Source organism: Heteronotia binoei, chromosome 1 (assembly GCF_032191835.1).
Source record: "Heteronotia binoei isolate CCM8104 ecotype False Entrance Well chromosome 1, APGP_CSIRO_Hbin_v1, whole genome shotgun sequence".
NCBI classification, from domain to species: Eukaryota; Metazoa; Chordata; class Lepidosauria; order Squamata; family Gekkonidae; genus Heteronotia; species Heteronotia binoei.
In genome coordinates this window covers 20,955,601-21,077,496 of record NC_083223.1, presented here as the reverse complement: position 1 = coordinate 21,077,496, position 121,896 = coordinate 20,955,601, and the positions used below count along the sequence as shown (strand labels likewise).

Genomic DNA, 121,896 nt, shown 5'->3' with positions numbered 1-121,896 from the left:
TGATTCTTTTAATCTGCTAAGGGACATTTCCATGATTTTGCATGCTGATTCACTGCCCACTTTCTCTCTCTTTAGGATTGCTTGCCATTCCATCCTACTGTCTGATGAAGTGTGCTTAGAGCACACGAGAGCTTACATTCTGAATAAAACTTTGTTGGTCTTAAAGGTGCTACTGGACGCTGCTTTGTTCATATAATCATGTTAACAAAATACCATTTTTCATTAGAAATTATTCAAACCAGCTATATTTACATGTTAAACTTGTCCATATATATAATTTAAAATATCATTATTATTTTTTTAATTTATTCTACATCACCGGTTTCCTGGCCAATAAAAGCACGTCCTTTATTCAACACGGTGCACTAAGGGCAAAAAAAGCCACTTTGAAGAAAAACACCAGGATCATGGAATTATGTTATCTATTACAATATAAACACCAGCATCTGCACACATTGTGCTTAATTAAAAGGCAAGCGCGCCAATGATAAAAATCCAAAACAGCAAACATTTAAAGAAAAAACAACAAATTCATAACTCGGCTCCTGAAGAACCAGCTGTAAAATGGCTGCTGGGTCCGACTGGTGCTCTCATACTGAGCCGACATCCTCTAGGGGACCCCAAGAGAACACAGCAATTCAATGACTGTTCAACTAATGCGTAGGAGAGACGTGTGTCTACCTGTGGGCAAGAGAGACAACTATCCTAAGAAATGCATGAGATACCTTGCCTTTTTTCTGCCTGTGCTTGAAGCCATGAAGGGGAAGATAAGCAAGTTACATTTTCTTATCATGGGGACAGGTGATGACGGTGTTCTCGCTAACAAAGAAAGTCCCCCTTAGACTGGACCTACTTAAATAGTCATGTGGAGTTCAAATAATCCTTGATTAAAATATGTTCTCTCTTAAGCAATACAATCTTTAAGATCCTTCAGCCAGTAGAAAAGCCAAAAGTTGCATTAACAAACTACGTCTTCTCTTGCACAAATCTCAATTAAGAGTCAAGTTGATCTGGATACACACTCAAGCCTCTTGTCTTTGAGGACTGAGGTTTATAGTTTTATTTTTTAAAAAAACCCTTTGGAACCAAGAACTGCTCAGAATTCTGGAGAAAAAAGAAAAAGCATCCCCGTTCCTAAGACACTTCCGCTGAGAACATTAGATCTGTAACAAGGTGCACGAGGGACTCGGCTTCACCTGCCACTCACCATATCAAAGATTAATATCTTTGAGACAGATCCCGGGGATCATCCCAATATGGGCACAGAAACTGACATGGAAGTCCCTTCCACAGAGGGGTGAGAACCAGTCCCTGGAGAGGCCACCAATTGCATCAGGTCTTCATACCTGCATGCAACTCGTTGCATGTACACACAGCAAATTCTATGCTGATCTATAAGCAGGACTCTCAATACGGGAAAAAATACTAATCCACGTTAAGTAATTGGGAGGTCAGATGCACGAAAGTTGCCTGAGCCAGACCGCTGTAAGGCAACAATCCAACCCATCCAGGGGCCAGATGATTCGCTGCGTTCACCATATACAGAAGCTCTTCAAAAGCATGCACTTAGTACAAAGAAAGTTACTTGGAAATCCCAGTGAGTTTGATGAAGCTTCCTTCCAAGTACACATGCCAAAATACAAAATGAACGCAAATAATCCAAAAACCCATTTGACTTGATCATGAGGAAAATTCCAACAATATTCTACAACCACCTGCGAGTCAACAGCCTGAAAGAACTGAAGCAGTGTGACATCTTCTCTGCTGAGGTTGCTGGGTTCTTCTCAACGCATATTTATATTCTTATTTGTTCAATCGAATCAAGTGGAGGCAATTCATACAACAAAGTAAATCCCGCTGAGCAATGAGACACAAAAGCCCTTCTCGGAGTCACTCGTTCGGGTTTCCCATCCACAGCGAGCTCTCTTTCCCCACACAGTTAGGCTAGTCCCGATCAGGCATTTGTCATGTCCAACACAGTAGCCAGGTGGAGTCCACAAGTCGCCTCCTCTTCTTTGCTAGCCCTGAGCAGGTGCTTCAGATACTGAAGTCTGTGTGCTAGGGAGGGCTCTGTGTCCTTCAGGATCTAGGTGTCATCCAAAAAGAGAGAAGCAGAAGGGATCGGTCAAAATTCAGAGTGAAAAGATAGCCATAAAGGGGAAGAAATGGTGTCTGCAACCTGAGATCAATACACTCTCGTTGGGGGGCAGGGGGCGGGGAGAGAGGCAAAGCAACCACAGTTTTACAGATATTGCCGTCCTAATAATACTCCCAATACAGATATTGCCATTCTAATAATGCTCCCAATACAGATATTGCTGTCCTAATAATGCTCCCAATATAGGATATTGTCATCCTAATAATGCTCCCAATACAGATATTGCCATCCTAATAATGCTCCCAATATAGGATATTGCCGTCCTAATAATGATCTCAATACAGATATTGCCGTCCTAATAATGATCCCAATACAGATATTGCTGTCCTAATAATGCTCCCAATACAGATATTGCCATTCTAATAATGTTCCCAATACAGATATTGCCATCCTAATAATGCTCCCAATACAGATATTGCCGTCCTAATAATGCTCCCAATATAGGATATTGTCATCCTAATAATGCTCCCAATACAGATATTGCCGTCCTAATAATGCTCCCAATATAGGATACTGCCGTCCTAATAATGATCCCAATACAGATATTGCCGTCCTAATAATGATCTCAATACAGATATTGTCGTCCTAATAATGATCCCAATATAGATACTGCCGTCCTAATAATGATCCCAATACAGATACTGCCGTCCTAATAATGCTCCCAGTCTCATCAGAACTTGGAAGCTAAAAGCATGGTCTGCCCTGATTAGTAGCTGGTTGGGAGACCTCCAAAGAAGTTCAGGGTTGCTACACAGGGGCAGGCCAACCACCTCTGAACACCTCTTGCCTTGACCTGGATGGCTCAGGCTAGCCTGATCTCATCAGATCTTGGAAGCTAAGCAGGGTCAGCCCTGAATTAGTGCTCGAATAGGAGACCATCAGGGTGGCCCAGGGTTCCTATGCACAGGCAATGGCAAACCACCTTCCCTATGGCTTGACAGCAAAATATAATAGAGGATGCAATTTATTTTAAAAAATCACCCTGTAAATGTAACAGTGTAAGATAGCCCCCTCTACAGGTGCCACAAATGCAGTGCTAGCCAGGATTTGGGGCTCTCTCTTGTTCTTGTCCTGGAGGGCCACCTACTTGCTCTGAGGCGATGCTGCCTACACCTTCCAAGAGGAAGACGACAGCACGACAGACAATTCCGACAGCTTGAGGTACCGCACAAGTCATCCAGATGCGTTGGGCGTTCTGGAAAACCGGTGACGGCTTTGAGTCCTGTTGTAATGTTAGTTTCACGGGCACGATCCTCTGGATCGTGAACGACAAGTTAACCACCTCCAGGAAATCTAAAAGCAAGCATATCTAAGCGCGGTACTGCTCACGTAAAGTATCACACATACTTTCCCACAGAAGGACTTCAATGCCCCATGTAAGTTTCCACCATCACCACCACAATTGTTTATATTTTATTCTAAGAAATTATTTTCATTTTTTTTTCTTTTTTACCTCTGGGCTTCTTGGCGCAGATCTTTTTGCCACTGGGGGGATAATCTGAGGCATAGATACCAAAGCCTCAGGAAGGTAAAGAGGAAGAGACTGCGGCTCCCATAAAGGCTCAGGGTCGCTCACTAACAACTGCTGCAGCTGCTCATCAAACCTACAGCAACAACAAAAAGTGAAACATGAGAAAATTAGCACTTATAATCCTGACGTGACCATACGAGGCTTGCTTTCTCTCTTTACTCAGTCACAACACTAAAACTTGAAATGGGCAATTCTGGGCAGTGTGAATGTGTGGGGGAAGCAGCCTAAATAAGCCAGCCTAGCCTCATCTCATAACAGTTTGGAAGCCAAGCAGGATCACCCCTGCTTAGTGCTCGAATGGGAGACCATCAAGAAATACTGGGGTTACTACACAGAGGAAAGCGATGGCAAACCACCTAAGCCAGGGATGGCCAAACAAGTTTAATGTAGGAGTCGTATAGAATAAACATCAGAAGTCTGAGAACTGCAAGACGTGAATGGCAGGTGTTTTGAGAGCCAAAAGGAAGGGAGGAAGGAAGCAAGGAGGGAGGGAGGGAGGGAAGGAGGAAAGAAAGAAAGCAACTTTAACTTTAAACGCATTATCTAAGCCACTGGCTGGCTTGGCTTGGAGAACTGATTTAAAGGGAGAAAAGCCTTCTCCAAGCCAGTCAATGGGGGCTTCAAGAGCCACACAATATGTGCTGAAGAGCCACATGCGGCTCCCAAGGCACAGTTTGGCCACCCCTGACCTCTGCTCATCTTTCGACTTGAAAACCCCAAGATGGGCTCCACCACAAGTTGTTTGGCTCTTGAAGGGACACTTTATCCTGGGGGGGGGGGAGGGGAGAGGAGAGGAGGAAAACTTGGGACTTAAAAACTTGTTTCCCATCTGCACGTCCTCCTAGGCAACAGCCCCCCGTCACTGAACGCCAATCCTTTACCTCCTGCTCTCCGTTTTTTCCAGCTGCAGCATGGCAGACAGGTGCTCTAAGCGATGTTCCAGATGTGAAACAGTCAGCGTGAGATCCGCTGCAGAGGAAGCACGCAGTTCCTCGTCACTCATGTTTCTCATACTAGCATCAAATTTCGCCAGAGAAAATGAGCAAAAAGACGGCTGCGGGAAAGCCTGAGGCTTCATCACGGACCTGGAGGGCAAGAATGAAAAAGAAAAGGCTATTGTCCCGTGTGCAAGAGAACTGGGTTATAACCCGCCATTTTGCCAGAAGTACCCATCACAAACTCTATGAACAGAAGAGCCTGGCTGGGTGAGAATGGGGGTGCAGCTATCCAGCACGGTTGCCAACCATGGACAGCCAGATGCTTCTAGGCAGGGGTCACTTTGTAGAAAAATAGGTGGTGGAGCTCATCCAGGGATTGTTATGCAGCTGCACCTACTATTCAATGGACAAGGAGGTGGAACTCTCAGAAAGGTTCAGCAGCGGCGCTCCTGTGAGCTCCCGCTGAATCCAAGGCCTGCTTCTGGGAAGGCCACAAGCAGGGCAGGAAGGTGACGTCCTTCTCCCGTTTTTTGCCCCTCAGCAGCTGAGACTCAGCCGCATGCTCCTGTCATTTACTTATCATGGTTTATCCTAGAAAATGTCACGAAACCAGACTGGCCGAGCTTCAAAAATTTGGCCAAGCCAGCCTGCTCCATTTCATCTACGGGGCCAAAGTCTTCTCCTTCGGTTGGTGAGAACCCTGCCTGCTACTGTGTAAAGATGGAATGCCCTTTGTACCTGGCACCTTGAATATATCAAACAGTAAGGGTGGGGCACAGCTCTCCAAAGATAGCAGACAGATTTATCAAACAGAGACTCTTAGATCTGGAATCTCATAAACTGTGTCCTGTTCAGTTTTATACTTGCTCTCCTGCCTCACTTGGGACTTGATCAAACGGCCAGGAAAATGGACAAATATTTATCTGAACTAGCTAACCCGCAGCATCGGAAAGCTTTTATGCTGGCTAGGATGAATGTATTTCCCTCCAATGTTCTCTATGGGAGATTTCTTCAAGTCCCCTTTAAGGAGAGACACTGTCTATGCGAGTCAAGCTCGCCTGATTCCATCCTGCATATTTTATTGAACTGCCAACTGTATACTAATCTCCGGAAGGTTAGTCTTTCCTTACTATCAAGAAAACAGGATTGATTGCAGTTTCCAACTAAATAACAACATAACCAATACCACAAGAGCTGTTGACAAATTCTTGGCTGAAATTGTCAAAAATTATTCTAAGCAGGTTTTATAGTGATTCTTAATCTTATTTTAGCCTTTTATGCTTTGAAGAGAATATCGGATTGTTGTTTGGTTGACAAGTCTCTGTAGATCTCTTTTGGTTATGCCAATAAAGGTATGCTATTGCTAATGATAGCAGAGTCCAAGGGAGGGAGTCAACAGGAGTTGTTTGAACAGCATGCAAGTTAAGAGGGTTTTAAAAAAACTTAATCTGCCAGCACAGCTGCTGCATCCTTTGACTCCTCTTGCCCATTCCCGTGCCATTTCCTAGCCATAATCAGAGGGGGGCTTTGGAAAACTGGCCTCATCTAGATTGTTAAGGCCAGGACAGGTATGGATGGCATGAAAAAAATTAACATAAGATTCATGTTCTATTAATACATCTTAAGTGATGGAAGCTGAAGAGGTCTCTATTTAAAAGGTGGGAGAGCCTCGTAGCGCTGAGTGCTAAAGCTGCAACACTGCAGTCCTAAGCTCTGCTCACGACCTGAGTTCGATCCCGGCAGAAGCTGGGTTCAGGTAGCCGGCTCCAGGTTGACTCAGCCTTCCATCCTCCCAAGGTCAGTAAAATGAGTCCCCAGCTTGCTGGGGGGAAAGTGTAGATGACTGGGGAAGGCAATAGCAAACCACCCCGTAAAGAGTCTGCCGTGAAAACATCGTAAAAGCAACGTCACCCCAGAGTCGGAAACGACTGATGCTTGCACAGGGGACTACCTTTACCAGCAAAACTATAAAATACAATAAAACTATGCAAAGATCTGAGAATTAAAATGATTTCTCCTAAGGGCTTTATATTGAGATTTTATGACACGGGGGATCAGACTGGGCCCTGTGAAACCTCACAGGACATACCCCATGCGGATGAGAACTCATTTCCAAAGACAATCCTTGGAACCCAGTCCATAAGGAATGATTTAAAGTTATCATGCAGTGTGCCCTGATACCTATATTTCTGCCTCCAAGAGTCTCAATAAGATACTACAGCCTACTATATTGAAGGTTAGTCAGATCCAGTAGGAACAACAAAGAAGTGTGACCTTTGTCTACATTCAGACAAAAGTCTTCAACAAAAGCCGCCAGAGCCCTCTCTGTTCCAAAGCCCAGGCTGAAAAGGATCCAGAGAAGATGAATTATCCAGGGCAGCTTGGAGCTGGTCCGCCACTGCTCTCGCCATCACCTTGCCCAGAAAGGGCAGGTCAAACGCCAGGCAACAACAGGCCGGATCAAATTTTCTGCAGCAATTCTTTTTTAACGCAGCAGAGGGATAATCGCCTCTTCGGAAGTTGCCCTCAGTCCATGGTTGATTTATGATGGCTACCCAAGGACTGATCAAGCACTGGGGTAGGCCAACTATCGGCTCATGCTGCAGATCTGTCTGAGAGCAGCTGTGTGCATTCCCTGTTGCCAGGGGAGTGCGTAGGCCCATGATGTGTAAAGGCTGCTTGTGTCCCTGTTAAGAATCAAAGGGCAGAACAGATTTCATCCACCAGCCTTGGTAACTGTGCATCCCAGTGTTCTGCTGCCTAGAAGAGGCGAATTGTAATCCTGCGGGATGCTTGCATCGATGTTCCTCTTGCACCTTCCCCATCCAACAGGGACAGTCCGCTCAAATTCCACCTGTGATTTAAAAAGCTGGAACAGCTGGGCCATTGACTTTAAAAGCGGGAACAGCCTCCTGCAGCAGAGGAAAGCTGTGCCATTAGCGAAACAGAACTAGAAGAACTAACCTGATGGGATAGATCCAAGTGCACCTTTAAGACCAGCAAAGTTTCATTCAGAACATAAGCTTTCATGTGCTCCAAGCACACTTCATCAGACGAAGAATCAGGTACAGTGAGCACAGCAGGGCTATATATAGCTGGTAGGCAGTGGTACCATTTTGCATTCTAAACCACTGCCTACCAGCTATATATAGCCCTGCTCACTGTACCTAATTCCTTGTCTGATGAAGTGTGCTTCGAGCACACGAAAGTTTAAGTTCTGAATGAAATTTTGTTGGTCTTAAAGGTACAAATTGACTCCTACTTTGTTAACCGGATGGATGTCACAAAACAGCAAAAACCTCACCTTCCTCGACTCCGCTGGACCTCTTTTTGAGTTTTCAGTCGAGCTTCTTCCCATAAAGGTGGACGGACAAATTTTCTCAAGTGCTCCTTCACAAAATACACGTGCACCTGCCCATCTTTGCTCACTGCTTCTGTAAGAACATAAGAGAAGTCATGTTGGATCAGGCCAATGGTCCATCCAGTCCAACGCTCTGTGTCACACAGTGGCCAAAAAAAATTTAAAATATACATATATACACACACATATATACACACTGTGGCTAATAGCCACTGATGGACGTCTGCTCCATATTTTTATCTAACCCCCTCTTGAAGCTGGCAATGCTTGTAGCTGCCACCACCTCCTGTGGGAGTGAATTCCACATGTTAATCACCCTTTGGGTGAAGAAGTACTTCCTTTTAATAATTAATGTAGATGTAAGACAGCCCACTCCACCCCTAAAAAAGAACAAGATCAAATCAAACGCAGCAGAACAGATCTTTACAGTTCCACATGAAATAGAAAGCATGCTCCAGTTTCATGGAATGCAATTACTGGCTGGGTGGCTAAATGTCTCTGTGGGTGAATGCAGTCCACCCCCCCCCCTCCCGCCCTTTTCCTTCCATCCCAAGGTGGAAGTTGCCCTGAAGTGCTGATGAAGTTTTTGCCCACTGTTGGCTCTGAAAAGGGTCAAAACCGTTTTCTGTATCAAAAGGTACATCCAAACGAAGCTTGTGACTGATTCATGTATTAAGCAAGCGTTGCTTTATACATGAATCAGTCACAAGTCCCACTCCTTCAATGGAAAGTATTTGCTTGAAATATTTAGACAGTTGAAAGATTTTACAGAGGCCCAGATAACTTATCTCTCCTTACTCAAGAACATGTTTTATAACCTATGGTGGTGTCAGAAAGTGCCATCAAATCGCAGCTGACTTATGGCGAGCGACTCTGCAGGTTTTTTAAGACGAGAGATGCTCAGAGGTGGTCTGCTGTTGCCTGCCTCTGTGTAGCAATCCTGGACGTCTTTGGTGTTCTCCCATCCAAATACCACTCATCCAAATACCAACCCTGCCTAGCTTCCAAAATCTGACAAGATCAGGCTAGCCTGCACCATCCATTAGTAACCTACAGAACTATGTTATTTGTCAAACTAGTGAAGAAATGAGCAGGGTTATCCTATACAGAATTACTCTAGTCTAAGTCCAGGGCTATTTTTGTAGCAGGAACTCCTTTGCATATTAGGCCACACACCTCTGATGTAACCAATCCTCCAAGAGCTTACAGGGCTCTTAGTACAGGGTCTACTGTAAGGTCCAGGAGGACTGGCTACATCAAGGGTGTGTGGCCTAATATGCAAAGGAGTTCCTACTACCCAAAAAAGCTCTGTCTAAGTCCATTTACTTCAATGGATTTACACTGGAACAGTTTCACATAGGAAGGCACTGTTGGAGATATAGTTGCCATGGCGGGGGAGGCATTCCTAATTCCTGAGGCCTACTGATACTGGCACGTCAACAGAACAATGCAAAATTGTCCTTTGCTTTAAGAACGTTGCTACGAGTCATGCAGATGATTTCGCTAACCAATAAGCATGCAGTGGATAAAAAAAAGCAAATATCCATTTTAAAGTCTACCCCAAGCAGCGTTCCCTCTAAGCTGAGTTAGTGTGAGCAATTTTTTAGCCTCTGGCTCACACATCTTTGTCTTAGCTCATGAAAAATGGTCCCAGAGCAAATTAATTTCTGCAGTAGCTCACAGCTTTAATGCCTATAGCTCACAAAATAGAATTTCTGCTCACAAGAGTCCACAGCTTAGAGGGAACATTGACCCCAAGCCACAAAAGGTGTGCATTAAATACAAATCCACTTAAAAAGGCCTCCAGGGGAAATAAGCAATGCACACAACTCTTGTTGCTTGTTTCAGCTGCTGAAAGAAGACAAGAGCAAAACTTAGGAAAACCAATCTGTTACATTTATTACCCGGCACTACTGGCAAGCGAGGAGGTTTCCAGTCCCTCAGTTTGTGGTTGATGCAGAGGGCCAAAATACTGTCCCAAGGAATCTCTTCCACAGACGGGCCGTCGTCTTCTGAGCTGACGGGCATCCTGCCCCTCCACTTGACATATATGCTGCTCAGCAAGCTCTCTATCTGAGACTGAAGGACTGCTTGGGTCTGAGGAGAACTGGCCGTCTGGGACAAATACTGGAGAATCATGGTGTAAACAAGACGCCAGGGAGCTGCAGGAGAAAAAAAACACACACATACATTACACAATGCCCGATTAGGAGAAGACAAATCACAGGTACAGCATTCCAGAGACGGTAACTTCTGTTTTGCCATTAGCTGAGCCAAGAAGCCTCAAAACATGGGGACATGGCACATGTAAATAAGGAAAGCACTAGGTAAGATTTTTAAATTTGCTTGTCTTGCCTTCAGGTGGCGACCAGGGTTCTCATTTTGGTGGCCCCTCAGCTCTGCAATGCCCCCCTAACATCAGTTTGCCTGCTACCAAGCTTATGAGGTTTCAGGCACCAAGACCTTCTGCTTTCTGATTCTTTGGTGTTTACTGCACTCTCGTTTTCACCACTTGTATGTGTGTCCTTGTTGCTTCTTTTCCCTCCTTTTCTGCCTGTTTCACTCCCTCTACTGGTCATTTCAATATTACATTGTCTGTCTGCCATATTTCCCTGCACTTTAAAATGGCAGGAAAACATGCTGAATACAGTGATGTAATATCAAATCAACCACTAGAAGGAGCACGACATACGCAGAAAAGGAAAAAAAAACACAGAAGCAACAGGCACATAAGCAGCAAAAATGAGAGTGTGGAATAATATTGTGCTTCAATTCTCTGCTCTTTTGGTCCAAGATGCTTTTTAAATAGGAAAATACACTACATGCCACAATTTGCTTTATCTTTCATGCTAACTTTTACCCACTTTATTGGTATATATATAAATAAATATATATATTTTAAAAGACTGTGTGCGTAACTCCATATGATTGTTGCGCGCTCTCCATTAACACAATATGCAATGAGATTCACAGCATTATTTATCTTAAAAGTTGGGTTGTAATCTAAATAAACCCCAGTATTACCTGTTATCTTTGCAGGTTGCCAGATAATGCAATTGTAAACTTTAAATTATAATTTAAGCCAGTATAGCTGCAGCAATATTTTAAGTGCTCCGTTCTTTCCCTCTCTTGTAGAAAGCATCTAACTGCATAAAAAAATGCAGTTGTAATGAACCCCAATGAGGAAATGTTAAGCAATACTTTGCAAATAATGGAAGAGAGACCAACCAGCTGCTCTAAGTTGGAACCAAAACAACATGAAAAGCATCAGGAGTAAGGGGTAACTCAGAGACTTTTACTGCACCAGATTTCTTTCAAACACATTGTCATGCTTTCACATGCACTCAGGGTGGAATTCCAGCAGGAGCTCCTTTGCATATTAGACCACACCCTCCTGATGTAGCCAATCCTCCAAGAGCTTACAAAAAAGCTCTTAGAGGATTGGCTAAATCAGGGGTGTGAGGCCTAATATGCAAAGGAGCTCTTGCTAGAATTCTACCCCTGCATGCACTGAATAATGCACTTTCAATGCACTTGCTAATGGATTTTACTGTGTGAAACAGAAAAATCTACTTGCAAATTATTGCTGAAGTGGACTGAAAGTGCATTATCCAGCGTTTGTGAAAAGTAGCAGACGAAATGAATAAAATGCAGGAATGTTTATTTAAAAAATTAGAGCTTGGGATTCTAGAGCAGTGCCTCAAGCCATTTTAGAAAGCCGTCCTCAGACCTGTTATTCTACCTATTCTTACCACCCAAAGGAGGGAGATCCATCTGAGGGATCTGGAAGGACAGGAGCGCTTTCTTCAGCCAGGCCAAATGGCTGGGTGTGTTCCATTGCAGATGGGGAAGTGCTTTGTTGCCCCCAGGTTCCACAAATTCTGTTACGGGCCAGGACAGGTCATGGAGCTCTTCCGAAGAGCAGACGTCGGCCAGGAATTGTATCACACTATTGTATAGCTCTATGATGGTGCTGGGGTCCTGGGAGGGCAAGCCAGCCTCACGCCTCTCCTTCCTGTCTTGGTAGAAATGCTGGTTGAATTCCTGGTCAATGCCATCCTCGACGTACTCTGTCAGCGTCTGGCAGCCGAGCTGGAGGGAACTGGGGCACTGAGCCACCAGCCACTGCACTGCTTCAGTCAACTGTGAATAGAAGCATTCGTACCCCCCATTAATTCACCGATAAATAGACCACTCCAAAACCACTGGGTCTCATGTTAAGATGCCAATTCATTGACACAGCAGCCTTCTCAGTCTTAAACTGAGACACTTCCCAGCGTAACAAATTTATGGGTTTTTAAAAAAACAACATTGGTCTTGAATCACTTCCTATACTTGTCTAGAACAACACACACACTCTCTCCCTCTTTCTTGTAACAGGCAACATCAATTAATAAGCTCATATTCAGATAAGAAATTGCTTCCTCCTCCGTGACCAACTGCTAGCAAAGGGACTGCCCCAAATCCCAGAAATTTCTGTAGCTACGTGAAAAGTCCAAGATCTTTGGGCTGCAGGGGATTTCAGTGGGAATAGTGATTATCACAAAGTCCCCACAGAAGCAAATATGGTCATTCAAGGCAGGCCCCTGGCTTACAGCACCAAAGACAAAAGCAGAAAGACACATTTGCCCACATCAGCTATAGAAACTGCATGCCCACTGACAGCTTCCTCCTCCACACTTCCCTATAGGAGGCCTCTCAGGGGCTACTAATCATGGTGACTAAAGGGAACCCTCCACATCCAATGACAGTAAACCTCTGTAGGCCAGTGCCTTGGCCTCTAAACCCTGTTGCTGGACCTCCAGGGAAACTCTTTGGCCACCGTATGAGCCAGGATGCTGGACTAGGCGGCCCAGTTTGAGAGCCAGTCTGGTGTAGTGGTTAAGCGCGTGAACTCTTATCTGGGAGAATCGGGTTTGATTCCCCACTCCTCCACTTGCACCTGCTGGAATGGCCTTGGGTCAGCCATAGCTCTGGCAGAGGTTGTCCTTGAAAGGGCAGCTGCTGTGAGAGCCCTCTCAGCCCCACCCACCTCACAGGGTTCTGTTGTGGGGGGAGAAGATATAGGAGATTGTAAGCCGCTCTGAGTCTCTGACTCAGAGAGAAGGGCAGGGTATAAATCTGCAGTCTTCACTGGTCTGATCCAGCAGGGCTCTTACATTCTTATGAGCTTTTGTTTATGCTTTTGTTTATGATCTGCAGGTCCTCAGGTCTAGTTCTAGATGTCTCAACCGCACATTATTTGCTCATTTATTTTATTCCATTTTAATTTCCTCACCCCCACCCCATGAGCAGGGCTATGGATTACAACATAAATGTAGCAAGTTTAAAATTTTAAAAACACAATAACGTTCAATATAATACCGCTATAACATAAATTACACGATGGCTCCAATGCGGTTAAAGTGTTCTCAAAGAACTGCTATTGCACGTATACGCAGATGTTTCAGATTTTAACAAGTGGTAGAACATCCACCAGTAGTGGCATAAAAGTAATGTCTGCAGATAGCATCAGTGGGTGGAGTGGTGGGGCGGGGGGGACAGTATAATTTGATATTTGCTGTCTCAACCAAAGCCCTGGCAGGACGACTCCATTCTACATTGAGAGGACATCCCTGTCAAATGCCTTGCCATGAAAGATTATTTGCCTGGTACTCTCTTACAACTGCTGCATTAATTGTTTTGCATACCAACACTACCTTACTCCTTTCCTTCTTCCGCTTTCTCATACACCTGCCTCCTTTTATGACTACTGTCTAGCTCAGTAACGATTTGTACAAGAACCACAACCGTGGGCTGTGAGAACAGTCCAAAGGATGCTTGGGAAACTTCTGAGTAAAGGAGGGGGGTAGTTACCATGACTTGTAATGCTTTCCTTAAACCTATATTACCAGTGAATGTTCTGTATGGGGTAGATCTGACTCAAGACAGCCTGTCTGGTGCACCTGCCTGGGAGTCTAACAAATGGAACTTATCCAACCAACTTAAGCCTATTGATTAAGTATTCGGGGGGGGGGGGGGGGGATCCTGACAATCTCTAGCAAAGAGCAGGGCCTCCAACAAAATTTCTCCAAGCCTTCATAGTGACCTCCCCGAAGAGGTTTTAATTACTATATGTTACATGAAGCTTGAGAGAGGTGGCACACAAACATTTAAGGTATAGGAATACTTCAGTCCACGCTGCCTCATGTCAAGCATCCAGGTATAATTTTTTAAAAAAAGACTATGAAGAAAAAAAAATAAAAGGACAGTTTTAATTCGCAACAGCCACAAGTTTTGCGTGTCCCGTTTCCAAAATTTCACCCACTTTCATCAGGGAATTTTGTTTTGTTCTTAGTTAATCCAACAGAGTGGTCAGCTGTGGTGCTGCCGTCCTAAGCTCTGCTCACGACCTGAGTTCGATCCCAGCGGAAGCTGGGTTCAGGTAGCCGGCTCAAGGTTGACTCAGCCTTCCATCCTTCCGAGGTCAGTAAAATGAGTACCCAGCTAGCTTGGGGGGGGTGGAGTGTAGATGACTGGGGAAGGCAATGGCAAACCACCCCATAACAAAAAGTCTGCCAAGAAAATGTCATGATGTGACGTCACTCCATGGGTCGGTAATGACTCAGTGCTTGCACCTTTACCTTTTAAATCCAACTGTTACATGAACTATAGAAGGGACACTCCCCCACTTCACTCTAACAATTCTTTCCAGTGAAGGACTAATTAAGATTGTTCTTACTTTGCTGGTGCCTTGCAAGTCACTGACGGAATCTGGCAGTTCAACAACGATGTAGTCTGAAATAAGGTTAGCTGAAATCAAATCCGGCAGCATCAACCCTTTAAAGAAATGGAAGGGGGGGGGACACAAACGTAACTCCGTTGCAATAACACTACCGAGTTATTCCCACTGACAGGTGCAGAACAAAAAAGGGGCAGCCAGCCCACTAAGAAAACATCAACTTTTAAGACAGCGACAGTCAGCAAAACAAACCTCTGCAGTCAGCGACAGTCAGCAAAACTCAGGCCCTTAACTTGTCCCCTTCTGGTTAACCAGACTTTCTCCTATGGCTTTCCCGAGCCCTTCTAATTTATAGGACGTAATCAATACTCCCTCTAAGATGTGGACTCTTGTGAGCAAAAATTCTACTTTGTGAGCGACTGGCATTAAAGTTGTGAGCTGCTGCAAAAATTAGTTTGCGCTGGGGCCATTTTTCCTGAGCTGAGACAAAAAAACGCATGAGCTGGAGGCTAAAAAACTGTGAGCCAGCTCACACTAACTCAGGCTTAGAGGAAACACTGGACATGATTCTGCTCTGTTGCCACCACTTCTGCCTTAGCTAAAAAAAACCTTAAAACGATGGAAGACCTGTCTTCCAACATTTCAGAGGGTAGCTGCGTTGGGTGTCTGTGGCAGAACAGCCAGATTCGAATCCAAGAGCACCTCAGGGACCAACAAGATTTCTGTTGTATGAGCTTTCGAGAGTCAAAGTCCCCTTCGTCAGATACTGAAGGTGTTCCTGGACTCAAGTCTAGCAGTTCTTTCACTGCAGAGGAGCAAAGGTACCTTCTTCAGCTTCTTTTTGGATGGCTTCTCCTCCTCCATGGCTTGGAACGAAAACCACCAGAGGCACCACCGGATGGAAAGGCTTTCCCTGAAGGAGCCGTTTCAACTGAAGCAAGGCAGAAAGCCAGTAAACGTCTTCCTGGGTGATGTCCTCGCTCCTCACTTGAGGGGTCAGCAGGAGAATGAGCCCGCTGGTGCCGAAGAGCTCTTTCCGATTCTCCACTTTTTCCAGTTCCGGGAGGCTGAGCGTTCCGTGAGACACCTGCATGGAGAAGTCAAGGGATTAAGCTCTATGCAGAACAGAAAAGGCCAGGATGAGAGTCCAACTGGGTGAAGTTAAAGGGCCATCAAAGCCAGCAGCCGGTTTGGAATGATGGTCTGCAAATGATGGGACCACCGACATCCCCATTCAAATAGAGAGCCAGTTTGGTGTAGTGGTTAAGTGCATGGACTTTTATCTGGGAGAACTGGGTTTGATTCCCCACTCCTCCACTTGCAGCTGCTGGGAATGGTCTTGGGTCAGCCATAGCTCTCACAGTTGTCCTTGAAAGGGCAGCTGCTGTAAGTGCCCTCTCAGTCCCATCTACCTCACAGGGTGTCTGTTGCGGGGTGGGGGAGGGGGCAGGAAGGTAAAGAAGATTGTGACCGCTCTGAGACTGAGATTCAGAGTATAGGGCAGGATACAAATCCAATATCCAATATCGACTCAAAGGTGTACTGTGCTTCCAAACCTGAAGGGTACCCAACGTTTGAGCGGATGGCTGTGGCTCAAAGGTAGAGCATCTGCTTGGCATGCAGAAGGGTCCCAGATTCAATCCCCTGGCATCTCCAGACAAAAGGATCAAGTGGAAGGTGATGGGAAAGACCTCAGTCTGAGACCCTGGAAGCTGCTGCCAGTCTGAGTAGACAATACTGACCCTGATGGATGGATGGTCTGATTCAGTATAAAGCACCTTCCCATGTTCTCACAGGCCCTACAAAACAGCCGAGAGCAACCCCACCACCCAAACTCTACAGGCTGCTACAGCAAAAAATCTTGTCCAAACTCCCACAGGTAAAAGTTGCCAAAGGTTATTTAAACTCTATTTAGAGAAATCTCTAAGCACACAAGTAAATCCCCACACTAAATAACCCAGCAACCGACAAAATCAGTTAAAAACTAACAAGCTATTACAAAACAGCCTCAAAAAAAATTAGCCAGAGTGTAAGTACAGTATATAAAACAATCATGAGCTTTCAAGAGTCTCACACAGCAGGCTAGAGAAAACTGTAGAACAATCTGAAAGATCAGCTTTAGTTTGAAGCCTGGATAAAAAAAAGAATGTTTTAGGGTGACGAAGATGGTAAGGGGTCTGGAGACCAAGTCCTATGAAGAAAGGCTGAAAGAGCTGGGGATGTTTAGCCTGGAGAGGAGGCGGCTGAGAGGTGATAGGATCACCATCTTCAAGTACTTGAAGGGCTGTCATATAGAATTGTTTTCTGTGGCCCCGGAAGGTAGGACCAGAACCAATGGGTTGAAATTAAATCGAAAGAGTTTCCGGCTCAACATTGGGAAGAACTTCCTGACCGTTAGAGCGATTCCTCAGTGGAACAGGCTTCCTCGGGAGGTGGTGGGCTCTCCTTCTTTGGAGATTTTTAAACAGAGGCTAGATGGCCATCTGACAGCAATGAAGATCCTGTGAATTTAGGGTAGGTATTTGTGGATTTCCTGCATTGTGCAGGGGGTTGGACTAGATGTCAAGACAGTCAAAATGTCAAGGCAGTGTGCGTTTGCAATAAAAAAGGCCAACGCCATGCTGGGAATTATTAGGAAGGGAATTGAAAACAAATCAGCCAGTATCATAATGCCCCTGTATAAATCAATGGTGCGGTCTCATTTGGAGTACTGTGTGCAGTTCTGGTCGCCGCACCTCAAAAAGGATATTATAGCATTGGAAAAAGTCTAGAAAAGGGCAACTAGAATGATTAAAGGGCTGGAACACTTTCCCTATGAAGAAAGGTTGAAACGCTTAGGGCTCTTTAGCTTGGAGAAACGTCGACTGCGGGGGGACATGATAGAGGTTTACAAGATAATGCATGAGATGGAGAAAGTAGAGAAAGAAATACTTTTCTCCCTTTCTCACAATACAAGAACTCGTGGACATTCGATGAAATTGCTGAGCAGAAAGGTTAAAACGGATAAAAGGAAGTACTTCTTCACCCAAAGGGTGATTAGCATGTGGAATTCACTGCCACAGGAGGTGGTGGCGGCCACAAGCATAGCCACCTTCAAGAGGAGGTTAGATAAAAATATGGAGCAGAGGTCCATCAGTGGCTATTAGCCACAGTGTGTGTGTGTGTGTCTATATATATATATATATATATATATATATATATATTTGGCCGCTGTGTGACACAGAATGTTGGACTGGATGGGCCATTGGCCTGATCTAACATGGCTTCTCTTATGTTCTTAGATGACCCTGGAGGTCCCTTCCTAGTCTATGATTCTGTGATTCTAGACTGGGGCCTAAAAGAGAGTATGGTCAGCACCAGGCTAGCCTCAAGAGGGGAGGGCATTCTGTAAATGAGGTGCCACTGCTAAAAAAGCCCGGTCTCTAGTTGCCAAACTGCCTTACCTCTTAAAGCAGGGGCACAAGGAAGGGGGCTTACAAGGAAGATCTTAACAGGTAGGCTGGACAGTAAGAGAGGATACAGCCCTTCAAACACCCCAATCTCATTTAGGACCTTACGGATAAGAACCAGGACTTTAATTCTGCATCAAAAGAACTGGGCAGCCACTGTAGATTTTCCCATCCTGCCCAGGCAGTAACCTGGCAGCGGCAGCTGCGTTTTGAACCAGCTGAAGTTTCCAAACAGGCTGCAAGGCACATGCAGCACATGGCAGTACAAACAGCCAAAATAACAGATTTTGCAACACCAAGGAAAAACAGGACCAAAGTTCACCAACCTTTACGCACACTTTAACGCAAACAGCCTGATCGCTCTGCATGTGATGAGAGGTATGTAAAGAAAGTGTCTGGAGTCCATTATCTGCCTTAGCTGCGGGATCCTTGACATTTTTACCAATGGTGAATTTCGCTTTCAACCAATCTGCCAGGACTCTGTGAACACAAACACACACACACACACACACACACAATCATTCAGTGTAAACAGATAGCAGGGGCCACAATTATATATGTCAAACATTTTCTGATTTTAGGGATTAAAATAACAGTCAACTAACCTGCATGTGTTATAGACGAAACAACACCGAGCGACACCATTATTTTTGTTTAGTTATCTTCAAAACATTTTATTTTATTATTATTTTATTGATGGGATTTATATCCCACCCATCCCACCAAGGCAGGCTCAGGGTGGGTAACAACATAAGAAAATATACACTGATGCATTACAATCCTAGAACAATCAAATAATAAATTACAATCTAACATTAATTAGCACAAGATGGCTATACTCCATACCTCTGCTCAAGTCTCCTGATAATAGTTGATAAGCAAAGCATTTAACTGTTTCAAAGTATAAATCTGCAGACAATCCTGATCAATTTAATTTTCCTAGTTGCCCAAACTTTTTCCATTGCTTAACCACTGCTTGCTATGTTAGCTTCCATTTCTTTACTATGTTTGCTATTTGAATCAAATTCGATGGAAATCAAGGTTATGACCTTTAAGGCCTTGAGCCAGTCTGGGACCAAAGTATCTATGGGACTGCATCAGGAGGTGTGGCCTAATATGCAAATGAGTTCCTGGCTAGGCTTTTTGTACAAAAACTGCCCCGGGCAAAGCTATTGTCTGGTAAGCTTGGTGGGACAGAGCCTAACAATTCAAGGGCTGAAGAAAAGGGAACAGTGCAGGCAATGGACTCAAAGGCAAAGAATTATAGGTAGCATCAGGAGAGGAGGAAGCAGTAGGAAGCTGAAGTCCAAGGGGATGAGGGGGAGCTGAAGAAAGCTCATGAAAAGGATACAGGGGCAGGAAAGACTGTGCACTGTTAGAGACGAACTGGAGAGGCCAAAAGAACTTCAAGAGTTGCAGGACTGTGTGCCTAAAGGAGTTAGGTGAACTGGGCCTAAAAGAGAGTATGGTCAGCATCAGGCTAGCCTCAAAGGGGAAGGGCATTCTGTGAGTGAGGTGCCACCACTGAAAAAGCCCTATCTCTAGTTGATGAACTGCTTTACCTCTTAAGGCAGGGGCACAAGGAAGGGGGCTTACAAGGAAGATCTTAACTGTAGGCTGGACAGTAAGGGGGGGCAGGGGACTGTTTAGCAACACAAAAAACGTCTATAATTTCCCTCCACATTTTTCTCAAGACTCTAGCAGTATAAGCTGTCAACAGAACCAAGCCAGTGGTGTCTAATTTATACCTGCTGTGATCCTCCACTGGGAGGTCCTCGTAATCCGGCAGCACCAAAAGCACCTTCCAGAAGACGTTTTCTTGCTGCTTTGGAATATTTTCAGCAACCAAGGATGGCAGGTCCAGCGGAGTCCACACTGCATCACTGAAATACACAGAATTGTCAAAATACAGCACATTACATTTCTTAAAACAGTAAACCTCTTTTAACTTAAAAAGTCATCAGTTTAAACCCAAGTTTTCTGTTGTGAAATCCCCATATTTCTGGAACAAGCCTGCATACCGACATTACAGATGCGCTGTATCTGAAGAAGTGCGCATGCACATAAAAGCTTATACCCTGAATAAAACTTTGTTGGTCTTAAAAGTGCCCTCAGACTCGAACTTTGTTGTGACATTGATATTGTAACTGAAAAATTCTGGCTTGCAGTTCAGAGACTTTGAAACAATCCTAGAAACACATTCCCGAAATCCTTAACGAGGGGTGGCCAAACTTGCTTAACATAAAGAGCTACAGAGAATAAACATCAGATGTTTGAGAGCCACAAGACATGGACATCAGACGTTGGATGGAGGGAGGAAAGAAAATAGATGGGGAGGGGGGAGGGAAGGAGAGGTGGAAAGAAAGCAACTTAAACTTTAAATGCCTTCTCTAAGCTGCCGGCTGGCTTGGCTTGAAGAAGTGATTTAAAGAGAGAAATGGCTTTTCCAAGCTGGCCGACAGGGTGGTGGGAGCTTTAAGAGCCACACAATACGTGTGACAGAACCACATATGGCTCCCAGGCCACAGTCTGGCCACTCCAGCCTTAACTATACAGGCTACATATCTTTTGTATCACTGTGTCTGTACTGAGACAGCAAGAGACAGATTTCTGTTTGGCTCTCTCTGCGCACACGTGAGGGTACCAAACAAAAGCATTTTCTTGAAGGCCAATGTCTCAATACTGTGCACACTTATTTGCAGTTATGCTTCTGAGCAAAGTCGGGTTATCACCTAAACCCACATACGAGCAGAATGTGTCCAAAACTACTCTAAAGCAAGCAAGTTTACTACTAGCCAAGACAGCCTTGCCCTGTACTGTAATACCGCAAACACATGTACCCTTCTGCTCATTCAGAAACTAATTCCCTGTTTGGCAAAGTATATATAAAAAGTTAAAATGTTAATACCAACAAAGTGTATGTGAGCACAAAAACTACAGACAAAATTTAAATAGCTAGAAATGATAAAACCAGTTTTTAGAAGAAACGTTTAAGCAACCATCAACTAAAGCCTAATGCAGGCATGGCCAAACTGTAGCTTGGGAGCCACATGTGGCTCTTTCACACATATTAGGTGGCTTTTAAAGCCTCCACTGCCCCATTGGCTTGTTTAGAGGCGGCATTTGTCTCTTTAAATCACTTCTCCAAGCCAAGCCACCTGGCAGCTTGGAGAGTGCATTTCAAGTTCAAGTTGCTTTCTTTCTCTCTCTCTCTCTCCCTCCCCCATCTATTTTGATTGCTTCTTTCCTTTCCTTGCAGCTCTCAAACATCTGATGTTCACATCTTACTGCTCTCAAACATCTGACATTTATTCTATGTGGCTTACGTTAAGCAAGCTTGCCCACCCCTGGTCTAACGAGTCAGCCACATAATAACAGCAGAGGTAAACTATTTCCCACTTCCTGTGCTGTATGTGAGAAGAGGGGGGGGGGGGGCAGAAGAGAGAAGTAAACAGTCTGTCTCTTCCTCTCGCACACACACATATCTGCATCTGCCTTCAAAGTAGTGTAAGTATCAGGGCTCTGCAGCTTAAAGAATTTTAGGGCACAAGTAGAAGAGTCTAATCATTTGAACTGGAGGAACCTTTTCCCCCCTCTGAATCTAATAAGACTCCCTGCTGGGACCCTTTACATACCAAGTGGTCAGAGCCACAAGGAGGTTATAGAATCTGGCTGGGGGGGGGGACTCAGCCCCATGTTCCCCCCAAGGCCCAATCAGCCCCCCCCTTCCACCTTCCATTTAACTCAGGGGTGTCAAACTCATTTGTTATGAGGGCCAGATCTGATATCAAGGAGACCTTGTCGGGCCAGGCCATGTGTATACCTGCTTAAAATTAGGTAGCAGAGATATAAACTTTTTAAAGGAAATTGTGTTTCTAATTACAATTTTAAAAAAAACACAACCACCTTAAAACATGCTTAAAACGTTAGCACTTGTTGGTCTTAAAGGTGCTTTCTTTGTATCTCTCCCATGGGATCCAGGGAACTGGGCAAAGGAAGCTCTGGCTCTTTCCTTCCTTCCTTCCTTCTCCAGGGGACCAGGAGGGGGAAGGAAGAGGGGGTTGAATGAATGGGGCTGTGGCTCAGTGGTAGAGCATCTGCTTGGGAAGCAGAAGGTCCCAGGTTCAATCCCCGGCATCTCCAAAAAAGGGTCCAGGCAAATAGGTGTGAAAAACCTCAGCTTGAGACCCTGGAGAGCCGCTGCCAGTCTGAGAAAACAATACTGACTTTGATGGACCGAGGGTCTGATTCAGTAGAAGGCAGCTTCATAAGAGAGGCTTGGCTCAGTAGCTTGGCTGTGCGATTGAGAGAGCCTGGGAAAACAAGCTCTGCCTTCCCCCACTCCTCCCCAAGGGAGGAGCCTCAGCCAATGGAGAAAATAGAGGTTATGCTCTGTAGCTTCTCTGAGATCAAGCCTTGCAAAGCAAGCTTTTATGCAGAAGGAAGCAAGAGAGAGGGAGAAGGAAGCAGATTACAGCCAATCGCTCAGGGGCCTAATAGGAGCCCTCTGGGGGCCTGATTTGGCCCCTGGACCGCAAGTTTGACACCCCTGATTTAACTGATGCTCAACATTTGTATATTACAAATGTTTAGATTTTTAACTATAAATTATGAAATGTCAATTTTAATGTTTAATTTTATATTTTATGTTAGTTTTATATGTTGTAAGCCGCCCTGAGCCACCTAGTGGGAAGGGCGGGATATAAATCTTAAAATAAATAAATAAATAACATTCCACAGCTCTCATAGAACAAATAAGCATGACTGATGCTTTTACTTTTTATTTTGTTTTCAAAAGCAGTGTTTTTCAATACACCTGGAGAGTCTCCTGAACAAATCCTTTCTGTATAGGTGGCCCCTGTTCATTGCCCGACTAACCTGCAGGGTTCTACTAGGTTTCCTTACCGCAAGGAGTGATGGAACACCAACATACCGTAATAACTGCTGGTAAAAATACTGCACTTTCATTTGGTGGCTCGCCTTCTGTCGTAACCATGCAAGTCTAAAAGCAAACACACCAAACAGAGGGCATTTAGAATGGCAAGCGCTGAGAACCCCTCCCTGTTTAGCTACCAATTGGTGTCCTCGTGTCTGCCAAGCTGCATGGGGGGGGGGGGGAATGGGCCCCTAAGTCAGCCGTAAAGACATATACCCATGGACTACTTTGGCTTTTTAACCTGATTTCACACTCGCAGAGAAAGCTGTACACACTTGTATGTGCAGAGATCCAAATGTTAGTAAGCTAGGAAAATGGGAGAGGTCTTTTTAAGCATATAAAGACAGCACCTGCTTTCGAAAGGGGCTGTAACTGAAAGCCTTGTTACATATTTATTTATTTGATTTCTAGCCTACTCTCCACCTCGACACAAGGCTCAGAACAGGTTACGACAACATGATAAAATACGGTAACACAACAACAATACAATAAATTAATCTAATAAATTAATCTAAATTAATTAATAATCTAATAATCTAGGTATTGAAATCTAACTACAATGTCCATTATAACATAACTGATGGCACCACTATTATATTACTGATATATGCTGCAGAGAGCCATGTCTTGCTCCTCAGATCCCCGGAGCGTACCAAGACCCAGGGGAGGGGGGACAATCTCTCTCCCGCGGCAAAGGGGACATGGAAGGCTCACAGCAAAGACAAACAGACATCTGATTCTAGCATCCTGAAGCAGGAACTTACCTGCAGCAAGAGGTGCCAAGCTTCCCAGCGCGCCCAAGGTCTACAATCCCTCTCACCAGGTTCTCTTGGGCTGTAGGGCACTCTGCACTGGGCAGCAGGGCCTTCAGCTTGTCTTTGGGGTCTACACAGCATGGAGCTGCCGGGAAGGCTCTCATCTGACGCCTCAGTTTCTTTCGGGCTATAACAGCTTCTCTCCACCTTTATAGAAAAGGGGAAGGGAAGATACATTTCAAGTTATTGAAATGTTTCGTTTTTTTCCAGAGCTGTATCATTAAACCTTTTTTAAATAATTACTGCAGCAGCATTTTTACCAAAGAAGACTGCAAATTTATACACCACCCTTCTCTCTGAATCAAAGTCTCACAGCGGCTTTCAATCTCCTATATCTTCTCCCCGCACAACAGACACCCTGTGAGGTGGGTGGGGCTGAGAGAGCTCTCCCAGAAGCTGCCCTTTCAAGGAAAACCTAATCTGACACACAGAGCCCGCCACCCTAGGCAAATGCATAGGTCCAGGGCTTTTTTGTAGAATATTAGACCACATCCCCTATATGAGCAGATTAGGTCACACACTCATTAGCATATTAGGCCACACCATCTGGGATAACCAAGTGCAAACTGAACTGTGACAGGCCCTGTAGCAATTCTGGCCAGTTGGCCAGGCCTCAGGGAGGCTGCCACATGGCTCGGTTTGGCCCAGCAATCCCCGAGGGCCACACCAAGTGACCTCGAGGGCCGCATACGGCCCTCGGGACAGAGGTTCCCCACCCCTGCTTTACATCACATAAATTTCTCTAATTCACAATATTGTCCAAAACAATGAGGTCGTGGTGCTAATTTCTTTCACTGCTGGTGGTCTTGTTCACTTTTACAAAAATTTTGGTTTAAAATAACATCAATAATCAATATAATGTTACAAGTAAATATTCTGTTCCAACCCGAAGCAATTTTACTAGATCAATGGAATAAATTTAAAAAAAACTCATTACAAAGAAAGTACTTCAGTTTTACTTTCTATAGTTAAAACTTTCCATTTCATTATCTTTCAGTAGGGGGCGATAGTCAATCCCATTCACTAGGTTACCGGGAAGGAGAGAAAGATTTCCGAACAGTTCCCTCCGGGGGTTAGAATACAGCTGGTAGTCCAGCAATATATGTTGGATGGAATCTGGACTGTTCGCCCCACAAGGACAGACTCTTTCACTATATGGGATTTGGAGGAATCTGCCGTAAAAAACATCTGAAGGAAAGGCATTGGTCCTTGCCAGCATAAATGCACTCACTAGAATACAAATCTGCCATCTCCAAAGGATTTATCTGCTGGCAAGCCTCATGAGAGCCTCAGAGCAGCCAAATGAGGGGTTCTTTCCTGCCACTAATGGCCCAGTGGCCGTCAGGGTGGATCAGACAGAGGGACAGAGAAGCATGGCCTGCAGAGATCAGAAGGTGCAGAGGCACTTGGAAAGAAAAAGCAGTGCTGTTGGGAGACAGATTCAGTCCTCACAGCTTATTTCACCTCTCAGCCCAACATACCTGACAGGTAGACTGAAACTGCAAGGATAAGGGGATGGCTCCAGGTGAGCTACCCTGAGCTCCTCAAAGGAAGAGAAGGCTACTGATGTGCCACTCAGGCAAACACACTTTGCGGAGGCCGACCTCGAATGGCTTCATTCAACCTACCGCTGTAAGTATTTGCAGAAGCACTGGAGTTCCTGCAGCGTCTCCTTAGCACAGTGGAAAATCTCTTCTTCCAGAGACACGCCCACTATTTCAGCACAGACTTCCTTTGAGCAACGGGCAACGCGTGCTCTGTGGTCTTCCTCCAAAGCACACCTAGGACAGAATTTTTAAAAATCTGATCTTAGAAAATGGACACCTCTAACCGAAGAGCATTAGTGACAGAGCAAACATTTAAAAAATGGGAAACTGAAAGTTTTGAGTCTGGTCTGACGTAGTTCAATATCACTGGTCTCCTTGGCAAGTCTAGAAACTTCAGGGGTATCAAACTCACTTGTTACGAGGGCCAGATCTGACATAAATGGGACTTTGTGGAGCCAAGCCATGCATGTCATAAAATGTAATGCCAGGTAGCAGAGACATCAACTTTATCAAGGATACAGAGGAAAACAAACTAAAGATATTTTTACTTAAAATACAAACATGCTTTAAACTCTCGCGACACTTTGTTTAAAATGGAAAGTGGGATTTGGCAATACAAGTTTAAAAATAAAACATCAAGAAAAAGCACAAGGATCACAGCAAAAACTAAAAATATAAACAAAAAAATATGAAAATGCTCTGGGCATAGGAAACAGGAAATGGCTGGGCATTGCAAACTTCTCCCCCTGCCCCCAGGTCTACTCAGATTAGCAATGACTCTTCAGTGTAATATCTCCCTTTGCCTGTGGGTTCTCAGTAGACACCAGTGCCAAGGTCCATTCAGCAGAAACATGCTGGCTCAAAGCATCAACCCTTTATTTGCAAGGTCACACAGCTCCAGCAAGGAACAGCTTCTAACTGGCCATATCAATGTTGAATAGTGAAACTGAGCTCCACTCCCTTAAAATACACTGCAGCACAGACAAAGCTGCAAGGAAAACATGGAACGGATTTTCCATTAAGGTCTCTGTGCCCAGGTAGACTACTCTGCGTCAGCCTGCAAATACAAGGAAGAAGGAGCTGGGAACTTTGGCAGCCTCGGAGCTTCAAAGGGTGAGGACAGGAAGGGGGAGAAAAGAGCCCCATGGGCTTGATTAAAGCCCTGGGTAGGCCGGACATTTGACATCTCTGGGATATTCTATATCCCTCTCTATTCTCTTCAATTGTAGTAGTTACTATAGGGGTTGGCTAAAAGGATTTAATTCACTTTGCATGGGTTTATCTGAAGAGAAAATGCCTTGTGCAGCTGCTGAACACCAGTTCAGACAATTACACTATTGAGTGAAGGAGTGGGGGAATTTGTCTATAAAGACAAGAGTGACTCTGCCTAACTTTCTTCCTTGTCCTCTCTTAACTTTCCTGGTGAAGAAGCCTGGCTTCAAAAGGTCCCTGTTTTGTTGGAAAGGATGCAGCACAGTTGGGAGATTATAAACCCTGCTGGTGGAACTGCAGACATGTACACTCATTTTGGAAGCTTGTGTCAAATTTAATCTTTGAAATTACTAGAGAGAGAATATCGTTTACAATGGAAGTGCTGGTTATGAATCCACGGTTAGATCATAAATTAAACTCATACTTTAGAATTAATAGAAAAATTAACAGCAGCAGCCAGAATAGCATTAACCATTAACTTCCACAGACTGGCTTATGAAGGTACAAGACCTGTGCATATTGGATAAAGTTACAGACTTTTTAAATCAACATGAATCTGATCCTTATGGCTATCTTTCGTGGGCATTTGGTTTCCTGTATTAGACTATTTAGCATCTAAATAAGAATGTTTTTCTATAACTGAAGCAATGAACACTACATATGGATTTTATCTCTTTGTTTGCTATTTATAGAGGGAGCTTTGTATATTATTTTTTGTTTCTAAAGGGGAAAGAAAATTTATCTCTATGGTTACTCTCAATGTTTATGCTGTCAACCAACTTGTAGTTGCTGTTACAACTTAGCATATTGGCATTCTTTTTTTATTAACCAATATGAGCCATTTTTGTTATAGTTTGTCTTATTGTTGTTCTGGACAATTAGTAGTCAATAAAATAAAATATTAGTATTCAATAAAATATTATAACTGAGAGCCAGTTTGGTGTAGCGGTTAAGTGTGCAGACTCTTATCTGAGAGAACCGGGTTTGATTCCCCACTCCTCCACTTGCACCTGCTGGAATGGCCTTAGGTCAGCCGTAGCTCTCATAGGAGTTGTCCTTGAAAGGGCAGTTGCCGTAAGAGCTCTCTCAGCCCCACTCACCTCACAGGGTGTCTGTTGCAGGGGGAGATAAAGGAGACTGTGACCACTCTGAGATTCAGAGTATAGGATGGGATATAAATCCAATATATTCTCTTCTTCTTCTTATATGGGTGTCAGCTTTGTGATCCATTGAAGTAAACACTGTTTTTGAAATGTTTATTTACTGCTAACCAACCCTAATAAATCCCTGATGTATACCAATAAATGCCAACTGATCCCAGCTAGCCGTTATCAGTTTCAATTAGTCCTTGTAGAGAGCAACGTTGTTGTAATCAATAAATGAAACTTTCTTTTCAACAAAGACAAGTCTGATCATTTTGGAACTTCAATTAACCCCTTTGCTGACATTGGGTGATTAAAAAAAGGAGTCAGGCTTCAGAGGACAGTGACTGAATAGAATGTGTCTGAGGCACAACTTCTTTCAAGGGGATTCTGGCACAGGGATCTAGCATGCAGCTGGATCAGTTATGCAGCACTGGGAATGAGAACCATCTGTTTGCAGCGCCGTGTTTTAATTAAGTTAGTTTGTTTCACAGCTAGCCAAACAGAACAGGAAGGTCTTTATTCTGCTTTGTATTAGTGATAACAATATACAGCATTTCATATACATATATATTTCATTCTTAAACTACAAGGAAAGGTGGGATACAGATGTTCTTATAAATAAATGAACACACATCCACCTGGCAGTTAGTTAATGTGTTTGGCCACTTACCGTAACTCTTTAGCTGAAACCTCTCCCACAATTTCCTTTACTACTTCTTCTGTGAATTCTGCACCCAAAGATTGGCTCAGCAAAGTTATGAACTTCTCTCTTTCTTGCTTTCGTCTAAGATTTAGGGGTGGGGAGAACATGCTGTTATATCTGTCTGCACACAAGGTAAACCGTTCTTCTCTAGAATCTAATTCCACAATCCTGAATAAATGAACAGTTTAACATCAAAATCTAGAATACTACTACTACTAGAGGTAGAGGTAGTCCCCTGTGCAAGCACCAGTCATTTCCGACTCTGGGGTGATGTTGCTTTCACAACGTTTTCATGGCAGACTTTTTACGGGGTGGTTTGCCATTGCCTTCCCCAGTCATCTACACTTTCCCCCCCAGCAAGCTGGGGACTCATTTTACCGACCTCGGAAGGATGGAAGGCTGAGTCAACCTGGAGCCGGCTACCTGAACCCAGCTTCCGTCGGGATTGAACTCAGGTCGTGAGCAGAGCTTAGAACTGCAGTACTGCAGCTTTACCACTCTGCACCACGGGGCTCTATACTACTACTACTACTACTACTACTATTACTATTACTAGCTATATAAAGATTAATGTATCAGAACAGGAACATTCTTGGGATACAGGTAATATTAATGCTATTGTCTGGATTTCATTCAGGGATGGTGTCTTTAGATGAAAGTCTGGTTGACTTTATTATTAGTTACCGTCCAAGTTCAACAAGAATGAAGAGCAACAAGCTCAAAAAAGAACTGAAATACAGAAACACAAAAATATGGAAGGGAAAAGCGCCTGTCTGAAAATGGGCTTAACCTGGAGGAATTAAGAATACAAGAGCCCTGCTGGCTGAGGTCCATCCACTCCAACAGCCAGTTTCCACTGTGGGCAAACCAATAAACCCAGAGTGCCAATAAACAAAACATGGAGTCCAAGGCCTTCCCTTGATGCTGCTCATGCTGGTATTCAGAAGCGGGCTGCCTCTGGCTGTAGAGGTTCCCCACAGTCGCCATGGCTAGTAGTCACTGATGGACCTCTCCCACATTAATCTCCTTTTACAGCCATCTACACTCAGGGTCATGACTACATCCATTAGCAGTGAATTCCACAATTCAATGACTCATTGAGTTAAGAAGTACTTCCTTTTGACCATCCAGAATTTACTGCCCATCAACTTTGCTGGATGCCTCAGAGTTCTAGTTATGGGACAGGGAGAAAAAGTTGGCTTGGCTACTACACTGGCTCACCCACAATCCCGAGTTATTTATGAAGAAATTAAAATAGCGTCAGCTCCGGTGCTGATCCTTTTGGGACCCCACCACTGAGAACCACCTACTGGTGGGTCCTTGGGCCTGAAGATCTCTGGCTGTCCCCAGCAGAGCCAGGGCTTTTTTGACCCTGGCTCTGACCTGATGGAACTCTCTGCCAGATACCCTGTGGGACCTGATGCAATTCCACAGGGCCTGTAAGACAGAGATGCTCCACCAGAGTGATAGTTCTGTCACAGCCGACACCCTCCTCTTTTTTACTTTTCCCCTCCATCTTTGCTTTGCCCCACTCCTCACCTGCCTGCGAGTGTAAGGCACAGTCAAGAACGAGATAGCAAAGAAATATTTGAAATGCTGTCTGAAATGCTGTAGCTTAACTTGGTTTCATTAGTTGTAACTCGCCTAGAGCAGAGGTGGCCAAACTTGCATGATGTAAGAGCCACAGAGAATAAACATCAGGTGTTTGAGAGCCGCAAAGGCAGATGTTTGAGAGCAGGCAGACAGTGACTCCAATGAGGAAGGAAGGAAGGAAGGAAGGAAGGAAGGAAGGAAGGAAGGAAGGAAGGAAGGAAGGAAGGAAGGAAGGAAGGAAGGAAGGAAGGAAGGAAGGAAGGAAGGAAGGAAGGAAGGAAGGAAGGAAGGAAGGAAGGAAGGAAGGAAGGAAGGAAGGAAGGGAGGGAGGGAGGGAGGGAGGGAGGGAGGGGGGAGACAGGTGGAAAGAAAGCAACTTTAACTTTAAATGCATTCTCCAAGCTGCCGGCTGGCTTGACTTGGAGAAGTGATTTAAAGAGAGAAATGCCCCTTCCAAGTTGGCCGACAGGCCAGTGGGAGTTTCGAGAGCCACACAATATGTGTGAAAGAGCCCCATGTGGCTTCTGATCTGCAGTTTAGCCACTTCCGGCCTACAGCCTTACATCATAGGGAATATGCAATTCATAAACTGACTAAATAAATAAAAATAATTATCTGGATCTTCCTTGAAATCCCTTTTTTAAAGGTGTTGCAACATCTGCTACTTTCCAGTCATCTGGTATGGAGGCCATGGATTCCTTCCACAGCTCAGTCAGCGACCCATAACAAATACAAGCCATTCAAATGTTTGAGCGGAGTTCAAATGATCTTAAGAGCCTTACTACAAATGCTGAAGGAGAACGTTTACCTCTGTTCTTCAGCCCGCCGTTTTTCCTCTTCAAATCGCTCTCTTTCTGCATTTAAGGTATTAGAAGCAATCTTCCTCAAGGCTTCCAGCATCACTTCTGACATGAGTTCATTTGCAGTAGAATCAGACATCCTGCACAGAGAAAGGAAATCACTGTGAACTCTTCCCTGTATGCACACAATGCGGTTTCTACCAGTACTGATCCTTCTCTCATCCTCTGTCCCAGAAGCTTTTTAATGATGCTCGTTTGCTCAAGTTAACTGCGTTTTGGATTCATCAAGGTCTGGTCCACTGACCAGCCAAATACTTGTCAAGTATTTTTAAACTGTTGACTTTACTAAAGAAATACTTCCAAGAGGCTTGATCTAATTACAAAACAAACGAGTTAACAAGTTACTGTGAAAACACTGAGAGTTAACTTTTAGCACTGTAAAAAACTATTACAGAAGCTGGGCTAGGTTTCCATAAATGTGGAGGATTTTCTGAACAAGTCCACTATTAGATTTTACCGGGCACTGAAGTCCAGTTTCCTTCTTTTGTTTAAATGCCCTTAAAACAGACCTTAAGAGCAAGGTGCATCCTACCAGTGTTCCCTCTAAGCGGAGTTAGCGTGAGCTAGCTCACAGATTTTTAGCCTCCAGCTCACACATTTTTGTCATAGCTCAGGAAGGATGACCCAGAGCACACTAATTGATGCAGCAACTCACAACTTTCATGCCAGTAGCTCACAAAGTGGAATTTTTGCTCACAAGACCCTGCAGCTGAGAGGGAACATTGCTCCTACCCTTGTCCTTACAGCTCCACTGAAGTCTGAAACCTTCCACCAGCCTAAGCCTCCCTCCTCCAACTTCAGAGGCTCTTCTGTTGGAGGAAGGTCTTCTCGGAGGAAGAGACAAACAAATGACAAAGGCAGTGAGTTGAGTAAGTAGGCAATAGATGGTGTTTGGCTGTTTGGAGTGTCAAGCATAGATATTTCGAAATAATCAAGCTTTTGTTTTAAATCAAAGACTTGTTTTATTGAAACTATGACTTGCTCCGAGGACAGATTCCTTGGAAGTAATACTGAATACAAAGTTGCATAGTGTCTTATAGGCTAGTTCAAAAGGCAGGGTTACAGATAACTTCAAAAGAATAATATAAAGATGCAAATGGGGATGAAGGTTCAAAGGCTACTCACTACTATCTCTTTATGACTAAGGAATGTTCACATCTCCATTTCTCACACATTCCCTGCTAGCTGATAAGGCATGGCTGTGTGAATCTGGGGGAGAGGCACTTTACACCATTTAATGCAAGCTTACACTACACATTCTGAGAAGAAAGTTTTATTATGCACTCACAGGGGGGAAGGAAATGAGTGGAGTGAGAGGGGGAAGGGGAGGAGAAGAAAGGTATGGATAAATCAGCACTTAGAAATAGCATGCTTGACATGGAGAGGCCTGCAGTTACAGTAGATGACCAGTAGGTGGGGATGACAGGTGCTGGCCTACCAGCCCCAGGAGCTTTGAGGGCTGGGAAAGGAGCAGAAATGACACTGAACTATGTACCGACATGATGTCTGGGCAAAACCCCCCCAGATGTGATATCAGTGCATCAATCAATGTTCTAGAAACTCTACGGTATTACTAAATTTTCTAGAGCGGAGGTTCCCAGACTTTTTGGGCTTGCGGGCCCATTTGGGACTCTGACAGGGCAGGGTGGGGCACAGCAACAAAATGGCTGCCACATGAGGTGGAGCCAGTCACAAAGTCATTGCCACAGCTTAGCTTTCAGTAACACAGTTACTGGCAGCTGTGGCCAAAGCAACCTTTTAAGAAATCTGTGTAACTGATCAAATCTCCAATAGTCAATCATAAGCTTTGCTGGGCAAATGTCCTACCTGGTGTAAAAACACTAGGCGGGTACAGAAAAAGGCATCCGCTGGCACGATCACATTCATGGGCACCACCCTGGGGACCCCTGTTCCAGAACACTGGCTGACATCACTGATGGGTGTTTGCCCAGATGTGACAGCAAGTTGCCCAGACAGTTTACCACCACCAACAAAACATTCATAACCAGGGCTTTTTTTGTAGAAAAGCCCAGTAGGAACTCCTTTGCATATTAGGCCACATCTCCTGATGCCACCATTGTTTTGCGCAGGGCTTTTTTGTAGAAGCCCAACAGGAACTAATTTGCATATTAGGCCACACACACCCTGGTACCAAGCTAGCCGGAACTGTGTCCCTGTGCGTTCCTGCTCAAAAAAAGCCTTGTTCATAACTATTGTATTCAACTACTTCTGGGAAGGTTAACAAGATCATGATGTGCCTCAGACATAGTATTCTAACAGCAACAGTAACTTTACCATCTTGCAGCTTGCATGTAGGCTGCCCCTGCAGCGCCGACTTCTCTACATTCCGCCTCCAGCACATCATGCACCAGCTCTTCGACTACTCCCACTATGTCCTGGGAACAAAACGAAAGCACTGAGAATCAGCAGCTGGCACCCAAGAATATCATTCTCTTTTCCCTGGAACTTAATAGAACAATATTAAATACACATACCTCGAGTTGTATAAATTCACTGAGTTGTATCATATAAGTCCAGTTCTACCTTGCAAATATTTAATATCTAAAGTGTCCCAAATATCCCAACCCACAGCTTCTCATTAACCCATTCTACAGCACTCCTCCATGATTTAATGCAGGAATGGGGGGAAATTGCAAAAAACCCACAGGGCAACTCAGTACCGAAGGTGTCTGCAAACCACTCACAGGGCTCAAGGATGAGAGCCACACCGCAGGGAACATACCTTCACCTGATGGGGCACTCCCTTCCAAGTCACTTGCATTCCAGCTCCAAGTAGTTGGGAAAGTTGTCGCCCTGATCCCAGAAGGAAAGGCCCTACCTCACAGATTGCATTTGCCTATTTTGTGGCTGTGCTACACAACGATCAACTGAAAATATCTCTCACATATAATTCCTTTTACTTCTGTCTCCAGATTAGCAAAAAATAAAAAGGTTTCAATTCACCTTTACAGGTTTGTAGTCCTAAGCATCACCGATAAAGAATAAGCCTTTCCCCCAAAATTCACATGCAAACGTAATTACTAACAAGGCTTTTTTTGTAGAAAAAGCCCAGCAGCAACTCATTTGCATATTAGGCCACACCCCCTGACACCAAACCAGCCGGGACTGTGTTCCTGCTCAAAAAAAGCCCTGATTACTATCCAACACATCCTGTTATCTTTTCCCTTCAAACCTAACTTCCACTCAGATCAACCACTCATCTCGCCAAATTTTTGTAACAATTTTCTGTGTGATTCTGTAGAAAACACTCCACTAAAAACTGTACAAAAAATATTACTTTGTTTTATATGGAATTTTAAGGAAACATTTGTTTGCTTTTCAAAATTACACTGTGGTGCCTGCCAGGGTAATCTCTACATTAGATTCCTGCACTGCACTCCACATGGAGCTGCCCTTGAAGACTGTCCGGAAGCTATAGCCGTTAAAGACTGCAGCCAGCATGTAATCTAGAGTGGGTCATAGGGACCATATCACTCCAGGTCTTCTTCCGTCTACACTGGCTTCCATTTTCCTTCTAGGCTCAGTTTGAGGTGCTGGTATTGACCTTTCCCTGCACAGCCTGGGACCAGCATACCTGAAGGACTGTCTTCTCCCCTATGGATCTACCCACTCACTCCCACCATCTTTGATTCCCCACTCCTCTACTTGCAGCTTGGGTCAGCCATAGCTGTCACAGAGTAGTCCTTGAAAGGGCAGCTTTCTGTGAATCTGCAGTGTTCTTCTTCTTGAAGGCCCTGCCTTGGTTGCCACTTCCGTCTGAGGCTAGAGAGATGGCAACCTGAGAGAGGGCTTTTCCTTTCATGGAACCAAAACTTTGGATCTCCCTCCCCAGAGAGATCTGCCTCTCTCCCTCTGTAGGTGTCTTCTGCCAGCAGGTGAAGCTTTCTTTCTTTGGCTATTGGCCCACCTCTGGTAGTGTCTGTTCTGGGTTTTCACTGAATTATTTTTAATTCATTTAAATGCATTTAAGCATTCAAATGTTTTAATTTTTTTTTTCTCTTCACCATCTTGGGAACCCAGACTGGGTAAAAAGACAGCAAAGAAATGTTTTAAATAAATAAGTGCAGAAGGAATGGCAGAAGTTTTCCTGAAGTTTTCCTGAAGGGGAGGGACGGTGGCTCAGTGGTAGAGCATCTGCTTGGGAAGCAGAAGGTCCCAGGTTCAGTCCCTGGCATCTCCAATTAAAAAGGATCCAGGCAAATAGGTGTGAAAAACCTCAGCTTGAGACCCTGGAGAGCCGCTGCCAGTCTGAGAAGACAATACTGACTTTGATGGACCAAGGGTCTGATTCAGTAGAAGGCAGCTTCAAATGTTCATATGTTCATATGAAGTTCCTCACCGTGTCACAATAAGCAGGCCGAGGTTTCGGAGGAGGAGGAGGAGGTGCTGCTGGCTGTGGAAGAGGCTGAAAGGCAGAGACTGCAGCACAAGGCAAGGGGGCCGGCTGGAGTGGCAAAGCCAACGGTGGGGGGTGAACCTGACGCGGCTCTAAGTCCATTTCATCTCCTTCTGCTTTTGCTTCTGTAGGTAAGAGAGAGGAAACATTCAGCTGCTTAGAAAGGTAAAGAATATTGCACCAATTTATATCTGCTTTCCTCTCTGAGACTAGGCAAGGCTAAGAGTCTTTGCCAATAAACTTGGGGAAGGCCCAGGTTTTATGAGAGGAAAGCCCCAGGCTCAAGGTCAAGCAATAAAGATCCTGTGAATTTAGGGGGAGGTATTTGTGAGTTTCCTGCATTGTGCACAGGGTTGGACTAGATGACCCTGGAGGTCCCTTCCAACTCTATGATTCTTGGTATCCAGGGATATTCAGAAAAATTATCTCAGGTACAATGTTCCCTCTATGCTGTGGAGCAAAAAGTCTACTTTGTGAGCTACTGGCATTAAAGCTGTGAGCCAGTGATTTGGTTACTGCAAAAACTAGTTTGCTCTGGGGCCATCCTTTCTGAGCTAAGACAAAAATGTGTGAGTCAGAGGCTAAAAAGCTGTGAGCTAGCTCACACTAACTCACCTTAGAGGGAACACTGCTCAGGTAGCCAGGCTGGGAAACCCTGAGGTTATGGAGAGCCAATATGGATGCAGAGAAAACAATACTGAGCTAAAGGGACCAACAGCCTGGCTGCATGAGACAGCATCATATCAAGATGCAGAATGCTGCAATTTGCACAGAACAGCTGAATGTATACTGCACTCCTTTTCCAGGTTGAGCAATATGCCAGGTATACAGAGAACACACCTTTAATGCTTAGATACAGCATTTAGCATTCTATCCCTTAATTCCTACTGCATTAACTGCTTATTGAATGCAAATCATTCTGAGTCCTGTAAAACAGGGAACACATTACCAATAGAAAGAGGGAAAGCAGAACAGAATGCAATCTAACAGCTGGGAAGGATTACCTTCCAGTCTCTACCTCCATCAGAAACAACTGAAAAGTAAAAGCTGTTAATTTTGGTGTATCTTGGTTGGATCAAGACTAAGAACGGGCACAAACCAAACCACAAAGCAAAATTCATCACAAATTTTGCCCTGTTCATGGTTTACAAACAGGCCTACCATCACGAACATCCATGAACTTTAAAGCAGTTTGTGGTGGTCCGTGGGTGGAGTAGAAAGCAAGAGTTTAAAGAGTCCCTTTAAACCCCTGCTTTCTGTTCCCCATGTAAGCTGCAAACAGCTGCTCAATTGTTTCAAGCTGTTTTGTACAGTCCCTTTACGCTTTAAAGGAGAGCTGCCACCCTGAAGGAAAGATGTCGGTTTTGGCTAATCTCATCCCCCATTCTGAAAAGTTTCCACATTCTTGTTGTGGCCCTCTAGGATGCACTACCTCTTTGAGGTTATCCTTTTAAACTTTAAAGACAACCAAAAACAGCTGAGTGGCGGGGAGCACCTTCTCATTGCCCAGCTGTTTTTCGGGCTACCTTCTGCAATCCCTCTGGACCACTGCGTGGCACAGTGTTGGACCGGATGGGCCATTGGCCTGATCCAACATGGTTTCTCTTATGTTCTTATGGACATGAACATTCCATCTCACCTGAGACATCAGCACTGGCTTTCTGACTACCGCTGGCCAAATCCGCATTCTTGTTGGAACCCTCTAGGATACACTATCTCTTTGAGGTTGTCCTTTTAAACTTCAAAGACAGCTGAAAACAGCTGAGCAGTGTGGACAGTGAATAGCTGAGCAGCACTTACCCATCAGACACACTGAGGCCATAGTAGCTGATAAAAGCACTTGCGCTTTCAGAGTCCCTGAAGAGTAACATGCGAACCACATTACCCAGCTGTTTTTCGTGCTACTTTCTGCAGTCCCTCTGGGCTACGGACATGAACATTCCATCTCACCTGAGGCATCGGCACTGGCTTTCTGACTACTGCTGGCCAAATCCACCGCAGCACTCTCCCCAGTGTATTTGTTTTGCCCGTTGAAACTGCACACAGGTACATGGCAAGTTACGGCTGGCAGAGGTCCCCCACAGACAATTTCCCCCACCAGCCCATTTAGCTTCTGGCTAACAAATGGCGACTTCTTTGGTTTGTGTAAGCTTTCTGGTTCCAAAAAGGCTGAACGATTCAACTCCACAAAACTGTAAGAAGAAAAACAAAAGCATGTAATGATGAACCACAAATTTAATAAAAGACTTCCCCGTATTTCTTAAGACATACCTACTGTATCATGTACAAGTAAAATAAGAACCATTTTTAAGACCCGTATTCTGCCCTCTCCCTTCATGGCTATGCCTGTGATAAACAGCTCCTAATGTTCTCCCCCATCATGTTTCAGCTACACTTAACTTGCATGTCTCCATAGATAACCAAACCCTCACGATTCATGGAATCCGAGGCCACAAAGCTCTTGAGCCCAACAAGTAACACATTTTGATCACTTCCAGGGAACTGAGCTCTGCCTCACACTAATGCTGCATTTTTTTCAATGTTAAGATACGATGGTTTTAACCTGGGGGGAGGGAGAAGTAAGCAGCTGAAGGAGAGCTGCCACCCTGAAGGAAAAATGTCAGTTTCGGCTTATCTCACTCTAGGATACACTACCGCAGGGGTGGCCAAACTTGCTTAACATAAGAGCCACATAGAATAAATGTCAGATGTTTGAGAACCACAAAACTTGAACATCAGATATTTGAGAGACACAAGAGGAAGGAAGGAAGGAAGGAAGGAAGGAAGGAAGGAAGGAAGGAAGGAAGGAAGGAAGGAAGGAAGGAAGGAAGGAAGGAAGGAAGGAAGGAAGGAAGGAAGGAAGGAAGGAAGGAAGGAAGGAAGGAAGGAAGGAAGGAAGGAAGGCAAATAGATGGGGGAAGGAGATATGGAAAGAAAGCAACTTTAAATGCATTCTTCAAGCTGCCAGTTGGCTTAGAGAAGTAATTTAAAGAAAGAAATGCTTTCTCCAAGCCGCCCAACAGGGTTGTGGGGGCTTCAAGAGTCACGCAATGTGTATGAAAGAGCCTGATTTGGCTCCTGAGCCACAGTTTGGCCACCCCTGCACTACCTCTTTGAGTGAGCGCCAAGAATGAGCACTTACCCATCAGACACACTGAGGCCATAGTAGCTGATAAAAGCACTTGCGCTTTCAGAGTCCCTGAAGAGTAACATGCGAACCACATTGTCCAGTGGAAAGATGGTCGACCTCTGAGCATTCACAGTGTATGCAATATTGAGAGACTTCAGAGCGTCTCTGCGGATCTGGAAGTGTTTTAAAAGCTCCTGTTAATTGGTTTTGTTGGAAATACACAGCATGTCCTTTCACACAACTATTTGGCTGCTCACACCAGTGACACCAAAACCACCCATCATTTCACTTCTGACTCCGCTCGCGGAGAGGGTGGGATAGAAATTTAAGGTAAATAAATAAAATAAATAAATTTACACAAATATATTATTTGACTGAATCCCCAAATTTCTGGAAACTATCATTAAATATCTTTGAAGTCTCCAAGAATGTTAAACTACAGGAAACAGCATTTTGTAAATCAAATCCTCTGTGAGTCCCATCTTTCTGTATTTGCCACGCTTTTTCTCTGATACTTGAGACTGTTGTTACTTTTTTCCAAGTTACTATATTAAGTTAAAAGTATCCAAAGGTCATAAGAACTTTAGATTCTAGATCACCCCCATATTACCTAAATATGTACCATTTCTTACCTGACTGAAATAGCAATGTAGTAAGCATGCATTCAGGTAAGAAGCTGCTTGTACAAGTTTGAAAAACCTCACAAAATTATTGCTGTTTAATGCAGCAAAGGCTTGAACTGCAAATCGGACTTCACTGGAGTTCCGCACTTCGGGACGAAACTGCTGGACTTCTCTGTTGAGAACAAAAGAATAAGTGTCTGCTTATTTGAATAGTAATGATGGATGCTACCCATGTGGCCTGTTTGCAGAAATCCATGCAGCAAGGAACACCTAAAAACTGTGACAAAATATCTTATAACAACTGTACAGTTAAATTTTAAAAACGGTTCAATGGAGTTGAAGTATTCATATATTGAGCATTTTACGTGCTTGAATAAAACCAATTAGTACTCTAAAGTTTACATCATTAATTTCTAAAAAGGATATTCAGGTGTGTTTTTTTTCTCCCTGGGAGAGGGGCATGTCTTTACTGAACACATCAGATCCCTGGTTAAGAACATAAGAGAAGCCATGTTGGATCAGGCCAATGGCCCATCCAGTCCAACACTCTGTGTTACATAGTGGCCAAAAAACCAGGTGCCATCAGGAGGTTCATCAGTGGGGCCAGGACACTAGAAGCCCTCCCACTGTTGCCCCCCTCCCCAAGCACCGAGAATACAGAGCATCACTGCCCCAGACAGAGAGTTCCATCAATACCCTGTGATATTCGTGCCATGTACTTAGATCCTCTTATTCGAAATCATGAGGGACAATCTGATGGTGGTAAGACTCTCTTCCTATTGTCCTCTCATAACCTTGAGATTATTGAGACTGTGGCTAAATATCTGTGCTGTGCTTCTAAGAGGAGAGGAATGTTTCAAATGTTTTCTCCCTTGGCGATTGTGTACATCTATGCTGTTATGCCAACAAAGGTTGTTGTTATTGTTAAATACCCTGTGGCTAATAGCCACTGAGGGACCTTATAAGACATCATAATGGTTGTTTCAAGAAGAGAGAGATGATTGCTTCTGGACTCAGTGTGGACATTGAGAATGTGCTTCTGTGGCCCAATTTATTCACAGGAGTACTAGTCTTAACACTAAAGGGAAAAGGATGAAATACAGCTAAACTGCTGACTTTGATTAAGGTAAGCCGCCCTGAGCCATTCGTGGGAAGGGCGGGATATAAATCCCAAATAAATCCCAAATAAATAAATAAATAAGTCCATGATTTATTACGAACGCTACCTTGAAGGAAAATGCCATCAAGTTGCAACTAATTTATAGTGGCCCCATAAGAGATGTAGTTCGCCACTGCCTGCCTCTGCAGAGCAACCCTGGACTTCCCTAGTGCTCTCCCATCCAAGTACTAACCAGGGCCGACCCTGCTTAGTTTCTGAGATGACAGGATCAGGCTAGCCTGGGCCATCCGGGTCAGGGCATTAATGAAGGGATGAATGACTTTGGCCTGAGCAGGAAACTGGGTTGCTTGGACTTCTGCAGTTATCCTGTGATCAGAGTCACAGAATGACCATGCTCTCTGTCTGAGCAAATTCATGTAGCATCAAATGATAAAACACAGCCAATGAAAGAGACCAAATTAATACTGTATCATAACAGAACATACGCATTATATCAAGATGGTATATAGGGCCTCAACAAATACATCATTCAAATAAACGACTCCCCCATTTGTTGGAAAAACGGCAGCAGTGTAAGGTCCCTAATTCACTGTTGGTGGCGCAGTTCTGTGATCAGAAGCTTCTGGAGCCAAATTCCACAGGGAAGTAAATAAACTGACAGGATATACAATTCCAGAGAACCCAGATACAGTTTTATTAAGAAAATGGCAATATATCAATCTTCCTAATATCCGGAAAGACTTGAATTTAGTATTATTGACCGCTGTCAAAACATGCATAGAGGGACGGTGGCTCAGTGGTAGAGCATCTGCTTGGGAAGCAGAAGGTCCCAGGTTCAATCCCTGGCATCTCCAAAAAAGGGTCCAGGCAAATAGGTGTGAAAAAACCTCAGCTTGAGACCCTGGAGAGCTGCTGCCAGTCTGAGAAGACAATACTGACTTTGATGGACCAAAGTATAAGGCAGCTTCATATGTTCATAGCATGAAAATGGAAATCTACAGATTCCCCTAGTATTACTCAATGGTACTTAACAATTTGGGACCACTACATTATGGGTAAGATCACTGTAGGTATCTCCCAAGCAGACCCATATCAGGAATACCTTAGATTTGTAACACAATGGTGGCCCATAACAGAGAAATTAGACCAAACTACACAGGGTACAAGCACCTTTAGAACTCATAAAATATTTTGAATGAATGCAATTGTATTAAAAGTGATGGGTTATCTATACTATGTTATAGATTTTGCTCGTTGTTTTTAAAGTTTCTATTTTTAATTAACATTATTTTTATAATGCTGTAGTTGTTTATATATTTTAATCCGTCTAACTGTGTAACTGAAACATCAATTATTAATAAAAAAGTTACAAGTAACAAAAAAATTGCAAGCAGCCCCATGACACAGAGCGGTAAAGTTGCAGTACTGCAATCCAAGCCCTCTGCTCATGAGCTGAGTTCAATCCCAGTGGAAGCTGGGTTCAGGAAGCCAGCTCAAGGTTGACTCAGCCTTCCATCCTTCCGAGGTCGGTAAAATGAGTACCCAGCTTGCTGGGGGGGGAGTGTAGAGGACTGGGGAAGGCAATGGCAAAATTAGGTCTGCCGTAAATAGGTCTGCTGTGAAAACGTCGTGATGCGGCGTCACCCCAGAGTCAGAACCCACTGGTGCTTGCACAGGGGACTACCTTTAACTTTTTTTTTTTACAAAAAAATCAATACTGTATCAAGATATACCTGAGAATATCTCCTTTGTTGAGGTTCAGGAGGACATTGTATCCCCTGAATTCAGGTTCGTTCTTACAGTAAATCTGCTTGTTGGCCAGGTCTTGGTACATCTCCTTCAGGCTCTGGAGGCACTTAGTCATGTTCTCGTTGTTGATTTTAGCATCAAAAGAAGACATTGGCTCTTCGCACAGGTGGTGGGAACAGTGGATGTGGAAACGAGTGCATTTCTCAATCAAGGAAACCGTCAGAGGAGTGCAGAGATGCTGCTGGGTTATATCCTGGCCAAGACAAATGTAAACGCTCAGGACTACAGAAAAGCTGTATTCGATTCTCTGTGCACATTTTTCACTGCCCCAATTAAATTATCCTGTGATTCTTGAGATCGAGGTGTTTTTATCTTAAGCCCATCTACTAGTGTACTCAAAACAACAGCACATTTAGTTAAGGCCAGGGTTTTTTTTTGTAGAAACAGCCCAGCAGGAACTCATTTGCATATTAGGTCACACACCCCTGATGTCACCATTTTTTCGCACAGACCTTTTGTAGGAAAAAATCAGCAGGAACTCATTTGCATACTAGGCCTCTGATGCCAAGTCAGCTGTGTTCCTGCTCCCAAAAAAGCCCTGATTAAGAGTATAGATTTAATCCTGAATATTCACTCCTGCCGCTTGGAATATGCAATGGCATCCTGTCGTCCTCCATACTCCACTGCCAGATAGATCTAAACAGCCACCACTTTCTAATATTCTGCTTGCCCAACCCAAGAGCCCCAGCCAGAGCAGTTACCTTCCTTATCCCACGAGTCCTATTCCATACGAAATCGTACCACTCTCGGAAGTTCCCTTCTCCCTTGTCCATGATTTGAGTGACTAAATAGTCCATGGTCATACTCAGCACTTCCAAAGGCCTCAGCTCATGCGGCAAAGGCTCTTCCTGGTCTGCCGAAGACCTGCTGTACTCCTTTATTGCAGCTGCGTGGTCAACCTCGAGAGAGCAAAAAGAAAAAAGCCCTCAGTACAAGACACATTCAGCCATGCTCCGTTTGAAAGGAAGGACGAGCGCTAAACATCAGCCACAGTTATACATTCTCTCTTGTCACTAAGAAAGCCAGAGCACACGGAACTCTTAGCCATTCTGGCATAAATACAGATTTTGAGACAGATGCACGGACGTTTCTTGGCTTTACAGCTTTTAGACCTGGGTGCTTCTTAGGCACTGATTTTGCATGCGGTGTTAACACAGTCCAGCATCTAATCCACTGTTGATTATTCATGAATTTAACAACCTGATAGCACAGCAGCTGGGGTCCATTTGGTGAAAGGAAGCAGGGGCGGAAGGGTTCAGTCCTTTCTGCCCTTCCTTTGCAGTCTCAGACCCACATTACAGCTATGTGTACAACTCACCTTTCACAGACTGAAAGAGAACTAAGTTCTTCATGGTGTCTGTTTGGCTCCATAGGGACAAGAAAGTATGGACTCCTCTGTTTCAGTACATACATCTGATTGCAGTCAAAAATACTAATCCATCTAATTGACTGCAAGAATGGAGCTAGTTCTTATTATTTTATTTATATCCTGCTTTTCTCCTTGATCAAGGACTCTAAGCAGCTTTCCACACCATTCCCCCACTCTTCTGTTTAAGTCCCGCAACAACAACCCTGTGAGGATGGGTTAGGCTGAGCGATTGCAACGGCAGGCTTCCGTGAGCGAGAAATCGATCTGTGCACGGTCGTCCCAAGTTCTAGTCCTACGCTCTAGCCACTACACCACAACAATGAGCCCTGCCAGATTAGATCAACTCTCTTATCTAGTCCGATGTTCTTTTTTCAATAGTGGTCAATGTTCCCTCAAAGCTGAGTTAGTGTGAGTTAGCTCACAGCTTTTTAACCTCCAGCTCACACATTTTTGTCTTAGCTTAGGAAAAAACGGCCCCAGAGCAAAATAATTTATGCAGCAGCTCACACCTTTAATGCCAGTAGCTCATGAAGGAGAGTTTTTGCTTACAAGACTGCACAGCTTAGAGGGAGCGCTGGTAGCGGTCGGTCAGATGCCTCAGGAATCTCACATTCCAGGCTCATACTGAAAACACAGTTTACTGGGGTACTTGCACAAATTTTTTACCTAAGAGCTTAATGAATTTTATAAAAATAAATAGATAAAACAAAGCTTGAGATTTAAAAAATAGATAAAATGCCATAGAGGGTGTTTAAAGAACTTTTCCACATCAGCTTCTGAACACTACCAGATCACACGCGCTAAATGGCACTAGCACCTTTCATCAATACACAGCACGAGGAAACGCCCCCCTCTACCTTGTCGGTTCCTGGAATCACTTCAAAGATACTGAGCTGGTTCCTCGTCTCTCTCATGTATCGTTCTTTCTCTGGGCACATATCTGGGCACGTGCCGATAAAAGTCTGGGTGAGATCTGTTCGTTTCACTCGAGCTAAAAAGACAAAGAGATCAGCGTTTAGATAGCCAGGGGGAGTTTCCGATACAACTTGGGGGGAAATGCGATGCTGCGCAGTCTGCGCTGGCTACCAATCGAGTACCGGATCTGCAACAAGGTTTTAGAATTGACATTTAAAGCCTTACGCGGTCTGGGACCGGCATACCTGCGGGACCGTCTCTCCCCATGTGAGCCCCGGAGGTTGCTGTGTTTGACCATCAACACCTCCGGACCATCCCTGGCCCAAGGGACATCCGGTTTTTTCGGCCCTGGCCCTGACCTGGTGGAATCAGCTCCCTGTGGAAGCGAGGGCCCTGTCGGATTTGTTACCATTCCAGAGGGCCTGTAAGACGGAGCTGTTCCGCCAGGCCTATGGTTGAGGTGGGCGGACGTCCTTATCTTATTATTCCATCTACATTGGCCTCCCTGCACTGATTGTCTAAGATCGGGCTGATACAGCTGATACTTTTGGACAGGTATACCTTAAGTGCTACGTCCACACCTTCAATGATTGAACTGCCATCTATGCTGCTTTGAACGAACTGAGCTGTTTATTTTAATCTTTTAATTTGTTTTAACAGTTTGATTGTTTTACTTTTTCTCTGTTAGATTGCTTATTGTTAGTTTTAATGGTTTACTATGTTGGAATCCACCCTGAGCCCACCACGGGAAAGGGCGGACTACAAATTAACAGCAGTAAATAAACTACTGCTAAAAATCTAAGATGGGAGTACCACATTTTTATAGGATGTTACGGCAGAACCAACCGGCATGACTGAAGGACATTTTAAGACTTTTGAGTCCCACCGAGGCCCCTTCTGCTCTCTCTCTCTCTCGGCTTGGCTTCGCGAACGAAGATTTAAGAAGGGTGCAATAGTCCACGTTTGCTGCAGGCTCGCTGGTGGCTGACAAGACCAATGTGGGACAGGCAGGTCCGGCCACAGCGGCTGCAGGGAAAAGTCTGATTTGGGGTTGGTCCTGTAGCAGTGCGATTCTTCCTCAATCTCCTTTTGTCCTCAAGACCAGCTTCTGCACACATAACTGAATCCTGCGAGTACCACTTCCCAGTCTAGGATGATATTCAAGATGGCAGCAGAGAATGTGGCCCTGACCTGTTTGATCTTGTCAGAGCTCAGGCTAGTTTGATCTTGTCAGATCTCAGAAGCTAAGCAGGTTCGACCCCCGTTAGTCCAGAGTTACACAGAGGCAGGTATTGGCAAACTGTCTCTGTCTCTTGCCTTTGAAATCCTATGGCAGGGGTGTCAATCTCATTTGTTAAAGATGGCCAGATCTGACATAAACAAGACTTTGTTGGGCCAGGCCCTGTGTGCCATAAAATGTAATGCCGGGTAGCAGAGATTCATATAGGACACAGGCACAAAGATTTTTTAAAAAATATAAAATAAAATATGCTTAAAGATTAGCACTCCTACAATATTAGGTTTATTTAACAGTCTCTGATCACTGACACCACTTGTGCTGAATTACTGCATCCAAATCTGGGGACAACATCTGTTGCTGTAGCCATCTTGAGTATGCTATTTATCTGTTGTTCAGGTGTGTGTCTGTAAATTGAAAACCTACTTTTGATTTATTGACATTAATGACAGAAATCTCATGGTCACTGCTTTGAGCCTAAGACCTAGGGGCTTTTGTACATAAGTTACTTCATGTGCTGGTCAGCCAGTGGGGAAAACAGAAGCTTTGCTTTATAGTTCCTGTACGATTGAGCAAGCCTGGCAAGGCAAGCTGTGATGCAGAAGGAAGCAAAAGAGAGAAAGAAGCAGGTGACAGTGAGTTGCTCACAGGCCTGATAGGAGCCTCTGGGGGCCTGATCTGGCCTTCGGGCCGCATGTTTGACATCCCTGCCCTATGGGGTCACCATCAAGTCAGTTGTGACTTTGTGGCACTTTCCACCAGTGCAGAGAATGTGTGTGTTTCATAACCACAATTGGTGGGACCAGTCCTAGGGCCTCTGCCTCTCCTCTGAAGGTGTTACCAGTTCTTACTTTGCCGCATGATTTTATCTCTCTGGTCGAGAAGGCGGTATTTATCTTCAGAGGACTCTGCTACCAGGCCTATGAGATTACTGAGAGATGATGCAGATGCTTCCAGGTTCTCCAAACCGTGGCTTTCAGACCCAGGATCAAAGGTATCTGCCTCAAACTGTAGAGACTTTTTAAGACCAGGCTTCTTAACTGGAGAGCTGCCAAAGAAAAAAAGTCGTTTTTAAATGCAACACACTTGACCCAGCACCATCATGGGACTGGCAGTGGCGACAGAAGGTCCTCCCCTTTCCCTCTGCGTACAGGCACCATGCCTGGTTCATTACAAAAAGTGGCAAGGCTGCACAGACCTCCTTACCCTCTGGCCACCCACACCTCTCCAAATGATGCTTCTTGACATCATGCAGGCATCCCATTTCCCACAATAGCCTGAGAAGGTTTATGTGTAGGGAAGGGGGAAGCAGGGCTCCGTTACACGCCCTACGAGGATCCTTTGCACAGAAGAGAGCCACACTGCATTATGACATAAAGGAATAACCAGGTTGTTTTGTAGAAAAATAGGTGGCGGAGCTCATTAGCATAACTCATTAACATATGCCACCCCCCAGCCAAAAGCAACCTGATGCAAGAAAGGAGAGCCACGAGTGAGCGAGGCCTGCTTGGGCCGGCTAGAGCTCCAGCCAGCCCAAGCAGGCCTTACTCACCTGGGCTCTCCTTGGCTGCCCCCCCCCCCAGTCAAAAGGCCAGCAAGCCACCCACTGCCCAAAATCACATAAGAAGTGAAGAAAGGGTGGTGCGGGCTTCTCCAGGGATTAATGAGGGCTGCTGGGGGTGTGGCAAAGCCCCTGGTGGCTGGCTGGCTGCAGGCTTTGCTAATCCAAGGATTGTTATGCAGCTGCACCTACTATTCAATGGACAAGATAGGTGGGGAGGAAGAGAAGGAACTGTCAGAAAGGTTCAAGAGCTGTGCTCCTGTGAGTTCCTGCTGAATCTGAGGCCTGGGAATATCCATTCATTATGACAATGGGCTGCATCACATGTGCTGCTGAATCCCATTATATCGTAGAGCCGTATGGTGCTCATCACTGCTCCACAAAATAATCTTGTCACTGTAGGCTATTCTTCAGCTATATAAACCTATCACAAAAGATTTTTCTTACCTAATAAATCTGCAAACCACTTACCTTTTGCTCAAAAGGCTCCCAGCAACCGTCGATCGGATTAAAGACTTGCTTTGCAAGGAATGCTGATGACTCGGCTGGTCATTTTTTTGCTTCCCTTCACTTACATCTCCCTCCTGCTCCTTGGATGAATACTCTTTCTTATTTGGACCTTTGCACATAGAGACAGCAGAATCATAGTACAGCTTCTTCTCCCCCCCTCCCCTACTATGCTTGTTTACTGAATACTGAGAAAATGTAACTGCGCCAACCAATCCTAAATTTAATCATTGCCATATAACATCCTCTCTATAATCCTCTCTATAATAAATGCCCTGTGGGGTGGCCAAGTGCAGCTCTTCCATTGGTTAAGGGGTGTGTATCAACCATTGGACCATTAACCGCCACTCAAGTTCTGTTGTGTTCTATTAGCTAAGATTCGAGGCGCTGATTCACATAGAAGAGAAAGAAAGCCTTCCCTTGATTGGCTAATGGAGTGAGGAGGGAAACTGCCACAGAAAGCCTTCTCTCAACTGGCTGAGGGCTCCTCCCCCTCCTCCTCTGGGGAACCAAATAGTCAGAGACATTGACGAAAAAATGGCATCCCTTCCCAGCAATACATTTAACGAGAGAGAGAGAATATGGTGTCCTGTAGGAAGGATACAATATGGATCACTGGGGAAGCTGCCTTTGCTCAATGCCTGTTGCTAGCCAACCAACTCAATTCTATCAATAAAGGCTTATTTTGGCCTCTGAGGGAGAAATCACTGGGGCCACTGCTCACTACAGCTGCCGGCTCCAGGATGGAAGATTCCTGGAGATTCTTTGCTGGAGTCTACAGAAGCCAAACTTTGGGGACAGGACAGGCCTCAGCTGGAGACCCACCTTCCAAAGCAGTTATTTTCCAGGATGGGGAGAGAGACCTGTTGTCTGGAGTTCAGTTCAGAGATCTTCAGCCTCTACATGGAGGTTTCCTACCCTAGGCCTGGCAGAACCCCTGGGTGGCTTCCTGCCATCTGACTAGCATGACTTAACCAGGCCTGGCTGCTGATCAGCAGTAGCCTCTCTATGACAGTGTGATGCGATAGCCAGTGCTTCAGAGCAAGGTCTACCAGACCAAGATTCCTACTATGTAATCTGACTGATTTTAGACCACCCACATACTTTCAGCCTAATCTACCATGCAGGGTTGTTGTGCAGACCAAAAGAGGGAAAGGAAAATGATGTAAGCTGCTTGGGTCCCCACTGAGGAGAAAGACTGTCCTTTTCCTAAGTGGATGCTGCAGGGAGGGGGGAGGAGATGGAAAGCTGAAGTCAGAGGGAAAGATAAAGGTAGGTTGATGATTGACTGGGAAGGAGAGAGGGTTGCCAACTCCAGGTTGGAACATTCCTGGAGATCTGAGGGGTGCAGCCTGGAGATGTTGGGGTTTGAGGAGGAGTGGGAACTCAGACAGGCACAATGCCATAGACTCAACCCTCTAAACCAGCCATTTCCTCCTAAGGAACCATTGTTGCCAATCTCCAGATAAGGCCTGGAAATCTCTCAGAATTACAGCTGTTCTCCAGAAGGGCAGGTATCAGTTCCCCTGGTGAAAATAGCACACTCTAAGTCATTATACCCTGCTGAGGTCACCCCCCACCCCCATGACAAGACAGTGTGATGTGGTAACTGGCACTTCAGAGCAGGGTCTCCCAGACCCAGTTTCTTGCAGTAGAAGCTTATTGGGTGATTTCGGACCAGTTGCACACTTTTAGCCTAACCTGCTTCAAAGAATTGTTGTGCAGATCAAAAGGGGGAGGGGAGAATGATGAAAGCTGCTTTAGTCCCCACTATGGAGAAATGGGGCGTTTTTGCACTGACCTTACTCCGGAGTGACGTCCCTCTTCACCACGCAGCGTCTGCACGGATTTCGCACTAATTGCTCCGCAGAACCCGGAAGAGCCGCAAAGTCCCGCGGCTTTTGCGTTGCAAATGTAAACCGCCAAAAACCAGTTTACATTTGCAACGCAAAAGCCGCGGGACTTTGCGGCTCTTCCGGGTTCTGTGGAGCAATTAGTGCGAAATCCGCGCAGACGCTGCTCGGTGAAGAGGGATGTCACTCCGGAGTAAGGTCAGTGCGAAAACGCCCATGCTGTACTTTTCCTAGGAAGAGGCTGCAGAGGGGGGACAGATGGAAAGCAATCTACTCCATCTCTTTTGCCCCCCTAACCCTTCTTTCTCAATTTACCCCTTCTCTGATAAACTTACCCCATATTTCCCCACTTCCTCCATTTCCCTTCCCAACAGCTGCCTTCTCCACACACCTTGCCTCCCTCTATCTTTCTCTTCTCTCCCCCACCCCCAAGGCCATGACACCCATCCACATCCACCCATAGCACTCACTGTATTTCTCCCCACAATGGCATTATTGCTAGTTCTAACATATAGGTAAGTTTAGTATAGTGGATGCTTCTCGGTAGTTAAGAACTGCTCTGAGAAAATAAAGAGGCTACAATTAGCAAGAATATTGTGAGGAGGAAGCAAAGCCTACTCCCTTTAAAAAAAGGTGTTTCTAAACTTCCATTCCAGAACACATCCCTTATCTTCCCTCATGCAAATGCCAGTCAATGTAAAGCATGACACAGAGGGACAAAGTTGTAATGGGAACAAACCCTGCCCCTGAATGATCTGATCTCCCAGAATTGGGAGGCATAATAGGTTCAAATCTGCACAGAGTCTACAGGAGACTCTGCAAATATATGTAACTTTTCACTAACTGACAGCTCCACCCCCCCCCCCCACTCCCTGATAGCAGCAAGCAATATTTTATAACAATCAGATGGCAGCAACTTACTTGGTTTCTTCTTGTGCCAAAACGTCACTATTTCTTTATGTAGCACTTTGGCTTTCTTTCTAGCCAAAGCAGCAGATGCCTGAAAAACAGTACACAGAGCCCTCTCAGATAAGAACAGTATCATAGAGATCATGTGCTCCCTGAGCCGAGGTCAACAGTGGCTTACAACAGTAAGGCTTTAACATTTACATCCCCTTCCTTTTCCCCCCTAAACAGTCAACCAGGAGACGCAGCAAGGCTGAACGCAGCCCTCGTTCCAAGTTGGGAGGCTGATGACTTTCCCTCCCATGCACAGAAGACGGGAGTCAAGAAAAATCCCACTAACAGTCCCTGGCGGAGAATTACCGAAGGCATCAGCACACCTCCACCATACTGTAGCAGAAGCCTCTCCTACTTGAGCCACTGTGTCTGGCAGTCAAATGTTGTATGGTTTGTGTGGTACTGTTTTGGGAGTAGATGCCCAGCAGCAGCAGTTCAGTTGCCAGCAGTATCAGTAAGGACTGTAAATGGCATAATTCTGAAAAGCAGGGCAGTGTAGTGGTTTGAGTGTCAGTCTGGGATCTGGGAGACCCAGGTTTGAATCCCCACTCTGCTAAGGAAGCTTGCTGGGTGACCCTGGGCCAGTCACACAGTCTCAGCCTCAGCTTCCTCACAGGGTTATTATCAGGATGAAGTGGAGGAGAGGAGAACGATGGAAGCTGCTCTAGCTCCCCACTGGAGGGGAAAGTGGGGCATAAAAGAAGGAAATAAATAAAACAAAAAAGAGAAAGAAATACTACGAATTCCTAAAAAAAAAATTCAGTCAGTTGCTTCCGAAGTTCAGGATGCTGATGTCCCAGTGATTTCAATGAGTTTAAGAGTGACTAAAAGACCTTTGTATTTCACATATCACAGGAAATATACCAACATCTGAGCACTGACATGCGCACGGCTTTTGGGGATGCTAAAATTAACATGTTCTAAAGTGTCCAGGATCTTAATTTCTCCTCTTATATTTAAACAGCACAAGTAAGGAGTATACCATTGAGCTGAGCTGTAAATAATCTACGCTATGGCAAGTATTCGAGTAAAAATAACTCCTAAGGAAAGAAGAGGAGATTGGATTTATACCCCACACTTCACTCGGAGTCTCAAAGAGGCCTATAATCTTCTTTCCCTTCCCCTCCTCACAGCAGACACCCTGTGAGGTAGGTGAGGCTGAAAGAGATCTCACAGAACTGCTCTTAAGAGAATAGCTCCGCTGAGAATTTGTCAACTGATCAAAGCCACCAAGAATTACACCATCTTTCAGTTTGCAACAATATATTATAAGGATTGTGTACAACACATAATAGACAATGCAATAATGATAGAGGCCAGCGGTGCTAGGCCCTTTAAAGTAACAGAAAACCCCAAGGGGCCAAAAAAACCCCTCTTCAAATGAATAGATATTAATCCATACTTGGAAATAGTCCAACAGAAATTCACAAGGGGGGGTTTCCTGAGGAGCGTAGCTTCAACACAGCCGCTTTCTTAAAAAGACGTCTCTCTAGATTTTGATGATATTTCAATTCTTTCTTCAGTTTGACGGTTTAATTATTTAGGAAACCTGTTCCACATTTTCTAATCACAGCATTAAGCTTCTCATTTCAGTGTGAACATCGCACCAAAATGAGAAGCTTATTGAGAAGCCGCCGGCCTCTATCATTATTGTATTGTCTATTATGTGTTGTACACAATCCTTATAATATATTTTCGCAAACTGAAAGATGGTGTAATACTTGGTGGCCTTGATCAGTTGACTAATTACACCAAGTGCCCTTCAAGCCGCTGAGAATTTGTGGCTGATTCAAGGCCACACCAGCAGCTACATGTGGAAGACTGGGGAATCAATACACCAAACTGCCTCTCATGTGTATATTTGAACAATTAAACTACACTAACAGCACAATCCAGAGGGGGGGGCGGAAAGTCTTTGGGGAGCAGACAAGCCGCTACGTGGGCGCAGGAAAGGTTTGCACTGATGTGCGACTGGCGCCGCCACAGCGGGGGGGGGGGGGTATGTCAGCGGGGGGCCACCTGAGCGCCGCTCCACCTGAGGGCAGCTGCGCCAGAGGGCTGCGCCCGAGCGTGGGTAGAAGTGAGGTGGAGCACGGCATTCAGGCAGAGGAGGGAGTGGAGTTGGGGGCGCAGCCAGGCTTCGGTAGCTTCCTGAGCACTTTGGTCCATGACACGCCCCCCCCCCCCCCCCCGAGAGGCGCAACTTTACACCTGCAAAAATGGCGGCGTGCCCCATAAGCACTTGTTGAAACCAAAAACAAAGGTTGCCTCCACCGCTGCGGAAGCTCGCAAACCCCTTAGGGAGCGAAGTAATTGCTTCACCAATCCCCTCGTGCCTCGGGTTGATAAGCCCCGTCCCCAGCACCCAATCGCGGTCTCCCCCCTTCTAGAAATACTTCTGCTCTGGCCTCGCATAACTCAGTTGTTAGGGAGAGGAGCACGTGGCAGGAAGTTTTGCCAGCGAGCTTCCGGCCATACGGACTTAAGAGTGAGGGACAGGCAGGCACGTTGGTGACGAGTTTTGCACCTCGCGGTTGCTTTGACAGTATCTTTGACTTGCGAGGCTAACTGCGCCTCCCCCACCCCCGCCTCGGCAGCAGGCCAATGGTGTGCGCCTGGGTGGAATCACCATGGCGACGGGTTCTCTCTCGCTTGTTGGGCCCCTCTTCCCTCTCCCAGCGTGGCGTACCATCTCCCCTTTGGCTGCCCGCCACGTATGTCTGGATTGGGCTGCCCTACACTAAATGCACCTGACTAAATCCAAACTGTTAATTTTTGTAAATATGCCCAATAATGAAATTTTGAACATTATGTTCAACAAGGCATGCTTTACGTTCTTCGGCTGGGATCACACATACTAGATAATGCACTTTCACAGTTCACACAGGAAAATCTAGTTGGAAAATGCACTGAAAGTGGATTGAAAGTGCATTCTTTAGTGTGTGTAATTACAGCCTTCAAGTAGCAAAGTAAATTTATGCCTAACCATGAAGTTAGTATGCATGCATTTCAATTTTCTCCAAGTTGTTTCCTAGGAAAGGTTTTCAAAAACCCCCAAAACCTCATGCATCCAAAACTTCCACATATTATAAACCACTGATTTTCCATTAAACACTCACATGATCCAAACAGTAAACAACCGCCAGCTTTTTGCTTCTGTTGGTATAAATACGATGGATTTTAACAAACTTCTTGAAGTGATTCTCAAGAACAGTTCTGTCATTTAGGTAATCAGGAATATTTTTGCATTGGAAGGCTTTTAGTTCGCTTGGTGGCAAGCCCCCAAGGCTTTCTGTGCTCCCGCTGTTCCGATTTCGACGCAAGGGATTTGAGACGGAAACCTCTGAAAGGAAAAAAAAAAGCACTTTTACAAAATAACATAAAACCTGATACGCAGAAAAAAAATAAACATATGTATTTGAATGCTTGCATTTCATATGTCTGCACATTGATAAATGATGGAAATCATAGCAAAACCATCATAGGAACTATTGCTTTGATCCTCCAGGTTACTAAATCATGCTTTGTTACTTACTTTCCTTCTGCTTTGCCTTATTTTCTTCCTCTTTCTGTAACACAGATGGCCTGGCCAATGCCAAACTAGAATGGCTTCCCCCTGCTGCACTCGTCTGTTCCAGCTCTCCGGACTCCAGGGAGACTCTCTCCATTTTGGTCTCTTTCTTAGGACGCTCGTCTTTGTTGCTTTTCAGAACATCCTGCAACGTTACACTGAAGAGGCCCCCTGCCCGAGGCCGAGTCAGCCTCACCAGACGCTTATTGGAAGAATAGTCACTCCTCGACTGAAGCTCTGGCTCATCCGCAATGTCATAATCTCGCCTCCTTGGGGAATGATCTTGCTCTTCCTTTCTTTTCGTTCCCTTCTCCACAGGCTCACTTGGAGCTACAAATTCTTCACGCTCTGGTCTGCTTGACCCACCAGACAAGTGAGAAAAAGCAGCAAAGCTTCTGCTAGGATTTGCAAAGGGGTTTATAGGCCCTTTTTTATCATCCTCGTTGGTTTTGCTTGGTAAGGTAGCAGGGAAGGAAGATGCCAGAGTTGTACTGTTGCTGACTGGTTTAGAAAAGCTGAAATGCACTGTAGAGCTTGAGCTGCTGGTTTCCTGGGGAATGCCAAAGGGGGCAAGTCTTCCAGATCCACTCTCACCGGGAAAGGAAAATGTGAATGGATTTGGGATGGTTTGGCTTTGTGTTTTCTCTGGTTCCGAACCAATGCCAAAAATTGGCTTGAACATTGCATTCTCAGGAGTTTTGAAGCTAAAATCTGGTCCTGCAAAGACACTGCCTGACATTTCTCCAGATGTATTTCCAAACTTTGAAGAAACCTGAGATGCCCCAAGATTTGTAGGCGGTTTAAAACTGAATCCTTGTTTGCTGGCAACGGATGAACTGGCTGGTGTGGAAGTAGCCACGAACGATGTTGCATGCCCAAAAGGATAAGGCTGTGTAAATCCCAGGGGCTGCCCAAATCCCAAAGTTTGACCCGACGGACTGTGCAGTTCTGAAGTTCTTGTGAAGTCAGATGAGGGTGCAAAGCCTAGATTCTTTACCCCTCCTCCACTGTTTGATCCAAACAGAGAGAGCTGGCCAAACTGGAGAGGTGGCTGAACCTGAATCATTCCAGAAGAACTCTTAGGTGGTGCCTGGAAAACTCCAGGCGGCTGTCCACCAAAAGGAGCGTTAGGGTTCATCTTCACAATGAGGTATCTACTCAACAGGGACCACACAGAGCGTCTGCCAGCTTTTTCACTCCTACTTTAGGGATCTGCAATACAATGATAAATGTGTTTTCAACTGAAAAATCATTTTAGAAAAACAGAACATTTCCCACACATTTTGTCAGCAATGCATTTTTCACAACAAGTACTGAAAAACACAAAAATGCATTTCATCCTGACATCATTTGACCCATTCAAAGGCAGATCTTGCCCTTGAACTATAATTGCCCTCTACAGTCAATGACTCTCTTCTTCGTGTGCTTTCCTGGTAGCTCTGCATTCTGAGTTCCTTCTTTGCAACACACCTCTGACTGAGAGCTCTCCAATCTGATTGTATCTGAGAAAGGGAGCTTTAACTCTATCAAGCTTACACTCCAAAAACCTTGTTGGTCTCTACGGTGCTTCCAGATTCAAATCTACTGTGCTTTCAGACTCTGCCATCTAATGAATGAGGCATCTTGTTTCAAGACAGTGACTCAAGAGGAGCATGTCTCATTAAAGGTATTTCACTAACCTTCCATCTCCTAAAAGTTTAATTGTATTACAAGCATGAATCTCAGTGGAACAGACTTCCTCAGGAGGTGGTGGGCTCTCCTTCCTTGTAGGTTTTTAAACAGAGGCTAGATGGGCATGAGACAGCAATGAGGATCCTGTGAATTTATGGGGAGGTATCTGTGAGTTTCCTGCATTGTGCAGGGGGTTGGACTAGATGATCCTGGAGGTCCCTTCCATGATTCCATGAATATTATGTGTTTAACTTTTAGTGTTGCATTCATTGTAATTTTGGAATTCTGAATAAAGATCTTATAATTTTTAAAAAATAAGGCAAGACCACTCAGTCTGAGACAGGAAAAAAGCCTCCATTATTAAAGCTTTTCCCACCCATGTTCAGACAAAAGCCAAGTTTTCCCACCTTGTGGGTGGTCAATTTGTTATTGGACTGCTCTGCTTCATACTGCAGACCCACAAAATGCAAAATAGTGAAGGGAGTATATAACAGTAAGCCTCTGATTGATTCTAGCCTTCTCCCTGACACACTGGCTTTCAACATACACCTTGAAAGAACCCACCAACACCTCCATATGCAGCCCAAAACAGCACAAGCCAGACAGACACTGACTGCCTCCGAGAGAGCCAGCCAGGCATTAAAGGACATGTGGGCAGTGAGGCTGCACAATTTATGCTTCCCTGCATCCCTTTCCGCAAGCCCCACTGAGCCCCAGAAGCCACCTCTTGATAGGGCTGCCAACTTCCACTCAGGAACTGGAAATCCCCCAGAACTACAACAGATCTCCAGGCTACCGAGACCAGTCCCCCTGCAGAGGGTGGTAGCAGCTTCTGAGGGAGGACTCAATGGTGTGTATACCAGACATCCTAGGTCAGGGGTGTCAAACATCTGGCCCAGAGGCTGAATCAGGCCCCCGGAGGACTCCTATCAGGCCCCCCGAGAAACTGGCTGCCATCTGCTTTCTTCTCCCTCTCTCTTGCTTCCTTTTGCATCACAGCTTGCTTTGCAAGGCTCGCTCAATCGCACAAGAGATACAGAGGGAAACCTCTGTTTTCTCCATTGGCTGAAGCTCCTCCCTTGGGGAGGAAGAGCTTGCTTTGCCAGCTATCACAATTGCACAGCAGAGCTACTGAGCCAAGCCTTGCTTCCTTCTATTGGCTGAGGCTCCTCCCCCTCCTGGTCCCCTGCGGAAGGCAGGAAAGAGCCAGAGCTTTCCTTTGCCCAGTTCCCTGGGTCACATGGGAGAGATACAAAGAAAACACCTTTAAGACCAATGAGTACTAATGTTTTAAGCATGTTTTAAAGTGTTTTTAAAAAATCATTGTGTTTATCCATGTCCTTTATAAAGTTTATAGCTCTGCTATCTAATCTTAAATAGGTATACATATGCACCGCTCCAACACGGCCCGGCCTGACAAGGTCTCATTTTTGACAGATCCAGCCCTCATAACAAATGAGTTCAATACCCCTGGTCTAAACTATTCCATCTAACTGGAAGGCTTTGGATTGTAGTAGGCCATCTGTTTAGATTAGTTCGACACCCCGTCGTAGGTGAAATGCCTTCCCCAGCTCTGCCCTTTCTAGGCCCCGCCCACAAATCTCCCGGATTTGGCCACCCTCCTTCCAAAGGAAGACATCACAAAAACATAAAGGGTGCCTCTGGGGCTGTGCAGAGTGCTTTCTCCCTCCACCCCATGAAAGCCCGGCTTGACCTCAATCCAGCGGAAAAGCCGCTCAGGCAGTATGAAGCTCCCCAAAACTGGCAGCACCTCAGACGAAGAAAAGCCTCCTAAAAAGCGACAGCAGAGGCGGCGCCATCTTCTCGCCTCAGCGGGCCCACCTCCGTTTAGGGCGCATGCGCAGAAAAGAACGTCGCTCGCGACTTTCTTCCTACCGTTCCGAACAGCCGCGCCTACAACCATAGAGATGAAGAGGCAGGCTAGAGAGGCGTGCGGTCGAAGTTTCCCACACAAACGGAACACCTCCACGGGCTCCGTTGTCATCTCTATGGCATCTCGATAGTGAGATGGGAAAGCTTCCTGCTTCGACTTCCGGTTGGCTTCAAAACCGCTTGTGGGAGTCGCTCTTCCGCCCTCAGCACATAGGAAAGGGATGGCCTGACTGCGAGACGCGCCCGCTTCGCCGCCTGGCCTTTGGATCTTAGCAGCCCGAGGTATTCGGATCATTCCTGTAGAACGAGATACCTTTCTCAGCTTGTCATACCCCGTCAAGTAGAGTTGCCCAGTCCAATTCAAGAAATATCTGGGGACTTTGGCGGTGGAGCCAGGAGACATTGGGGGCGGAGCCAGGAACAAGGTTGTGACAAGCACGATTGAACTCCAAAGGGAATTCTGGCCATCACATTTAAAGGGAACGGACACCTTTTAAATGCCTTCCCTCCATTGGAAATAATGAAGGATAGGGGCACCTTCTTTGGGGGTTCAAATCATTGGATCCCCTGGTCTAGTCCTTTTGAAACTTGGAGGGTATTTTGGGGAGAGGCACTGGATGCTATGCTGAAAATTCGGTACCTCTAACTAAAAAAACGGGGGGCCCAGAGCCCCAGATACCTGTGGATCAATTCTCCATTATACCCTATGGGAATCGGTCTCCATAGGGAATAATGGAGTGCCCAGCAGACATTTCCCTCCCCCTCCCTCTGCTTTCTGATGACTCTGAAGCCGGGGAAGGGCCTCCAAACTGGAAGATCCCCTGGCCCTACCTGGGGATTGGCAGCCCTAAGTGCAAGGCTATGGTTTCTCCATAGAAACACTTGCACACCTTTTAAACACCTTCCCTCCATTGGAAATAATGAAGGATAAGGGCACCTTCTTTGGGAGCTTATAGAATTGAATCGCCTGGTCCAATCCTTTTGAAACTTGAAAGATATTTTGGGGAGAGGCACTAGATGCTATGCTGAAAATTAGGTGCCACTACCTAAAAAACAGCTTCCCCAGAGCCCCAGATACCCGCAGATCAAATCTCCATTATACCCTATGACACGCATGATTGAACTCCAAAGGGAGTTCTGGCCATCACATTTAAAGGGACCTTTTAAATACCTTCCCGCCATTGGAAATAATGAAGGATGAGGCACCTTCTTTTGGGGCTTTTGAAACTTGGAGGTTGTTTTGGGGAGAGGCACCGGATGCTATGCTGAAAATTTGGTGCCTCTATCTAAAAAACAGCCCCCCAGATCAATTCTTCATTATACTCTATGGGAATCGGTCTCCATAGAGAATAATGGAATGCCCAGCAGACATTCCCTCCCCCGCTTTCTGATGACCCTAAAGCGGGGGGAGGGCCTCCAATCTGAGGAACCCCCTGCCCACATCTGGGGATTGGCAGCCCTACGGTCAAGTATTGCCTGAAGTTGGTACAACAATAGGAATCCTTGAGAAAGCCTCTGGGTTTCTTTTTTACTGTTTGTTTGCATTGTGTTGTTCATAGTGGAGTGTGAGTGTTGAACGTTTTTATGCCCTCTTGTGCCCTGCTTCTGAATACTCAAAGCCAGGGCAAGCTCCCTGCAGAAATTTTCCAAGTAAACAAATAGTCATCCTTCATTATTGTTATTGTTTGTGGGATACGTAAAATCAATTTAGACGAAGCACACATTTTAATTAAGATGTTGTCAAGCCTTGTATATCTGTTTACACTGCAGGGCCTCCAACAGAAGGGATGGAATCTCATGTGGGGGTGGTCAGGATGGAGAGTGGGTTGCGTGCTGTTTGGCTTGGGTAATGCTTTTGCTATGCTTTGTGAATACATATGTATGTATGTGCAAATCCATAAGGCTCTTCTCCTGAGGTACATCTCAGATCTTCTCCTGACTTCTAGCAAACGATAATATAAGAAAGAGATTCACTGAATCCAAAGTAGAACAGCCAAAAATACATACACTGTGAACAAATTACTGCGATAAATTTTCAGTAATATAATTAATTTTCAATATGATTCTTATAACAAAATGATAGACAAAATTGATTCACAATGAAATAGAAAAGAATCTGGTAGTAGCTTTGAGTCTAACAAATTCTATCATAGCACAAGCTTTTGAGAAACACAGGTCTCTTTCTCAGATGCATCTTATGAAGAGAGCTGTGTTTCTCTCTCTTTTTTTTTTTTACATTCTCCATTTTATTTTTTATTTTTTATTTTTTTTCAGATTAATAAATGGTTTATTGAAAAATAATTTTAACAATCATAACATGAGGAAATATAAGACATGTACATAGCTTGATGAATTTAACCAAACAAATACTACAAAAGAAATTTAACCAACAAAAACCATATATCTAAAAATAAATAAGAAAAGAAAAGAGAAGGGATATACCAAATCGAAATATGGTGTTATAAGAAAGGTTATAGCCACAAGAAGTCTTTATAAAGTTTACTTTTGGCATGAGAGTTGATATAGAATGGGTCTGTATCAATTTTTTCCAGGATAGGAAGCCATGTCGCTATGTATTTAGAATAGGCTTGATAAGGGTCAGTAGTATCAAGTGATGCCTGGATCTTATCCATAGCGACATGGTCCCAGACCTTTAGGAGCCAGGTGTCAAGAGATGGGCAGTAGGGGTTTTTCCAGGATTGAGCTACCGTAGCTTTTGCGGCCGTAAGGAGCTTGGCCAATAGGGATCTTTTGGAAGATGACAATTTGGAACCAGGCCAGTGATTGAGAAATATTATCGTAGGGTCTTCAGGAATTATAGTGTCCAGTAAGGTTGAAAGATGAGAACAAATTGAAGACCAGAAGGGTCTTAATTTAGGGCACTCCCACCAACAATGTATATAAGAGGCTTTAAGGCCACAATCTCTCCAGCAATCGGGGGAGGTCGAAGAGATCATATATGAAAGTTGAATGGGAGTAAGGTACCAGCGGGCTATTAATTTGAAATTTTGTTGTGATATATTTATAACGTTAGAATGTAGAATTTCACTTTCCCATATGGCCTCCCATTGGTCTGAAGAAAGCGTGGACCCACAGTCTTTATGCCATGAATTTGTATAGGAAGGAAGTGAAGATTCCAGTTTGGATAGAAGAGTACGATATATTTGTGAAATGAGACCTTTTGATCTTTCAGAATCCTGTAGGTGGAGAATTAAGTATTCAAAGTCAGTTGTTGGACGAGTAAGTGACAGTTTCAATTGAGGGTCTTGAAGTAGATGTCTAATTTGAAAGTATTGGAACCAAGGTGATGGGTTTGATAGTTCTTGATCCAGCTTGTCTTTAGGCAAGATTTGTTTGGAGGAAGAAAGAAGGTTAAAGAGAAAGACCTTCGAGGAGTCACGCCAAATTTTAAAGGAAGAAGGGAGTTGGGCCGGGGGAAACCATTTTTGGCCCATAAATGAAGAGATAATGGAAAGGCCTGGAGCTAGAAAAGGGCGTTCTGAGTCCCAAACCGAAAGAAGTGCTCTGATAAAAGGGTTCACAAAGTGCCATAAAGGGCGGTCTGGCTTTTTGAGCCATAAAAGCTCATAGTATTTGAGGGGAGTGAAATGGGCCTCTTCAAGAAGGGACCAAGGTGGAGGGGAAGGATGTTGATATAAAATCCTGATCATATGGGAGAGAATGGCAACTTTGTAATAGCGAGTAATATCCGGGACCGCCAGACCGCCTTTAGCTCTAGAGCGGCAAATTGTTGATAGTTTGATTCTGGCTTTTTTGTATTTCCAGATAAAGGCGGACAGAGTTTGTTGCCAGGAGTTTAGCAGTTTTTGAGGTAATTCAATAGGGAGAGCCCGGAATAAGTATAGTAGACGTGGGAAGATAAAGGATTTGATGGTATGGATTCTTTCCATCCAGGACAGTTGCAATTTGTCCCATTGTTTCAGATTGGTGGAAATATCTGAGAAGGTGGAAGTATAATTGGTCTTTAATAGATTGGAGAGGTTTAAAGGAATTTTTAATCCTAGATATGACCAGTTATCGGTAACCCAGTGGAAGGGGTATTTAGTATTTATTTCATTTCTTAATTTGGGAGGGACATTGATTGGATAGAGAATAGATTTGGAGTGGTTAACCCGGAGTCCAGAAAGCGTCCCAAAACTGTCCAGGATAATAGAAATAGCATTTAGAGATTGCAGTGGATTGGAAATAGATAGAACTATATCGTCAGCAAATAAGCTGATTTTGAATGAGGAGCCTTGAACGGAAATTCCAGGAATCTCAGAAGAAAGACGGATTAGGTTGGCGAGAGGTTCAATGGTCAATGCAAAAAGAATTGGGGAGAGGGGGCAGCCCTGACGTGTCCCTCTTTCGAGTCGAAATTCAGGAGATCGTTGGCCATTAATTTGTAGGAAAGCAGAAGGATCTAAATAGAGAGAACTAATAACCTTCTTGAATTTCGGACCGAATCCCATGTAGTGTAGGACCTTCTGGAGAAAAAGCGGCTCCACCCTGTCAAAGGCTTTTTCGATGTCCAAGGCTAGAATGCAGGATTCGAATTTCTGAAAGTGGCAGTATTGGATCAGGTTAATAGTTTGTCTCGTGTTATCGGTAATATCTCGGTTGGGGATGAATCCCAATTGGTTTATGTGAATATAGGAGCCGATAATTTTATTTAGCCTAGCTGTTAAAATGGACGTAAATAATTTATAATCATTATTAAGTAAAGAAATGGGGCGATAAGACTTGGTGGTTGAGGGGTCTTTCTCTTTTTTGAGTATAAGAATTATTTTGGCTTGAGACCAAGAAGGGGGCATAAAACCGGTGTCTAGCACTAGATTACAAATCGAAGTAATATGAGGGGTTAAGGAAGAACCAAATTTCTTATAAAATTCTGAAGGCAGACCATCTTTACCGGGTGTTTTGTTGGGTTTAGAGGATTTGATAGCATCTAGCACCTCCGTCGGGGAGATAGGTGACTCTAAAAAGTGTTGGTGGTTTTGTGATAAACGGTTAAGAATGGGATGATCTTGTAAAAGGTGATCTATTGAAAGAGAAGAAGGATTGGTTGAGGTATATAGTTTTTGAAAATAGTTGTGAAAAACTTCTATGATTTCCTTATTAGAGGAGTGTCTATTGCCCGTGGAGTCTGAAATGAGATTTATATGTCGCTCCCCTATTTCTTTTCTGAGTTTCCAGGACAGAAGTTTCAATGAACGGGGGTGGTTGTGCCAATATCTCTGTTTCAAAAAAAGGAGATTATTCCTGATGGTCGAGGTATCAAGTAACTCAAGTTTTTTCCGTTCAAGTAGGAGTTTATGGTAAATCTTTTTTGAGCAAGTCTGTTTGTGTTTCTGTTCTAGTAGCTTAATGTTGTCTAGTATATGTTGACTGAGTTCTGTTTTCCTTTTTTTGTAGGCCGAATTCAGGGAGATGCATTTACCCCGTAGGACTGCCTTCATTGCGTCCCAGACCATATTGGGGGAGACCCCACAATCAGTGTTTTTATCAAAATAAAAATTGATCTCTTTTTCAATCTGCGTGCAGAATTCTTTATTTAAAAGGAGTGATCTATTCAGCGACCAATTGTAACAAGGTTTATCTTGGGGGGCAACTCTTAGAGTACATTCTAACCAGGCATGGTCTGAGAGAGTTCTAAGGCCTATGTTGGCGTAGGAAATTTGGTTTAGTAGGGAGGGGGATATAAGGAAGTAGTCTATTCTTGTAAAAACATTATGGACAGCAGAAAAGTATGTATAGTCTTTAGCACCTGGGTTGCGAATCCTCCAAATATCATGTAAATTATAATTTTGGAAAATAGTTTGGAGAGGAGCGGAGGGGGCTGCTGTGGGGGTGCGTGTTTTGAAGGATCTGTCCCAAATAGGGTCAATTATCTGGTTGAAATCACCGCCTATGACCACTTCCCCCTCCTGGAAGAGGGCAAGCTTCTGCAGGGTAGATTTTATAAAAGTAGTTTGTGCAGCATTGGGAGCATATAGGGAGACCAAAGTAAATAAAGAGCCGTTGAGCATACCTTTAACGAAAATATATCTTCCCTGGGGATCTATTTCCTGGGCCATAGGGGCAAATCTTGTTCTCTTAGATAACACAATAGCGACTCCACGTGACTTTGAAGAACCGGGAGCTAGAAATTGTGTATGGAACCATTTTGAGTGGAGGATATTGAAGTTTGACTTTTTAATATGAGTTTCTTGTAAAAAAAGAAGGTCAGGTTGTAATTTTGTTAGTGCGGAGGAAAGTCTTTTGGCCTTAATAACATTATTAAGGCCTCTGCAGTTAAGAGAAATTAATTTCAGATCTGACATAACAAAAACCAATCAAGAAGTGTAAAAGTGTCAGACTTAGTCAACCTTGGAAGGCCTAGCGGCCAAAAAGCAAATTCCCCCCAAAACAAGCATAAGGGCTTTAGGTCAGTAACAAACAACCAACATTGTATTGTGATAACATATGTCTTCAATAAAATGAAAATGGTATCCATAAAAGTAGGACTGGTTGAGTTCAGAATAAAAATAGGTGAAGACAAACGAAAACTTGAGCCAACAGCTCTTGGAAATAAGAGCATGGAGTAGGAGGCTAGGTCGTAAAAATTAACAACGTGAAACAAACCAGGCTTCATATTTTTTTCCTGAAATAGAAGCAGAAAATTCAGATACCATTGCACAGTAAGAGAGAACCATTTAACACATAGGTCACCATTACGCATAAACCAGGTTGACCAAAAGTGGTTAGAGTTAACAAGGTAAACAGACAGTATCGTGGACAATGCCACCAAAAGGCTTTCCCTTCTAAACAAATAAACCATAAACAATACATAAAACATAACTCTATCTAGACTATTCATTGGCTCTGAAAGAGGACAATGAATATAAACTTTTGCCTGTATTAATGGAACACTAATCAGGTTGGGAGGGCTAGAAGGAGGAGACTCTTGACTGCCCTATCTAGGTGAAATTAAGAGTGGGAAAGTTCTTCCTCCCCCCGGTTCCTTTCATATTGTATGGGTAGCGCCAGGGCATGGTACTTGCAATTGACGTAACATGGGCATGGGAACACACAAGTAGGCTGATTTGCCACATAAAGCAAGTTCAACGTCGTCTTCTTGATCGGGAGAAGAGTGGCTTGTTGGATGACTGGAGGACATCAGCCGAGTTTAAGTCAGTGGCTGGAGGCGGATCAATGTGGAGGTGATTGAGAAGGTCACGTTCAGAAGCATAATCAGAAGCAGTAAAACGGAGACCCTGGTGAACCACCAAGATTTGGGTGGGTGTAGACCAGCGGAAGCGAATCTTGTGTGAAGCAAGCAGGTCAAGAATAGGTCTCATATCTTTCCTATGTTGCAGGGTCTCGGGAGAAAGGTCAGCCAATACAAGGATTTTCTTCTCTTGATAGAGTAGGCCTTCATCAGATCTAGCTTTTTGGAAAATTGTAGTCCTGGTCCTGGAGTCTGGGATCGTGACTAAAATGTCTCGTGGAAAGAGCTTTGAGTTGGTACGGAGGACGCCAAGGCGGTAGGCAGAGTCGATCAAAGGGGCGACACCATCCTGAAGGTGGAGGGCAGAGACTAGCCAGGTCGATATAAAGGTTTTAAGCTCCTGGTTTTCTTCCGCCTGTTCAGGCAGGCCTCGAAGTTTCAAGTTAGCCGCCCTAAGTTTATTATCCAAGTATAAAAAATTTTCGTGCGCCCACAAATCCGAGTGCTGGAGGCTCTCTACCGCTTCTTGGGCCTTAGTAGCTATTTCGAAGGCTGCATCTGCGGTTTGAGTGGCAGCAGCTAAAGTTTCGTTAATTTTTTTGAGTTCGGAATAAATGGGTGCAGTGGCCTTAGAGATTGCTTCCCCGATAGTCTCCTGCAGTTGGGCCATTGCAGCGTGAAATGACTGGGAGGTAAGCGGAGCGGTTTCTTCAGGAGCGGGGGAAGCTCCGGACGCCATTTTCTCCGGCAAGAGAAGAGGCCCAGGCAAGGAAGCGGGAGCTTCAGGGGTCGCAGGGGGGAAGGTTAGTACTTGCTGCGTCGATTTAGAGGTCTTTCTGGCTGCCCTGTGTGTTCCGACGATTCTTCTGCCCATGCCCGGGCGAAAACGAGGTGTTAAGTAGGAGCGGGGGGAGCGCGAAGGGACAGTCGATAGAGAACGGCTCCTTCAGGCGTCCGCCATTTGCCGCGTCGCCCCGCCCTCCTCTCGCCCCGCCCTCCTCGTGTTTCTCAAAAGCTTATGCTACAATAAAATTTGTTAGTTTTAAAGGTGCTACTAGACTCTGTACTGTTTTGCAGCAACAGACTAACATGGCTAACTTCTCTGGATCTATTCGCAATGAACATTCACATAAGGTGCAGTTCTTGGTCCAAACACAGTAAAGTGCTTCTGCCAGTAGTTCATAAGCCTTTCAACAATTTGGATGGCTAAAAGGATGCCTGGGTTCCACCTCAATGGAGACGCCAGCCTTTGAATCCGTTTCCAAGTCCTTCAAGGAGGGGCCTGAGTGCCGATAGTCCCCTCCTTGAAGAAGGACATGGAAACGGATTCAGAGGCTGGCGTCTCCGTTGAGGCGGAACTGAGGCGTCCTTCTATCTATCCAAGAAAGAATGATGAACTACTGGCACAAGCACGGTACTGTGATTGGACCAAGAACTGCATTTTATGTAAATGTTCACTGTGAATAAATTTTGTCTATTAATTAATTAGTTATAAGAATCATATTGCAAATCTGCTAAAAACATTCCCATGATTCCACACTGCCCACTTGTATTAAGAATTGCTGCTTGCCATTCCCGTTTTGTCTGATGAAGTCTGCTTAAGAGAATACAAAAGCTTACATTCTGAATAAAACTTAAGTTGGTCTTAAAGATGCACTTGTCTACTGCTTTGTTATATTGCAAATTAATTTTATTGTTTAAAGTTTATCTTAGTAATTGGTTTATGGTGTATGTATTGTTGGCTCTTCTCCTGACCTGTTGGATGCTAAGAGGTTGCACACCCTGATCTTCTGACCCTCAGAAGGCCAAGCAGTAGCCCTGTTACTCTGTGGAGACATACCTGTGGAACTGGAGCATAAGCCTCCGATGGATGGCTTTGATCTTGGAAGCTGCGGTGTTTGTTTGCCTAGAGCTCCCGAGAAGCAAGCTTAATCTCCGGTTGGGAATGGGCAGAGCATTTTCTGTTTGAGAGCACCAAGTAGCCTATCTTGAACAATCTTGGCAAAGTGCTGCATAAAGACATCAGTGAGCTAAACCAGGGGTCCTCAGTCTTTTCTGAGCCTGCAGGCAGCTTTGGAATTCTGACACAGGTTGGTGGGTGTGGCTACAAAATGACTGCTGCAAGAATGCTGAACAAAAACCGGGAAAGGTATTAGTAGGCACCACATTGGGGACCTCAAGGTCAACCAGGGCTTTTTTTGAGTAGGAACGCACAGGAATGCAGTTCAGGCTGGCTTGGTGTCATGGGGTGTGGCCTAATATGCAAATGAGTCCCTGCTGGGCTTTTTCTACAAAAAAAAAGCCCTGTGTGAAACAATGGTGATATCAGGGGTGTGGCCCAATATGCAAATGAGTCCCTGCTGGGCTTTTTCTACAAAAAAGCCCTGAGGTCAACCATGGGACTTGGATTCCATCCTAGAAGCCCCACCCTCTGCCCTTCAGCTCACTAGCTGCTGTTATCAGCTCATGCATCATCATCACAAAAAAACAGGTTACTCACCTGTAATTGATGATCTTCGGGTGGTCATCTGTGCAGTCACACACATGGGTTTTCCCGTCAGGACGAACCCTACCTCGGAGATTTTAAAAGCTAGCCTAGGCGTTATTTTTGGCGCGCGCTCCCTTCCGTCCTGGGGAGCAGGCATCCACTGCGCATGCCTGGAACGGGAGGGAGGCGCCCCACCCACCCAGTTTCTTTCCCCGCCGCTGACATAGTAGATGAGCGGTTGTAGAGGACCAGTAGCCAGCAGCGGGGATGGTTGGGCGGGCGTGTGTGACTGCACAGATGACCACCCGAAGATCATCAATTACAGGTGAGTAACCTGTTTATCTTCTTCGTGGTCTCTGTGCAGTCCCACACATGGGTGACTGATAAGCTGAACTGCACGGCGGTGGGTGCTGGCACTAGAGTAGGAGAAAAAAATTAATGCAATGTTAATGCAAATCAGTCAAACAAGTATTGGACTCCAAGGTAAGTTGGTACTTACCTGACCCAGGCCGTATCTTTAGTCGAAGATAGAGCGGAGTACTGCCTGTCCAAAGGAGGCATCTTGCCTAGCACGAACGTCCAGAGCGTAGTGCATAGCAAAGGTCGAGGTGGAAGACCAGGCGGCGGCAGCACAGACGTCTTCCATGGAGACCCCTCTGGCAAAGGCAGATGATGTTGACAAAGCTCTTGTGGAGTGAGCTCGTAATGCAGTTGGAACCGGCTGCTTTGCGAGTCTGTAACACAGCGTTATAGCAGCAACCAACCATTTCGAAAGTCTCTGCGTAGATATCTTTTGTCCCTTATTGTGGCGTCCATAGGCCACAAAAAGTCTGGAGTCCTTTCTGAATGATGCTGTCCTATCTATGTAATAAGCGAGTGCCCTTCTAACATCTAGGCAGTGTAGGGCTTCTTGGCCCTTATCTGTAGGACGTTGGAAGAAAGCAGGTAAAGTTGTGATCCTGTGCAAGTGAAACGTGGAGACTACCTTAGGTAAGAAGGTAGGATCTGGTCGTAGCACTACCCTATCATGATGAAAAATGGTGTAAGGTGTGTCTGCTCTAAACGCACAAATATCACTGGCTCTTTTAGCGGAGGTGAGTGCGACTAGCAGCGCCGTTTTCCACGAGAGAAAATGCAGCGGTATTGAAGCCATGGGTTCGAAGGGTGGTTTCATTAGCTGACTTAATACTAACGATAAACTCCAGCTGGGGTACAGTTGTCGTGATGGTGGATGCAAGTGTAAGATTCCTTTCAAGAAGGATTTTGCAGCGGGGTGTGAAAACACAGATCGGCCCTGTATGTGAGGGTGAAAAGCTGAGATCGCTGCCAAGTGCACCTTTAAAGACGAATAAGTTAGCCCCTTTTCCGATAATGACAATGTATAGGCCAAGATTTGAGGCATAGAAGCAGATAGAGGTTTGAAGTTATGCTTGGTTGCGTAGATGGAAAATCTTTTCCATTTCATGGAATATGATTTTCTCGTTGATGGTTTTCGCGCATTTAATAGGACATTTCTCACTCCCTCAGGGAATTCTGAGAAAGTATCCTCCAAGCCGTCAAGCGAAGTCTGTCCGGGTCGTGATGAAGAACCTTGCTGTTCTGTTGTGAGAGGAGGTTCTTGGCCCGGGGGAAGTGATGGTAAGTATTGTCCGATAGGAAAAGGAGCGTTGTGAACCATGGTTGGCGCGGCCACCACGGTGTGACTAGAATGCAATTTGTATTGTCCAGTTGAATTTTCTGTATTGATCGTGTTATCAGTGGAAAAGGTGGGAAGAGAAAATGCAGCGGACCTGTCCATTTCTGGATGAAGGCATCCCCTGCAGATTGTGGTGAGGGCGGACCTCTCATAAAAAAGAGAGCACATTGTGCATTGTCTGGTGCAGCAAACACATCTATTAACGGTGTTCCGAATTTCTGGAATACTGGTAGGAGGTACGGCCTGTGGAGTGACCACTCGTGGTCGTTGACGAGATACCTGCTTAGTGTGTCCGCTTGTGTGTTCTGGGCACCGGGGAGATGTACTGCGGTGAGATGGATCTGATGTGCGATACTCCAGTGCCAGAGATGCATTGCTCTCTTGCAAAGGCGGGTAGATGCAGTCCCTCCTTGCCTGTTTATATAAAATACCATCGCCACGTTGTCTGAAGCTATTTGAACGTGGTGGCCGTGAAGAGATGGCAGGAATGATTTGAGGGCTCTGTGTACGGCTAGGAGCTCCAGGCAATTGATGTGGAGCGACTGTTCGTATGCTGTCCATTGCCCCTGGACTGAGAGGGTGTTCAGATGGGCTCCCCAGCCCCACCTTGATGCATCTGTTGTGACTACCGCTGACGGACTTGGCCTTAAGAATGGCATGCCTATTAGCAGATGATCTCGTACTGTCCACCATCCCAGAGAGAGAAGGATGTTGTTTGGGACGGTTAGGAGGGTTTGTTGAGATTGGTGTTGGGGACGAAATGCACGGACAAACCAGATTTGTAGGGGTCTCATACGGAGTCTTGCATGTGGTAAGACCGCCGTTGTCGCTGCCATGAGTCCTAACATGCGTTGAATGATGAAAGCTGTTTGTCTGGGCTGTTGCATTATTTCTGTGGCTAGTGTATGAATAGAGGCTATCCTGTCTGTTGGGAGGTAAGCCTTGTGGTCCGTGGTGCAGAGGCGAGCCCCTATGAACTGAATGTCTTGAGAGGGGATTAGATTCGATTTTTGCTGGTTGACTTGGAGACCCAGGTCTGCTAAGAGTGTAAGGGTTATAGCAATGTCTTTTTCCAGTTGTGACTTTGAAACTCCTACAAGGAGCCAATCGTCTATGTATGGGTAAGTTGCAATTCCGCGCTGTCTGAGGGATGCAGCGACCACAGCCATACACTTTGTAAAAGTCCTGGGTGCTGTGGAGAGTCCGAACGGAAGCGCTCGAAACTGATAATGGCTGTTTCCCACGGCAAATCTCAGGAAATTTCTGTGGCATTGATGAATTGTTAGGTGGAAATAGGCATCCTGTAAATCTACCAGCGCCATCCAAGCATTCTGAGGGATTAGGGGCAGGATGGATTGAAGGGTAACCATCCTGAATTTTTTGTGGTGGATGAACTTGTTGAGAGCCCTGAGGTCCAAAATCGGGCGCTGACCTCCATCCCTTTTGGGAACTAGAAAATACCGGGAATAGAAGCCCGTCCGATGGTACTGATCTGAGACAGGTTCTATGGCCGCCTTGGCCATTAAGGTGATGAGCTCTTTTTGGAGGGGAGGGGATGGAGGGGTTGCAACAAAGTGATGTTTCGCAGGGGGTGAATGAAACTCTATTGAATAGCCTCTTAAGATGATATTCAGGACCCATTTGTCTGTGGTAATTAACTTCCAGTTTTCGTAGAACGGTAGGAGTCTGGAAGTGTGGTGGAGTACTAGAGGTGGAAAGTCAAAGAGACTGCTTGGATGAAGTTGCAGTCTTCTTAGGTGGTTGCGGTCTTTGCTGCCTTTGGTTGAAAGGCTGCTTAGATGGAGGAGCCTTACGCTTCCAGTATTCCGATTGTCGAGGAGACCTGGAGCGTTTGAATGGCATTGGCTTCCATGGTCTGGATTTGTAGCCCTGCTGCTGTTGTTGAATCACACCAAGTCTTTTTGCCCGTTTGCGGCTGTCGTCGACTGTGGTGAGTATGTCGTCTGTCGTGGCATTAAAAAGGCCTTGGCCATCAAAAGGGAGATCCTCGATTTTAAATTTAATATCGGGTTGTAGGGAGGAGGAGCGAAGCCAGGCGTGTCTTCTCAAGGCAATTGAGGCAGCCATCGCCTTGGAGGTGCATCCCACTGAGTGACGAATGGTATTTATTTGCTGTTTGGAGACTCTATTGAGCTCTTGTAGTAATGTGCATGCCTGCTTTTGAGAAGGTTCTGGCAGGGCAGAGACAAGTGTGCTTAACTGGGAGGATAGATTGTGGGAGTAAGCAGCAAAGTATGCCAAATAATTATTGATTTTGGCGTTTGCTGTAGAGATGGAATACATCTTCCTTCCCAGAGTGTCCAATTTCCTGCCCTCCTTCTCTGGGGGTACGGGATGACAGGTCTGCTTCGATTTGGAGGAAGAGTGAACTATCATTGAATTCGGAGCCGGGTGACTGAATAGAAACTTTGACTCCGTAGCTTGAATTTTGTATAGGGATTCGATTCGTTTTGAAGTGGGGGGGATAGATGCCGGCTTGTCCCAGGCTTCTTTAATGGCATCTAGGTGTACTGGAAGCATCGGCAGAAAGGAACCAGCTGGTAGGTCTGAATGGACCAAATCGTGAACCACATCCGTGACCTTGGGCGCGTCTGATGTAAGCTTAACATTAAGAGCAGAAGCCATGTTTGCAACCAAGTCCAGATATGTCTTGGCTCCGTCGGATGGTGACAAATCTGCAGGCTTCGCAATATCTGAAGCTGGGGATCCAGGAGAGGACATCGATTGCATCGACTCCGATGATTGTGCTTCGGATTCGGCATCAGAGTTGTCAGGTACGGGTGCCTGTGGGTCCGGTCTAGTTGGACTCGTGTTCTTAGGCTTAGAAGTCGAAGTGGAAAGAGTCGGGGATGGCTGTTTCGTTGGGTGCTTACTCCGTTGAACGGGAGTTGCTTCCTTGGATTGGTCCCTGTGGTAATCGGCACGGTACCGAGAGTGGTGGTAACCGCAACATTGATGGGAATCCATTGATGGAGACCTCGAAGTGTAGTAGCGTCTTCTCGGGGACATGGATGGAGACCGAGATCTCGGGTTGTAGCGGTAGCGGTCCCTCCCCCTGCTAGGGGATCTTTCTGGGAAACGCGTATGATGGTACCGATGTCTCTCGATGCTTGGAGATCTGGCTGGGAACCGATGAGTATCAAAGTACCGATGAGCGTCGTGTTGTCTATATTGGATGGGATTCGACATATCACGAAACGATCTGGGGTTGATGTGTTGTTGTGTCCACTGCAGCGGGTCTCGGATCTTCTCCAGCGAAGGGTCTTGTATGGATCCTTGCAATGAAGGGGATCGGGACGGAATCGGGATAACTTCTTCCGTCTGCTGTTGTGGTGATTCCGGAGGCGGCGTGGCCGATCCTTGGGTATTGGATCCGGGTGTGGACGGATCACATTGTCTGTCGGGCTCGTGGGCTTTCTGCTGTTCCGAAGATTTGTTCGGGTCGGTAGGTTTTCTCGAGTCCTTCGGGTCGGTAGGTTTTCTCGGGTCCTTCGGGTCGGTAGTTTTTCTCGAATCCCTCGGGCCCTTCGGATCGGAGTGCTTGTGTTTCTTGGTGTGCTTCCCACTTTTCATTTTAATAGGCGCGGCCGTTTGTTCTGACGTTTTCGCGCCGTCGCCGGTTTTCGCGGCATCGCCGGGCTTATGCTTGCTGGGAACAATGGCCACTGAAGCTGCCGACCTTGCGCCGTCCCCTTGGGGAGTCAGAAGGGGAGGCGACTTACTTGCGGTAGAGGATTGCGACATCTCAGGGTGAAGCACAGACTCCATAAGATGACTTCTTAGTCTAGCGGCCCTGTTTTTCCGCGCCTGTTTGCCGAATTGAAGGCAATGCGCACAGGCGTCCACTTTATGGGTTTCTCCCAGGCAAAATAGACAAAGTGAATGTCCGTCTGATGTAGGGATTTTCGCCCTACAACGCGAACACCTTTTAAAGGTTATTTTACTGTCCCTTCCTTCCATACGCCCGGGGGGGGGGGTAGGGGAAGGGAGGTCTGAGGTAAAAAGTAGGGAGATATATATATATATATATATATATATATATATATATATATATATATATATATATATTTTAAAAGATATAAGAAGGAAGATGGAATAATAATGTGGAATAGAAGAAGAAAAAACGGGGAAGAACGAAGGCTAGGTTCTGAGGTAAAAGAGGAGCGCAGCGAGGTAAGACTATCCCGGGCGACGGTTGGAAAGAAACTGGGTGGGTGGGGCGCCTCCCTCCCGTTCCAGGCATGCGCAGTGGATGCCTGCTCCCCAGGACGGAAGGGAGCGCGCGCCAAAAATAACGCCTAGGCTAGCTTTTAAAATCTCCGAGGTAGGGTTCGTCCTGACGGGAAAACCCATGTGTGGGACTGCACAGAGACCACGAAGAAGAGCCTTTATTGGCATAACAAGACAACACCATATAGATAACAATAGAGTCAGTGGTCAAAAAGAACATCTTCTCCCGGGAGCATAGTGAAAGCATTTTGCCACAGATTCAATGGCTTCACCTTTGTTTGAGGCTAATAGTGAAAAGATCTTATGGTCCTCAGATTGACCCCCCAAAGGTTGCAAAAAGGGCTTTAAAGATACAGCACGAAGATCGTCATAGAATTTACAATGCAGAAGAACATGGTGATTATCCTCTATCTCATTCATCCTACATGGGCACAGCCTATCTAAATATGGAATTTTCTTAAATTTCCCATATAACACCATTACATTAAAACAAGCCAATGTGAACGCCCTATGGAGGTGAGGATTGGTCAGACAAGATAAGTATACAGCAAAGATAGTGCCAAAGGAAATCTCCCAATATGCTGGGGAATAACGGCTAGAGGCAAGACTTTTCAGTTCTGGAATCTCAATAAGTCTTTGCTTTATCAGAATGAAAGCTTGCCCTCTGAATGCAGGACCAAGTCATTAATACTGAAACCAATCAGTGAAATTTTCTCATAAATATGTCAGGGATTGTGGGTTCGAGTCCCATCTGGGGTCTGCTCATACAACGGCCGCTGGGCTCTGCCCTTTCTCTGCCAAGCTCTGCCCTTCCTCTTGGGTTCCCAGGCTCCAACCTGAGTCTCACTGTCTAAATCTCAAGGAACTTGGCAGCCCTGTGCAAAGGGAAAGGAGATCTGCAAAAACATTTTTTGTCTTACTCAAAACTAGCTTTGCTAAAATCTGGACTCTGCTGTTCTAGCTGCTGACCGATGCCTGGTGCGTCTAATGGTGGGCCTTTCAGAAAAACTAGCATTTTGCCAACCGCTGCATAGTCTTCGCTTTTTAACGAGATGAGCCTCGTCATACGCAATCTGCAGAGAGCCGTCCCTGTCAGGAGAGCTCTGCTTCGCAAGAGAGTAGACCAGATCCGTCACGTTTTGGGTGTGCAGCAATTTGATCTTGCCGTCATCTGTATCAGTAACCACCACATTCAGCGACTCAACAGAACCTACAGATCCAAGAACGCCCCCACAGATGTGTTATCATTCCCTTTTCATGAGGTAAAGATATTTCTCCTTTGTCATTTTTTATTTCTGTGGTGGTTGTTAGGCTTGATTAATTGCCCTATCCCAGCTCATGTCAGGCTGATGTACAGCATATATTAAAACACTGTATATAAATTAATTAAATTAATTAATTAAAATTATATTAAAATTATAATAACAGGGCCCTGTAGGTTTGTCTATATCCTGGACTGTCAGGGCATCCTGTTGGGGAGGAGGAATCTCACAAAGCATCAGGGGTGGAAGAGAAATGGGAGGTCCCAGCCAATAATAAACCTTTGCTGCCCACAGCCAAAAGCCTGGCAGATACATAGAATCATAGAGTTGGAAGGGACCTCCAGGGCCATCTAGTCCAACCCCCTGCATAATGCAGGAAATTCACAAATGCCTCCCCCTAAATTCACAGGATCTTCATTGTTTTCAGATGGCCATCTAGCCTCTGTTTAAAAATCTACAAGGAATGAGAGCCCACCACCTCATCTCTACCTTACAGGCCCTGCGGAATTGCATAAGGTCCCTGAGGTCATCTGGCAGAGAGTTCCACCAGGTCGGGGTCAGGGCCAGGACCAAAAAAGCCCTGGCCCTGGTTGAGGGCAGCCAGATCTCCCTAGGGCCAGAAATCACTAGAGCATTATCAGTGGCGCACAAGCCTTTTCCAGGGACCTACCAGAGGAGATGGTCCCGTAGATATGTTGGTCCCAGACTGCTCAAGGCCTTAAAGCTCATGATAATTGTCTGAATGGATGTAGCAATAGGGCCTTGTTGATCTATTTTTTTTTTTTATCCCACCCTTCCTGTCAGAGCAGTGTGAGAACAAAATGGAGACAGGAATAATCCAGATTGGAGACAGCCAGTTTGGTGTAGTGGTTAAGTGCGTGGACTCTTATCTGGGAGAACCGGGTTTGATTCCCCACTCCTCCACTTGCAGCTGCTGGAATGGCCTGGGGTCAGCCATAGTTCTTGTAGGAGTTGTCCTTGAAAAGGCAGCTGCTACAAGAACTCTCTCAGTCCCACCTACCTCAGTCTGTTGTGGGGGGGGGGAGGTAAAGGAGATTGCAACCGCTCTGAGATTCAGAGTATAGGGCGGAATATAAATCCACTATCTTCTTCTATACAGACAACCTCGTCAGGTAGGTTAGGTTGAGAGAGTAAGTGAAAATCTGGGTGACTCACAGAATAACACAGCGGGATCAACAATTTTTAATAAACAATGTTTTTTTAAAAAGAAACTTTGCAAATACATTGTGTATATATCCAAATTTTCTAAAGCATTCATTTGTGGATTGGGGTTTGGGACTTGTTTATCTCATAGAATCTGATACCCGGAAAGCTGCCAGAGGCTCACTGCCGAGACGAATTGAATTTGGGAGACATTTTTCTGGGAGTAGAATATATCTATCAGCAATGCGAGGAGAATAAGGAAGATTACAGCAGTATTCTCACGGTAAATGCATGTTTATTTTCTCCAATCTTTGGGGGCACTGTCCCACATCTTTCTGCCATCAGAAGTTAGGCAGGCAGCAATCACAGACCAGCCCCCCCCTCCCCCACCATGGTGGCACTCTGCCTTTCTAATGCCCTCATCCAAGGATGCCTCCTTGGCAGCAACATAGTTGTCATTTGAGCCCAAATGCCCTGATAGGGTTACCAGTCCCCAGGTGGGGGCAAGGGATTCCCCCGTTTGGAGGCCCTCCCCCCGCTTCAGGGTCATCAGAAAGCGGGGGGAGGAAACGTCTGCTGGGCACTCTATTATTCCCTATGGAGACCGGTTCCCATAGGGTATAATGGAGAATTGATCCACAGGTATCAGGGGCTGAGGGGGGGGGCTGTTTTTTGAAGTAGAAGCACCATATTTTCAGCATAGCATCTGGTGCCTCTCCCCAAAATACTCTCCAAGTTTCAAAAAGATTGGCCAAGGGGGTCCAATTCTGTGAGCCCCCAAAGGTGCCCGTTTCCTTCATTATTTCCAATGGAGGGAAGGCATTTAAAAGGTCACTTGGAATGTGATGGCCAGAACTCCTTTTGGAGTTCAGTTACGCTTGTCACAACCTTGCTCCTGGCTCCACCCCAATGTCTCCTGGCTCCACCCCCAAAGTCCCCAGATATTTCTTGAACGGAACTTGGCAACCCTACGCCCTGACCGGGACAGCCCAGGCTAGCTAGTTCTTGGAAACTAAGCAAGATCAACTCTGGTTAGTACCTGGGTGAGAGACCACCAAGGGCATCTGGGGTTGCTATGCAGAGGCAGGCAATGGCAAACCACCTCTCAACACCTTTTGCCTTGAAAATGCTATGGACCTGCCGCCAGCCATTTGCCGCTTGGCAGCCAAAAAAGGCCCCAAATTAAAAACAAATTTATTTTTTCAGTCTTCGTATTCATTGTTAATTTTGTTTAGGTGCTTTGAATGCTATTGCAGCAACATGGAATATAAATGTTTCAGATATAATCATCCCGCTGCAGCCGGCACATCTCGATAATTTCTGCTCTGGGTATTTTATGTTGCTGACAGACTTAACGTAGCTAACCCTCCTGCAATCTCAAAGGTGGCAGTTGAGGAGGAAGACAAAACAGAGTCTCTTGGGTTTGGGCAGTAAGAAAATCAATAGGATTCCTCCAATGGGATGAAAAGGAAAGTGGAAATAAAGGACTGAGGAAATGCAGGAAGATGGAGAGGTGAATGAAGAAAATGGAGTGGCAGAGAGGGCAGTTTCTTTATTGAAGGAAGGGGTAAAGTCTTGAGTGGAGAGTGTGGAGTGGAAAGGTGATAGAGCAAGCAGCAAGGTATCATATGAACATACGAAGCTGCCTTATACTGAATCAGACCCTCGGTCCATCAAAGTCAGTATTGTCTTCTCAGACTAGCAGCGGCTCTCCAGGGTCTCAAGCTGAGGTTTTTCACACCTATTTGCCTGGACCCTTTTTTGGAGATGCCGGGGATTGAACCTGGGACCTTCTGCTTCCCAAGCAGATGCTCTACCACTGAGCCACCGTCCCACCCCAACAGTGGAGTCAGAGGAACTGAACTGTCTTTGTTTTCTTAATTCTTGGCACACCAATGTCCTTGCATAGCGGTCTGGCGATTCTAAACTGTGCTGATCTTCAGCACCATTGCTTATGCCAAAATTGTTTGCAAGAGGCCTAAGAAAAATGCTAAAATAGACTGTGGAATCTCCCTTGAGCACTGAGAAATCACGACTGGACTGCAGTCCTATACTCGCTACTGGGAGGCAAGCCCCACTAAATTCAGTAGGACCTATTTCCACATAAACATGTCTAGGATAGCAGTTTATAGCAGCTTCATCTCTGCAGTTTTCAGCATGGCTGTTGAGAACTGAGGCTCCTAACTCTGGCTGTGATCTACTCATCCAGGGGTGTCGAACTCATTTGCTATGAGGGCCAAATCTGACACAAATGAGAGCTTGTCAGGCAGGGCCATGGGTGTATCTATTTAAGATTAGGTTGCAGAAATATAAACTTTATAAAGTTTATACAAACACAGTGGAAGACTTTTTTAAAAACCACACTTAAAACATCCTTAAAGCATTAGCACTCCGTCTTAAAAGTGCTTTCTTGGTATTTCTCCCATGGAATCTAGGGAACTGGGCAAAGGAAGCTCTGGCTCTTTCTTTCCGATAGAAGGAAGAGAGGCTTGGCTCAGTAGCTCTGCTGTGCGATTGAGAGAGCCTGGCAAAACAAGCTTATTTCCCCCCTTCCTCCACAAGGCAGGAGCCTCAAGTCAATGGAAAAAACAGAGGTTCTGCTCTGAAGCTCCTGTGTGATTGTGCAAGCCTTGCAAAGCAAGCTGTTATGTGGAAGGAAACAAAAGAGAGGGAGAAGGAAGATGACAGTAAGTTGCTTGGGGTCCTGATTCAGCCCATGGGCCGCATGTTTGACACCCTGTACTAATCCATTTGGAATGATGCATCCCGAAATACTTCTCTCCCTCTCTTATGTAGGTGACTGTTGCGCATGGCTTATGCCACTTACTTGGATACAAACACAACACAAAAGAAGAGTGGCAACAGGCAAGTCCCTTCCCTGCTTTTTGAACATTTTTTTTTAATTGTTAAAAGAAATCATTGCATAAATATAGTTCAGTCCACTCTTAAGATGGTGAGTCATTTAAGATTTTGCCCTCAGGATATTGCTGTGACACTTGGCAGGATTGGTGCGTGTTCACTGCCTCGTCACTCTCTCTTTTCAGATGTACGAAAGAGAAGCACAAATTCTCCAGGAGATCAACAGATTGTCCGGCACAAATTTACAACCTCTGACCAAAAATCACTTCTAGAAGCATTTCAATTCTTGTTATTTATTAACTTGAAAATGTAGTAACTTTAAATGAATCCACTTTGTTTGCCTGTGAATACATTTTTAATCTTGACTGGATTACTGCAGTGGTTTGTGAATGTTTCATTTCTAAACTTGCTCTATTTTTTTAACCAAGATCCACTTGAAAAATAATTTGTATCTTTCCTCTCCTCAGCATTATCACCATTTCCCCTTACCCCAAAATAGGGACGAGAAGAAACCTTGCATCAAGGCAAAACAAATTACCAAACTACTGGAAGGAGAATAGTTCTCACTCCAGTCTAAAATGGTATCTGCCACCAGCCTCTTCTTGACTATTTCCCCCCAGCATCAGAGTGAAGAAGCAAGCCTCTGAGCTTCTCCAGTAATTAACAGCAAAGCTGTGCTAACTGGACGTAGTCTGAGTTCCCAAACTAAGATGTTACCAGTTAGGTTAGGATTACCAGTTAGGTCAAACATGCAGCCCGGGGGCTGAATCAGGTCCTCCGAGGGCTCCTATCAGCCCCCCGAGCCACTGGCTGTCATCTGCTTCCTTCTCCGTCTCTCATGCTTCCTTCTGTATATCAGCTTGCTTTGCAAGGCCTGCTCAGTTGCACAGAGTAAAGCCTCTATTTTCTCCATTGTCTGAGGCTCCTCCCTTGGGAAGAAAGGGGAGATGGAGAGCTTGCTTGGCCAGGCTCTCTCAATTGCATAGCAGAGCTACCTCCCTCCCTTCTATTGCCCGAGGCTCCTCCCCATTCTGGCCTTCTGGGGAAGGACGGAAAGAGCCAGAGCTTCCTTTGCACAGTTCCCTGGATCCCATGGGAAGGATACAAAGAAAACACCTTTAAGAGCTACAAGTGCTAATGTTTTAAGTTACTTTTAAAAAAAATCTTTAGTTGTGTTTCTGTGTCCTTTATAAAGTTTATATTTTTGCTAAAAAGGTAAAAGTAGTCCCTTGTGCAAGCACCAGTCGTTTTCGACTCTGAGGTGATGTTGCTTTCACGTTTTCACAGCAGACTTTTTACGGGGTAGTTTGCCATTGCCTTCCGCAGTCATCTACACTTTCCCCCCAGCAAGCTGGGTATTCATTTTACTAATCTTAAATAGGTACACACATGCCCTGGCCCGACATGGCAAAAGCCAACAAGGTCTCATTTATGTCATATCTGATAACAAATGAGTTCAACACCCGAGACAGGTGGTCAAGTCTACTGGATTTAGCTTTTGAGGCTACAGGAGAGAAGAAACCACACCAGGTTAAAAAATAGTGGTTTTATTAAAGTGTAAAGGTATTTAAAGTATTTGACTGTGGAAGGTAAAAACAAGAAATCTAGGCATAGCCAATGTAGCTAATACAATATTCAACAGTTTCCAGTGTAGCTCCCCAGGTTTGCCAGGTTCAGCATCAACCTCTGGTTCTCAGAGACAGGTCAGGACATCAGCAATCTCTGAAGAGAAGCAAGGTTGAACCTCTCTTTCAGTCTCTGGAGGCACCTCGTCATCTTCGTTGTTGATTTTAGTGTCAAAAGAGGACACTGGCTCTTCGCACAGGTGGTGGGAACAGTGGATGTGGAAACGAGTGCATTTCTCAATCAAGGAAACTGTCAGAGGAGTGCAGAGATGCTGCTGGGTTATATCCTGGCCAAGACAAATGTAAACGCTCAGGACTACAGAAAACCTGTATTCGACTGTTTGCGCATTTCTCACTGCACCAATTAAAAGTATTCTATGATTCTCTAGGAGTCCCCAACCTGTGGCCCACGGGCCGGGTGCAGCCCCCGAGCTCTTTCTGTGCGGCCCTCCAACCTGCTTGTTTGCTGCTATCACCCTCAAGGCATTTTCTCTCAGACTCACACTGCTCTTCCTGCCTCAAGAGGGACCATCTCTTTCTGGCAAATAGCAGCATTGCTTCTTCTGGTCTCTGTGGTTCCTTCTCTCAGCTCCCTCATGGTCTTATTCTCCAAACTAGCATTTTGGCCATTCTGGGGTGCTTTGCTAGCCAGCAGGTACCCCATACCACTCAGCTTTTTTCACCCCCCCTCTCCATGGGTTACCACGCTGAAAGCCATATATGTGTGTAAGCACGGCTTTTGTTATAGAAAAAGCCCAGTAGGAGCTGTTTGCATATTAGGCCACACCCCTGATGTCACCATTGTATCACACGGGGCCTTTTTTGGTTTTTTAAAAAGGCCCAGCAGGAACTCATTTGCATATTAGGCCACACCCCTGACACCAAGCCCGGGGTAGAGCTGCTTCAAAATGGAAAATAAAGTTCTTGCTTCAAAATGGAAAATAAAGAAGCTGCGTGAATGGATACAGGAGATGTCTGGCCTACTTTTGCAAAAAAGGCAGGGAAAGGACAGTTAAAAGGGCTATTATTTTTGTGAGCCACTGCCATTTCATAGGCCCTGTTCTGCCGGGCTTTTGGTTGAGGCAGCGGGCGTCCTATTCCACCAACTATTCCATCAGTCGGCCTCCCTTGTCGTGACATCCTGCTTTATATAGCCTTGTTGAGGTGCTGCATCTGATTTGAACACCATCATTTCTTCTTGGGCCAAAAACTGTACTTTGTGAAATGTGCCCTTTCTGCCGGTGATGCACCTTATTTTGTTTTATCTGCTGTTTTGGTTTTATTGTATTGTTTTAAATTTGACTTGTTGCGTTTTTGTTGTCTAATTTATGTTGTGTGCCTGTTATGACAAAGGGCGGAATACAAGTTCACTAAATAAATGAAAAAGAAAACAGATCAAAGTGTTTTGCAAACTGAACATTTCTAGAGGGGCTTCCAAGGTTACTGGTGAGATCGCTGTGGCAGGCAAAAGCATTCTTCCTTCCTCAAAAAGAGCTGGCTGCTCTTGACTTCTTGCCTTCCTGGCTTCTGCCTCTCCTCCCCCACCCACTCCAGCTAGGAGTCTTCTCGTGCACTGGCGACTGCAGGAACCAGTAAGTGGCCCCTTGGCTTGAAAGGGAAGCAGCAGGCTATTCTTCTGCTGTATAAACTTCATGCAAAAAAGATTTTTCTTACCTTTTGCTCAAAAGGCTCCCACCAACCGTCGATCAGACTAAAGACTGCTTTGCAAAGGCTGCAGATGACCTGGCTGGTCGGTTTTTTGCCTCCCTTCACTCACATCTCCCGCCTGCTTCTTGGGTGAATACTTTTTCTTTATGAAGAAATACCATCTTGGTTTGTGTTTATCTATATGAGATGGATGAGATTGTCAAACTTGAAGCAGGCCTTGGCCTAGTCTCCTCTTCATTCCCTCCTCCCCTCCAGTCTGTAACCAGCAAGTATTCGAGAACCCCCCTAGACAGACAGGAAGTCCATAAGAGTTGTCTCCCAGAATGCTGCATGGGGGAAAGTCAGTTCCTGGGTGAGAACTGCAGTTTATGTGGGCATATTTGGGCAGGAAACTCTCAGCCCTGCTCCTTAGGCCAAGAGTGAGTGGCCATTTCGAAGAGTATGAACAACCACTTTAATCAACTGTAACCAAGTAAGGTGCCTGACCTGCATTCCATCTAGTTAAGGCATGAGTTTAGAGAAGGGAGAGTAGGAGTGTTTTTGCCTGCTTTAATTTATGCCTTCTGTTCTCTTATAAAATGCCTGTAAATAGTAATAAAAGCAGTCCCATGGTGCAGAGTGGTAAAGTTGCAGTACTGCAGTCCGAGCTCTCTGCTCACGACCTGAGTTCGATCCCAGCGGAACCTGATTCAGGTAGCCGGCTCAAGGTTGACTCAGCCTTCCATCCTTACAAGGTTGGTAAAATGAATACCCAGCTTGCCGAGGGGGAAGTGTAGAGGACTGGGGAAGGCAATGGCAAACCACCCCGTAAAAAGTGTGCCGTGAAAACGTTGTGATGCATCGTCACCCCAGAGTTGGAAATGACTGGTGCTTGCACAGGGGACTACCTTTTTTAAAAAAATAGTTATGAACTTTAAATAAATATTTTGTTTGTTAAAGTGGAGTCCCCTTTGTACCACATAGTTCCCCCAACTATCTGGAATGCAAGGAGTGGATTGGAGAATCCCTAGGGTAGAGGAAGTAAAATAGCTAGTTGCCACCTCTCCAGGGGAGCCCCAAGGATATCTTGGAAGCCCCAAGGTGGGTTCCTAGTGACATAGAGGGGAGGGGTAAGAGGCTGTTCCGCCAAACCAGAGCCCCAGACAGGGACAGTGGTGGCAGCGATACCCTGAAGCAGCAGAGTGGAACTTCAGGTTAGCATACCAGGAACGGGTGGGCAAAGCCAGTGCCAGCTAACAGACAGAGGCCTGGTCTGCCACATTTTTATTAAGACCTTTGCATAGAGTGACAGCAGAATCTTACTGTAGCTTCTCTCCCCAATCCCCACCTCTGCCCTGCTTTTTTATTGAATTCAGATGAACTTTAACTGTACCAACCGATCCAAAATTGAATCATTGCCATGTAACATTCCAATGTGACAGGTCAGTTTAACACAGTGGATATTTCTCAGCTACTAAGAACTGCTCTGTGAAAGTAAAGTGGCTACAATTACCAAGAATACTGAGAGAAGGAGGCAAAGCCTATTTCCTTTTAAAAAAAAGTCTCTAAAATTCTATTCTAGAGCACACCCCATGCCAGTCGATATTATGGGGGGAGGGGGGAAATAAAGCACAACACATGGGGACAAAGTTGTAGTGGGAACAAACTCTGCCCCTGCACCACCTGCTCTCCCATAAGTGGAGGTTTTGTTGTTGTTCAATTTAGAAGAAGAGGAGATTGGATTTATAGTCCACCCTTTGCTCAAAGTGGCGTACAGTCTCCTTTCCCTTCCCCACAACAGATGCCCTGTGAGGTACATGCAATATCCAGAAAGCTGGTTAAGAAGCAGACCTTGAATTCAGCACAGCTCCTGAACCTTTCTGAGGGTTCCCCCTCCTCCTCCCCACCTACTTTGTCCATTGAATAGCAGGTGCAGCTGCATAACAATCCCTGAATTAGAAGAGTGGGCAGCCAGCCAGTCACCAGGGGCTTTGCCAGGCCCCCAGCAACCCTCATTAAACCCTGCAGAAGCCCACGCCACCCTTTCTCCACTTCTTATGTAATTTTGGGCGGCAGGTGGCTTGCTGACCTTTTGACTGGAGGGGGGCGGCGGCTAAGAAGAGCTTCAGGCGACCAAGGCATCGCTCTCCTGGGGCTCTCCTTTCTTGCTTCAGGTTGCTTTTGGCTAGTGGGGGGGCATAGGCCAATAAATTATGCTAATGAGCTCCGCCACCTATTTTTCTACAAAATGACCCCTGATGAAGAATTTTAATAGGATGCTATCAAGGCTTACAATTTGTTTTTGGTCTAACTGGTTTTGATTGGTTTTAAATGTATGGAATTGTTTTATGTATTTTTGTACACTGCCCAGAGCCTGGCACTAGTCAGGATGGGCGATACATTAAGTCGAAAAGACAACAACAAAAAAACAACAACAATAAATAAATAAATGGGGCTGAGAGAGCTCTTTCTGAAACAGTAAGCAGCTCTTTCCAGAACTGTGACTGACTGACCCAAGGTCACTCAGCAGATGCAGATGCAAGTGGAGGAGTGGGGAATCAAAAGCCAGTTGTCACAGATGAAGAGTCTACGCACTTAACCACAACACCAAACTGACTCTCTGCCCTCCCTGCAAGTGAACTCTGGGTGGGTAGCAACAACTGAAATATAGCATACAAGTTAAAATATAACATACAAATCCAATTTCTGGCATCCACAAAACACCTCCAAGTCTGCACAGAGTCTACAGGGAGCTCTGCAAACAAGCGTACATTTTCACTGACAGCCCCCCACCCCACCAGCAATATTTTATAACAATCAGATGGCAGCTACTTACTTGGTTTCTTTGTGAGCCAAAATGTCACTATTTCTTTGTGTAGCACTTTTGCTTTCTTTTTTGCCAAAGCAGCAGATGCCTGAAAAACAGTACAAAGATAAGAGATCATGCACTCACTAAGCCGAGGTCAGTACTGGCATACATCAGCAAGGCTTTAACGTTCACAGTCCCCTTCCTCTTGTCCCCAAACACTCAACCGGGAAACACAGCGAGGCTGAACGCAGCCCTCGTTCCAAGTTGGGAGGCTGATGACTTTCCCTGCCAAGCACAGAAGACAAGTCAAGAAAAATCCCACTAACAGTCCCTGGCAGAGAACTGCCACAGGCATCTGCACACCTCTGTCCTACTGTAACAGAAGCCTCTCTTACTTGAGCGGCTGTGTCTGGCAGCCAAATGCTTTATGGTTTGTGTGGTACCGTTTGGTGAGCAAACACCCAGCAGCCAGGAGTCCAGCGGCCAGCAGTCTCAGAGACAAAGATGGATTGTAAATGGCATAATGCAGACAGCTGGGGGAGTGCTGTGGTTAAAGCAGGGGTGTTGAAATCATTTGTTATGAGGGTTGGATTTGACATAAATGTCACTCTGTCAGGCCATGTGTGCCATAAATTGTAACACGAGCTACAGGAGAGAGAAGCTTTATAAAGGTGAAGTCAGATGCCTAATGGCAATGGCATGTGAGCAACAATAGCAGGCTTGGTTGGATTAGGTGTGACATGCAGAGGGGAAGCAATGAGACAGGAAACCTAGATCTTAATTTGGTCCAGGAGGATGCAAAGAATAAATGGGCATAAGTCTGACATTCGAAAACAAAACATTCAAAAACCAGTGGGAGAACATTTCACCTTGCACGACATTCAGTTGCTGACTTATGAGTAGCAGTTCTCTTACAAAGGAATTTCAAAAGGAGATTAGAAAGAAAGACAGCTGAATTGCAACTGATAACGAAACCAGATCCATCCTGCAGGACTTAACTGAGAACCTAGGTTTCATGTCTCGTTACCAACACCTGCTATTGTCATTGGCCATCTGAAATCACTCCACTCTCCAAGATATAAGGGACCAATGGGCTCACATTCTAGCTCCATCTGAAGAAGTGAATAGTGACTCATGAAAGCTGCCACACATTTTGCTAGGTGCTACTGGACTCTTTGCTCCTGTCCACTTAAAAGACTGCAAGCTGTGCTGTTGCTTTCTTTTTCATTTTCTTAATCTGTTTAAACTGGAGAGGGGGATCTCTCCAAGTCAAATAATGTTGATTTCAAGGTTTCGAGGGGTCTATACAGTATGCCTAATTAATATGGCTTGCAGTATTGTTTACTACTCAAGTACACAGCAATTTCAATTGATTGGAACACTGGAAATTGTTTCGGAAACCCATATTAGTAGTTTCCATATGATAATACTGAGAACTACAGATTGTTTAACCCCAGATAACAACACCTTTGTTCAGTACAAAGTTGGGGAGCTCTATTTTCAACTTTTTCCCCCCCTTCACACTCTGAACTAAAGAAAAAAGACAAAAAAGAGGGGGAAAAGCTATATAGGTGGCAGCTCTCACATCAGCTATATCTGTAATTATCTTGAATTTTAAAACAAGGTATGCACAGTGTTGATATCTGTAAACATACCAAATAATGCAACTTTAAGCATTTATGTTAAACGAGGAATACTTTACATTCTTCAAGTACCAAAGTTATGCTTCACCATAAGGTTAGCATTGCATATATTTCAGTTTTCCCTAAACTGTTTTCTGGGAAAGGCATTTTTTTTTTAAAATCTCATGCATCCAAAATTTGAGAAATTATAAACCACTAATGTTTGATAAAAAAAAACTCACAGGGTCCAAACAATGAACAATTGCTCGCTTTTGTTTCCTGTTGATAACAACACGGTGGACTTTAACAAACGACTTGAAGAAATTCTGAAGAAGATTTCTGTTATTTAGATAATGATCAGAAATATTTTTGCACTGGAAAACCTTTAGTTTACTCGATGGCAAACCCCCAAGGCACGTTCTCCCGCAGTTCCAATTTTGACACAAGGGATTTGAGACAGACGCCTCTAAAAGGGAAAAAAAAATAACTTTTCAAAATACCATGCAACTTGATATGGAGAAAAAAATAATGTCATGGAAATAATGATATGGAAAAAAAAATGTTGTCATTTGCCATCTGAAATAACTCCACTGCAAGATGTAAGGGACCAATGGGCTCACATTCTAGCTCCATCCGAAGAAATGAGCAGTAACTCATGAAAGCTCATGCCCTGCCACACATTTTGTTAGGTGCTACTGGACTCTTGCTCCTGCCCACTTAAAAGACTGCAAGCTGTGCTGTTGGTTTCTTTTATGTTTTCTTCATCGGTTTAAACTGGAGCGGGGGATCTCTCCAAGTCGAACAATGTGTTGATTTGAGGGGATTATGCAGCATGCTTAATTAATACGGTTAGAGGTATTTTATACTACTCAAGCACACCCAGGAATCTCAATTGATTTGGAACACTGGAAATTGTTTCGGAAACCCATCTTAGCAGTTTTCATATGATAATGCTGAGAACGGCAGATTGTTTAACTCAAGATAACAACACCTTTGTTCAGTGCAAAGTTGGGGGCTCAATTATAGCTGCAATAATCTTGAATTTAAAAACAAGGTATCCACACGGCTGATGTTTGTAAATATACCAAAATAATGCAATTTTAAGCATTATGTTAAATAACAAATACTTTAAACTCTTCAAGTACCAAAGTAAATTTATGCTTCACCATAAGATAAGTATTGCGTATATTTAAATTTTCCCTAAATTGTTTCCTGGGAAAGGTATTTTTTTTTAAATCTCATGTATCCAAAATTTTGAGAAATTATAAACACTTAATTTTCCATTAAAAACTCACGTGGCCCAAACAATGAACAATTGCCCGCTTTTGTTTCCTGCTGATAACAACACGGTAGATTTTAGCAAATGACTTGAAGTAATTCTCAAGAAGACTTCTGTTATTTAGATAATAATCGGGAATATTTTTGCACTGGAAGGCTTTTAGTTCACTCGATGGCAGATCCGCAAGGCTCTCTGTGCTCCTGCTGTTCCGCTTTTGACGCGAGGGATTTGAGACAGAAGCCTCTGAAAGGTAAAAAAGTACCTTTTCAAAATACCATGCAACTTGATATGGAGAAAAGAAATAAGCATACGTATTTGAACGCCTGCATTTCATATGACGATGGAAATCATAGCAAAATCACTGAAACAACTATGCTCTGAATTTGCAGTTGATTAGTTCATCCTTTGCTACTTACTTCCCTTATGCTTTGTCTTTTTCACTTCCTCTCTCTGCCTTATTCTCCTCCACTTTCTTTCCAATGCCAAACCAGACTGCCTTCCCCCTGCTGTAGTCCTCTGTTTCAGCTCTCCGGTCCCTAAAGAGAATAAGAATTGCATGCATGAATCCACATAAAAATATTTTTCTCTGTGACTCCATAAAAAATTAAACACGTTCTAAATCAGGATCGAGCTGTCAAAGGCACGCAGAACTGCCTTAGAGATCCAGAAAGGTGAGGCCTCTCGCTCTCTCTCTTAGTCCTTTTCTCCATGGATTTCAACACTCTTATAGTTATTTATATCACTCTTCGTTGCTCCACAAAAGATTTTCAGTACTCCTTGAAGTTATTAGCGCTTGATATGCCCAATACAGCCCTGGAAACTGCTACAGCCCTCAGCCACATCTTCCAGCTGTAAACTCAGGCAGTGAGATTTAAAGAGGTATTACCAGCAATGAAATCCAGGATTGTGGCTATTATGTTTTGAATGTGAAATTGGATGTGAAATTACTGTTTGTAAGAATGTTTCGCATGTATTTATGTATCACATTGTAAGTAATATCACATTGCCAGTTTTTATCTCTACTTTGCTCTGATAAAGAGTCAGCTATCTTGAAAACACCTGATGGCAACAGAAATAAATAAATAAAAGGTCTCTACCAGCCTAGCAGATAAATGGTCTATATTTGTGGAATAGTGAAAAGTGGGGAAGCAAGAGAATAAAGAACTAATTAGGCTTCCACTCATTATTGTTTTTTCTTATTACTTTGAATTTCTATCCCGCCCTCTCCGCAAGCGGACTCAGGGCGGCTGACAACATTCATATTCTCAAGTTAAAATCTATAAAAACCAATAAAAACATAATTACAATTTAAACTTTTAAAAACCATTTCGTGGTGCTGTGTCACTACAATATAAGCGAGTTCTTATTTTCTGACAGTGATCACCTAGAACTCTATATGATGTCGGGTGGCAGTTCTCTCCCGGTTAGATAGCAAAGGCCTGTCGAAAGCTAATCCAACATATATACAATCGGTAGTTGGTGAAATTTAATGGAAATGAGATCTCATATATGTGTTGAGAAACCAATGAGAATTCAGCTCCTGTCTCTAAACAATCAAAGATAGGAGGTTATTTTTCATCACCTCATAGCCTGCCTCCACAAACACCAACTCTTTTATCCGTGTGCACTACTGGCAGAGCTTCCCGATAATACAATAAGAGTCCTTCCATCAGAGGTTCTTTTACAGACTACAATAAATGAAACAGCTGAGGCAATCGACTCAACTGATGTAAGGCTTGGAAGCAATATCATTGAAGCAAGTGAATTTCCAATGGATTTATTCCTTTTAATGGCAAAAATTGTGAATTTTATGTGTAATGATCTTAAATTGATGTACTCTAAAGTGGAGGATATTTTTAGAACGCTACATGGAAATAGAAATGACTCTGCGGGTACTGACATATCTAGATCAGCCTCATCAACAGACTCAACATCATATAACTCATCAGCCATCCCCCCAATATGAAAGAGTAACCCACAAACTGGGAAATACTACACAACGGCATAGGCAAGAATTTAAAGACTATTCCCAGCTGGTATGGCAGTCACATAAGGTGCATCTAACTATTTGCAGTTTTAAAGCTACCATCCCTTCCTGGAGAAATGTCTCGCTTGCTAAAAGACATAAGAGAATTATTTGGGAAACTAACTATATAGATTTAAAATCTGTGGAGCTTCTGAATAATGTTTGTCAAGCTCAAAAGGTATCATTGACCTTTGATAGCCTTAAATTCCCAATATTGCTGCTGCACAAGAAACCCTTTTTGAGAGATAGGAGGATCTTTCCAGTTCTTGTGTTTAATAACACAATTGTGAAACCATTATTACCCAAGCTATATATAGCAAGAAGCTGCAAAGAGATGGACTGAGCACCTCTCTACCTATATACTTCCAAACTGCTGTCAAATTAAATAGAAATATAAGTCCAACCTGTTGGAAACAATGTAGGTCTATATACGCACTATCGGATCATATATATACTTTTGCTTGAATTGCCCTAAAATTATTTTTGGGAAATGATTGTACAAAAAATATGTGCCATTGGTTTTAAATGTATGGAATTCTTATCTATCGTTGTACATGGCACAAAGCCTGGTACTATCTAGGATGGGCGATTCATTAAGTGGAAATAATAATATTAATAATGATAATAATAATAAGGTGGGGCTGAGAAACCTCTTTCCAGAACTGCGAGCAGCTCTTTCAAAAACTGTGACTGACCCAAGGCCACTCAGCAGTTGCATGGGGAGGAGTGGGGAATCAAACCTGGTTCTCCCATATAAGAGCCTGTGCTCTTAATCACTACAACTAACTGACTCTCTGCCCTCCCTGGAAGTGGACTTAGGGTGGATCCGTTTCCAGGATCCGCAAAACGCAAGCGAATCAGAGTCTACAGGGGACTCTGCAAACACAAGTACCATTTCATGAACTGACAGCCCCTCACCCCACCCCTCAGCAGCAATATGTTATAACAATCAGATGGCAGCAACCTACTTGATAGCTTCATGTACCAAAATGTCAATACATCTTCATGTAGCTCTTTGGCTTTCCCTTTAGCCAAAGCAGCAGATTCCTGAAAAACAGCACACAGACTGCTCAGGTACAACAGCAGAACAGAGATCATGCGCTTACTAAGCCGAGGTCAGTAATGGCATACATCAGTAAGGCTTTAACGTTGGCAATCCCCTTCCTCTTGTCCCCAACTCAACTGGGAGGCACAGTAAGGCTGAATGCAGCCCTCATTCCAAGTTCATAGGCTGATGACTACCCCTCCCAAGCACAGAAGATGTCAAGAAAAATCCCACTAACAGTACCTGGCAGAGAACTACCATAGGCATCAGCACACCTCCACCCTACTGTAACAGAAACCTCGAGCTGCTGTGTCTGGCAGCCAAATGCTTTATGGCAGCATGGTACTGTTTGGTGAGTAAATGCCTAGCAGCCAGGAGTCCAGTTACCAGTAGTCTCAGGGGATTAGGTGTGACATGTAGAGGGGAAGCAATGAGAAAGGAAACCTAGGTTTCAGTTTGGTCCAAGAGGATTCAGACCAGGAAGATGCAAAGAATAAATGGGCATAAGTCTGACATTTGAAAACAAATGTGGCCAGAGCAAATTTGAAGCGGGGTATTAAACAGGCCAAAGCTGCATATAAGGGCAGGATAGAAGAATGGCTTTCTCAGAATAATTTGAGACAAGCCTGGCAGGGGATTCAGCAGTTAACTAATTTCAAGGCGCTGAAGGCTAGTACGAATGGAAAGCAGGAGCTGGCAGAGGAGTTAAATACTTTTTATGCCCAGTTTGAAGTGGATCAAAAGGAAGCGGAATTACTAGTAACATCATCGTTGGGGACCGAGCGTGGTGCTCCTTTCGTTGTGAGGGAGCACGATGTTAGGTGTATAATGAAGGCAGTAAATTCTAGAAAGGCTGCAGGTCCCGATAATATCCCTGGTTGTGTGGTAAAGGAATGTGCAGGGCAGTTAGCCGGGTTGTGGACTGAGATTTTCAATCGTTCTTTGTCACAATCCATTGTTCCCACTTGTTTGAAGGCTTCCCTTATTGTCCCAATACCAAAGAGGACGCCAGCAAAGGTTTTAAATGACTATAGGCCAGTGGCCTTGACTTCTGTGATAATGAAGTGTTTTGAACAATTAGTTCGAAAATATATTATTTCCTGCCTTCCTGTTATTTTTGATGAATATCAGTTTGCTTACAGGAAAAATAGATCTACTGAGGATGCTGTTAATACTGTTCTTTATACTGCTTTATCGCATTTGGATAAAAAGGGGACGTATGTTAGAATGTTGTTTGCAGATTTTAGTTCTGCTTTTAATATAATACCACCCCATAGATTGTTGTTTAAGCTTAAAGATTTGAAGCTGTCGGACTCTATATGTGAGTGGATTTTGAATTTTTTGTCAGGTCGTTCACAAAGGGTTAAAATGGATGGATATATTTCCTCCGTGAAGATCTTAAATACTGGCACCCCTCAGGGATGTGTCTTGAGTCCACTTCTTTTCACTATTTACACGTCTGATTGTGTTTCTAGCAGTCTGAGTAACAAAATCATTAAGTATGCAGATGATACAACGTTGGTAGGGCTCATCTCTGAGGATGATGAGTCTGCGTACAGGAGGGAAGTTCAACAGCTGTCCCTTTGGTGTAAAGTAAATAATCTTATTTTAAATATAAATAAGACGAAGGAAATTATAGTGGATTACAGGAAGAGTAGTTTGGACACCCAGCCGTTGTTTATTGATGGTGTTATGGTAGAACAGGTGACAGAATGGAAGTTTCTGGGAATTACCATGAAACAGGATCTAACATGGGGGGCAAATACTTTAGCTCTAGAGAAAAAGGCCCAGCAACGACTATACTACTTAAGACTCTTAAGATCACTACAACTGTCAGGGAGTCTGCTGGTTGCCTTTTATCGTAGTTCCATTGAGAGCATTTTATCTTATTGCCTCTGCGCGTGGTTTGGGAGCTGCACGGAAGCAGAGAGAAGGGTGCTCCAAAGAGTGACGAGAAGAGCACAAAAGATTTGTGGATGTTCTCTCCCCTCATTGGTGGATCTGTATAATATGGCATGTAAAAGGAAGATACAAATGATCCTAAGGGACCATACACATCTGGGCCATTTGCTTTTTGAGATCTTACCGTCAGGTAGACGATATAGAGTGTTGAAGGCTAGGACAAACAGATTTAAGGACAGTTTCTATCCAAGTGCTGTGGTTAGGTTAAATGCAGGGTTATGAAGGATTATCTGTTTTAGATGTATTTAATGGTTTAAATGGTTTTATGAATGTTTAATGGTTTTATGAATGTTTATTTAATGGTTTAAATGGTTTTAATGGTTTTATGAATGTTTATCCGTTTTAGATGTATTTAAATGGTTATAATGGTTTAAATGGTTTAATGGTTTTAGATGTATTTAAATGGTTTATGAATATGTGTGTTTGATGTGTTGGTATGTTTGTGGAAGAGCACCTCATTTCGTTGCTCTCTTTTTGTTGAGAACAATGACAATAAATTCATCTATCTATCTATCTATCAAAAAGTTCAAAAACAATGGGAGAACATTTAAGCTTGCAGGAAATTCAGTTGATGACTTAAGAGTAGTAGAAATCACAAGGAATTTCAAAGGGAGAATTTCAAAGGAATTGCAACTGATAATGAAGCTTAATCCATCCTCCAGGACTAAACTGAGACCTAGGTTTCCTGTCTCATTACCAACGCCTGCTGTTGTCATTTGCCATCTGAAATCACTCCACTCTCCAAGATACAAGGGACCAATGGGCTCATATTCAGTCTCCATCTGAAGAAGTGAGCAGTAACTTACGGAAGCTTATGCCCTCCCACACATTTTGTTAGGTGCTACTGGACGCTTGCTCCAGTCCACTTAAAAGATTGCAAGCTTTGCTGTTGGTTTCTTTTTTTATCTACTTCATGTTTAAACTGAAGAGAGGGATCTCTCCAAATTTAATGATGTGTTGATTTCAGGGGTTTTGAGGGGTTTATACAGTACGCCTAATTAATGGCTTGTGGTTTTGTTTATTACTGAAGTTCACACAGGAATCTCAATTGTTTTGGAACACCAGAAAATGTTTCAGTAGTTTTCATATGATAATGCTGAGAACTACAGTGCTTAACCCCAGATAACACCTTTGCTCAGTGCAAAGTTGGGGTGCTCAAATTTCAGCTTATTTTTTTTGTCTACACTCTGAACTACAGAAAAAAGGCAAAGAAACGGGGGAAAGCTATAAAAGTCTCAGCTCTCACACCAGATATATCTGTAATTACCTTGAATTTTAAAAAATGTATCCACACAGTTGATGTTTGTAAATATACCAAATAATGCAATTTTAGGCATTATGGTACACAACAAATACTTCACATTCTTCAAGTACCAAAGTAAATTTACGCTTCACCTCAGGGGTGGAATTCTAGCAGGAGCTCCTTTGCATATTAGGCCATACATCCCTGATGTAGCCAATCCTCCAAGAGCTTACAAAGCTCTTTTTTGTAAGCTCTAAAAGGATTGGCTACATCAGGGGTGTGTGGCCAAATATGCAAGGGAGCTCCTGCTAGAATTCCACCCCTCTTCACCATAACTATTGCATATATTTCAATTTTACCTAAATTGTTTCCTGGGAAACATATTTTTTAAGAAAAAAATCACATGCATCCAAAGTTTTGAGAAATTATAAACCACTAATCTTCCATTAAAAACTCACATGGTCCAAACAATGAACAATTGTCCACTTTTTCTTCCTGTCAATAACAATATTGTGGATTTTAACAAACATCTTGAAGTAATTCAGAAGACGTTTTTTGTTATTGAAAAAATAATCAGGAATATTTCTGCACATGAAGGCTTTTAGTTCACTCGATGGCAAACCCCCAAGGGTCTCTGTGCTCCAGCTGTTCTGCTTTTGACGCAAGGGATTTCAGACAGAAGCCTCTGAAAAGGAAAAAAGTACTTTTTCAAAATACTATACAACTTGATGAGGGGGGAAAAAACATACATATTTGAATGTCTACATTTCATATGATGATGTAAATCATAGCAAAATCATTGCAAGAACTATGCTTTGAACTTCCAGTTCACTATTTCATGCTTTGAAACTTACTTTTCTTCTGCTTTGCCTTTTCCTCTTCCTCTTCCCGCCTTATTATCCTCCACTTTCTATCTAATTCCAAACCCGACTGGCTTCCCCCTGCTGCACTCCTCTGTTCCAGCTCTCCAAACTCTAGGGAGACCCTCTCCATTTTGGACTCTTTCTCAGAACACCCGTTGCCTTTTTTGGACTTTTTCTTATGACACCCGTTGTCTTTTTTGCTTTTTTGCAATGTTACATCGAAGAAGTCCCCTATTTGAGGCCAATTCAGCCTCTCCAGACACTTATTGGAAGAATAGTCACTCCTTGACTGAAGCCTTGGCTTGTATGCATTATCATAATCTCGTCTCCTTGGGGAATGATCGTGCTCTTCCTTTCTCTTCGTTCCCTTCTCCACAGGCTCACTTGGAGCTACAAATTCTTCACGCTCTGGTCTGCTTGACCCACCAGACAGTGAGAAAAAGCAGCAAAGCTTTTACTAGGATTCATAAAGGGGTTTATAGGCCCTTTTTATCATCCTCATTGGTTTTGCTTGGTAAAGTAGCAGGGAAGGAAGAGGACAGAGTCGTACTGTTGCTTACTGTTTTTGAAAAGCTGAAATGCGTAGTAGAGCTTGAGCTGCTGGTTTCCTGGGGAATGCCAAAGGGGGCAAGTCTTCCAGACCTGCTCTCACCTGGAATGGAAAACGTGAATGAATTTAGGATGGTTTGGCTTTGCGATTTCTCTGGTCCTGAACCAAAGCCAAAAACTTGCTTGAACGCTGTATTCTCAGGAGTTTTAAAGCTAATATCTTGTCCCATAAAAACACTGCCTGATTTTTCTCCAGATGTATTTCCAAACTTTGAAGAAGCTTGAGAAGTCCCAGGATTTGTAGGCAGTTTAAAGCTGAATCCGGCAGCTGATGAGCTGGTTGGCTTGGCAGCAGCCATGAATGATGTCGTGTGCCCAGAAGGATAAGATTGTGTAAATCCCAAGGGCTGCCCAAATCCCAAAGTTTGACCCAGCGGACCGCATAGTTCTGAAGTTCTTGTGAAGTCAGATGAGGGTGTGAAGCCTGGATTCTTTACCCCTCTTCCACTGTTTGGTCCAAAGAGTGAGATCTGACCAAACTGGAGCAGTGGCTGAACCTGAGTAATTCCAGGAGAACTCTTAGACGGTGCCTGCAAACCTCCAGGTGGCTGTCCATCAAAAGGGGTGTTAAGGTTCATCTTCACACTGAGGCATCTGCACAAGAGTGACCACCGCGAGCGCCTGCCTGCTTTCCACTTCTGTTCTAGGGATCTGCAAAACAATTATAAATGTGATTTTAACTGAAAGATCATTTCAAAAAAATGGAACATTTCCCACACATTTTTGTCAGCCGTGTTTTTCATAACAAGTACTGAAAAACACACAAATGCATTTCCTCCAGACATCATGCAACCCATTCAAAACTAGATCTTGTTTCTAAGCCATAAATGCTCTGTGCAGTTGAATACAGTTTGGTGTAGTGGTTAAGTGTGTGGACTCTTATCTGGGAGAACCGGGTTCGATTCCCCACTCCTCCACTTGCAGCTGCTGGAATGGCCTTGGGTCAGCCACAGCTCTCACTGAGCTGTCCTTCAAAGGGCAGCTTCTGAGAGAGCTCTCTGTCTCAGCTACCTCACAGGGTGTCTGTTGTGGAGAAAGAAAGTAAAGGAGATTGTAAGCTACTCTGAGACTCTGAGATTCAGAGTGGAGGGCAGGTTATAAATCCAATATCATCATCTTAGAGCTACTGTGCTTTCCTGGTAGCTCTGAATTCTGAGTTCCTGCTTTGCAACACCCCTCCCAAACCCTTCCCTCTCCCAGCTCCACCCCCAAAGTATTTTCCAACTAGGGTTGCCAACCTCCAGGTGGGGCCTGGAGATCTGCTTTTACAACAAATCTCCAGCTGATAAATATCAGCTTTCCTGGAGAAAATGGCTGCTTGGAAAGGTGGACTCTATGGCATTGTCCTATGCCGAGACCTCTCCCCTCCCCCAACCCCGCCCTCACCCGGCTCCACCCCCAAAGTCTCCAGGTATTTTCCAACCCAGACCTGGCAACCCTATCCAATACCCTTTTCCCAAGTACAATTCAAGAAGTAACTGGCGACTTTGGGGGTGGAGCCAGGAGACATTGGGGGTGGAGCCAGGAACAAGATTGTGACAAGTATAATTGAATTCCAAAGGGAGTTCTGGCCATCACATTTAAAGTGACAGCACACCTTTTAAATGCCTTCCCTCTATTGGAAATAATAAAGGATAGGAGCACCTTCTTTTGGGGCTCACAGAGTTGGACCCCCTGGTTGAGACTTGGAGGGTGTTTGCTGAAAATACGGTGCCTCTATCTAAAAAAAACAGGGCCCCCCCAGAGCCCTAGATACCCACAGATTAATTCTCCATTCTACCCTATGGGAATCGGGTCTCCATAGGGGATAATGAAGTGCCCAGCAGACATTTCCCTCCCTCCCCCACCCCGCTTTCTGACAACCCTGAAGTGGGGGAGAAGGCCTCCAAACCGGAGATCCCCTGCCCCCAGCTGGGGATTGTGTAAATAAAAAACTGCTAAGAGACACCATAATTTTTAAACGACAAAACAATGTAATGTGAAGGTCAGTGGTGTTCTGACCAGGCTTGCACGTAAAACTTCAAATGAACAAAAAAAAATGCTTCAAAAGCATTATTATTTAATTAATTACTACTAATTATAAGGCTATGAAATTTGTTACTCTGTCAGGAGAAATTCTTTTAAATATGCAGTATGATTGGTATTTAGGTATGGCCAGGATTTTAAGAGTATATCGACGTGTGTGTGTGTTTTGAATTAACATTTAAGGTTAATGAATTATAATTATTTATATTAATGATAAGGTTTATTTATTTATTTGTTTAACTATGAACTGGTTTACTTGGGTTATCAGTATAATAACGGCAGTTATTTTTAAAACTTTTTTTTTTAAAGGATATTCCCACAAATCAGTTCAAAAGCAGTTCAACAACACTTTCCAATCACAAAGGAATATCCATATTACAGTATTTGAACATATGAAGCTGCCTTATACTGAATCAGACCCTCGGTCCATCAAAGTCAGTATTGTCCTCTCAGACTGGCAGCGGCTCTCCAGGGTCTCAAGCTGAGGTTTTTCACAACTATTTGCCTGGACCCTTTTTTGGATGCCAGGGATTTCGTTCACAGAGCAAAAAAAAAACCCTTCCAAAGACGCCTGTTCTAGATATCAAGACGTTTCATCCGCCTTTCTTCAGCTCGGAGGCTTATTTTCTCATTGGGACCCCAGCCTCTTACAATGCATTCCTAGAAGACCAACAAGCTTCAAGAAACATCTCATCGATTTCCGGGTTCCCCATCAGCTGGAGATCGCCCACCCTAGCTCGGCTTCTCCAGAAGAGACAAAACCGCAGGCCCCAACCGCCTCCTCCCGCTGCGGCCTACCAAAGCCTTCGCTCCCAAAAGCCTGCGGGGCCTTTCCGCTGACAAGCCGGAGGAGGCGGCGGCAGCAATGGCGAGCCCCGCGGCTTCTCGTCCCTCCTCGTCGCCGGGGCCGCTGGGCTGGGCGTCGGCGGCGTCGCTGGCGGTGTGCGCGGCCCAGCTGGGCCTGTGCTGGGTTGTGGGCCGGGGCTTGGGCCGGCGCCACGGGAGCTCGCGGCGGGACGGCTGGGTGCTGAGCTGGCTGTGCTACGACGCCCTCGTCCACTGCAGCCTGGTGAGCCGCGCAGGAGGCGGAGCGGGGAGGCCGCGAACGAAGCCGGGTCCCTCCGCCGCTCGCCTCGCGTGGGAGGGGAGGAAGGGCCCTAGGGGTGGGCGGTGGGCTCCGGGTTGGGCTTCTCCTAGGGGTTGCCCAAACTTGCTTAACGTTAAGAGCCACACAGAATAAATGAGAGCCTCAAGATATGAACATCAGATGTTTGAGAGCCACAAGGAAGGAAGGAAGGAAGGAAGGAAGGCAGGCAGGCAGGCAGGCAGGCAGGCAGGCAAATAGATGGGGGCGGGAGGTGGAGGTGGAAAGAAAGCAGCTTTAACTTGAAATGCATTCTCCAAGGCTTAGCTTAGAGAAGGGATTTAAAGAGATAAAGGTCTTCTCCAAGCCAACCGATGGGGCAGTGGGGGCCTCAAGAGCCACACAATTTGTGTGGATAGGGTTGCCAAGTCCAATTCAAAAAATATCTGGGGACTTTGGGGATGGAGCCAGGAGACATTAGGGGTGCAGCCAAGATCAAGGCTGTGACAAGCATAATTGAACTCCAAAGGGAGTTCTGTCCATAGCATTTAAAGGGACGGCACACCTTTTCAATTCCTTCCTTCCATAGGAAATAATGAAGGATAGGGGCACCTTCTTTTGGGGCTCATAGAATTGGACCCCCTGGTCCAATCTTTTTGAAACTTGGGGGGTATTTTGGGGAGAGGCACTAGATGCTATACAGAAAATTTGGTGCCTCTACCCCAAAAAACAGCCACCCCCAGAGCCACAGATACCCGCGGATCAATTCTTCATGATTTTCTATGGGAATAAATCTCCATAGGGAATAATAGCATTCCTAGCTGACATTTCCCTCCCCTCCCCCGGCTTTCTGACGACCCTGAAGCGGGGGGAACTGGGGGATCCCCTGCCCCCACCTGGGGATTGGCAACCCTATGTGTGGAAGAGCCACATGTGGCTCCCGAGCCACAGTTTGGCTACCTCTGCACTAGACCGTACTCTCTCCCAATATTCCTTCCCCAGTGGTCAGGGGAGGGGGAAACCTAGCAACTCTCTGGTCCTCCAGTCACCTACCTCATCCTGGGGGAGCTCTTTCATTCATTAACTGTTTCCCCCAATAAAAATAAATTTTATTTAGAATATACATCTGAGACATAAAAGTATGATTTTATAATTTTTATTAATTTTAACTACAAAAAGAAAAAATCATAAGCACAAGTACAGAAACATCAAGAGGGAGGGGGAAATACAGAGTGGGAGATCAGAAACAAAGAAAGCTGCAAATATATCAGTTACATTTTTACCTCAAAACAAAATACCTAATCCTTTCTACCTGCAAGTATTGAGTTTTCCCCTTATATTCTACCATATATTCTATTGAGACATAAAAGTAATCAAGAATAGTTTAGAACAGGCTAATGTCATTCAGTTCTTGCATCTGCTGTAAACCCCTTTATTATACTCTATGCTAATTTGTTGCTATTCACAGGTCTTACCAATTGCCTTCATCCAGTATTAGATATATATTTTAATTGCTGATATTTACTGATCTGTTAACTGATTAATCTTGGCTCTAATGGGCCTTTCCTAGCAACACCTTCCTCACCCTCTACCTGTACACAGTGGCTGGTGACTTCTGTTTCAGTGTATCTGAAGAAGTGCATGCACACAAAAGCTTGTATCTAGAAGAAAACTTTGTTGCTATTAAAGATGCTACCGGACTCATTGCATCTGACAAAGTGAGCTCAGATTCAGAAATGCTTATACCTGGAAGATTTTGATGGCCTTTAAGGTGTCTCTGGACTTGAAATTTATTTATTTATTTTAGTTCCAACCTCCACTCAATCAAAATCTGTAACATGTAGTAACAATCGATAGTAGGGGTGGCCAAACTTACTTAACGTAAGAGCCACATAGAATAAACATCAGATGTTTGAGAGGTGCAAGTCATGAATGTCAAATGTTTGAGAGCCGGGAGGGAGGCAAATAGATGGGGGAGAGGGGGATGGAGGGGGAGATGGAAAAAAGCAACTTTAAATGCATTCCCCATGCTGCAGGCTAGCTGTCTTGGAGAAGCGATTTAAAGAGAGAAGTGTCTTCTCCAAGTCAGCAGATAGCATGGTGGGGGCTTCAAGAACTTCACAATAAGTGTGAAAGAACCACATGCGGCTCTTGAGCCATAGTTTGGCCACCCCTGATCAATAGCTTCTTCTTTTGGTTTTTGATATGCTTGTGTGAGATGAAGTCCAGAAAGCACGATACTTGTGTTAGGCTTGTCCAGCAGAGACTCCCCTGGGGATCAACAGATTCTAGGATCAGCAGAGGCAACTTAGGCTGTCCTTGAGTCACTCCTTTATTTGAGCCAGTGTAGGCTAAACTTCCAGCCATTCATATGAGGCAAACCAAATTATTTACTGGGTGGTAAAGTACCATCTATATAATTAAAATTATGACTGTTCACTGGAAGATCAGATGCTGAAGCTCAAATACCTTGGCCACCAAATGAGAAGGGAGCACTCCCTGGAGAAGATCCTGATGACAGACAGAAAGACAGAAGGCAAAAGAAGAAGGGGACAGCAAAAGATTAGATGGCTGGACAGTGTTACTGATGTAACAAACACGAATTTGAGCAGACTTCGGAGGATGGTGGAAGACAGGAGGGCCTGGCGTGACTTTGTCCATGGGGTTGCAAAGAGTCGGAGTCGACTGTGCGACTGGACAACAACAAAAGTACCACCTACAGGGACAGCAGCACAGGACTGCAATGCTTCTCCCTGAGGGGTCCTGAAATAATCTGGAATCTACTGCCCCCCATACTGACTGTCTTACATTCCATTGGGAAGTCATACATTGTTGTCTGTTTGTGCTTTGCCCACAGGAAGGCCCTTTTGTTTACCTGTCTCTGAGGGGAAGTGTTGCAGAATCAGACAGCATATTTGCATCTCTGTGTAAGTACTCTATTAAACTGAAACAGAGGAGAAAGATAAACGCTAAGGCTTCTCAGGTGACATAGAATTCCAAAGGTTCAAGGTGGTTGTAGCTAGGTTTGAACATTGCTGCCTATATTGAAATCTTGCTTCAAACAACAGAAGTTTGAGGCAATGCTGATATGAACTGTGGTTCTATATGACTTTGAAAACTTTTGTAAAATCTGCACACTTAGGAGTCCATGAAACTCAAACATCATAATTTTAATTATAAGGGCAATTATAGATCAGAATAGACCTAATGCTCTTTGTTATTGCCATACTCTGGAACTCTTATTTGGTGTAAGTAGGGCTGCATTTCAGCAGTTACAGCTTTCGGCAGGTATTTAATCATGATCTACAAGTATGCTTGAGAGTTAGTTGCAGTTAGTAACGTTCCAAGGCCAACAGGAGCCAATTTTGCTCAATATTCAAACCCTAGATCAACATAGATAAAGACAGTAAGAGAAAATTTGCTGAAATAAAATATTCTTGGAGAGTTTATAGAACTTGCCAGAGAGGCCATTCTAATATGCCACATTTTGCAATTAAATAAAAGGGTCAGGTCCCTTTGTCCCCTTAATAGGTTTTTAAAAGATTCTAATAACCCTGACAACCTGGTTGCATATTAGCAATTGCCCCACCACCCTGGTCTCCCCCACTGTGAGTATATGTACTGCCAAAGCAAGCATAACCCCCCACACCACCCTTCACTGTGAGGAAGGGCATTTGGGGCATTAAATGTCAGATCTCCATTCTCTTCTGTTCCTTCCAGGGCTGAATTGTAAGTTTATGTTGTTTCATTCATTACATATTAATGATGTCTGTAATCTTCTGTAGGGAAAGAATATGGCATAGCAGATGCAAGGTGGCTACACTCTGATCCCACTGTTGTCTCACTGGAAATCCTGACTGTTTTTTTAGATAGCCTTTTGGCATTGATCCTCATTTACGCTATTCTCAAACAGAAACATTACAGGTGAATGTCTTTTTAAAAATGCATCAGTTTTGGCAAAATGTTTCCATGACCTAAGACCCTCCAAAGTTGGCCAGTAGGGCAAAATAGAAAATAAAAAATGCTCTAGCATTCTGATTCTGACTGTTGCTTTGGAGTAGTAGCCACATCTTTGATCATGAGCTCAGCATCAGCACATCCCAATAATGGAGACTCTCCAAAATAATGCAATTTTATGAGGTCTGTATAAAGATTGCTAATATATGGGGACTGTATTTGGGGCACTGATTAAATTACTGAATTCCCTTATTTTAAAAAAAGACATTCTAGGGTTATAAAAAGTCCTTATTTTAACTGAACTGAACTTATTTTAAGAAAAAGATGAAAGCTCTTACAAATTGTCTTGTGCTCCCCACAAAAAGCCCAGGCTGTCTTGATTTATGCATCATGTGGAAGCGAAAACAAGCACTATCTCATATATTGTGGTTGTTTATATCTTAGCCTTTAGAAGGGCTTTTTTTGTAGAAAAAGCCCAGCAGGGACTCATTTGCATATTAGGCCACACCCTGATGCCAAGCCACCCAGAACTGTGTTTTTGTGCACTCCTGCTCAAAAAAAGCCTTTAGGTACCCTCACCTTCAGTATTTAATGTTAGAAATGTTTTTGATATAGCAGATATAGCTGCAGTAATAGTGCTTTCAGCATATGAAATGTACATTGTATTTTTGTTTCTGATTTCCTTTTCTCCCCCTTTCCAGGCACTTCATACAGATAACATTGTGTGTTTGTGAATTGTATGGTGGATGGATGACCTTTTGCCCAGAGTGGCTCACTGGAAGCCCCAGTCTGAACACTACTAACTGGCTTTACCTTTGGGTATATCTGGTATTTTTCAACGGTGTGTGGGTAGTTATTCCTGGACTTCTGCTGATGCAGTCTTGGGTAGAGTTGAAGGCGATGCATCATGAGAGATCAGAAAGGAAAAAACATCAGTGATCAAGGCACTGCGACAGAAGTTCCCTCTGAGTTAGCGTGAGCTAGCTCACAGATTTTTAGCCTCCAGCTCTCACATTTTTGTCTTAGCTCTGGAAGGATGGCCCCAGAGCACACTAATTTATGCAGCATCTCACAACTTTAATGCCAATAACTCACAAAGTAGTATTTTTGCTCACAAGACTCTGCAGCTTAGAGGGAACATATAATAAAAATTTACAATTCCTCCTCTCCCCAGCCTAGCTGGTTCACTTGCCAATATACAGAATACAACTGTGTGCCCAGACTATTTTCTTGCAGCCTAAGCCCTCTGGGAGTACGATATCTGCCCTGGGCCCCTGAAACATAAGGCGTTCCCAAGGAAACAGCAAGGATACGCTGGTACCAGAAGAAAGCGTAAGATGCTAGATCTGTCTTTCTGTAGCAGCTAGGTTTACTGAATCTTTGGGATTCAGTTTAAATGAGCTCTTCTAAATTATAGGATTAAGTCGTCTTTCTCACTTTTTGGTGCACGCACACACACAGTTACTGTTAACCCCCCCACAGAAGTATAACATATAATGCTAACCATGAGATTTGGGGGGAGGAGTCTATAATTTTTGCTCACAAGACTAATGGCTTGAAATTAAATCAAAAGAGTTTCCGTCTCAACATTAGGAAGAACTTCCTGAATGTTAGAGCAGTTCCTCAGTGGAACAGGCTTCCTCGACAGGTTTTTAAACAGAGGCTAGATGGCCATCTGACAGCAATGAAGATCCTGTGAATTTAGGGGCAGGTATTTGTGAGTTTCTGCATTGTGCGGGGGGTTAGACTAGATGACTCCTGGAGGTCCCTAGATTCTATTATTCTAATGTAGTTTGGGGGGAAACTACATGGTGGGAACCAGGACGTTTTTTGTAGAAAAAGCCCAACAGGAATTTATTTGCATATTAGGCCACACCCCCTGATGCCAAGCCAGCTGGAACTGTGTTCCTGCTTTTAAAAAAAAGAGCCCTGGTGGGAGCCATACTGCTTCAGTTATATTTCAAGTCTTCTACAGCTGCATTAAATTTATAAACCTCAGAAGGTCCATCACAAATCTCTGGCACAACATGTAATTTGGTTGTTGCTATTTAATTAATATGTCAAGATAATGCTAAGCCCTATCCTCCATAATAAACAATAAACAAGTTGCACTCTCTTCCACTTTAAACTAAGGGAATGAATTGCTCAAGTGCTTCTTTAATAATCCTGTAATTCAGTCCCAGAACCTGTTGTATCTCCATCTTCCTTTCCCCCAAACTTTTGGAGGCCTTGTCTTTAGCATCTATGGCAGGAGTGGCCAAACTTCCTTAATGTAAGAGTCACACAGAATAAACGTCAGATGTTTGAGAGCCACAAGACAGAAAGGCAGGCAGGCAGGCAGGCAAATAGATGGGGGAGGGAGGAGGGAAGGAGAGGTGGAAAGAAAACAACTTTAAATGCATTCTCCAAGCCAGCCAATAGGGCGGTGATTTAAAGAAACAAATGCCTTCTCTGAGGCAGCCAAGAGGACAGTGGGGACTTCAAGAGAAGAATTGCAGATTTATACCCCTCCCTTCTCTCTGAATCAGAGACTTGGAGCGGCTTACAATCTCCTATATCTTCTCCCCCCACAACAGACACCCTGTGAGGTGGGTGGGGCTGAGAGGACTCTCACAGCAGCTGCCCTTTCAAGGACAACCTCTGCCAGAGCTATGGCTGACCCAAGGTCATTCCAGCAGCTGCAAGTGGAGGAGTGAGGAATCAAACCCGGTTCTCCCAGATAAGAGTCCACACACTAAACTACTACAACAATCTGGCTCTCCACACAATAGATGTGAATAGCCACATGTGCTCCCAAGCTGCAGTATGATCACCCCTGATCTATGGCTTGTTCAATCTGCCACTTAAACATGCCTGCTCTTCCCATCATCTGCCTTTTCGTAATTCACAATTACAATCACAATTTTCGTAATTTGTAATTTCGTAATTCACATTGAACACATGACTTGTTTAAATAGTTTAATCTGAGGAGCAATCCTGGTACACATCAGTAGAGATCTCAGTTACCCACTTCTTGCTAAGCTAATTTCCCTAATTAAATAATAAATAACCAATAAATAACGCAGCATATATATATACACACACACACACATACATACACACACACACATACACACACACACTTTGGCCACCAAATGAGAAGGGAGCACTCCCTGGAGAAGATCCTGATGCTGGGAAAGACAGAAGGCAAAAGAAGAAGGGGACGGCAAAAGATGAGATGGCTGGACAGCGTTACTGATGTAACAAACACGAATCTGAGCAGGCTTCGGAAGGTGGTGGAAGACAGGAGGGCCTGGTGTGACTTTGCCCATGGGGTCACAGAGTCGGACTCGACTGTGCGACTGAACATCAACGACATATAGACAATGATACAAACCATAAATAATGCAGCATATATAGACAATGATACAAAAAAACCACTACTGTGTATAATACTTACAGAAATTGATTTATTAATATTTGTAAATTTGTTTATAATAATGAAATAATCTTTAATAAATAAATTATGGTATATTCTGTGTGAATTATTTTATTCTATTCTATAATCCTTTGCCATATAATGTCCATTACTGGATTCTGGAAAATGACAATTGTCAGACTGAAGAGGTCGTTAATGCACATCTACAGCCATGTTCTAGATCCAGGTGAGCTATCAAGGTCCACTCAGTTCTTTGACCTCCCTGCAGGAGAACCAGCATCAAGCATTTGTTCAAGTCCTTGGGAAAATTCTGGTAAAAACATCAAGCTCTTGTTTTGGGGCAGACCTGTCATAATGCCTCAAGGTACATTTTCCCTATAAATACATGCACTCATCTCCAGAACATATGTGTGTGTTCTTGACATCACACCCCCACTTGTGAGTGCGATCTTCCATGAAACCCTGGTTGCTTCTCTCTCTCAAGACTTGAATCTCCAAGACTGGTAAACATCACCCCTGAAACTACCTTGCTTTTCTCCACTCTATTTTTCTTAGTTAACTTCTGTGCTTCCCATGTGCTTTGTGTATATGTTTATTATTTTTTGAATAAAAACCTTACCCACTGAACACATGACTTGCTTAAAGAGTTTAACCTGAGGAACAATCCTGGTATACATCAGTAGAGATCCAAGTTATCCACTTCTAGATAAGCTAATGTCCCTAATTAAATAATAAATAACCAATTTGGGTAACCTATTCTTACAGAGTAGTCCCAGTATTTTTCCTCTGCTGTAATCTGTCACTAATTTACTTGTTTCTGTCAAAGCCCTTAGTCTAATGAGCAATGATCTATCTCCATGGAAGGAGCAATCTGCCCCTTACTCTTCTCTTGGAAAGGCTGCTCTAGAGAAAGGTATGCAAGAAGTAAAGCTTTTTAAAATAAATCCCAAATCACTGTGCCTGCTATATCGCTGATATTAAATAAAAAACTCTGGTTATTTAAATAGAAACATTTGAAGATGTAAAAAATGTGAGGTGAACATATATAGACATGAATGAAATCGTAAAGAGCTGGAGGACATTTGTAGCTATTAGAAAATATACTGCCTGTCCAAAAACCAGATGTGTATAGGAAATTAGATTAGCACCAGTCATTTCCAACTCTGGGGTGAGGTTGCTTTCACAACTTTTTCACGGCAGATTTTTTATGGAGTGGTTTGCCATTGCCTTCCCCAGTCCTCTACACTTCCCCCACAGCAAGCTGGGGACTCATTTTACAGACGTCAGAAGGATGGAAGGCTGAGTTCAACCTCAAGCCGGCTACCTGAACCAGTTTCTGCTGGGATCAAACTCAGGTCGTGAGCAGAGGGCTCTGACTGCAGTACTGCAGCTTTACACTCTGCACCACGGGGCTCTTTTAGATTTATTAAGAACTAGCAAAATTTACTTGTAACATACCATGCTTTAAAAACGTTTAAATTTTTTTTCCCATTTATATCCCACTCTCCCTGCCGAAGCAGGCTCAGGGTGGCTGTATTTTTCCTGCATTTTGTATAAAAAGGCTTATATTTGGGGGGAAAAAAGGAAACTGGCATATTCATGCTCCTTCCATGGAGATAGATCAAGTTGTGTAGCTGCGTTAGTCTGTCTGTTGTAGTAGAAAAGAACGAGCGTCCAGTAGCACCTTAAAGACTAACAAAATTTGTGGCAGATGGCAGGGCATGATCTTTCGTGAGTAACTGCTCACTTCTTTAGAGATAGCTAGAATGTGAGTTCATCTGTCCTTATATCTTGGAGAGTGGAATGATTTCAGCCAAATTACAATTTTGGCTTAGATACTACAATAATGGGAAAGAAGTGGAAATACCTCATATGGAAATGGTGGCCTGTGACAAGAGGTTTGAATTCTTTGACTAAAAACAGTGGCCTCTTCATATGGGAGGGGTGGTATGAGGGAATTAGTAATCTGTTATGAAAGCAGCTGGCATAACTCACATTTACCACTAGATGGCACTATCGTCAAGACCAGGGGCAGTAATTTTCTTTACTCCTCTATAGGGACCCAAATTAGCTCACATCATTCTCCTGTTTCTGTATATCCTCACAACTACCCTGTGAAGGATGTGAGGCTGGAATTGTGTGACCACCAAGCAAGCTTCCATGGTACTGTAGGGAATCAAACCTAGGTCTCCCAGACTCTGTTCCAACACCATAACCACTACATCAGTTAGCTTAGTTGTAATGGGCTTGATGGGGAGGGAATAAACAGATAGCTCATGTAGGAGGAAAGCCACATGCAGGGGAGAAGTGAAATATTCTGCCAGTCCAACTCATTGTATTTCCCCCACCAAGCAAACCAGACAAGAATTCCTTCTCCCATCCTAGAAATTGTTCTAAAACAACAGAATCTTCCTTCAGCCCTCGTAAGGGAATGGTCCTTTTTTATTATTATTTGCCATCAAGTCACAGATGATTTATGGCAACCCCATGGGTTTTTCAACGCAAGATGATCACAGACGGTTTGCTACCACTTGCCTCTGCATAGCGACCCTGGACTTCCTTGATGGTCTCCCACCCAAATACTAACCAGGGCCGACCCTGCTTAGATTCTGAAATATGATGAGATCATGCTAGCTTGGTTTATCCAGGTCAGGAATGGTCCTGGTTGTGGTGAAACACCCACCCTGCATGGTTAAAATCTCAGATTCAACCCCTGACATCTCCAGTTAAAAAGGTCAGTTAGGAGGTGATGATTGACCTTGACAGACCAAGGGTCGGACTCAGTATAGGGCTGTTCAAGGGAGGGGAAAAAGTTGACAATTGATGATAGTTGGCCATCAATCTGTATGCCATGTAAGATCAACTCCTGAAAACTCTGTTCTGCATGCTTTCTACCTCCTAAAGGGAAGCAGCCAGCTACTAGAGCAGATTTTTACTGATAAGAACATAAGCGCTGTGCAGGATCAAACCAGTGGTCCACTTAATCTAGTGCCCTGACTCATGCAAAGGCCAACAAACAAGCATAGAGGCCAGGTCTTTCCTCTAATATTGCCTTTTGGCTCCGTATTGAGGTTTCCTTTAGTCATTATGGCTAGTAGTCTCTGATGGACCTATCCTCCATATACATTTGTCTAATGCCCTTTAAAGCCATATTTACTGGTCTCTAGTAGTCTGCTATACTTTATGTGCCAGATGAAGACTTTTAGTTTCCTAGATCTCACATTTGGTGTGTAGTATGATGGAAGACTGGCTCTGTTGATTGTAATTTTCTTACACTTTGTATCTCGCAATCTCCAGGAAGTAGTCTTGGGAAAGGTCCAAAACTGTCTTAAGAATGCATCGACAAATTATCTTTGATTTCAATCAAGTTTACAATATTCCTGCATCACTATATCCTAGAAGCTGATTTTTAGTACTCCCTAATGCAATGGTTCTATCTTTAGTGGAAGAAATCAATTTTTCTGTCTCTGCCATTAATGTGGTCCTCTAGCCAAGGCTTGAAGGGAACTGCTGAGAATGTAAACTTGGTACTCTGCCATGATTTGCAGGAGACCCCAAGTACTCTTTTCATGTTTGACAGTCTGCTGAGGCTTGGAGTACTTCTGCTGCTCTTCATTTCAGATGTATGTCACCTCACCTCAACTGGCAGTTTTGAGACATTCCTTTAACGGCCCCGTGGCACAGAGTGGTAAAGCAGCAGTACTGCAGTACCAAGGTCTGAACTCTCTGCTCATGACCTGAGTTCAATTCTGGCGGAAACTGGATTCAGGTAGCCGGCCCAAGGTTGACTCAGCCATCCATCCTTCCAAGGTCGGTAAAATGAGTACCCAGCTTGCTGAGGGGAGAGTGTAAAAGACTGGGGAAGGCAATGGCAAACCACCCCGTAAAAAGTCTGCCATGAAAACGTTGTGAAAGCAACGTCACCCCAGAGTCGGAAATGACTGGTGCTTGCACAGGGGACCTTTCCTTTTTCCTTTAACGCTACGTGTAGGCGCACTAACTTGCTTTAGCTCAGGCTAGTCAAAAGCAATGCATGAAGAAGACCCTATTGCATCATCCTCTTGGCCTAGCCCAAGAGCATCACTTGTTGCTTCTTGCCACACCCCAGGCTGTGACACCGGTAGATTAGCTGGTGCATAGGACCTCATCTCAAATCTAATGGTTTGTATTTCACCAATTGATTCTGTTCAGGTCACCAAGGCTGACATCAAATCAAACTTCTGGTCAAGATATAATCATGCAGTACAAGTTATGTCGAGCACTTTTGATCAGCTGGAACCAAAAAGCCTGGTTCTGGGGCACCAAGAACTTCAAAAGTGAGGCACTCCCAGAAATCCCACAATATACTGGTAACATGAGATGACCGAGACGTTGGAGTATTACCGTCACAACCAAGGTAAGTGTGGGTCATAGACTGTTCCTTGGCCCAAAGACTGACATCCTATGAAGAAATCTCAGCTTCAGTTCATTGCCAACCTCCAGGCGGGGACTGGAGACCTGGAATTATGACTAAACCCAGATAGTTAAAAAAAATATTTAAAACATTAATTCCACTTTTTTTGGTATTTCTGTGTGTGTTTGCACTTGGAAGTCATGTCATCCTCTGGTGACTGACCCCTACTGGGGGCGGGGGCTGAAGGAAATTCAGAGAGGTGGCAAAACAGAGCCTGCCCCTGTCCTTTAGACTATTTCAAGGAAGTCTCCCATCCAAGTACTAACCACAGTCAACCCTGCTTGGTTTTTGAGTTCTGATGAGATCAGGCTTGCCTAGGCTATCCAGATAAAGACTATGAACTTTTCCTTTTGTGCAGAGGATGAGATTCAACGGCCCTTGAGGTCCCTTCCAGCTCTATGTTTCTGAAAAATGGCTGCTTTGGAAGGTGAACTGTATGGCATAATGCCTTACCACTTGCATTATACCTTATCAATGTCCCTCCCCCCTTAAATCCCACTCTTCAAGGCTTCAACTTCAAATCTCCAAATATTTCTAAATTCAAACCGTGCATCTCTCAGGCGCCGCCTCGGAAAAGGCGGGAAAGTAGGCTACAAAAACACCCCGCCTTTCCACGTGCTCTTGAGCGCCCCCTGCCGCCCATCTCCAGTAAGCGCACAGAGCACCCTGCGGCGATCTGCGCAGAGAAACACGAAGCCCTGCAGCGGGGGCTTGGAACTACTCCTTCCACTGATTGGATAAAAGGCAGTCAAGTAGCCAATCCGGAGAGAAGAAGGCAGGCTTTGGGTGTGACGCAATGCGCCGGTGGAGGGGGGGGAAAGAGTGGACCGGGAAAAGGGCTTCTCCGCTTGCGCATGCGCGCTGAGGTGGCGTTGTGTGTTGGCTTGGAAGGAAGGTTTTTCTCGCTCCGGAACAGTCAGGTAAGGCGGGGACGGGAGGGGACGCAGCGGTTTGCCGTGCTGCGGGTGGTCTTGGCGAGGTGGGAGCCCCTGTGCAGGTCCAGTATGGAGTATGGTGGGCTACCCTGTCCTCTTGGGATGACCCTTCCACGAGGGGGGTGGGAGAAAAAGAGGAAGGGCTTTGTTGTCCCCCAGATCTCCTCCTGTGCAGATCCCAGGTACGTTTGCTCCATTGTACGAGAGTGACTCTGCATCTTGGATCACTGTAAGGTAGGGTTGCCACCAGTGTTCCCTCTCAGCCATGGGTGGGGAACCTTTGTTCTGTCAAGGGCCATATGGATATTTATAACAAAATTCACGGGCCATAAAAATTATCAACTTAAAAAACAGTGCTCTGCCAAGGGCAAATAATTTAGGCCAGCAAAATTAATGCAAATAATTGTTTTTCTATTAAAGTCATGTGGGGAGAGGCTAATCTGGCGCACACACACACACCCGGCCCGCTGTCCAGTGCTTTTTTGTAGAAAAAGCGCAGCAGGAACTCAGTAGCATATTAGACCACATCCCATAATATTAGCATATTAGGTCACACACTTATTAGCATATTAAGCCACACCATCTGGGATAATCAAGTGCAAACTGAATTGTGACAGTAACTTTTCCAGGCCCTGCTACAATTCTGGCCGGCCAGCCAGGCCCCAGGGAGGCTGCCACGTGGCTCGGTTCGGTCCAGCAGTCCCCGAGGGCCACACCAAGTGACCTCGAGGGCCATATACGGCCCTTGGGACAGAGGTTCCCCACCCCTGCTCTAAGCTGAGTTAGTGTAAGCTAGCTCACAGTTTTTTAGCCTCCAGCTCACACATTTTTGTCTTAGCTCAGGAAGGATGACTTCCAGAGCACACTAATTTATGCAGTAGCCCACAACTTTAATGTCAGTAGCTCACAAAGTAGAATTTTTGCTCACAAGAGTCCACAGCTTATAACATGGATTGCCACCAATGTTTCCTCTAAGCTGTGGAGTCTTGTGAGCAAAAATTCTACTTTGTGAGCTACTGACATTAAAGTTGTGAGCTACTGCATCAGCTAGCTGGCTCTTGGACCATTTTTCCTGAGCTAAGACAAAAAAAATGTGTGAGCCAGAGGCTAAAAAACTGTGTGCTAGCTCACACTCACAGCTAAGAGGGAACACTGGTTGCCACCTTCCAGGAGAGAACCACAAAATCAAGTATACTAACAAGAAAGATGACCATGGTTAAATGACAAACAATCTAAGGTCCGTTTCCAAAATATATGTATATTTGCACTATAAATTCAGATATTCACATTGGAGACTGTCTTTCAATTGTCCATCACAAGACTCCAGAGCTGCACCACTCACCAGCCAGAAGAAATGACACATTATTGAACTGGAAAGGTTTATTGTTGTTCTACAGGAAATCAGATTGCTCTGTATTATTGGACTGAAGATGTTGTTATTTGTGAATATAGGAATTTATAGTGCAAATATATTTTTGGAAACAGTTCTTAGATTGTTAGTCATTGAACCACGGTCATCTTTCTTGTTAGTACGGGCTGGAATGACAGTAGATTTCCAAACTACGGAGATCAGTGCCCTTGGAGGAAACAGCAGCATGAAAGGGCAAGCTGTATGAGATGCCATCGAGTCTGAGTTAAATCCCTCCCCCAGTTTTACTCTCAACAGGCCCTGAAATCTCCTGGAATTTTCCAGGCCAGAGTCGACAGTGTTGCACGGAAAGTAGAATGAGGTTCAGCCGCTGGATTTCTCTCTCTTCTCCCTCCTCTGGTTTTCAGATCTTGACAGGGGAGCTTTAGGTTTTATTTTTAGGTTGGTTTTTTTTTTTTTAAAGATTAGGCTTTGCTTGGTCAAATGCGTCAATGCTTCAGAAGCAGGGGAGATCTTTGGGGCTTCGGATACCTGGGTTGGCAGCGATGGGTGGACATTGCAGCTGTTAACGTGGGGGGCTTTTGCTGATATGAGTTCAGCTGAGGTATGAAAGCATCACTGTCCCTGTGCGCTCATCCTGCACAGTTCTGGGTCTCCTGGTCTTTGTAGGGGTGGTACAGCCCACAGCAAGGACATTGGAGCAGCTGTGTCGTTCTGCTAGTGTGCAAAAGCCTGTGAGGGTTTGTGCTTGTTTTCTGCCAGCCCTGTCCAGACATCTCTTCAGCCAGTAAACATATTGTTTTGCCCAGGAAACGATCGGCCTGGTGGCTAATATACATTTGGAACCTGGTAGCCACAAGGAGAGACAGGCAAGGTTAGGCAAGGCCCTCCCCTCCCTCTTTGCTGCTTTAAATTCCCCCCCCTTTTGAATTTTTTCCCCTTGTAGTGTGTGTGTTTGTGTGTATATTTAGAATATATGGTTTTCATGCAGGTAATGTAAAGTTGTCTGCTGAGGGAGAGAGACCAAAGAGAAACCCTTACGCTTAGAACAAGCTGTTTAGAACCGGCTGGAGGAAAATAAAACACCCAGTTTGTATTTCAGAAGTCCCCTCCATTCATAAAATTTGTGCCTTCTCTCCTCTGTTGTGAGGGCAGCACAGTTGCCCTGTGAGGTTTAAGCCTCATCATAATATGAAAAGGAAATGATCAAAGCACCTTAATCTAACATGCTTATCACCTTATATTCATTCTGTTGCTGGCATGTTTTTCTTCCTTGAACAGACCGTGCTTTCCTCGCTCTGTTTGTCGTCCCCCCCACCCTTTGTTACAGGAAATAGTATGGTCTGGAGGTGAACAACGCCACAACTTTGTTCCTCGTAGATGAGCTTAGATTTTCCGGGCTTTCTGTAACACTGGAGGCCTCCAACTGAACTGGGACTTCCGGCATTCCTGGCAGAGAATTGAATGCTTCTGGTTGCTCTTTAGGAATTTTACTGGCATGCCAGCCAGCTGTACAGAGGCGCTCATTAGAAGAAAGCATAGCTCTAGGCGATGGAGACTGATTAGTCAAACGAGTTTAACTAGGAGGAGTGCTTTATGAGGTGCTGGAAATTACATGTGTGTGAAAAGCATAAACTCTGTCTTAAGCGAGCAGTCAGAGAGTTAAATCCCCGCAAAATCCAAGAAACCAGTCTGTATAATACCTTTTATTACCATAGGACCATCCCAGTAATGGGGTGCATGCTTTTAAGTTAGCTGGAGTAAGCTCCATCAGTTAAATGAAGGCCATTATATGTTGATGTATGCAGGTAGGCTTATAAACTTCTTGAGCTCACTTGGAAGTTTTGGGCATAATTTTCCACCCACATCCAACGGCACTCTTACAGCTTTAGAAATATAAGGAACCATAAAACGTTTATACTAATCAGATAAAGCTTTAGATGGATTTTTTTTTAAATTTATAATTTTAGCTCAATATTAATCCTTTACAAATAGACAAAAACATTTATCCAGTAATATCGTTATAGCAGGGGTGGCCAACGGTAGCGCTCGAGATTTTTTTTTGCCTACAACTCCCATCAGCCCCAGCCAGCAAGGCCAATGACTGGGGCTGATGGGAGTTGTAGGCAAAAAACATCTGGAGAGTTACCATTGGCCACCCCTGTATTATAGCATTAACACAATCCAAATAGATCTCAAGTAGGTGCCAGTTTACATATAAATATTAGTCTCTCAAACAGTAATTAAAATACATCGTTCTCTGATAGTCTTTTTTTTTTTAATAATTTCATTTTCAGTAAGGTATTCTACAATAAGAGCCCCGTGGTGCAGAGTGGTAAAGCTGCAGTACTGCAGTCCGAACTCTCTGTTCATGAGCTGAGTTCGATTCTAGTGGAAGCTGGGTTCAGGTAGCTGGCTCAATGTTGACTCAGCCTTCCTTCCTTCCGAGGTCGGTAAAATGAGTCCCCAGCTTGCTGGGGGGAAAGTAGATGACTGGGGAAGGCAATGGCAAACCACCCCGTAAAAAGTCTGCTGCGAAAACATCATGATGCGGCGTCACCCCAGAGTCGGAAACGACTGGTGCTTGCACCAGGGACTACCTTTACCTTTATTCTACAATAGGATACCAAGCAGCTATTCATTAAGATTCATAAGCTTCTGAGGATGTTGTAAACAGATCAGATGAAATTTTATGCATTATAAAACTTCCCCATAGTCAATATTGCCATGTTGAAATGGAGGATATAGATTTATCTATCCATTTCATGGCGATGGTAGTATGTGCTGTTGACGAAAGTGTATGCATTGTTTTAGTTTTCTGAGTGTTTCCCTGAGGTTCAGGCCACTCACCTAAAAGTCACATTTCTAGAAGTAATGGCAATTCTATCTTTGTTTAATATGTTGGATTATTTGGAGCCAAGCTGTTTTATATGTATACATGATGTCTGCCAATGAAAGCTTTAGATTGTTAATGGGCAACATCATATGCAAAGCTGTTGTCTTTCTTGTTTTTTCCTACTCTACTTAACAGTTACAATGAACTTGGTCCTTTATGTGTGTGTTTGTGTCTCTTGTTGCTAATATACTGGTGAGATTCTGCCATCTTATTCTGTAAAAAGAATTGCTTCCATTTCCAAGGGGGGGAACGCTTTGCTTTCCTTATATCAGAATTCAGATTTATCTGTCTCCTTCCGCATTTACACTTGAATAAATAAAACCAAACAAAGGATTTCAGAGGCATAAAACTGAACTTAGAAAGCCTCTTTTGAACCAATGAACAGAATGCCGGAGTGCTCTTGGGCAGCCAAAGACCACCTTAGGGGTGGAATTCTAGCAGGGATCCTCCAAGAGCTTACAAGGTTCTTTTTTGTAAGCTCTTGGAGGATTGGCTATATCAGGGGTGTGTGGCCTAATATGCAAAGGAGCTCCTGCTAGAATTCTACCCCTGGACCACCCACTTCATATGTACCACATGGCACACACTGTTCCATCCATCTCTAACCCAGCCTGCTTGTCCATTCCCCCCCTTTCTCGCCTTTCATTTACTTATCTCAGGCAACATGTTTCCCCTCTGGCTCTTGGGATCCTTGATCTGAATGCCCCTTTGCTTTCCTCTCAAGTTATCTATAATAACACCTCAGTGCCTGGTACCAAAACAGTTTTGAGCATTTTTTTTTTAACATAGGCAAGGGCTAGTTTGGGCCCTGCTAGGCCATAACCAGCCACAGCCAGCAACCAACAGAACATGTCAAAGGGGGAACTGAAGAAAAAGCTTTTCCCCTCAGGGATCAAGTTAAAATAAATATGCAGTACAATAAGGAAACATTGACAGCTCCCCACTTTATAATACCATCTATATAACAGTTGCCTCTCTTAAGTTCCTCTCCTTTGTAGAAGGTAGATTGCTGCCCTGTTTCCTTGGGGGCCCTCCCTCTTCTTTCGCTTCACCCCCCTCCCATACATATACATGCCTCTTCTCTATCCCAGTTTCATACTTAGATCCATTCCTGCTATCTCCACATGCAGAAGAGATGACTGTCTTTTCCCGTATCTGAATAATGTCCAAATGAGCCAGTCACCAAGTAATTTCCCTCTTCTGACATTTAGCCATTATATTTTCCCCTCTACTTTCCCACCCCACCCTCCTCCGGCTCCCTTGAGGGTTTTTTTTGTCTAATTGTGACTGAGACGGTAAACTCTACATCTCAGTTGCTCTGTTTCTGACAAAACCTGGAATAAAACTTTGTCAGGGCTTTTTGTGTAGCAGGAACTCCTTTGCATATTAGACCACACACCCCTGATGTAGCCAGTCCTTCTGGAGCTTACAGTAGGCCCTGGAATAAGAGCCCTGTAAGCTCTTGGAGGATTGGCTACATAAGAGGGGTGCGGCCTAATATGGAAAGGAGTTCCTGCTACAAAAAAGCCCTGCACTTTGTTAGCCTTAAAGGTACTACTGAACTCAAACTTTGTTCTGCTGCTTCAGACCAACACAGCTACCCACCTGAATCTGTATTGTTTATTTATGTTGCCAAACTAGGATTTGGTGAGCATTTGGTTACTCGATTCTGGGTTTACATTGACAAGTGCTGGTTTTGTCACTGTGGCCAGACGGCTTCTGTTGATGTGGGGCAAGCCAGGAGGCCCAAGTTTGTACATCATGTAGAGCTGTAAAAAGATTTGCAAACTGTGGTTTCAGATCCTGGTTTGACAAACTCTATCAAGCTATGGTTAGCGGAGTGAGGAGAAGAAGAAGGTATTGGATTTGTATCCTGCCCTATATTCTGAGTCTCAGAGTGGTCACAGTCTCCTTTACCTTCCCCTCCCGCAACAGACACCCTGTGAGGTAGGTGAGGCTAAAAGAGCTCTTACAGCAGCTGCCCTTTCAAGGACAACTCCTACGAATGCTATGGCTTACCCAAGGCCATTCCAGCAGTTGCAAGTGGCGGAGTGGGGAATCAAACCTGGTTCACTCCGATAAGAGCCATGAGCAATCACATTAAGTACAGTATTTTACTTAAGTAATGATTTCATATTATGTCTGAACTGAAGTCTAGTTTTGTTGTGGAGAGAGGATGTTGTTTTTCTATTCAGGGACCTCTTGGCTCCCGCCTGCAGCCTGAAGTCCTGCCTGTGAAAACTAGGCTTTTCTCACAATCGCTGTTGTGTATTGGTTACACTTTTCCTGGGTTACCTTCCCCTTACAATTTAACAGAAGCCTCTTGCAGTATTTGTTGTGGAGAGCACACAGAACGTTCTTTTTATTAAGGCATTTGAAAGACTTGTCAGCACATCAGGTTTTGTCTTTCCTGTCGATTCAATACAACACTGGATTTAAAAAAAAATGAAATTGGTGCCTTGAGACTGGGCTAAATTTATCAGTACTGTACAAGACAGCTTTAACGTTTGTCCTGTGCTGTCTGCCTTTTGTTTAGGGAGAACACCCTTCCCTTTGTTGGAATTGCACTAGAACTGAAATCACACACGGCCCCTTGTTTCTGCTCATTTGTGCCTCAGCGTCGCTGAACTCCTTCAGAGATGTCGCCTGGGATGTGGCATTGGAGCCTGCTGGTAAGCTTTGCAGTAGCGGAATGCAAAACATTCTAAACCTTCAAGGTGTTCTGTTTACATATTGGGGTGTATTTGCTAAAGCTGTCTCCTTTAATCCTTTTTTTTTTTAATGCCCTTCAGCCAAGCTTTTCTTTCTGGTTAGATCCAAGTGGGCAGCCGTGTAGGTCTGAAGCAATAGAACAAAGTGGTAGACAAGTTGTACCTTTAAGACCAACTACGTAAGTTTTATTCAGAATGTAAGCTTTCGTGTGCTCTAAGCAGACTTCATCAGACAAAAATGGAATGGCAAGCGGTCCTAAATATAGAGAAAGTGGGTAGTGAGTTGGTATGTAGAGTCACGGAAATGCTTTTAGCTGATTAAAAGAATCACAAATTGGGGTCTGTGTTTGTTAGTGTTGTTAGCTGGGCTGAAACAACAGTGGAGGGCAGATTGATTGTGTTTAGATCACTAGCTGAGGATAGCTTCAAAGAATGCTTTGCTAGGAATGTTTTAGAAGAATCCAGTTCACAGGAGTTGCAACATTAAGCAGTAGATTAGTAGTAGATATGTGTGACTTTCTCGGCCTTGGGTGAGGAGCAGTTTCAAAGTATGCAGCAGGCTGCCTTGAAAACAAGGTCTGTGTGTTTCACCTGTCCATCGGTTTTCACCCATGTAGCAAGCATCAGTTTTGGAAGGGTTCTGTTTGTTTGTTTGTGTGTGTGCATGCACACTTCTCCCTAAGAGGCGGAGGACATCTTGGGTGTTTTCCCACCGTCCAATCAGGGAGGCAGGAATCTAAAAGATCTTCCCCTTCCTGTGGCTGTGGGAACCACCCTTCACTTCAGTTCTGTTCCTGCCTCAACAGGGAGAGCAAGTGTTTAGAATAGGCTCCTATTCTTTTTCTTGGAGAGAGACTAATTTCTTAAAAAAAAAAAAAAAAAACTTTCCTCAGATCCTTTTCTTCTCCTTCCTATCCTAATCTAATTATTCTACTTTACCCTTTGTCTAAATACTGCAGCCCTTTGTTCACTCACCAGTTCTTCTTCCTTTCACTACTCCTCCCCCCCCCCCTTTCCATTTTCCTTCGGAGAGAGGAGCGGCGCCGCGGAAACCGCGAGCGAAACGCAAGCCGCAGCGCGAATAGAGGCCAGATGGCACGTCGGGGGAGAGATCCTTTTTTAGATGACGACTCGGCGCCCGACGCATCGCGCGGGGCCGAAAGGCCGCTTCCCGGAGCCGGCATGACCTTGGGGCTTGCCTCGGCTGCCGGCAACGTGCCCTGTAGGGGCAGAAGAAAAGACGAAAGGAAGCGGCGCTGGTCTTTTTCTGCAGCGGAGGAGGCCTCCTCAGAGCTGCATTCCGGCCGCGACGGCCATTTTGAGCGCCACAAAAAGGCGTGAAAGGAAGCGGGCCTGCAGGCCGACAGCCTCCAGTGGCGGGGGACGATGGATGCCAATCTCCAGGCGGGAGACCCCAGCGCCTTCAGTGACCAGCCAACTCAGGAAGCTCCGCAGACCTACCAGCCCCAGAGGGGCTCTGGTAACGTACCCACCATGGGGCCCTCTTTGTTTGCAGAATTTTTAGACTCCATAAAACAGACCGTGGGTGCGGCAGTTATGGCAGCCACCCACAAGAGACCAAGGTCCCCTAGCCATGCTTCCTCCTCCAGATCCCCATCTCCCAAGAGATCCAGGGGGCATTCTAAGGCTCCAAGGGGTCCCTCAGCCAGTGATTTCCAGGAGGGTGAGAGGCTCCCATATGAAGCTCTATCGGAGGAGTCTTATGGGGAAGAACGGGAGGAGGGTGAATTCCTCTCAGATGAAGAAATAGAGAGCACTACTGTGCCAGAACCCTCCTCACGCCTTTTCAAACCAGAGGAGTTTCAATCTCTTCTTCCCAAAGTGCTAGCTGCACTGGACCTTCAGGGGTCACCTGAGGAACAGGAAACTACAAGTTCCCTGACTAACCCCAAAAATAAGCCCAAGGGAAACGCAGAGTTCTTCCCAAGGCACCGTGCTTCGGACAACGTCTTCCCCTTCCCAGAGTTCTTTGAACGTCATTTAAAAGCTGAATGGGCCAAACCAAGTGTCAGCAAGCAGGTTCCCAATTCTGTCAAAAAATTGTATGAGCTTCCCTCTTTTGCTAACGATATGTTACAGGTTCCCCTGGTCAATGCTCCCGTGGCAGCCCTACAGTCCCAGGGGTTGCTAGCTGAGGACGGTCAGGGTTCAGTCCGCGACAGTTGGGACAGGAAAATCGACCTGGCCTTGAGGAGGAGCCATCAAGGCAACTACTGCTACTTCTATTGTGGCTAGAGCAGCAATAGTGTGGGTCAGACGCTTAGCACAACTCGTACCAGACACGGATAAGAGGATTCTGGAGGGCACCAGCAGACTCATGCGGGCAGCAGAGTTCTCAGCGGACGCCTCACTGGACTCCCTTTCGTTCTCAGCCAGGGCGATGGCAGCTAACACCGTCGCGAGAAGGGGCTTATGGCTGAGAGCGTGGCCAGCCGACAATCACTCAAAATCCATCGTGTCAGGCTATCCCTTTCAAGGAGAGAAGCTATTCGGGGACTCACTGGAGAAGATCCTGGTGGAGACGCGAGACAAGAAGAAAGCAATGCCAAAGTTTCTGAGACGCCCCGACACACGGGGGTTCGGTTCTAGTTCCTTTCGTAACACAGCCAACTTCTCCAAGCCTAAACAAGAATACAGAAGACAATCCTGGAGTCAATCCAAACAAACTTTCCGCAAGAACTTCTCCAACCCCCGATTCCAGAGGAACCAGCCCAACCGATCGGACAAGTTTGAGAAGGGCCCCAAGCCCAGTAAGGCATGACTGGGATCTCATCCCAGTAGGGGGCCGCCTGCTTCACTTCCATCAAGCCTGGAGGGAGTCACGGGCGGACTCATGGACTCTGGACATTGTTACTCGGGGCTACCCGATAGAATTCAAGCGCTCACCCCCAGACCGCTTTATCGTTTCTCCTCTTCGCTCGAACCCGGGTCGGAGGAATGTTACCCTCAGGGCTATAGACCACCTCCTAGAGATCGCAGCTATAGAACAAGTTCCCTTGAACCAGAGATGTCAAGGTGTCTATTCGATCTTCTTCACAGTGCCCAAAAGGAACGGGGACTGGAGGGCGATCCTGGACTTAAAATTCCTGAACAAGAACATCAAACTTCGACACTTCAGAATGGAGTCCATCAGGTCCATTACAGAAGCCCTACATCACCAAGATTACATGGCATCACTGGATCTAACGGAGGCTTATTTGCACATTCCGATCCTACCCGCGCATCGCAGATTTCTTCGTTTTTGCGTGAACAGATCGCACTACCAATTCAGGGCCCTTCCATTCAGCCTGGCGACGGCACCGCGGGTGTTCACCAAGGTCCTGGTGAATCCGATAGCACACCTCAGACAGAGGGGAATCCACGTGCACCCCTATCTCGACGACCTGTTGATAAGATCTTCGTCGAGGAGGGAAGCGGAATTGGACGTCCAGCGCACTGTCAATTGCCTGCAACAGCACGGGTTCTTAATAAACCTATCCAAAAGCCAGTTACATCCGACCCAGAAACTGGAACATCTGGGCATGATAATCGACACCAACTTGAACTCCATATTCCTTCCGGAGGACAAGATCTCAAAGACCAAGACACTGGTACAGCAGGTGATTCAGGGGTCATCATCAACGCTCCTGACACTAGCAAGGCTCATGGGTCTCCTGATCTCGAATCTCGAGGCATTACAGTGGGGTCGCCATCACACCAGACAGTTGCAAATGTTTCTACGACCCTATCAACTCCGCATCATGGAGAGATGTGCCATCTCAC

At 44.7% G+C, this 121,896-nt stretch overlaps 3 protein-coding genes across 6 annotated transcripts; 2 read left to right on the top strand and 1 right to left on the bottom strand.

The window, feature by feature from the left end:
* Positions 1–229: 229 nt before the first annotated feature.
* Positions 230–57,594, bottom strand: MCM3AP (minichromosome maintenance complex component 3 associated protein). The gene is made up of 29 exons (XM_060232074.1): positions 57,484–57,594; positions 54,006–55,253; positions 53,590–53,813; positions 50,432–50,510; positions 47,622–47,769; positions 46,441–46,637; positions 44,295–44,428; positions 42,770–42,967; positions 41,993–42,261; positions 39,149–39,311; positions 38,529–38,689; positions 37,337–37,578; positions 35,330–35,511; positions 33,265–33,365; positions 30,918–31,049; positions 28,484–28,597; positions 25,538–25,690; positions 23,859–24,056; positions 23,092–23,160; positions 19,907–20,041; positions 18,485–18,638; positions 15,535–15,796; positions 14,710–14,807; positions 11,741–12,131; positions 9,893–10,150; positions 7,932–8,061; positions 4,571–4,774; positions 3,612–3,762; positions 230–2,086 (listed from the first exon to the last, which is right to left on the bottom strand). Exons 2-29 carry the CDS (start codon positions 55,177–55,179, stop codon positions 1,955–1,957), a joined length of 5,853 nt encoding a protein of 1,950 aa, XP_060088057.1. The 5' UTR covers positions 55,180–55,253; positions 57,484–57,594; the 3' UTR covers positions 230–1,954.
* A 64-nt stretch (positions 57,595–57,658) lies between these two features.
* Positions 57,659–78,903, top strand: YBEY (ybeY metalloendoribonuclease). Of its 4 annotated transcripts, none has more exons than XM_060232032.1 (6): positions 57,659–57,887; positions 59,376–59,451; positions 74,212–74,512; positions 75,828–75,959; positions 78,473–78,541; positions 78,721–78,903. In XM_060232032.1, the coding sequence occupies exons 3-6, from the start codon at positions 74,303–74,305 to the stop codon at positions 78,805–78,807; spliced, it is 498 nt and encodes a 165-aa protein (XP_060088015.1). In that variant the 5' UTR covers positions 57,659–57,887; positions 59,376–59,451; positions 74,212–74,302; the 3' UTR covers positions 78,808–78,903. The 4 variants fall into 4 exon arrangements, with proteins under 4 accessions (XP_060088015.1, XP_060088024.1, XP_060088034.1 ...); XM_060232051.1 differs by having other exon boundaries at positions 57,743–57,887; positions 59,376–59,521; XM_060232041.1 differs by lacking the exon at positions 59,376–59,451 and having other exon boundaries at positions 57,713–57,887.
* Positions 78,904–98,155: 19,252 nt separating this feature from the next.
* EBPL (EBP like) lies at positions 98,156–103,285 on the top strand. The gene is made up of 4 exons (XM_060259505.1): positions 98,156–98,359; positions 101,232–101,301; positions 102,160–102,298; positions 103,033–103,285. The coding sequence occupies exons 1-4, from the start codon at positions 98,156–98,158 to the stop codon at positions 103,268–103,270; spliced, it is 651 nt and encodes a 216-aa protein (XP_060115488.1). The 3' UTR covers positions 103,271–103,285.
* Positions 103,286–121,896: the final 18,611 nt, after the last annotated feature.

Bases quoted from the DNA above. Each gene is read 5' to 3' on its own strand.
- MCM3AP (XM_060232074.1), bottom strand. From the start codon at position 55,179: ATGAACCCTAACGCTCCTTTTGGTGGACAGCCGCCTGGAGTTTTCCAG. The intron at 46,638-47,621 runs GTAAGTGGTTTG...TTTCTTTGGCAG, and splicing joins GGGAGCCTTTTGAGCAAAAG to CTCTCCAGTTAAGAAGCCTG. The intron at 23,161-23,858 runs GTAAGTTCCTGC...GTTTGCTTTTAG, and splicing joins CTTGGCACCTCTTGCTGCAG to ACTTGCATGGTTACGACAGA.
- YBEY (XM_060232032.1), top strand. From the start codon at position 74,303: ATGAGCCTCGTCATACGCAATCTGCAGAGAGCCGTCCCTGTCAGGAGA. The intron at 74,513-75,827 runs GTAAAGATATTT...TTTATCTCATAG, and splicing joins TATCATTCCCTTTTCATGAG to AATCTGATACCCGGAAAGCT. The intron at 75,960-78,472 runs GTAAATGCATGT...TCTCTTATGTAG, and splicing joins ATTACAGCAGTATTCTCACG to GTGACTGTTGCGCATGGCTT.
- EBPL (XM_060259505.1), top strand. From the start codon at position 98,156: ATGGCGAGCCCCGCGGCTTCTCGTCCCTCCTCGTCGCCGGGGCCGCTG. The intron at 98,360-101,231 runs GTGAGCCGCGCA...CTTTGCCCACAG, and splicing joins CCCTCGTCCACTGCAGCCTG to GAAGGCCCTTTTGTTTACCT. The intron at 102,299-103,032 runs GTGAATGTCTTT...CCCCCTTTCCAG, and splicing joins CTCAAACAGAAACATTACAG to GCACTTCATACAGATAACAT.